At 38.7% G+C, this 142,247-nt stretch overlaps 3 protein-coding genes across 6 annotated transcripts; all 3 read left to right on the forward strand.

The window, feature by feature from the left end:
* The first annotated feature begins 2,770 nt into the window (after positions 1–2,770).
* On the forward strand, positions 2,771–23,873 carry AMPD1 (adenosine monophosphate deaminase 1). Of its 2 annotated transcripts, none has more exons than XM_081025449.1 (15): positions 2,771–2,927; positions 7,543–7,723; positions 9,049–9,214; positions 11,671–11,836; positions 14,983–15,202; positions 15,719–15,848; positions 16,875–17,069; positions 17,368–17,499; positions 18,400–18,563; positions 19,863–19,989; positions 20,177–20,340; positions 20,907–21,027; positions 21,648–21,821; positions 22,001–22,111; positions 22,948–23,873. In XM_081025449.1, the coding sequence occupies exons 2-15, from the start codon at positions 7,557–7,559 to the stop codon at positions 23,104–23,106; spliced, it is 2,196 nt and encodes a 731-aa protein (XP_080881575.1). In that variant the 5' UTR covers positions 2,771–2,927; positions 7,543–7,556; the 3' UTR covers positions 23,107–23,873. The 2 variants fall into 2 exon arrangements, with proteins under 2 accessions (XP_080881575.1, XP_080881574.1); XM_081025448.1 differs by having other exon boundaries at positions 2,821–2,923.
* A 1,849-nt stretch (positions 23,874–25,722) lies between these two features.
* DENND2C (DENN domain containing 2C) lies at positions 25,723–98,668 on the forward strand. 2 transcript variants are annotated; one of them, XM_081025909.1, is made up of 20 exons: positions 25,723–25,813; positions 26,295–26,465; positions 64,372–65,387; positions 65,918–66,054; positions 66,342–66,454; positions 67,039–67,209; positions 71,627–71,723; positions 75,933–75,977; positions 77,809–77,996; positions 80,973–81,082; positions 83,029–83,098; positions 83,620–83,697; positions 84,095–84,235; positions 84,698–84,846; positions 85,326–85,503; positions 89,787–89,828; positions 90,749–90,854; positions 95,237–95,473; positions 95,717–95,803; positions 96,809–98,634. In XM_081025909.1, the coding sequence occupies exons 3-20, from the start codon at positions 64,564–64,566 to the stop codon at positions 96,838–96,840; spliced, it is 2,805 nt and encodes a 934-aa protein (XP_080882035.1). In that variant the 5' UTR covers positions 25,723–25,813; positions 26,295–26,465; positions 64,372–64,563; the 3' UTR covers positions 96,841–98,634. The 2 variants fall into 2 exon arrangements, with proteins under 2 accessions (XP_080882035.1, XP_080882036.1); XM_081025910.1 differs by lacking the exon at positions 26,295–26,465 and having other exon boundaries at positions 25,732–25,813; positions 96,809–98,668.
* A 981-nt stretch (positions 98,669–99,649) lies between these two features.
* Positions 99,650–112,190, forward strand: BCAS2 (BCAS2 pre-mRNA processing factor). Of its 2 annotated transcripts, XM_081025000.1 has the most exons (8): positions 99,650–99,797; positions 99,907–99,999; positions 103,301–103,371; positions 105,500–105,661; positions 108,693–108,743; positions 109,386–109,466; positions 110,576–110,719; positions 111,623–112,190. In XM_081025000.1, the coding sequence occupies exons 1-7, from the start codon at positions 99,705–99,707 to the stop codon at positions 110,700–110,702; spliced, it is 678 nt and encodes a 225-aa protein (XP_080881126.1). In that variant the 5' UTR covers positions 99,650–99,704; the 3' UTR covers positions 110,703–110,719; positions 111,623–112,190. The 2 variants fall into 2 exon arrangements, with proteins under 2 accessions (XP_080881126.1, XP_080881125.1); XM_081024999.1 differs by lacking the exon at positions 111,623–112,190 and having other exon boundaries at positions 110,576–110,887.
* Positions 112,191–142,247: the final 30,057 nt, after the last annotated feature.

Here is a 142,247-nt window from a genome sequence, read left to right on the forward strand (position 1 = left end):
GCATCAGGGGGAATTCCCCAAAAGGCAATAGTCTCTTAAGATCTTTTCATTTTTAATATGACTGTGAAGACTTAAATTTGTTCTTTATTTTTTCCCCCCATTACCTACCATCTTTTGTCTGGACATCTCTACATGCTAGCAACTTTATATGCATTAATTCATTTACTCATGAATCAAGAATATTAAACATAACACAGTCTTGAATACCCTAAACACTACCCCCACATCTCAAAGTGTCTCTGTCTGCTTTCTTCTTCCCTCTTCTAGGCTCAGGGGAAGGAGTCCTCTCATCTATCCAAGGTTCCTCCTCCACCTGGGTCTTGTTTCTACTGGAAACTTGTTCTGTCCTTTAGTTTACACTCTATTTATATGTTTGTTATCCCCCCTGCTACTTGTTTCTGTCCCTAGAATTCTTTAAATATACTCCCTTGACCCTAGTGCCCTCCAGCTGTCATTCTATTTTTTCTCCTTCTACTCTGACAACATTGTTAGGAAAGAAGGGTCCCCATTTCCTCACCTCTCACCCCCTCTTCAACTCACAACCATCAAGCCTCCTCCACTCCTATGACTCCTCTAAAATTTCTCCAAAGTGTGGCTCTTAAAAAGTCATTTTGGTCAAACAACTTTGATTTTTTAAAAATTAAATGTATTGGGGTAACATTGGTTAACAGCATTATATAATTTTCAGGTGTGCAAGATTATAATTCAACATCTGTGTATTCTAGTGCACGCTCACCACCTAAAATCAGTTTTCTTCTGTTACCATATATATTTTTTAATTGCTTTATATTTCCTTTCACGAGCACTTTTTTTTTTAGATATTTTTTTGGGGGGAGGAAGGGGAACAGGACTTTTATTGGGAAACTGTGTACTTCCAGGACTTTTTTCCAAGTCAAGTTGTCCTTTCAATCTTAGTTGTGGAGGGTGCCATTCAGCTTCAAGTTGTTGTCCTTTCAGTCTTAGTTGTGGAGGGCGCAGCTCAGCTCCAGGTCCAGTTGCCGTTGCTAGTTGCAGGGGGCGCAACCCACCATCCCTTGCGGGAGTCAAAACCGGCAACCTTGTGGTTGAGAGCCCACTGGCCCCTGTGGGAATCGAACTGGCAGCCTTCAGAGTTAATAGAGCTCTAACCACCAGAGCCCCCGGGCCGGCCCCCTTACCACATAGTTGATTCCCTTTACTTACTTTGTCTTCCCACCCATCCCCTTTCTCCTCTGGTAACCACCATTCTGTTGTCTGTATCTATGAGTTTGTTTTGTTAGTTACTTTTTGTTTTATATACCATATATGAGTGAAATCATATGAGTTTTGTCCTTTTCTCTCTGACTTGTTTCACTTAGCATAGTACTCTCAAGATCCATCCACGTTGTTGCAGATGGCAATGTCTCATCTATTGTGTGTATATATACCACCTCGTCTTTGTCCAATCTTCTGTTGATGGACACTTAGGTTGTTTCCCTGTCTTGGCTAGAAGAGGTGTTGCTGGATCATATGATAGTCCTATTAATTTTTTAAGGAACTTCTATACTGTGGGAAAATGAATTATGAGTAGGAAAATAGAGTAGCTGTCACAAGTGGAATGGAAGAATTGGAGGGTAACACAAGCAGGTTTGGGGAGGAAAATGTTTGGTTTGGATATCTCAATTTGTAGATATCATGGGGAAATCCAGGGTGGAAATGTCACAAAAAAGAGTTGGAAAGCAGTGATGTATTTACAACTGGCACACCTGGTAATGTGTTCCAATACTGTGGATTGATAAGAGATGATGGCCATAAAGCTAAGTAGTAAAATATTCAGTTTTTGCCAACAAAGAAGCTTGTTCCAATTTTCAATAGGAAATAGTTAATGGTAAAAAGATTATTCAGTCTATGCCCGTAATCCTATTCCAGATCTGAAGTTCCAATCTGATGTTATTGTCCTTACCATAAGCTGTTACAATTCATAAATTCTGCTGTGTACTTCTTTACCTAACAGTAATTATCACATATCCAGCCATAACTACGACTCTGTTATTGCTGCCAAAGTGTGACATTTTGGTCTAAAGAGCCTTACCGTTTATGAGCAGAATGACTTTGGGCAAGACACTTCACTTCTCAGAGCCCCAGTTACCTTATTTGGGAAGCGGGGCTGAGGCACTAATTGCCTTACAGGATTGTAATTCAGATCAAATAGATGATGTTTATAAAGTGATTTATATGCTATAAAGATATTCTTTTTTTTTATAACAATGTATAGAATAGGGGTGATTGAGCACCCTAGATGGCAGTTGTGTTTGTATAACATTTGAAGTAAATGTACTACTGAGATCATTAAATAAATTCATCTGGTGAATTTCTGCTAATTCAGGGCTGTTTCTAATGAGAGAGAGAGAGAGAGAGAGAGAGAGAGAGAGAGAGAGAGAGAGAGAGAGTTAGTTCAGAGCTTCATGAACACAGCAGCATACTCACCAACCACACGGAGCGCTGTTCTCCTGACTGAAATCGTGGAGACTGTGCCTTTCCAGAAAGAAGCCTGGAAGACTTCACTGTCTTACATTCACTCCCTACCGTGGAAAATGATCATCAGCGGTCCAGACAAGAAAACTACACTTGAAGAGAATTCAATCTGTAGGGAGCTTTAGAGAGTATTGAAGTACAATTCCTGGCCTACCATAAACATCTTTTCTAAAATCCCAAAGTAAACACTGAGGGCTTCACCTGTTTTTCACTGTCAGTTGCCTACAGCTATAAATAGTTCGAAAGCTCATTTCTCTCCTTTTAGCAGAGAAGGGTCAGATTACAGGGGCAAAGCAAAAATAAATAAATAAAATGAATGTCAGGGTTTTAGTGTCCGTCAGTCATTCCCAGAGTCTCCTCTCTCTTCCATTCTACTGTGCTACCCTAGAATCAAGGATCCCAGCAACAATGCCTCTGTTGAAACTTACAGGTAGGTGTGCGAAAGTGTTTGGAGAGCACAATTCTTTTAATAGACCACCATTCCTTTAACGATCACGTCAGCTCTGGTAATCCTTTACTTAGGATTTATAGTAGCTCTAGAAACACATTTCAGGAAAGAGCAAGACAGTTTTCAATTTTATTTTTTTTAATGTTTAGTGTTAGGAGGGAGGTAAGTTTTTAAAAATGTCTCATGCTGTAGAATCCTTGATCCCAGTAGAAAAATGTGTAAGATGTGTAATATCTGTTCTGCTAGCCTAAACAGAACCTGTGCTGCCACACTTCTGAGAAGGGTCCTACACAATGTCTCTGTCTATATAGTGTTAGCTGAAACTTGTGACTTTAACTGAAATATGAACACAATCCATGTATTCTGATGGTTCGTGATCCAGGTTTATACAGAGTAATTTTTAAACTGATGGTAAGTTATAAGTCTTTTTCATTGTAAAGGTAACACATATTACACATGAAATTAAAAGAGAGAAATTGCACTGAAATGTAAAAGTAACAAACACTCATTTAGAGAGACTTGGAAATTTAGGATAGTAACAAGAAAAAACAACTACAGTCCCATCATCCAAAGATAACAACTTTTAACGTGTTTTTCTTTGCAAAAAACACACAAAACTTTTTGTTTTTTAAACAGTTGTGTTTATTTTATGCATGTATACATGACACTTTATATCCTGCCTTTTTTTAAATTAACATTATAACTTAATCATGGTATTTCAAATTCTTCCTAAACATCATTTTTAATGGCTGTATAATATTCTAAGTTTCCTAACTAATCCCTTGGGTTCTTTACAGTTTGTTTGTTTTGGTTTTTTGTAGTATAAATACTATCTGAGAATAATAGTTGCACCTAAAGCTTTTTTCATGTTTAGAGATTATTTCAGTAGGACAGATTCTCAGAAATGGCTGGTAGGTGTTACTCACCTGTTGACCAAATGAACTGTTTTACGTTACGTGCTACTAGCATCGTATGAGAATTTCCATCCCTCTTGATTAGATTTTTTAAATTACATTTTACAAAAAGTACCTCTTTAAGATCATAATCATAAATTTAAAAAGACATATTAAAAAGGAAAAGAAAATGTGATGTGTAATGACTATATTCCCAGGATTTTCTAATGGCAGCAAATTATAGGTAAATGGAAGAATGAGATGTAATAACACATTTCACACACCCCTTTGTTGCACCAACTACATATTTCTATTCCAAAGCACTGTTTAATAGCCATTATGATTTCTGAAAGTTGTTCATATATGTCATCTTGTTTTATTTTACTTCATACAGCTGAAGAAAAACGTGAGTATTTTGAACTCTTTCTCCTGCCATTTGCCAAAGTATCAATTTAAGAAAGATACTATTCCTTAACTCAAAAACATGGGTATTTTTCAGCAGTGTTTATTAAATTAGACCCCTGAAAGCCAACAAAGCTTAATAATGACCATAGATATCCCACAGCATAGCAAATGAACTCACGGGTATTCCAGAATAAAAAAAAAAAAAAAACAGATCTTTTTTTTTGAAAGAGAATCTCAAGGGGCATTTGTTGATATTTTGAAATAAAATAATCTTCTCCTTTAGATTAGCCAGGGGGAATCTATTGAGCCCTGCTTTTGTAAACACTCAACTCCAATGCAAAAACTTTCCTGGTAAATTTTTGTGACCAGATAAAAATAAACACCCGTTTTAGATAAAACTGTAACTTTAAATGTATGTTCCCTTCCATCTCAAACTAGACTTGTCCTTTAGCTGACGGGTAGTAGGTCTGTCTTTGAGTTCCTCCATGAGATGAGATGTGGAAGATGAAAGGCCTACAGCCTGTCTTTCCTCCCTCCTAATAAGGCACTGCTGAGAAATAAGCATGATTTTCTGGGTCTGTTGGGTGAAGAAGCAAGCATGATATTTCTTTTCTCAAGAGTCTTGCACTTCCTATGTTAATAATAATAATCCCCAACTGCTGGATAGAATTGTGTAGTTTCTAAAGTATTTCTTCTCTAATCTTCATAAAAAGTCTCTGAAGTTGACATTATATTATTCACTCGCCCCTCTTCTGATGATGGGCACTGAGGCTCCTAGTGATTCTGTGGTTTGCCCAAGGCCACCCCTCTCACAGGCTCCTTTTCTCACTCATGGCCAGTGTTCTTTCTGCTCCACCACTCTACTTCTGGTTTCTGTCCTCTTACCTGTTCTCTACCTAAATGTCCTAACCTCAAGACATTTCTGCTCAGAGGCTCCAATCTCTCAAACATGACATTCTCAAAAAAGAACTCAACAATTTACAAAGCCAGGGGAGTCATGTGTCCTTTACGCCATGAATTCAGGTTGTCACCAAATTTTATCTACTCCTCTTTTGAAATACCGGTTTTGCTCTTTCCATAATCATCACCACTCCCTAAAATCTTTTTGAAAGACAGAGCTCTTGAATTACAAATCAAATTTCAGCTGTGGTTACATGAAATACCCAGATGATTCAGTGGAAGGACATTTATCAACCATATAATTTTTGGTCATCATGTAAACGACTTCTTGAGAGCACAGTTTCTACTTTTCAACTGTCCATAGTGCCTTAGGGAGATGCGACCTTAGTGAAAAACAATACTGTTTAAAAATAGGAAACAATTAGATATGTGCCATCCCAGAACATGCATGCTTGTGCTGGAAGAGCCAGGTTTCAAGGAAGTAAGATCTGGTTCCTGGACATCCATTTTCATGCCACACTTCTTGAGGCCTCCAGCAGCATTGCCACAGACCCAGCATGACAAGCCAGTTGTCACTGTCATCCTCATCCTCATCGTCATCATCATAACCAACTGGCCTATTTCCATTTGCCCTTCGTGGTGTAGGAAGCCTCTTCTAACATCTGCTTGCCATGTATCCTTGATGCGCATGTGCTTGCCTGTGATGCTCAGGGAGGAATGAAACAATTTCTGGGAATCACGTGGCGGTCGGGCGGGGAGGCATTCTCAGGCCATAAACTATGCCTACTGAGTGATTGATTTGTTCCCTCGTGCATCACGGTGCTTGCCAAAGAACTACTCCTAACACCCAAAGATGCTTTTCCGTTTCAGGAAGTGCTTGCGTTGAATGAGACAGATGAATGAAGTTCAGCCAACATAGTGGGCTTCTCCATTATTCAGCTGTGACAAGCCAGGTTTTGAAAACGGGCTGACTGTTAGTGTTGGCGAAGTTATGAATCAGCTACTATCATTTCCTTTGTGTGCTTCGGTCTATACTAAGTCCTATCATTTATCCTTTCCTTCATCGCCCAAAGCTAACCTCAAATGCCAAATACCTATCTGACCAAGGCTACCAAATTACATCATTCAGTTTAATCCGTTAAATCAGCTTAATCCATAATCAGTTTCCTTGAACCATTTTCATGTACGTGATGTCAATTCATGTCACAACAGCCTTGTGAGTGAGGGTCGTAGGTATTAGGATTCTCACGTCACAGGTAAAGAACTGAAACAGGAAGATGAAGGAGTTGGTAAGTGCAGAACAGAGAGTTGAACACATTACACTTACTAAGTTAGAATTGAACATGTGGCATTTTGCAGACCTGTCTGGACATTGATGGGGGCGGGAATGGGGGATCTTTCTCTGCATGAGGTTTACTTTGTCATCCTGTGAAGAATGTTTCCATCTTCTGCTGTCGCTCCAAATAATTAGCTGTTTGCCATTTTCATCATTTGCTATCTGCTCTTTTCTGGAAGTACCAAGAGACTTTCAGAAGTATTAGAGGTAATAACTTCAGAGGGAAACAAGTGGATATCTGGAAAATACAGTGGAACTTCGCAGAAAAGCAGATGCTTGAAGGCCATCACCACCCTATGTGATGAAACTGGTTTTCTTATATCCTGAGAGTATTAGGGTTGTTTATTACCAGTGAAAGGTCAGCCTTCCACCCATTTTAAGAATGGAAAAATTAAAGCATGCAAAAGTGGCTTTTCAAGAGTTGTTCCTTATGGAAGGCCACCTGTCCACAGACACAGGACTCCCAACACTAGGTAGTAAATTTTTGTGTGGTCCCCTTCTCCCCCACACCAGACTTTCCCCAAGTGGTCAGGATTTGTAAAAAAAAAATGAGGTTGTCGTGTGAAACACAAAATCTATCCTATGAAGCAGAAAAGCCCTAAAATACACATTTATTTTTCAGAACTATTTAGATTACTTATTTCCTTTAGGAAGAAAAACTCCAAGGACCAATAACCCTGTGTACATCTTCAAAACCATTAGAAAAACTCCACCAGCCTAATTGGAAGGACTACATTGCATGGTAACCGTGAAATCACCTGTAATAAACAGGTGATCTTATGTTAAGTGCTAGTCCTACAAGAGCCCAATCCCATCTTTAGGACCTTCCTGAAATGTGCTGTAAGAAGCTGGCCTGTGTTTCTGAGAGCAGATTTCCAAGCTACCCACACAAATCCACTAAAGAGAGAGCAGGCATTGACTCCCATCATGTTTCTGGGACACTGGTCAGAGAGCAGGGGAGCCACGCACCCCAAGCAATCCTTAGCACGGTGCCTCACCCATAGCAGAACCTCTCGGATGACTCCTGGGAAAAGGCTTAAATACTAACACGTTAACACCTCTTTTAGAAATCGATGATGCAATGCGCAGCTTTGCTGAAAAAGTGTTTGCCTCTGAAGTCAGAGATGAGGGAGGCCGTCAGGAGATTTCCCCCTTTGATGTGGATGATAGCTGCCCAATTTCTCATCTTGAGATGCAAGCACACATATTCCAGTTGGAGGCTCAGTCCACGTCCTCGGAAGTCAGGAGGTCAGTGGTGGAGGGGGGAGGCTTAGTACATTGGGACACAAGGAAGGGGAACTGTCAGGGCAGACGGTTCACTCTGTCTGAATGATTGTTCAACTCGGAGGAAGAACTCTGCCAGAGTCAAAAATTCTCCCCGACGTCTCCCACTGACTATACTAGGGCGAGGTAACAATGACTGAAAAAGAAGCAAGCAGTGGCCCTCCTACCCGCCTCCACATCTCCCTTTAGCTGTAGCCGCCTATCCACCCAAGCAAGCAGACACGAGCTACCTTGCAATTGTTCCAAACCCAACTGGGCTGATGGCTGCTCTGCACACACTCAACTGATGCATGATGGGTACAGAAACTGGAACGCAAGAGCCTCAGCTTCAGACTCCATCCTTAGCCAGCCTAAGTGTGTGCTACCTGATATGAACCCTGCTCTCCAGCCAGTTGTGTCACCTCCGGCCCCAAGGACACAGCCCTCCATTTCCACCCTCAACCCCTGCCCAGCCTATGCCTGCGAAGCCTGATTCCTGCCTTCATACGTCCCTGTCCACAAAGCCTGTTCATTTTCCCTTATTTGAACTACTCTAGTAATTCCCTACCCACCACAATTTAGTCCTCAGACCCACAGTGGCCACTTACCTGGAACCCCTTCCTCATAGCTCTCCCCTACTCTCCTACCCCTGCCCCGGTTTCATGGGGGAAAAGACCATTCTGCTGTCTTCCCTTGGTTTTATGTCTTTCAGGAAAGAACAACAGTCCACCTTCTTTGGCATCCCCCTTAGGACACAACACAGGGTTTGGGTCAAACTAGAAATCCCATAAATACTTGTTGATTTGAGGAAGCAATATTGATTAAGCAACTTGTAAGTTCCAGGTATTGTGCTAGGCATTTTATATGCATTAAATCTCACAGAAATCTTGTCAGGTAGTCATTACTACCTCATTTTGTTTTTCACACGAGGAGAGAACAGCTCATAGAATTTAAGGAATATACACAAAATGACACATGTAGTAACTGACGTGGCCTGTGCTTATTGAAGTACCTAGACTGCCCTCTCTGCCAGGAGTGGACATCTGTGGAGAACAGTGTCATACAGGAAGCTTTCTAACATGTTCCCTAGGGGCCACTGTTCAAGGTACACCAGGAAGGAGGGAACGCTCTCATGTGCTGTCTCTTCCCATACGGTTGGATCCTGTTTCTGACACCCAGCCCACATTTTAATTTTCATTTTTTGTCCTCAAAATGAACTTGTACAGTAAAACCTCAGTTTATCTCAATGAAACTCCCCATGAAAACAGAAATAACTCCTTTTTTTTTTTTTTTTTTTATTTCAAACCCAGGAAAAGGCGTTTTTTCGGACGGAAGACTGTTAATCTCTCCGTTCCACAAAGTGAGACATCTTCCACCAAAATGTCCCACTTTGATGAATACATTTCCTCGTCTCCAATGTACCAGACCGTGCCTGATTTTCAGAGAGTACAGATCACTGGCGATTATGCCTCTGGGGTGAGTTTCTCCTTGCCCCATGCATGTAGCTGCTAGCAAGATACTCAGCTGGAGTTTCAGCTGTTTACCATCCTCTCCTTCCTTTTGAGGAAGGTGTTAACCTACCTGCTCTTTGTTCTACTTCATTATTGCATTAATACCAATATGCTATGACTTATATTTCTGTCTTGCTTTGATCATCCCACAGAATTTCTCCTCCTTTATCTCATTTGTTGCACATGTGGAATATGCAGTAGAATGTAGCCTATGGGTTACAGAATACAGTGGACAGATTGGGCAAAAGAACCAAAGAGAGCAGCTGGTGGAGTAGTCTCACTGAGGGCATCGTAAAGCAGTAAGAGAAGTCTCCAGAAACTACAGGAGACTGTTAGGAAAAGATGGTCCCAGGGCAGACCTAGAATAGAGAGAAGGGCTACAAGCTGCATAAGCCCATCAAAGAAAACAGATCAGGAGAAAGAGAGGGAGAAGAGAAAAGAAGAGTGGAGAGACCAGGAAAAAAAAGGAAGGTGACAGAGAGGTTAGAAAATTCTAATGGAGCTATTGTGTTTTGACCATCTGTCCTCTCCTGTTTCATTGCTGGTGCTTACGCAGTAAAGTATTGCTTGGAATAGACTCTAGGATGTCACAGGGACAGTAAACTCATGTCACAAACAACCTGGCTTGCTTGTTCTGTCCAAAACAGTTGGTCAGTTAATAAATCTGTGCCACACGGACTTGCCGAATCAGCACCATATTGGCGAAACTGCTGTTAGGCCATCAGTCGATGCTCCAAATATAGTTTCGTGACCGTTCCTAAGCCCTCTTCTCAAGTAACTGAACCACTTAGTAATGAAATGAACCACTAAGTAATGAAATGAACGCTATTCTTGTTTATTCATTTTCTGCATAATAACGTGGGTGCTCTGCAAATGGCAGGGGTTTTAGATGCTAAATAACGGAAATGGAATGTTTAATGGTGACATGGAAAATAAAGCTTGGAGAACTCCAGAGCTCAAAGAAACAACACTTAGGAGACAAACTTGACACCTATGTGTTTGATAGAAATGAAAACAGGAATAATGAAAAGAAAGAGGAGGGAAAGAAGAACAAAGCTCACAGAAGTCAGGAAGAAGCTGCCTCTCCTATGAAAACTGGAGGGACCTGAAAGCTTGGCCTGGGGTCTTTGAAGGACCAAGTGTGCTGCTTTACCTGTTAGTGAATGTGGCTGAGCTGCTGCTCAACGCTCTCAGCGCTCTCCTACCCGAACCAGTTTTCACCCTGTTAATTGAACAGAGAGGTAAAGGGGAATCAGGACGATGTTCTCAAGGCCACTAATCCCTGATAACAATTAATTCAATTTAGTCAGTCCTTACTGAGCACCTACTCTGTGCTAGACATCATGTGCTAAGTGCTGAGGACACAAAGATGACCAAGACCCAGCTGCTGTCCTTGAGGAGCTGATAGACCAGTGGCCCTTTAGGTGGCAAAGGAACAGGCATGCCAGACACTCTTGGTCAAGGTCAGCAGGTCTTTCAAAAGAGTTCAACTGATTAGGATTAACATCTGGACCTCAAACCATTGGGAGCAAGCTTATGTTGGTCCCAGCAAGTGTTTGAGCTCTGAGGATGAGCATTCACTGATTTCAAGTTATAACTGCTTGGGCATGCCAGGCCCCGCCAGGAGTCGGGCACGGGGCACGGGAAATAGGCCAGCCTAGGAAATGTGCAGCAGCTCTAAGACAATTTTACTCTAGAATCTCTCTATTTTTTAGCCACAGATAAAGTTCTCTTTAAAACCATCCAAAAGAATGACTTCTCACAAGATGACATGCTGACCCGCCGATAGCTACAGAGGATGCAGGCATGCCAGGGTTTGAGGGACATGTGACACCTTGTACATCCCCAAATATTTCCTTCACCGACCAGCAAGTGGTTTGAATTTTCAAATTAGAATTATATTGTCTTTCAGTTGAGCAATGTCTTCAGACGCCCATACTTAAAATATCCATGAACTGACTCTGGGTGGTGAACACTCTATGGGATTTATAGATGATGTATTATAGAATTGTACACCTGAAATCTATGTAACTTTACTAACAATTGTCACCCCAATAAACTTTAATTAACAAAAAATATCCATGTCACCTGGAAAGAAGGAAGGATCTTCCATGTTAGAATGATTTTTTTAAGTCATTTGTGCTGGATAACCTCCGCCATCTAGCAAAACCCAAAAACAAACACAGGACAGTAAGGAAAGACTCGTTGAGTATGGGTAGAAATGAAAGCGTGAGAAAAAGTTCGGGACCTGCTCCAGAACAGAGACCCGGGGTCCATGTCACAGAGGAAGTAACCACATGGGCAGGAGTGGCTCAGCTTGGGCTTCAACACCCAGGAGAGCTGGGAGGAGCCAAAGCAAGCTTTACCCACTTCTCCGATTTTCACACGAATGATTCCGATACCCTGTCATTTTCTTTGCAGGTTACAGTTGAAGATTTTGAAATAGTTTGCAAAGGTCTGTATCGGGCACTGTGTATCCGGGAGAAATACATGCAGAAGTCATTTCAGAGGTTCCCTAAAACCTCTTCCAAGTACTTGCGGAACATTGAGGGTGAGGCTTCGGTAGCAAATGAGAACTTCTATCCAGGTAAATAAATTTCTTCTATAACGTATGGAATATATCTCAAAGTTTAACTACTAAACTGTGAATACTAAATATGACTATTTAAATACTAACTATGTCCCTAGATTATAAGTAAGCCAGTCTAGAAGTATCATAGTCATCTTTCCATTCTCTCTCCTGTTCACGTGTCTAATCACTTGATACAGTTCGAACAATATTTCTTAAAACCTCTTCTCTCTGCACCATCCCCCAAATCCTAATTTAAGCTTCTATGTCTCTTTGTCCAAATCATTGCAATAGTGTTCTAACTACTCTGCTAAATTCTAATCTCACTCCCTTTCAAGTTCATCCTCACTTTGGTGCCGGTTATTAAAACACAGACCTCAGCCCATCCTTCTGACGAACACCTTTCACTGCTCCTCATTACCTACAAAGTTAAGTTCAATCGTTAGCCTACCACCTGGCCTCCTAACTACATTTTATGAATCTATTTATTTTTGGACTTGCACACTCAGCCTATTTATAAACTTATCTCCTCTACTCCAGCTTTGAGCTCTGTTCTGGTTGAAAGTACTTCCTGTTTTCCGTTTAGTTCCGTGCTTTCCAGGCCCTGTACTGTTGCCATACCGCTCCCTCTGCCTGCACTGACCTTCCCTTCACTTTTTCACCGTGTCTCCAAATATCCATATATAACCTCGTCCTTCAAGATGCAGCCCAAATACTATCATTTCCTGCCTTCTTTTGACCTCTGGATAAAAGTAAACTACATGCTTTGACTTTCCATAGCACTTTATTTATACAGAGGGTGCCAAAAAATGTATACACATTTTAAGAACGGAAAACTGTATTAAAATTGTAATACTCAGTATATACAGTAAGATAAATATAAGTCACGTTTGACTTCTGCAATTACAAGAGGTGCTCAAAGTGGTCACCATCAGCTTGCATACACTTCTGATTACGACAAACTACTGCTTGAGCAACATTGACCAAAGTATCCACTTGTATACATTTTTTTGCCCCCCCCCCCCCGGTATATCTCACTTTTTACTTTCTGCCTCGTGTAAACTCAAGTACATATTCATTTATTTATTTATTTTTTTATTTTGGGAAAGGGGAACAGGACTTTATTGGGGAACAGTGTGTATTTCCAGGACTTTTTCTAAGTCAAGTTGTCCTTTCAATCTTAGTTGTGGAGGGTGCAGCTCAGCTCCAGGTCCAGTTCCTGTTGTAGGTTGCCGTTGTTAGTTGCAGGGGACAGAGCCCACCATCCCTTGCAGGAGTCAAGGAGTCGAACTGGCAACCTTGTGGTTGAGAGCCCACTGGCCCATGTGGGAATCGAACCGGCAGTCTTTGACGTTAGGAGCACAGAGCTCCAACTGCCTGAGCCAATGGGCTGGCCCCTCAAGTATATATTTGTAAATAATCAAATTTTAATAATTTCACAAATGTCAATTATATAACTGTATCATAATTTAGTCAAGACCCAAGTCCTGTTTTTAGGCATTTAGATTTCTGACTTTTTAAAATTTATTTACAACAAGGCTACAGTAAATATCTTCAAATAAACATCTTTGTGGGGGTGGCTGGTTAGCTCAGTGGGTTGGAGCGTGGTGTTTGTACTAGCACCAAGGTTGCTGGTTCAATCCCCACAATGACCACTGTGAGATGCGCCCTCCTTAAAAAAACAAAACAAAACAAAACAAAACAAAAACATTTTTGTGCAATTTCTTTATATCTTTAGGATTATACTTCTGGAATTGAAATTTCAAGGGAGGCAAATATTTAAGGTTTTTGAGCTTTCAAATTCTTATATTGTTAAAGATTCCCAGTCTTACAACTTCCTTTCTATAATTCCTTTTAATATTAAAATCATATTAAACATGTGTCCAGTTTGGTAACTCATAAAATTGGTTACCTATCTTCTAAAATATTGACATTTAGGATGTTTGCCTTGCCTTGGTTCTCCTAAATTATACTTTCTCTCTCTAGTAGGTCAAATACAAAGAACATTGATATTTGATGTAGCAACTTTCTGTTTCATGTTTCTTATCTCCTAGTTTTGAATAGAAAATGTGCAAAGATTTTGTTTCTGTTTTCTATTTCTCACCCTGGCTGTCTTAGTCGTCTGCAAACAGATACTTTCTGATGCCTTGGGCACATACTTATCGAAAGTAAACAGACGAATGTTAAAGGCTATGACAGTGTATGACTTTGTTCTTGGCTTTCTTGGGTTGAATTTATTAGCAGTGGAAAGAAGGGGATGTTTATCTACATGATCCTTTCTCAAGTCCTTTAGCAGAAACAGTGTGTGCTTGAAAGGGTGGGAAATATAATTACCATAAGAATTACAATTCTTACAATAAAAATTGATTTTATATTTCCACTTATATTAAAACCACTCTAGATGGAGCACAAAGGATTTTTTAGGGCAGCGAGACTATTCTGTGTGATACTGTAAGGGTGGATATATGTCCTTATACATTTGTCTAAACCCATGGAATATACCTCACCAAGAGTGAGCCCTAAGGTAAACTAGGCCTTTGGGTGATGGATAATGAGATGGCAGTACAGGATCATTGATTGTAACAAACGTACAACTCTGGTGTGTGTGTTTGTGACGCATGTAGTGAGCATCTGTGAATCTGTGGGGGTCGGGGTTTATGGGAACACCGTACTCGACATTCAATTTTGCTATGAACCTAAAACTGCTCTAAAAATTAAGTTTATTAAAAAATAATCACTCTAAATGAAGACTAACAGAGAAGGTTGTTGTAAATAAGGAACACATCCAAACTCTACTTTTAACTGTAGTTTTTTTTATACTTATAAGCTAATAAAGTATTGTAAATAGGAAGCCTTTGATAACCAACTTCAGTAAATAATTAAACTTATTTGTAAATAATATGTCAGTTATAGAAACAGTACTTCTAAAGAACTTGAAAATTATTCTCACACTAGATAAAATATTATAGTTATTTTATACTATTAATTTAGTCACCTTTGAAAAATAATATAAAAATAAACCTTAACTTCACTCTGGATAGTGACAATTTATAATATACAGGATTCCAAATGCCTGAGATTTTACAGTACTTCATATTTTGTTTATTTTTATGTGGTCATTCATCCTGTGTGCTGATGTGTTATTCTGTGTTTTATTGAAAAAGTCTTTACCCCTCCTGTGAAGAAGGGAGAAGACCCCTTCCGAACAGATGACCTTCCTGAAAACCTGGGTTATCACCTCAAAATGAAGGATGGTATAGTCTACGTCTATCCTGACGAAGCCGCAGCAAGCAAAGATGAGCCTAAGCCACTTCCTTACCCCAATCTGGACAGCTTCTTGGATGACATGAATTTTTTACTTGCTTTAATTGCCCAAGGACCTGTGTAAGTGTTTTGTGAGACCTAAATTACTACTTCTATTACTGATAGTAAGAATAAGTATTTACTAAGTGCCTACTATGTTCAAATGCCATGTTAAACCCTCCATATACATTATTTCTTTTACTGTTTACAACAATTCTATGAAGTGGGTATTTTTATAATTCTAGTTTTATAAGCTGAAACTTGGATGAGTTAGGTAATTTGTCCAAAGTCACACAGCTGGCTGAGCCAGGATTCAAGCCCAAAGCCAGGGCCCTTCACCTCGAGTGCTACTATCTCCTCTGACTTTTACATGCCTTTCCAAGTCCTCTGTCATTACCATGTCCAACGTGGGTGAAAAGATTAAGCCCTTGGAGCCCAATACTTTTCAGGTGAGATTGACTGCAGAGTACACCGAAATGTCTGTTCCAATTCATTGTTTCCTATAGGTGTTAAGGGTCCCGATGGTTTTGCAATTGTGACTGTTTTCCTTAAAAGTCTGGAATTTTTTTAGAATTATGTGATTTAATTTTTTCACAGTAAGACCTATGCCCATCGGCGCCTGAAGTTCCTCTCCTCCAAGTTCCAGGTTCATGAGATGCTCAACGAGATGGATGAGCTAAAGGAGTTGAAGAACAACCCCCACCGGGATTTCTATAACTGCAGGAAGGTAAGCATTTCACCGCTCAGCAGTCATTGCTGGGCAAAAATCATGAACCCAGTTGGTATTTCCTGAGCAGCACAAGAAAGATACTGTTTTTCTGATTAACGTAAAATTTCTGCAGGTTCAGTGGAATTTAGTGAAAGCAGACAGTTTATGCCTAAAATATTCAAATGCCATTTCCGTTGTTTTCCATGTAGGAAGGTTTATCACATTCTTGCCATAAAAAATTATAATCATCATCAACGACAAAAATGACAAAAACAAATAAAACCTCAAAAACCACTTTTCTAGGATTTTAAAGATCTTCATTCTAGGTGTTTCTTCTACTTCCTAACTGTAAGACTTTGGGGGAAGTGATTAAATATTTCCCAGTTTTTGTTTCCTCATTTGTCAAATTGGGAAATAGATGTGCTCAATCTAGCTCACAAGAGGATTGTGAATATCAAATGAGCTAATGATTGTGGAAAACTCATCAACTATAAACACTTCCAAAAGGTGTTCTGACCATGTTAGTGGTTTCGAGGCAGTGGAAATAGGAAATATATGAGCGGAGATTTGAGACCGAATCCTGGCTCAGCCTGCTGTATCACTTTGGGCAGCTAATCTATCAAAACTTCAGCTTATAAAATGGTAATTATTAAAATATCTAACTCATACATGCCATCACTGTGCTTCATAATCTCAATCCTTTCTCTCTCTGGGGCTGAAAGCTGTGGTTGCTACTTCACTTCCGGTTGTGTCTCAGGGGTGAAGACTAGTTCCCGAGAACTTTGTGTAGCTCAAATGCGGGGAGTAAATTGGATGACAGATATCCAAGAGAAGCAGGCATCATTATTTCATCTAGCCTAAGCTTTCCCATCCTTGCAAGGACACAAAAAAGTGCTATAGGTTTTCCGGGTGTGTTTGTTTTCGCTGGGCCTTCTCCACCAGCGGTCAGGTCACAGCCCTGTTATTTGCAGGCACCATACCCTCTAACAGAGCAGCATAACTACAGCTGGTTGTTGGTTTTTCTTTCTCTGAATGTACCCACAGGTGGACACCCATATCCATGCAGCTGCTTGCATGAACCAGAAACATCTTCTACGCTTTATTAAGAAATCTTATCAAGTTGATGCTGACAGAGTGGTCTATAGCACCAAGGAGAAAAATCTGACCCTAAAGGAACTTTTTGCTAAATTAAAAATGCATCCCTACGACCTGACTGTTGATTCTCTGGATGTCCATGCTGTAGGTTGAAAAGCTAACGCCAGTTTCACCCTGACACTCAGAACCCCACTCAGAACCCCTTTTTCCTACAAACTCTCCCTTGTCAGAGCCCTCTTGGCCATGTTGGTTTACCATGCTGACTGAAAGCACCCACAGATAACTTGGAGGTTCACTCATTTGTCAACTGTCCTGGACTCCATTCTTGGAGCCCAACCCCTTCCCTTGCTACCAGGCCCCTTTTCCTCATGGCCATTTCCTGGCTGGCTGTGTCCACGCCGCGCTGGTAATGATACACTTGTGCTTCTGATTCCTGATTCAGGGACGCCAGACCTTCCAGCGTTTTGATAAGTTCAATGACAAATACAATCCTGTAGGAGCAAGTGAGCTACGGGACCTCTACCTGAAGACAGACAATTACATTGCTGGGGAATATTTTGCCACTATCATCAAGGTGAGGAGGAAACAGCCAGATCTATGGTAGCTGGCTTGGTTCTTGAGGAGTGGGGGAAGAGAGGGCAGAAAGAAAGGAAGGAGAGAAGAGAGAAGGAAGGGAGGGAGAGAGGGAGGGAGGGAAGAAGGCAGGAAGGAAGGGAGGGAGGAAGGAAGAGAGGGAGGAAAGAAGGGAGGGAGGGAGGAGGGAGGAAGGAAGGAAAGAAAGGAAGAAAGATAGAAAGAAAGAGAGAAAGTGAGAGGAAGGGAAGGGAAGGGAAGGGAAGGGAAGGGAAGGGAAGGGAAGGGAAAGGAAGGGAAGGGAAGGGAAGGGAAGGGAAAGGAAGGGAAGGGAAGGGAAGAGAAGGAACAAAGAGCTATCCTTGGGGCAAGCACTACATAAATGATATAAGAATTTCTTTTAAAATGTCCACTGTAATGATTTTAAAAGACCTCTAATCCTAGGATAGAGAAGCTAAGGGTATGGCTTTGGGATTGACTAAGGACCTGGCTCGTTGGGAGTTGTAAATTCAGGAAGAGTTGGAGTTGGAATCTACCCTCATCTTTAAGATGCCTGAGCTTTAGGGAGCAGGAATGACATGTGGAGTTGGGAGACGAGAGTTTTGGGAGGTAGGGGACCCATGAAAAGCTGAATTTCTTTTGCAGGCACCTTGGATACCTCCTCATCCTTAGTCTGACTTTTTCACCCTCTAGACTCCATTATGTCCTGTCAGTCTTTTACTACACTCGATTCCCCTGGACTCTGTCGCCTTAGATGTTAACTTCAATATCCCCACTGACTTCTTTTCACGTTTCTTCCCTTCTTCTTAGTACCCATCTCCTGTCTGTAGATGCCACAGGTTTAGACCCCTGATTTACCTGTAGGAATTCCTGGCTTTAGACTCCTCTTTTGGCTTTGCAGGAGGTAGGCACAGATCTGGTGGAGGCCAAGTACCAGCACGCTGAGCCCCGCCTCTCAATCTACGGCCGCAGCCCTGAGGAATGGAGCAAACTCTCCTCCTGGTTCGTGGGCAACCGCATCCATTGCCCCAACATGACATGGATGATCCAGGTCCCCAGGATCTAGTATGTACCTGCCCATCAGACACCCTACAGCCTGCCCTATCCCACCTGCCTCACCTCCTCCACACCAACGAGGAACGTGCAGCCCGTCTAGGAAGAAATGTTTGTTAAATAGGACTCAGTACTGGGTCCCGGGTGCCTGCTTTGGTTCACACTGGATTCAGCACTCTTGACCACAGACAGAAATCCTCTAACCAGAAGGTTTTTGGTGTGTGTTTTTTAAAACACAGGAGTTTATACAGATCACAAAATGATGTACTGAGAGCGATTTAAACTTAGCTAGTAGAAGAACTATGTACATTTTGTTATACATTTTCTTTCTCCTGCTCTTCCTCTGTGTCAAGTTCATTCTTTCCCGTTTTCATCTGTACTGAGATGTAGCTTTCCTGTATTGGAACCTCTACCACTGTCTGCCAATTGTCTCATCTGCAAGTGCTCACGTTCTCCATAATCAATGAGTATTTATCAATGGTATTACCACCTGCTAATTACTCTGTGCCCTCTGGGATGTTCAGTGTCATTGATCTTTTCTCTAAGTGTTTATATATTTTCTGGCTACCTACCTTCGTGTTCTGTGTGCCCTGTGACAATGCAAGCGTTTTATCCTATCTCTTTAACCCAAAAAGTAACTTTTTGGCTGGGGTAGTACTTTCTGTCTGATATCATTAAGGGAGAGAGGCAGTAGGTATGGTGGTTAGGAGCATGGACTCTGACTGTGCTTGAACCCTGGCTCAGATACGTAGTAGTTGTGTGACATTTGGCAAGTTACATGATCTCTTTGTGCCTTAGTAGCATGATCTTTAAGATGAATTGTTATGAGGATTCAATAGTTAATGTTTCTGGCCAATTAGAAGAGTGACTAGCATACTCGTATATTAAGTGCTATATAAGAGTTTGTTAGATTGCCCCTGGCTGGAACACATCAGAAATGCTCTTGATAACTGTTCCATGCTCACCATCTTCTATGCCACACACATGTAAATCATTGAACCTTTTATGATGTATTTCCTATACTCCTCATTCTCTACCTGGATCGCTGTGAAGGTTTAGTTGTCTTACCACACAGGGGATTGTAGAAGAGATGAGGCCATGTGGTCCAGCAAGAAATGTATAACTTCTATGCCCAACTCCAACTGAACCCCTCTTTGTGGGTAATGAAGAGGAATGTAGCAGCGTGGACCTAGGATGGACACACTAGGTCTTCTCCTGAAGATGGCATTTGGTCCTCTGGTTCCCTTGTACTGGGGCCATCAGTTCTAAAAATCTTCCTGTCCTCCTAATTCTCTTCATTCTTACCTCTAGTGATGTATTCCGATCTAAGAATTTCCTTCCACATTTTGGAAAGATGCTGGAGAATATTTTCATGCCAATATTTGAGGCCACCATCAACCCCCAGGCTCACCCAGACCTCAGCATCTTCCTCAAGCGTGTAAGCATGACCCTGTCAGCCTTCATCCTGCTGTACATGAACCAGCCCCCACACCTGGCTGTGATTAATCCTTGGTGCTCATCTCTCACGTTTGGTCCTTGCCTTTGGGAGCTAACAGTTTGTCTGAGGGCTGGGACCCTGCAGTCAGACTGAACCCATTGTGAGCATGGCTAACTTTTTCCGACAGATTACTGGCTTTGACAGTGTGGATGATGAGTCCAAACATAGTGGCCACATGTTCTCCTCCAAGAGCCCCAAGCCCCAAGAGTGGACAATGGAACGGAATCCCTCTTACACTTACTACGCCTACTACATGTATGCAAACATCATGGTGCTCAACAGCCTGAGAAAGTGAGTAGACGAGAGTTGGAGCTAGGACAATCTACGACACACGTCTTTCCTCATACGTGGGCACCCTAGCTGGGCAAGGGTCTGTATTACTGCAATTCTGGGATACTTCCCATTGGCCCAAATCAGAAATTTCTTTCCCTTGACTCACTGTGTGATTTATTATAAATCTCCATCCATTTCACCCTTTTTGATATATCCAGTGAAGAATGTTATTTTGGGGTTTTCTGGAAATATTTCCCTCCTAAAATGTGAGTAAGAGAAATGATGACGTGTGATATTGGTGAATTTTCTGTTGAAACCGAAGATGCTTCTATTCAGGCAATCAAATCTTGACTTTCCTCTGTACCCTCAGTCCTCTGCTGCCTATTTTCCAAAAAGTCTGTGTTTAGGAAGAATTATGAGTATGATTTGGAATTGAGTTTTCCTGAATCCTTTGGGTGCCCCATATGAACACCTTTTCAGACAGTTCATTTTTTCTATCGAATTTTCTTGGAACTCTATGCCCAGAATCGTTGCCAGGTCCTAGTTGGTCACCTCTGATTCCTATACCAGTTCCATTTCCCTAGGGAAAGAGGCATGAATACATTTCTGTTCCGACCTCACTGTGGAGAAGCCGGAGCTCTCACCCATCTCATGACAGCATTCATGACAGCAGATAATATTTCTCATGGCCTGAATTTAAAAAAGGTGAGTTGGAGGCTCTCTTCTTTTAACTTTTTTAACTTTTTTATGGGAGCAAGAGGAATACCTTCCTGCCCGCCCCCCATCATTCTGTCACAAGTCCACTTCATTTTCCAGAGGTCCAGAGAAGTAAAGGGACTTGCTGAAGATTACCTAGCTAGCTGGTGGCAGAGGTCAGTTAATGCAGATTGCCTGAATTCCATTTTAGACTTCCAGCAAGGGATAATTCAGAAGTGGCTTGGGTTACCTTAAGTTAGTTTTCACAAGATTTCTTGTTATAGCATGTTTTAAAATGCCTCTTGTGAGAGTCAGAATATTCTTGTAGAGGAAAATAATGTTTCTCGGTGAAGTCTTTTGCTGGAAACAGATGATCCAACTTAGGCAATTAAAACTCAAACAATTTGGTTTGACACAAATGCTTCTGAAAATCGATGATCCCAAAGAATTTTATTCTAAATAGTGTTTATGTTTAAAAACGATTCTTCTTCTTCACTAGGGGATTTAAGGAACAGGTGATAATTTTGTTGAAAACTAAAACTTAAGCTAGACCATGGGGTTTTAACATTTCTAATTTATATCCCTTTTTCAACATCCTTAAATAATTTTTCTTCACTTTTCCTTTTCAGAGTCCTGTGTTACAGTACTTGTTTTTCTTAGCCCAGATTCCCATCGCTATGTCGCCATTAAGTAACAACAGCTTATTTCTAGAATATGCCAAAAATCCATTTTTAGATTTCCTCCAGAAAGGGCTAATGGTCTCACTGTCTACAGATGACCCGATGCAATTCCACTTCACCAAGGTACACATACAGAATCTCTTGAAAAATACAGGCATATTTTGCTGGGCTGCTGTTTCCCATTTTAAAGTCAGATCAAGTTATTTCACTAATCTTTCTGTGCAAGATGCATGTTCTTTTAATGCATTCCTTTTCCTTTCTCTCCTTCTTTCTTTTTGCCTCATTTAAATACACAACCAAAGGAGCCCCTAATGGAAGAATACGCCATTGCGGCACAAGTCTTCAAGCTGAGTACCTGTGACATGTGTGAAGTGGCAAGGAACAGTGTTCTGCAATGTGGAATGTCTCACGAGGTAGATGGGTCCTTGGCTGATTGTCCTTTAGAGTTTAGGATCCGGTCGCTTGAATATTGAAAAATTAGTTGGGAAAATATGTGTAGAAAAATTGCCCCACAAGTCACGTGCACAGTTGCTGTGCACATGCACCTAAAAGAATTATTCTATCTCTCTGGCCATGCCTTTTGGGCCAGGGAAATAAAAACGCTCTTGATTTCTTAGCGGGCCATGCACTCTGAGTCACTTTTAATGGTTTATTTTTTTTTCCTTTTGCCAGTGGCTAACATAAGGAAGGAATCTTTGTGGAGGGTGTAATTATTGTTTGTATCAGGGTAAAAAGAAATAACAGGGGCCGGCCCGGTGGCTCAGGCAGTGGAGCTCCGTGTTCCTAACTCCAAAGGCTGCCAGTTTGATTCCCACATGGGCCAGTGGCCTCTCAACCACAAGGTTGCTGGTTCAATTCCTCGAGTCCCTCAAGGGATGGTGGGCAGCGCCCCCTGCAACTAAGATTGAACACGGCACCTTGACCAGAGCTGCCGCTGAGCTCCCAGGTGGCTCAGTTGGCTGGAGCACAGGCTCTCGACCACAAGGTTGCCAGTTCGATTCCTTGACTCCCACAAGGGATGGTGGGCTGCGCCCCCTGCAACTAGCAACAGGCAACTGAACCTGGAGCTGAGCTGTGCCCTCCACAAATAAGACTGAAAGAACAACAACTTGACTTAGGGAAAAAAAAGTTCTGGAAGTACACACTGTTCCCCAGTAAAGTCCTGTTCCCCCTCCCCAATAAAATCTTTTTTTTTAAAAAAAAAGGAAAAAAAGAGATAACAGTCATTCTGCTTCCTTTTCTTTTATAGGAGAAAGCAAGATTTCTGGGCAACAATTACCTTGAGGAAGGGCCTATTGGAAACGATATCCGGAGGACAAATGTAGCCCAAATCCGCATGGCCTATCGCTATGAAACCTGGTGTTATGAACTGAATTTAATTGCTGAAGGCCTTAAATCAGGAGAATAAAATAAATAAACCAAAGAATAATATGGGTGAGGTTTTCATTGTAGCATGATAATAATGATTGTTGTCGTTGAATTCCTACAATAAGCCAAGGATTGTATTAGATATTGGTCCACAGATATTATTTCATTTAATTCTTTTCACAACTTCATAAAGTAGATACTGTTATCTCCATTTGAGGGAAGAGGAGTAAACAGGTTAGTGAAGTTAATAACCTGCACAAGGATACACCTAGTGAGTGGTAGCAGTGGGGACCTAGATTTGTCTGACTCGAGAGTCTCCTTAACTTTCAGGCAAAACAGTTATTAAGGTGGGGCAAAAATACAAGCAATGACTTGTTATTGGGAGAGGCTTTTGGTTTTTAGAATGAAACTTGCTTAAGGCACTTAGACTATTGAAAAGTGCCTTTGACAAGATACAACTAAAGAGTGGCTTTCTTAGACAAAAATAGGTGTACCCTAATATAGAAAATTTGTACGTATGAGTTATTATACTTAGGGAGAACTTAGTTTACTAAAGGATTCTTAGCTTTAAGGATTTAATTGACAATAAAGTTATAGTCAACTGTAGTAGTACATTTTAAATGAGTTCACTTACCAAAATAAGGTACACATGTAACTTTTTAGAAACATACTTGGTTACTCATGGTCAGGTGGAATTCCAATCAGCCAGACTATACTTCTATACATACAAACAATTGTGTTGCCATCTAGTGGTTGGGCTGGTATTTCATTCAAATTATTCAATAAACAATGATTGATCAGATTATCTAAAGTATCAGGTACTATTCTGGACATCAAAGGCACAAAAGAATAAGATTTCATTCCTACTCTCAAGTAGTTCACAGTGTGAAGTTATAGGATGAACGGATACAAATGTGAAAAAGAGCATTTTGTGAAACATCTCAGAGTAATGACGTTTCAAATGGGGAAAAAAAACTAGCAAATTCCTGCCTGTTTCCACATTCTGTACAGGTAGCTGTAAGCATAGGTGTGATCCCGGCAGCGTGTTTGTACTAGCCCTAGTGTAAGAGTCCTCTCCCTGGTTTCTGAAGTTAAAGTTCTGTTGAATGAGTATTTGTAAACCCTTAGAGAACCTGATTTTATTTTACCATGGCCTTCTTGTCGTAAAAATAATACAAACTGTTAAATTAAACATTTTACTCTCAGCCTTGAAAAGGCATTAACTACCACTATGTATATCTCTATCTTACCCAGGAGAGGGCAGTAGAATACACACGTGATAATTCATTGATTACATCCACAGAACCCATGCCAGATATGGTTTCATACTTGGTACTTATAATCAATCTGCCCCATTTTGCCAAATTATCTTCTTGAGTGCACAGTCTGAACTCTGAAATAAATTTGAATTTTGAAATACATTTCAAAACCACACTATTCTAGCCGCAAATTTTATCCTAGACAACTGTTTGGGAAGTTTTCTAAATGTACAAGGATTTTAGGGGAGAGTCCATAAAGACCACTGTTTAAAGTTTACCACGAACAACAGTCACATTTACTTCCTCATTGAGTCATGATTTCAAAAATGTCTTATCATGACTTTTTTTTTTTCCCCCTTCGTCATAGAAGGTAACTCCCGTTTCATTGTCCGTAGCTCACGGTTTCACAACGGTGTGGGATATGCAGCTTTTATTGCTTTGGCTAACTTGGCTTGTAACAGTCATCTGCGATGTATAACCAAAGGCCTTATTGCGGCAGTTTTCTATTTTGGTATCTCTATGTGAACAGACGTGAGAAGCGTTTGGTCACCAGACCCCAGAGGCTCTGCTATTCCCTGTTTTATTTCCAGGGTTGGAGTGGGGCGGGGTGCGGCGGGTGGGGTGGTTAGCGAGTGCTGGGGAAACAGGCTCAACGCATCCTTGACTCGCAGCTTCAGTGAAACTGGGCTGCTGCCGGCGGTGGGCACAGCGCCCTGCACATACCTGAGCAGGAGCGTGTTGCAGGCGTAGCGCTTAGGCGTGGGTGTCACCGCAGGGCGCGGCGGCCGACCGCAGGCACTGGGAGTGTCAAAGTCACCCCTGCTCTGGGATTTCAAGCCTCGGGTGTTCGGAGCGTTATTCGCACCCACGTTTCCAGCTGGCACTGCCCTGCCGTTGCCCGAGAAATGGTTACTTCTGGAGCTCAGAGAAACGGTGCTGCGTTTTCCTGGAGACCTCAGGCCTACTGCACCCTATGGCAGGGGACAATTCTAGGGTTCCCTTGAGTGAGGGGCCATTTGGATTCCTCGATTCAACTAGACTTTACGTCGCGGGTAGCAGTGAAGTCCTGTAAAGTTCAGGTCCATCGCGGCGGGGCCATTCGGACGCCAGACACGGCGACGGCCACGGAGTTTAGGCCGACAGGCCTCGGCCGGACGACAGTGGCGCCGGTCGCCTGCTGCTGCAGCGGCCGCAGCGTCGCGGCACCAAACCTCCCGGGCAAGGTTCTGGCGGGTACCGGGTCCTGAGCGGGGGCGGTTCCCCTCCTGACGGCCCCCGGGTGGCGCCGGGGGCGGGCCCAAGCGTGAGGGGTGGGGACGGGAGCCAATAAGAACAGGGCTTGTCCGGGACAGGGCGTGGCCTTCGGCCGGGCCTGCGGGGGCGGGAGCACCCGACTCGAGTGGGACGGAGGAGACCGAGCGCCTCCACCGAGGACAGGACGAGCACCTCGCAGCCCGGCCGCGGAGGCGGCGTCGGGGCCCGAGGCAGGTAGGAGAGCGGCGATGCGGCGCGGGGTCCGAAGCGGGGGCTTCGGCGCCTCGCGGGGGCGGGCGTGGCCCGCTGGGCTTCGGCCGCGGGGCTGCGGGGCTGCGGGGCTGCAGTCCGCCGCGGGGCGGGAGCGGGCCGGCGGAGGGGTCGGCTCCGGCCCGGCGGTCTCGGCACCTCCCCGGCCTCCAGGGACGTCGGGCGCCGCAGACGCCGGACGTGGGGAGCGCCGCTTGTCGCCCGCGGCGGGTGCAGCGGAGCCGGGCTGAGGGGTGTCCTGGCCGCGCTCCTCGGGGGCGAAGGGACCGTCGACCCGGCGCTCGGGTGCGCTGGGCGGTCCCGGGGAGCAGAGAGCGAGCGCCCCGCGTGCAGGGGGAGACGCGGGGCTTCGGCCAGGAGGACACAGAGAGTGTCAACGTCGACAGGCTGAGAAGGGGGATTTTTTTAAAAAAGTTTTGCGCGTTTGTGTTTTGATTGTTAACAGAATCGGACAAGCACAGTCCCGAAAGTCAAGTCGGGTTTTGCTTTACAAAATCGGACAGTGGAACATGTAAGAGCTTCGGAGTAACTCATACAGCAGAAGATGATTAGATTATGAGTCAAGGGCTCAAGTCTTGGCCGGGCCCCACAGACCAGATGTCATACCTCGGTCAAAGTGAGTTTCCTGGGCCTGCGTTTCCTGAGCTGTAAACCTGGGATGCTCAGTATGTTCCGAGCGTGAAATGAGATGAGTGAGGACATTCTCATTATGTTTGGGATTGTTATTTGGCCGTGCACCAGCAGCGTGCATAGGCTGTAAAGCAACTACTAAGTGCCAGACACATAGTAGGCACTCTGTAAACCTTTGCCGTAAAGCTAGCGATTCACCAACAGGGTTTTAGATAAAGTCCTAAATTACTGTTTACTGTGTAGATAGATTGTTTAAGATCATTTCCCACAAAATCACTATAGTTTGAAGTGGGGTCCATTTTTAACTGATTAATGAACTTTTCTAGAATAGTACGTATTATCTGTACACGGTTACTGAATCATTTACCATGACGTTTGATAGCAGTCAAATAATCTACTTTGCTTTGGGTAAATAGTTGTAGTTTAAGTTACCTGGTAAAGTAGGCTGGGAGCGTTGCTTCGAATCAACACTTTCATTGGATTTTTTAAAGATTTAAGTCCTCCGAAACAAAATAATATATAGCTGTATTTTTGTACAGCCTTTTTAATTGACATTTGCATTCTTGTTTGTGGGTATGTGAGTGTGTGAAAGGTTTTAGGGGGGAGACTGGAAATAAAGCAGGGAATAGCAATTTGTAACCAGCAGACTTTTACTGGGGATACTTGTAGGCATGTTCTAAAGTACTAGTTTCCCAGGCAGAAACCAGGAAATGTAGTAATTGTGTCTCTTGGCCTTTCATTCGTTTTGTATGTGTGTGTGTGTGTGTGTGTGTGTGTGTGTATGTGTGTGTGTTGAATATGGCAAGAGATTTTTAAAAAGCTGATATAAAGGAAGAATATTAATTTTTCCAATGTGACTGTAGGCAGTTTTCTAAAGCTGGACATTATATTTGAAATGATCTTTAGCGAGTAATATTACAGGCAGGAGTTTTAGATCACTGGCTACTAAGATCAAATTAAATGGAGGACTAAAGGGAAAGGTCCTAATGAATATAATTTTTGTGTTTAAAAATTTTACATGTTTCAAAAGTGTAGTGGAAGGTAGATGGGTGTTTTGAAACTACTTTAAAATGCCAGTTTTAAACATGTATTCCATATATAAATTTTGCTGTGATTTATAATTTGATATTGGAAGTCTGAAGCCTTACATTCATATTATTTAGTGAGCACCTATTGTATTTCAAGGCACAATTTTAGCACTTAAGTTGTGCAGTGTTCATACATGGGCAGGATATAACTCTTCCATCTAGTAGATTATATACTCTAACAAGTGAGCTGAAATATACATACTGAGAAAGCTGTTTTTAAAACTGATTATAACAACATCAGCCAGCAATGATTGGGATCTACTCTGAGCCAGGCAGTGTTCTACATTCTTCACAGGTATTAGCTTATTTAATCTTCACATAGCACCATGAGGGTGTTGTTATTCTGATCTCCATGTTGAGAGACAGGGAGATGTTGAGTAACTTGCCCATATCACACAGCCTAGGTAGCAGAACTAGGATTCAGATCGAACAGTTGGGTTCCCCAAATTCTAATCTTAACCTCTGCATACTGTACTGAGGTTCAAATTCTCTGAGTGAGGTGCAGATGAAATCCAATGGGTATTTAAAAGAGTTCTATAAAGAATGTCTTCAAGAAGAAGGAAAGAGAGACAGAGGAAAAGAGAAGGAAACTGGTATTGCAAGATGTAGATTGAAAGCCTGTCCAAGCTACCATTTAATTATACTTTGTATATAAGAGCATTTTTTTCCCCTGGTGAATGACATGGGATTCTTTTTGTTTCTAAGTTCTCAGTCACTCAGTTACTACAATTATGACATTATCTTAATATAAGAGGTGATTATTTTTCAATAAGAACTTATCAGACCATGAGTTAAATGCTAGATTCAAGAAAAGAAAATGCTTCGCTGCCTTCAAGAAGCTTATAACCTGACATGTAAATAAGCCCTTACAATTTCAAGGTGATAAGAGTTAAAACAGAGCGATAGATAGAGTTTAATGGGAATGTTGACGAGAAAAAAATTAATGCTGTGTGTGATAGGGAGAAGGATAAGAGAGAAGATAACATAGTTGAATTTGGCCTTGAAGGATGAATAGGGGTTTGCCGAGTTGGGGAAGGGAACAGAAGATATGGATGAAAATTAGGAATGGTATGTGAAAGTAGATGGTATATTTGAGGAATGTGTTATAGTCCATTGTCACTAAAGGTCAGAGTGTATAGAGATGAGTGGTTCAGCTAAAGGGAATAGTGCCTGGAAGTAAGCTGGAAAAGAAGTTGCAGGGCTTGGTTGTTGATCACATTAGGATCCCTGAAATTGCTAGAAATAAGTGTAGGGTTTCAGTACCTCTTATTTGGAATAATGAAGATTTATTGAGCTTGGCAGAATTTTTCACTATAGAATATGGTGTTCAAGTTAGTTTTAATGTTTGAAGTACAGGTTATGTTATGACTCAGAGAAAAAAGAAGACTGCTGGTGCATATGGTAAAGAGCCTCTGTTTCATGCTAAGGACTTTGGACTTGATTCTAAAAACAATGGAGAGCCAGTGAAGGATTTTCAGTAATTAGGAAAGATAACATGGTGGTGGTATGGTGTGGAGGCTGGATTGGATGGAAAGAGATAAGTTAGAAGGCTGTCGCTACCGAAATGGCCCAGATAAGAGAGGATAAGGACCTGGAGTAGAAAAACAGTAGAAAGGAAGAGGAGAGGACAGATAAGGAAGATGTAATATTTACAGGGCTTAACAACTGATGGGCTTCGAAGGTAAACAGAAAAGTAAAGACTTAAGTTTCTTAGCTTGGGAAACTGGATAGAGGAACTTGTTTGTTTGTTTGTTTGTTTAACGTGAGAGGAAGATAATCATTTCAATTTTGAACATGCTGAGTTTGGAGTGTCTGTGGAGCACTGAAATGGAGATGTCCAGAGAGGACCCAGAGCCTGGACCGAAATTGGTGATTCAGATTTCAGAGTTAACCAGGAAGCAGTAATTGACGCCATAAGAGCAGATGATATTGCTCAGGCAGAACATGAGGAATTAGAAGAAAAGAGGGCTAAGGATACACGATTTGCTTTGTGTGCGTGGAAGGAATTATTTATTTATGCTAATATTGTCTTATAGATTGTGATTATGAAGCAATAAAATGGGTTTTAATTGAAGGTTAAACAACTTTTACATCCAAATGAATCCTGCTGTTTTAAAATTTTACTTAGGTGTCTCTCCTTTATTCTAAAAGTGGATTGCCAAAAGTATTATTGGAGCTCTCCTTTGTAAAAAAAACTTTATAGCAAATGTATAGCCACTCAAGAAAGTAGATCTTCCAGCTTTAGTATAGAATTAGTTTTGCACGTCAGTGATTTCTGTCGCCATGCATATATAGCCTGTTACCTTGAATCAAAGTTATGAAAGCACATGACTATCCCCTCACCTGATTGTTAGCACTTAGAATTCATAGTGCTGTTTTACAAAAGAAATCTTTGCCTCTCATAAATGTAGATTATCAATAAATGTTTGCTGGTTGATTCATCTTGATAATCGACTTCATGCATTCTTGGTTCCAAGTAGCTTAGCCATTTCCAAAATTCACACTCATCTTCAAGGAATGAAGGTTTGCCACCACTGATGAGGCTCAAAAGAATGTTATGGCTATGAAAGCGTTTTCAAAAGAGAAGTTTAAAAATATTTTTCCAATATGTGGTGTCATTAGTGTAAGTGTATCATCTTCTAATGCAGGGACTAATGCAGGGACTGGCCAGCTTTTTCTGTGATGGGCTAGAGCGATAGGTATTTTAGCCTTTGTGGGCCATGCAGTCTCTGGCACAACAACCCAATTCTGCCAAAAAAGAGCCATTAAATTAATGAGCATGGGCTATGCTCCAATTAAAGTTTATTTATGGACACTGAAAGTTGGATTTCATCTAATTTCCACATGTCACAAAATGTCATATGTCTTTGATTATGTTTTCAACCATTAAAAAACTGTAAAAAACCCGAGAGGCTGTGCAGAAACAAGTAGTGGGCCACATTGGGCCCACAGGTAGGCTGTAGCCCACTGACCCTGTCCTAGGTATTCTTTGAAGTACTTGGATTTATACGTTTAGTTTTTAAAAAATCGTTCTTCAAAGTTAGACCTCCTGCCTCTAAATTCTAATACATTTCTAAAAATATCTGAAAATTTTGTATGCATCCTACATTTCGCCTATAGAGTAAGTGGAAAATATTTCCCTCCCTGGTTCAGGGAGATACAGAGAAATAGATTAACTTCTACATGTCAGAATCAAAAACGAGTTTGAAAGTATTTTTCAATATTCAGCACTACTTACTGAACCGGTAAAAAGTGACCTTGTTGCCTCAGTGAAAGTGGGGACATTGAAAGATGGGTGGAATAAAAGATCAAAACTTGGAGAGTCCCCTACAGGGTTGGGCAGGATGGAATTTATTGTCTTCTTCCTCTCTGACTTGAATGAATAATTTTTATCCAAGGGAAAGAAAACATGACATAATCATGGGCATCATAGCAGGTTGTAAGATTGAAGGATTAAGTAAATGATGGTGAGATAAAAGAAAGAAATATATAGGTCGAACTCTTTACATCTATTTATTCTGGATGTTTCTCTAGCACCTCCTATTTTTGAGGAGGAAATTCAAGATATTGTTTTTCTTATAAATCTTAAATTTCTGGTTAGCAGCCTGAAAATAGCAGGGTTTTTTTTTTTTAGCATTCAGTTCAGGCAGTATTAATTCATTTATATTAGTTAAGGTTTATTTTCGACACTCATGATTTTTGTAGCAATGATACGTGTTTAAAAGAGAGGACATAGGAGAAAATTATTAGTTTTCCTTCTGAAGTTTGAATTCATAGAAATGGCATATTTGTGGATTTTTTTTCTGTGTGGATATTAAAATTTAGGACAGATTGGGGGGTGTGCTTGTGCGTATGTGTGTTTCATTCTTCCTGCTACTTAAAAGAGATGTGCTTTTTCTTTCTCTTTTTTTTTCCCATTGGAATTAAAAAGAAAAACAAAAGACTCCAGCTGTCTAAGATATTTTTGAATTGGTTACTTAGCAATATGAATTATAATTTTGTATTTAAATATTTATCTGTATTCTCTGGTACTCTGATTAAATACAAGAGCCTATTAAGGCTGATGATAATAGGGCCTGCTGGGAGGAAATGACAGCCTGCTGCTTTACAGCAGTATTTGCTGCAAATCTTTTTTTCCCTGGTCTCTCCTTAAACTGTAAGGGGCAGCATGGAACAAAAGAGGAAAATCGTGAATTAGAGTGATGGTCAATTTGATCATGAGCATAATAATACAATGGTTATTATTGCACAGTTTATATTAACATAATTCAAGGTCGAGCTAAATATAACCAGATTTTACCTGCTGTTGGTAAAAATGGTGAGAAAATACCTAAGCAAGAGTTATTTTTGAACCTTAATTGCATTCTTCAAGAGTGATATTTTAAAGAATTCAACGATAATTGCAATTTAAATGCAAACCAGATCGATTTGCCCTTAAAATTTATTGTTTAATTATTAGAGGACAGCATGAAGTAAAAAAATACAGAAGCATGTTCAACATAGCTGCAACTGGAAGTACCAGAATGTTGAGGAAATGGTAACTTGAAAAAACTATTAAACTTTTAATGAAGATTATTTAAAATATGGATTTATCAAAGGTGTAAACATCGACTAAAATGACAGATTCCATGTATTTGTATTGTTGCAAATGAAAATTGAAAATCTTTAAAATTGAAGAGATTCTTGGAAACATAGCATACTGGACTTTTCAATATTCCCTTTCAAATATTTTCAAAGACAGAAAAGGAGATGATGTCTCAATCACCTTTTTATTTGAGCACCATTCCTGAAAAAGATTATTGTTTTAGTTGTATGTCAGTGACATAAGAGAAAAATGCCTACATATCTCTTGAAAAAACTAGTTGACTAGAATGAATGGATGTTATGTTTAGGATTTTTGATGCAAAATCGGCTGAAAATTAAAAATTGTACCTCTTAGTGATGACATGCCCTTGTTCTATACCATTATGGGTACATTTCCACAATGCTTATAAGGTGGCTACAGTCCGGTGCAGATTTTACAGTCCAAATTGATGAGATCACTAATATTATAAGTTGCACTATGCTTTTGGTTTGTCAAATATGGTGTCAAGATGCTTAAGGAGGATTTTCGTGTGCTATTTAAATTTAACTACCACCGTATGAGCATATTTGCAGAATTTTAAAAGTGAATCATCTATCCTCATAAGTTAAACTGGGGAAAAATTAAAAATAATTTCAAATAATGGAATAGAAAATATGATTAGAAAACACAGAGGAATTATTCTAAACATTGTTTGAAGCTACTGATAATAGTGCTTTTTTTTCTTTTCCAAGGCTCTCACTTATGTTTTATTGAGTATTTCTTAAAAGTACCCTTTTAACTCTCAAGGAGAGGGAGGGAGAGAGTGACGGAGAGAGGAAGGGGAAAAGAGAGAGAGAGAGAGAGAGAGAGAGAGAGAGAGAGAGAGAGAGAGAGATACAGAGAGATACAGATAATAGTCAAAGCAATTCAACTGACTGGTAGGCATTCTCCCGCTTTATTCTGAATGTCTGGGGCAGAAGGACCACTGGGCTCCGGCAGAAACAGTAGGCTGGACACGAGTGAGCACACTGCCCAGCAAGCAGGTCATTGCTGGGCTCCCTTTCTGTCCCATTTGTTCTACAGGCTGAGAACATTCTTAGGAATTACTGCTTTATGTATCTCAGAGCTTTTGTATGCATAGAAAACCTTCTGAATCTCATTGACATATTGGAAAACATGGAAAGTTGTTAAATATATTAAAGGAGGCTTGCTGAGTCGCCAAGTTTTTAAAATATTTTATTCCGAGCTAATTATACCTATTTACTATGTCACAGCAAAGTTAGATCGTTGCTAAGCAGATTGTGTGAAACTAGAATTTTCCTGGTTGAAAAGCATTCTCATTTGGCGGGTACTTTCCAGTATTTTTGAATAACAAAATTTGCATAACTAACTGATATTTTTAGCCATCTAGTGAACTAAATTTGAAGCTCTGTGTCTAAGGGTTCCAGAATTCATTGTAGTGGCAAGTAAGACTTTTGCCTAGCCACTATACCTTTCAAACATTGTTGCCACATCTGGAAGAGAGCATTATCAATGAAGAAAATTTGAACAAAATAAAATGTGGAGATAATGGAAAAACTTCATTTCTGTGTCCCCAAACTTTTAATTATTATTTGCCTGAAGAGAAATTTGAAACATTAAAGAGATCCATTAGGCTAAAATATCCATTTGCCCTGCATCAATAATTGAGTTGGTTCCATATGTATTCCAAGAAGAAAATGAATTCTTGCAGCTTAGTTCTTCATTTACTCTGAAGAATGATTACATGACATCGCTTATCATTTTATATTAAGACAAAAGGAATTCCATTGCTAAGTAGAAAGAGGGTAGTACTATTTTTACCATTCACAACAACTTACTGTCTCAACTAGGGTTTTCAACCTTGACCCAATTTAAAGCAAAAGTGTACAAGAAGACTCCATAGTGAACCTGGCAAGTACAGAGCATTGTCCTTGTGTTTTCCAGACTGGAATTCATTTTTGAACAGGAAAGGTCACCATTGCATTACATTGCCTCTTTTTAAATGTTAATGCTATTAATTTTAGAATTTTAAATGTATTTAAATAATGATAAAATAATATTTGATGTTAACTTTGTTTTACTTTATCATCTGTAGTAAGGGTAATTATTGTTTTGAGGAACTTCTGTTTCAGTTGTGTGTTTGCATTGTGACATCAAATGTATTTTTTACCTTGAGTTTTGGTCAATGGGTTCATGAAACTCTGGACTGTAGTGCAAGAGAAAGAGGATTTGATTCAGTAGGCCATCTTTCTCTCCCACTAAGCAGGCTCGTGACCCTTAGAAATTGTGTGTGTGTCTGTGTATTCTTTAAAACCACACCAACATACACTTCCGCTGTTAGTGCCCTTCGGTGGTCTCTCTTTGATTTTCCATTCCTCCACCCCAAAAATTATGATTGCTTACTCTCTATATAATCCTCCCCTATTGATATTATGTGTCTGTACTTTACTTGTGTTTATTGCTTCTCTCAAATCCAGTTTCTCCCCACAAACATGCCTCTCCTCCACCCAGTGCCCTAGACTTCAGTTTTGCCCTTTTTATATCACTAGGTTCCTTGGCTTCCATTATGCACACCGAGAAGCAAGGCATTCTCCCGACTGGAAGCAATTGCTAGTTTTCCTCTCTTTGGCCCCAGTTTACTTCGTTCACTCTATGCTCAGCTTTAGGAGGGAGATGAAGAATGACATAGGCCAAGACCCTCTATGAATCATGTTTTCCAACTTCAATTCAGTGTCCTACCACTAATCTATTACCTAACCCAGTTACTGTAAGAGTTGTTGAGCAACTCTTAACGATTTTATCCTCAAGTAGCTGGGCCTTTTCTCTAAATCTTAACGTGATTATTTTCATTTTCATAGATAAAGGTTATATGTTATGAGCAAACAACTTACTCGGGCTGGGTCTTAATCATACATGTCTGCTCATCTTTCTTACAGTTCCACAAGAACTGCTATCCTTCTCAGACTCCTAACACATCTTTCTTCCATGAGACTTAACTCCCCCCGCTTCCACATATTTATTATATCCATTTTTTTGCTGAGTTTTTTTTAAATACGTTTTTCCCCAGTGTTAAAGCGTTGTATTTGAAGTTGCTTCCCCATTTATATTTCTTCTCACTGACTTTAAAATAAATGTTGTATTCATACTTGCTCCGTTTCCTCACTAATTTTCTCCCTAAGCTTTAGCTGTCTGTTAACTGTCCTTTTGACACCATTTGTTTAATGCCCTGTTACCAAATATAAGGGCCCTTTGTTAGTCCTTATTCTTCTTACCTCTTTCTTTTCTTCTTAGGACATTTTTCACCCACGTTATCTGAGATCTACGTTATCCTGGCTCTGTTACCTCTCACTAGCCTTTTTCTCACTCTTGATCTGATTCTCTCTTCTTTTCATCGGTAGTCCTTAATCGTGATTAATGTTCTCAGAGGCTTAGTTCCTAACTCTTTGCCTTTTTTAAAGTCTCTGCTTATGGAACCTGTGCATTCTTGCTTATTTTTTCTCCCCAATGTCAGTGTGGAGAAAATGTTATCTTTTTTTAGAAAACAAATGCTGTGCAAATGATTTATGTTTATTTTTAAGCCTCCTTTACGCTCCTTAAACCTTTGGCTTTTCCATGTCTCTCTCATCTCAGCAGATAATCGCACCTATTATTTCAAAGAGAAAATAGAAGCCATCAGAGAGGGGAAGTTTATCAGTGTATGTTCCTTAAATCTACAAATGTACCTGCAAGCTTATCTTTCTTTCCTGTTACCTTCTGTCTGGTGGAAGAATTGTCCCCACTCTTGTCAAATGCTAATCCCTCTAGCTCCTATCTGCGGTCCAGGCCCTGTCTCCCTCTTGGGCTTTGCTGTTTTTTCCCCCTGTCTTTTTTCTCTACTGATTCCTTTCCACCAGTGTTTAAACAAGTTTAGTTCTTTTCTATCTTAAAGAAAAGAAAAAAAAAGCTTCCCTGGACACCGTGTTCCTATCCAGATTCTACTCCAGTGTCCACTTGCCTGCCTGGATATAATCCTCGAAAGGGTTGTCTGCAGTTGCTGTTTGCATTCTTTCTTTCCCATCCACTTCTCAATTCACTGTGACCTTCCTTCAGCCTCCTCCATGCCACTGAACTTGTTCTTGCCCAGGTCCTAAAGACCAACAGACACTAAAGTCCTTACCTTTGACCTTTTGACAGCACATCTGTCTCTGTTGACCATTCTTTTCTATTTGAAAGATTCTCTTCCTTTGGCTCCCATGATGCCACACACTCCTGGTATTTTCTCCCATCTTTTAATTACTTTCATGACTTAAATTATCATCTATGATGGAAGAGGACTGACCCAAAATGTCTAGAACTAAACTGTTTTAGATTAGTAATACTTTTGGAGTTTATAAAGCTTAATTCCAACAGAGCATGATGATCTATGAAAGTCATTGTTTAAAAGTGTGATTGTATAGTAATAAAGGATGTGTGGTATGGTATGATAAGAAATTTTATTTAATAAAGCTTAGCTATCGTTATTGCTATTTTAATTCCTACAATGTCTTACATGAAGTGGGTGCTCAGAAAGTATTTGATGAATCTTTTAAAAAATAAGTTATCTTTTTTTGAAAACAATGCTGTACAGAATATTTATATTTATTTTTAAAAATTAGGGAACACAGATAAACCAGAAGAAAACTCAACCATAGTTCTATCAGCCAGAGATAATCACTGTGAACATTTTGGCATATATATGTATTCACTTTTCAATTCTATTTATTTATTCATACATATTTTTAAAAGATTTTTTTATTAAAATACAGCTAACATACAATTTGTATTAATTTCAGATGTATATAATAGTTATTCAACATTTACATACACAAAGAAGTGATCACCATCATAAGTCCAGCAACCATCTGACACTATACCACACTGTCACACTACTATTAACTATATTCCCTATGCTGTACATTACATCTCCATGACTTATTTGTTTTGTACCTGGAAATTTGAAACTCTTATTCCCCTTTACCTTTTTCTTCCCTTTAAAATTTTTCAATTACAGTTGACATTCAGTATTATTTTTTGTTAATTTCAGCTGTACAGCATAGTGGTTAGACATTTACATAATTTAAGAAGTGGTCACCCTGACTAATCTAGTACCCACCTGGTACTATACTTAGTTATTACCATATTATTGACTACATTGCCTATACTTTCCTTTACATCCTCATGGCTATTTTGTAACTACAGATTTGTACTTCCTAATACCTTCACCTTTTTCACCCTGCCCCTGCAACCCCCCTTCCATCTATCACCCCAATAAATCTAGTACCCATCTGGGACCATACATAGTTACTACAATATTGACTATATATTCCTTATGCTATACCCTACATCCCCATGACTATTTTGTAACAACCAATTTGTACTTCTTAATCCCTTCCCCCTTTTTGCCCACCTTCTCAACCTCCCTGCCATCTGGCAGCCATCAAAATGTTCTCTGTATCTGTGAGTTTGTTTCTGTTTTATTTGTTTGTTTATTTTGTTCTTTAGATTCCACATATAAGCAAAGTCACATTGCATCTGTCTTTATCTGACATACTCTACTCAGGATTATACTCTCCAGATCCATCCATGCCTCTACAGATGGCAAGAAACCATTCCCGTCTACGGCCGAGCAGTATTCCATTGTACCACCTCCTCATTATCCTTTCATCCATTGACAAACTCCCAGGCTGCCTCTATATCTTGGCCATTGTAAATAATGCTGCAATGAACATAGCGGATAAACATGTCCCCTCAAAGTAGCATTTTGGGTTTCTTCAGATAAATACCCAGAAGTGGGATTACTAAGTCTTTCCTTGTCTCTTGTTATATATAGTCTTTGTTTTAAAGTCTATTTTGTTTGATATAAGTATTGCTACCTCAGCTTTTTTGTTTCCATTTTCATTAAATATCCTTTTCCATCCCTTTACTTTCAGTCTGTGTGTCTTTCAATCTGAATTGAGTCTCTTGTAGGCAGCATGTGTAAAGGTTTTGTTTTCTTATCCATTCAGCCACCCTATCTTTTGATTGGAGCATTTAATCCGTTACATTTAAAGTAATTGATAGATGTGTAGTTATTGCCATTTCAGTATTCATATTTTTTTATCTTTTTCTTTTTCATTCTAAAGAAGTCCCTCTAATATTCCTTGTAATGATGTAACATTCCTCTTTAGCCTTGTACTTGTCTGGAAAGCTCTTTATCTGTCCTTCGACAGATAAAATGATTCTAAATGATAGCTTTGCTGGGTAGAGTAATCTTGGTTGTAGGTCTTTGCTTTTCATCCTTTGAATAATTCCTGCTAGTCCCTCTGGCCTGCACAGTTTCTGTTGAGAAATCTCCTGACAGTCTTGTGGGAGCTCCCTTGTAGGTAACTAACTGCTTTTCTCTTGCTGCTTTTAAGATTCCTCTTTGTCTTTAACCTTTTGCATTTTAACTATGATGTGTTGTGATGTGGGCCTGTTTGGGTTCTTCTTGTTTGGTACTCGGCGCTTCCTGGGCTTGTATGTCTGTTTTCTTCTCTAGGTTGGGGAAGTTTTCCATCATTATTTCTTCAAATAGGTTTTCAATTCCTTGCTCTGTCTCTCCTCTTTCTGGTACACCTGCGATGCTAGATATTGTCCCAGAGGCCCCTTAAACTATCCTCAGATTTTTTGGATTCTTTTTCCTTTTTGCTGTTCTGATTAGGTATTTTCTGCCACCTAATGTTGTAAATTGCCGATTCAGTTCTCTGTTTCATCTAATATACTGTTGAGTCCCTCTAATGTATTCTTTACTTCAGTTATTGTTTTCATTTTTTACTGGTTCTTTTTTATGTTTTCTATCTCCATTTTTATGTTTCCTATCTCTTTGTTGAATTTCTTGTGAGATCACTGTGCATCCTCATAACCAGTGTTTTGAACTCTGTGTCCAGTAGATTACTTGTCTCCATTTTGTTTAGTTCCTTTTCTGGAGCTTTGTTCTGTTCTTTTATTTGGGACATGTTTTTTTGTCTCCCCATTTTGGCTGCCTCCCTGTGTTTGTTTTTATGTATTAGGTAAGGTTGCTATATTCTCGGTCTTAATAGAGTGGCCTTGTGTAGTAGGTGTCCTGTGGGGCCAAGTGGCACAATCTCCCTGATCACCTGAGTTGGGTGCTGCAGGTGTGTCCCTTGTGTGGGTTGTGTGTGCCCTCCTGTTGGAAATTGAGCCTTAGTCGCTGTTTGCATGTCAGTGGAAGGGATTGACCCTCGGGCTCATTGGTTGTGAGGAGTGGCTGTGACTACAGTAGAGGAGCTGTGTGCAGGGGCTGATCCTACAGAGCAGGATTCACGTTAGCTGGGCTCTGGTGGCTTCCCAGTCTTTCCATTTGGTGTGTCTTCCTTGGAGGATGCCTGGTGATTCTTTGGCTCACTCTGAAGCTGGCCACCAGGCATACCAGTCCTGGGGCCTTCTGGGAAGGGCCCCACATAAGGTCAACTTCAACCACAGCTTGTGCCCTGGTTGGGGTCCCCTGGCATGAGCCACAAAGCAATCTGCAGATGGCCCACCACCCATGCTGGGCTTGGAGGTGCCAGGGAGAGGCCAAGCCATGAACTGATGCTTGCTACCACTAGTGCCTGGCTTGGGGCTGCTTAGCAAGAGGTAGTAGGCATGCTGAGAACAGCTGCTGCTGCTTGTTTGAGGTTTGTGAACCTTTGAGAAATTTTAGGAAAGTCCACAGCATGAGCCAAGATAGGCTGTTAGTACAGAAAAGCCACTGGAAGTGGTTTGAGTGGGCCCACAGGTTGGGTGGAATGAGGTCTCTGGGAATCATCAGGATGGGTCGGACGGAAGGTGTTTGCCAGGTTAATAGAGACTCAGATATGGTGGTCACCTGCATCTATACACCGTGAAGGGGGAGGCTCAATAAAGAAAAAATAGATTCTACCACCTTCTCCATACAGGAGAAAGCTGCCCCTCCAGTCCTTACCCTGAAGCCAAACAACTCAGTTCTTCCCTGTGTGTCTCTGGCACCTTTCAAGCTGCTGCCCCTGCACTGTAGCTTAGAGTGAGTGAGTCCATCAGTGAGTAAGTTCATGCACAGGCCCTTTAACAGGGAAACCTGGGACTGCATCCACCCTGGTCTTATGCAGTGACAATCTCCACTGGTTTTCAGAGCTAGAAGTTATGGGGACTTGACTTCCCAACACTAGAAACCTGGGTTGGGGAGCCTGGTGTGGGGCTGGGATCCCTTGTTCCTCTGCGGGTGGATATCCCTTCTGATTTTTAATGGTCACACGCACATGTGGGACCAGCCCGTTCCACTACTCCACCCCTCCTACCAGTCTCACGGTGGCTTCTTCTGTATGTCCTTAGCCGTAGAACTTAGGTTCAACTAGACTTCAGATGATTATCAATGATGGTTGTTCTGTAGTTTTGTTGTAATTTTGATGTGGTCATGAGAGGAGGTAAGCACAGCATTTACCTACTCTGCTATCTTGACCAGGAAATCATCATACAGATTTTTAAATTAACTTGTACTACACAGTGTTTTATAACATTCTTTTACTTTTTTTTTAAAAGGGAAATCATTTTTTATTTAAACAAACTTGTACTTAAATAGGATTTAATATCTTGTTTTAAGTCAACATTCTTCTTGTACTTTGAACATGCTATAATGTCATAATATTTTATTGCATAGATTTACTATGATATGTTTAAGGCCCCTGTTGGAAATTTTAGTTATTTAAATTTTATAGTATTCTAAATATTTATCTTTGTTACTTTATCCAACTGTTTCTTAGGTTAAATTATTGGAAGTGATATTTCTGCATCATCATGTGTGTTCACTTTTTTAAAAAGCATTTATTAAGGTTTTATTTAATGTAGAAAAATATAAAGAATACAATTTAAAAGACCATTATTCCACCATCCAGATAAATCCAGTTTTAACATTAATAACAACAACAAAAAATATATAACCCTGGTAATAAAAAGTTCAAGTATTATAAGCAGTTATAAAATGAAGAATAAAAAACTTGCTCCCCTACCCCCAGGTCCTTCTCATTTGTCCCATTGTTGGCAATTTCTTGCTTATCTGCTGTAGTTCAATAAGCGGGGTCCATAAGATTCAATCTTGTAAAACGCTGAGTCATGTTATCACAAGGGTAATGAAAAACACAATGTTTTTAAAATATGGTCTAATTCTATAAAAACGTACCACATGAAGATAATGAAACTTTTCTTGACACAACCGACCGTATACTGAACTGAGAATGTCCAAATGATCACAGGGTGATCACTTCTTAACCTTTGAGGAAGTTAAGAGGTCTGCCGCCCCCCATTTCAGAAAAGGGGATGTGAACAGAGGATAGGAGTCAGTTGTGCAACATCCAAATTGACATTATCGCAAGGTACATGCATATATGAGTGTGGGTGGGTATGTTTATAGATATATGTGTATCCTTTTTAAAAAATCTATAGAAAAGTAATCTTACTAGAGACATTTTTCCCCCTCTTGCCTTTTCCCCACTTTTATTTTGAACATCTTTCCCTATCTGCACATAAATCTCTACTCATTCTTTGTAATACTTGTATAGTATTCAACCAGGGTGCTCTGTTTGATTGAGTAATTTGTGTGTTACCCATAGGCACCCAGCTGAGTGACTGAAATCCGGCCCGAGGTCCACTTGTCAGTACTCTGTGCCAGTCTGCCCCTCCCCACAAGGTTCCTCTTCTTACTCCACTCTGGCTCTGACAACCCACACCAGCCAACCCTCTGCCTGGCGCCCCCTGGTTCTGCTCAGGCATTAGTATCCCATGTTGGGCTGCCCTTTGCAGGGCCACCCTCTTTGCCCTAGTGGGTCCTGACAGCCCACACTGCAGCCCTTCTACACAGATACTCTCCTTACTGGTGCTCTCATTTCCTGCTCTGGGCTCTTGTGGCTCCTTCGCATCAGGCATGGCTGCCATCCTACTCAGTTCCACCCAATGATTTTAGGCTGAATTGTTCAGGAACAAGAGGGGAAGAGCTGGTAATAACTTTTGATCTTAGTAATAACTGTAATTATTTCTAAATGATATTGTTGGACCCGAGGGTTAATATATTGCAGACCTAATACTTCATGTGTTTTAAATGGTAATTTAAGGATTAGGAGATGTGTTTAATAACTATGTAAATGCAGTTTTACTTTTTGTTGCTTTTATATTGTCAAGTGAGGTGAAATAGCCAATGAATGTATAATTTGTAGATGTGATTTGAAAACTTGAGAAATCTGTGTCTTCTGGCTTTTTAAGCTTTAGAATGAAATAGCAGTTTACATTGTACAATGCATATGAATGTATGTTTATAGGAGAGCCCATTATGTCTCTAGTTTTAAATCCTTGAAAAGTGCATCGTTTTGTATAACACTAAAAAGAAAAGCAGGATACAATTACATATACACTATAATTGCAACTGTATAAAAATACGCTTATGAAATAAGACAGGAAGGAAATACACCAAAATATACCAGTGATTATGCTGAATGTGGTAGGCTTATAAATATTTTCCCCCAGTTTCTTTATTTACAAAATCTCTAAAACAAAGTAGTATTTTATGACTTTTAAAACTTTTAAAAAATTTCTTCTTATTTAAGGAATTTTTTTTAACACTCTAGGAAGTAAGAATTTTGCTGCCTTAGTTTCCAATGTCTTGCTAAGAACTTAGCCAAGTTTGAGTTTGAGGTTTAAAAACTAGGTTACTTTAAAGTTATTTGAAGCTGTTTGTAAAGTTCTTATTTAGGACAGTTATTTCTTACTTTAGAAGGGGCTTTAAAAAGAATGATTAGGTAAAAATGATTAAGATAAACCTCATTTAGGAGGCATTCAGATAGACAGCAGGCACATGAAAAGATGTTCAGCATCACTAATCATCAGGGAAATGTAAAGTCAAAACCACAATGACTTATCACTTCACACCTGTTAGAATGACCGTTATCAAAAAGACAAGAAATAACAAGTGTTGGCGAGGATGTGGAGAAAAGAGAACTCTTATACATTGTTGGTGGAATATAAATTGGTGCAGCCGCTATGGAAAATAGTATGCAAGTTCCTCAGAAAAATTAAAAATAGAACTACCATGTGATTCAGCAATTCTGCTTTTGGATATTTATCCAAACAAAAATGAAAACACTAATTCAAAAATATACTGACACCCCCATGTTCATTGAAGACTTATTTGCAATAGCTAAGATATGGAAACAACCTAAGTGTCCATGGATAGATAAAGGGATAAAAATACGCAAAATACACACATACACAGGTGCGCGTGCGCACAAACTGAAATATACTGTTCAGTTATAAAAAAGAAGGAAATCTTGCCATGTGTGACAACATAGATGGACCTCAAGGGCATTATGCTAAGTGATTAAGTCAGACAGAAAGATGAATACCATATGATCTCATTTATACGTGGTATCTAAAAAACAAAACAAAGAAAAACACCCAAGCTCAGATACAGAGACCAGATTGACGTGTGTATGTGTGTGTGTGTGTGTGTGTGTGTGTGTGTGTCGGGAGGGAATGGGTGAAAGGGATCAAAAGGTACAACCTTCCTCTTATAAAATAAATGTCATGGGATGTGTGACATGCTAACTATAGATGGTGACTATTGTTAGTATTGTATCGCATATTCGAAAGTTGCTGAGAGTAAAACTTAAAAGTCCTCATCATGAGAAAACAAATTGTAACTATGTATGGTGATGGAGGTTAAATAACTAGACTTATTGTGGTTATTTCACAATGTATACAAATATCGAATTGTGTTGTATACCTGACACCAATATGTTATGTCAATTACACCTCAAATTAAACTTCATTTAATTATGTAGTTACTAAATTGCATTAATGTAATGAAATTCTAAAGTTTCATGTTATTAAAGTTCATTTCACATGTCGTTTTCCACATTGTGGTATTTTGTATAACTTCTGCAGAAACATTTGAGTGTTGTACCTAAGCAGTCTTTAAAAATTTAGCTCTGAGCCAGCTCTTTTTATCCCCCGAGCTGTCCCTACGTCCCTCCTACTTCAGGATACATGCTAAGCCCTCTGAGTGGTTATTTTGAGGTTCCAGTCCCTTGGCTAGAGGTGGGCAGGAAGTACCTCCCCTTTCCCTTTAGAAGGCAGGGAAACACACATCACCTAGTTTCTTTAAAGAAGTCCTCTCTATTGTTTCTTGTAATCCTCCAGTTAATGAATTGTATTAATAACTCTCATATCGTCTTGACAAGGGTAATGAACTGATGTCAGCAGAGCCCGTTTTGGGCCACCCCACTTTAAAAGCCTTGCACCTCTCTTTAGAATTTGCAAATATTTGACTCCTATTGTTTTGATTTTGGCCTTTGAGGCCCCTGCTGACCCTCAGAGAGGACAGGAAAAGTTGCCTTTGACATCCTGTTATATTAGCTGATATTATTGTTATGTCTACCCTAAGTAATACATAGTGGTTAACTGCAGGGCTTCGGAGGAAAGGGGAACTAAGTTCGGTTACCTTGGGTAACTTACTTAACCAGTTCGGTCTGAGCTTCCTCATTCACAACGTGGAGGTAATCATAACTATCTGTCAGAGCTGTGAGAATTAAATGCAATAATGAAAGTAGGTACTTAGCACAGTGCTTTGCCCTTGCAAGCATTTAATAAATAATGGGTATTGTCATGTAAAAAATCACATTACTGTACAAACACACCTCTTCTGGACCTCATGGATTTTTTTCTCTTTACATTTTAATTACTGAAAATATTTGAATAGGAGTAGTTAGGTTCTACAGCTGATCAGAAATATGTAAGAACTGAATTAGTCTGAGAGGACAGCTTTGACCTCCGTCATGCTGTTTAGATAACATTAAATACTCTCCTGTTAAATCATAGCCTCGTTTATGGGAGAGGCACAGTGGTGTTGCTAACGGACCATATCATTAGATTATTTGGAAAATAGTTTTTAAACTTTGAGATCATATTTTTCGTTTTTTCAAAATATCTAAATTTATTTTTCTTAGGTAAATTTAGTTGAATATCTTTAAAATGCTGGTATTTGGTAAAACATTATAGGCTGTCTACATTATACTAGTCTTTTGTTTAGTATAGTCATTATGTTTGACTGAGTGTGATTTAATCTGTCCTAATTAGCATATATGTTATAACAGGGGTTCTATAAGAAAATTAGTTTACATTCCCTTCACAAACATTACCTAATACAGTAGTCCCCCCCCTTATCTGTGGGAGATATGTTCAAAGACCCTCGGTGGATGTCTGAAATAGCAGATAGTACAGAATCCTAAATATAACATACATACATGTATATGCTATATGTACTACATTTTTTCCTATACATACATATCTATGATAAAGTGTAACTTATAAATTAGGCACAGTAAGAGATTAATAACAATGACTAATGATAAAATAGAAGCATTATAACAATATGCTATAATAAAAGTTCTGTGAATGTGGTCTTTCTCAAAATGTCTTCTTGTATGGTAGTCACTCTTCCTCTGAAGATGCTGTGAGATGATACAGTGTCCACATGATGAGAGGAAGTGAGGGAGGCATCCTGATGTAGCTGTAGGCTGCCACTGACCTTCTGATGAGGGGTCAGGAGAATCATCGGGCCATGATGATGTCATGTCTTCCTTCCACAGATTTAATGCCTTTTGCATTTTAACTGAGTACTTATCACAAACTGTGGCCATAACTTTTGCAGTCTGAGGTGGGACATCAAAACTAGCGTGAATTTCTTTTTTCTTTTTCACAATTTCATGGATGGGAGATTTGTTCTTACCGTAGATCTTAGCAACCGCAGCATACAATTTTTTTTTCTTTTCTTATTACACTGAAAACTTTCACCTTTTCACTTGAAGGAAGCACTTTTATGGCTTGTTTTGGCATATCTGAATGGCTAACATCACTACCCTTGTGCTTTGGGGCCATTATTAAGTAAAATAAGGGTTACTTGACCATAAATACTGTGATAACGTGACAGTTGATCTGATAACTGAAATGGCTGCTAAGTGACTAACGGACAGATAGTGCACACAGTGTAAGGTAAGCTGGACAAAGGGATGATTCATGTCCCGGGCAGGACCGAATGGAATGGTGTGAGTTTGCAGTTAAAAACTTTTGATTTGTTTATTTCTGGGATTTTCCATTTAATATTTTGTACAGCAGTTGACCATGGATTACTGAAACCACAGAAAGTGAAACCACGGATAAGGAGGGGGGGCTGCTTAGCAGGAAGCAAGTGATCTAAAAACCAACTGAATGGCTTGAGAAACCAGCAGAATATTAGAGATTGAAAAGTATGGCTTATCATCTTGTGAATCGACCAGACATTCATAATCTAATTTTGACTATAAGAGTGCATACTGTACAGATTAAACTGTTTTTACCCTCTTGGTCCAGAACAATAATATTTTCTATCTTTTTTGCTGCATCTAACACCCCCATCTCTGTTTTGCAGCATCTCTATTTCATCCATTAATGAAACATTTTTTATACCTTTCACATCAAAAATTGAATGTGCATCCCAAAGAAATTTCTAGGCTCACAAAGGCAATATATATGACAAGGCATGAGTAGCTGGGAGCTTGGTCCCTATATTCCTAATGTAGAAACCAAATAAAGAATTTTAGCACGCAAAGCACTCTTGGCTCCTGTGAATCTATTTTAAAGTCTACTCGTATATTGATCTCTTACTCCAAAGTAGCTCTTTGGAAATCAGAATTGTCTCCTAAATTCCGAGAGGTATGGTGAGCTGAAGAGTCTGCTGCCACGTTCTTAAGGATTCTCACTGTATCCTCCCATAATGGAGGGAAAGATCATCTCTGTCATGTCTCTTCTTGTAAGGGCACTAATCCCATTCATGAGGGCTTCACCCTCACGACCTATTTACTTCCCAAAACCCCACCTCAAATATCATCGCTTTGGAGATTAGGGCTCCAATATATGATTGGGAGTGGGGGGGAGGGAACACAGACATTCAGTGAGTAACACCATTGTGTTAGTTATAGGGGGGGTCTCCTAAGGTCACACAGCTGTGGCAAATAAAAAGCTCTACAAATACCCGTTGGAATCAGTGAATAGCAAAGAATTGTAGTCATTTGGAAATGTCTAGAAATAATGTGGCTAACCAACCATGTAACACAATAAAAAAGTTAGCATTATTTTAAATCTTTGGCTTATGCCTTAACATTCTTTTGTTTTTTCAATTAAAAAAAATTCTGAATACTATAATCTGCATTATATCAGCTATCATTTTTTTTCATTTTTTCATTTTGAAAAAACCTCAAATATTTCTCATCACAGGTACCTCAACAGTTATGGAACTATTAAAGAATTCAATTTATTTTTTGAAGAATCATACTTCTTGCTTTGCAGTTAAGCACAGTAACTGCTTGAGAAGTTTATATTGTCTATTATTAGTAATATTAGGGTTTTTCAAGTTTCTTTGCTATTTTGGGAATCATTTTTAGTTACCTGTAAGGCTGTTTCCTCTGATAGGAATGAGATAAAAGGCTGATATCCTGTATGCGCGTGCTTTGAAGATTGGTTATTCAAGGAACAGTCAACAAGATAAGTTTGGAGGCCAATTTGACATTTGCCTTTTTTTCTGTCGCTTTGTTCCTTTGTCATTTGCTTTAAAATATTTCTAAATTCAGTGAAGAACTTTATGCAAGATATATTCCTGTGGGTTTTATTAAAAATTTATCCAGCGGCTTTTCCAATTAAATACTATAGTAATATTTTAATTAAATATACTTAATAGAAAATTCAAAGGCAAATAATGTGAGCAGTTCAAATTCCTGCCCATCTTCCTGAGCAGATTTTATTAAGTTTTTCTCTGACACGTCTTAGCACCCTCTGCTAAAACAAGTATAGGAATGACACTCTGAGATTTAGGTTTACTTGCAGATCTTTCAAGATAGCATCACATTACACCTGAAAATAATATAAAATAATATTGAATGTCAACTGTGACTGAAAAAAAAAATACTTAAAAAAAAAAAGACAGCATCACAGAAGTGTTTACTCCTTTTGGCTATTAATGCTACTTCTCTTTTCATTTTCATCCTTGAGTATCCTTTTTTTTCCTAAGTATTTCTAGCAAGAATGACTCCAGAATACTGATTCTTGAGGTCCTGGAAAAGGTGTACAGAAATATTTGTTATAAGGAGAATTGAAAATTGGAAAACGATTACAAGATATTAATAGGTGTAATGGGAGCATACAGAGGAGTGATTAACTCTGGTTAAAGAGCTAAAGGAGGTTTCACAGAAAAAACTTTGAACTGATCTTGAAAGTACATGGTATGTTCATGAAGTCATTCATAGTATCTATCATTTATTGATGAGTTACTATCTGCCAGGAACTGTGTAAAACACTTTATTTACATCATTTCACATTTAATCCTCACAAAACCTTATAGAATAAGTACCTGGTTTTTTATAGCTGAGTGCTAAGACATGTATCAGTTACTTCACCTTTTTGTGCCTTGTTTCTTCCTCTTCAAAATGAGGATTACAAGAGTATGTACCTTACGGGTTGTTCCAAGAATTAGACAGGTGAAGTGAGTAAAACTGTGACTGGCTCAGTAAGTATTATCACTTCCAGAGAGGACTGTGGAGGGAGCTGTGATGATCATGAGTGATTAGAATCTTGGCATGTGGTAATAAGAGCTCTCTTTACTAGGATAATTAAAATGGAGCTGCATTTGCATGTCTGATTTTAGGATCTCTAGTCTGCAGATGACTGCCTTTTGGGGCAGACTGGGAAGGAACACCTCCTTGCTTTAGAGTATTTGCACCTGACTCAAGTATCAGAGAGATGGGAGCCCACAAATGCTCATTTTGTAGATAAAGATCATTCTGTAGATAAGGAAGCAGACTTAGAAGGATTAAGTAATATGATTGAGATACACAGCCAAGAAACAAGTCTGGTGGTTTTTTAACTCTGTGTAACTCTAATATTCTAGCTCTAAGCTGCTAGTCGATGCAAATTACTCGATGTTAGAAAGTAGGGTGTGAGCAAGGCAAGAGGCAGAAGTCAAAGCTGGAATCAGAGAGTGAAAGACCTTACATGGCATATTGGGGACTGTGGACTTCATCTCGTCACTGGTGCACCATGAAATATTTACATGTTTAATTTTATCACTTACACCAGAAACTATTTTAGTAGCAAAATTATGACCATATTTTGTGTTTGCACAGTGAAAACACAGTTGTGTGTATACCTGTGACTTTTTTTTAAAAAGATTTTATTGGGGAAGGGGAACAGGACTTTATTGGGGAACAGTGTGTACTTCCAGGCTTTTTTTTCCAAGTCAAGTTGTTGTCCTTTCAATCTTAGTTGTGTGGAGGGCGCAGCTCAGCTCCAGGTCCAGTTGCCGTTGCTAGTTGCAGGGGGCACAGCCCACCATCCCTTGTGGGAGTCGAACCCGCAACCTTGTGGTTGAGAGGATGCGCTCCACCCAACTGAGCCACCCGGGAGCTCAGCGGCTGCTCGGCTCAAGGTGCTGTGTTCAATCTTAGTTGCAGGGGGTGGAGCCCACCATCCCTTGCGGGACTCGAGGAGTTGAATTAAAAAGCTTTAAAATCTCTTCCTGATTGGCTTGTCCCTGATTGGCAGTTTCTTTCATTAATATTTGTTGGCCATATACTTATTGCTTTTGCCATTTTATTAGTATTGACTAGCACCACAAATATCAGCAAGAGTCAAATGTTTAAGACATTTGTGGAGGAAAAAAATTAATATTGAGGAAATTATGCCTGCCAGTTTAGCTTATTTCTGCAAACATGGTGGGGGCGGGGTATTATTCAATTTTGATAGCAGAAACTTGGTTCATTTCTTACAAGCCCATTGTTCTTTGGGAGTATGTTTTGATAACCACCTTGGAAGATTATAGAACTCCACTAAAAGGTTTTAACTGTTTTGTAACCTGTTCATATCTAAGTTTTAGAAATAGTACTCTGGCAGCAATATTGGAAGGAGGTTGATGTTGGAGGCAGCTAGGCAGGCCGTAGAGGAGGCTATATTACGGTAGAGCTAGGAGAATGATAAGGGCATAAATTAAGGTCGTTGTAATGGGGATAGAAATGAGGAGAGATGCATTCAGGAGAATAGGTTGATGATGATCTGTACTGACAACCATAGCCATTATTGGGCACGTACAATACATCATCTCATTTGACCCTTCCAATAACTCTGCTTGTTATAGATTAAGGCTTGGCTTCGTTAAGAATACAAAGCCACACCACAAAGTATGTTGCAGAGAATTCAAATCCAGGTCTCTGGCTCCAGAGCCTGCACTTTTTGTGCCATATACCATAATGCTTCTCTTATCATTTAAATATTGAGGTTTCTACCTATGTTTTAGAACATACCTATTCTATGGTTTATATCACTGACTGCTTAAAGTGACTCAGTCTGTTCACCTAAGAACAACTTTTCTACATTCAGAGAATCTTCTTGTCTCTTTCCCTCACTCCAAAAAAGAAAATTTAAAAAGGTTTTTATTAAGGAAGCCAAATATAAAAAGAAACATATTCTCTCTCCAGAATCTTTATTTGCGTTTTTAACCTAATAATAGCAATGAGTAGGAAACGAATTGAATTACATAGTACATAGGCCCAGAAACTGGCTTTAATAAAAAAATCAATGGCTGTTTGTTATTAAAATATCTGGATGTGGTTTATTCTTCTCTGCAGTTGTCTATTAGTAATCTAAATTACTGTCTATTATTGTCTATTATGGTAATTTATGTTTTCGTATATTTTTCTAGAGACTTATTTTTTTTCTGTGTTGATATGTAAAACCCTTTGGGTTTCTGAACAGTTTCAGTGCATGAAGTTGATCTATCAGTAGACTCTATCTTTAAAAATTGATGCCCTGATAGCCTTTCTCTAAACTTCTTGCATTATACTGAAGTGGACTTTAATGTCTCTAGAACAGAGACTTTCCAAAAAATTTTGACCACTCTCACTGTAATAAATACATTTGCAATGCATAACACACACACACACACACACACACACCCCTGAAATAGTTATGAAGCAATACTTTGCTTACATGCAGTGTATTCTATTTCATTAATAATGTTTTAAGATTTCCTCTTCCAGTTAGGATGGAGAAGAACTTGAAAAATACTTTCCCCCGTAGTAACAAGAAAATCCTGGACAAAATAAAAACCATCTGTTTCTCTGCATCTCGTGAATAGCAGTGGACTCAAGGCCTTTGATGAATCGAATTCCCAAGTGAATTACTTTATAAGTGAGCAGCGGCCACAGCAACTTTCATACCTGGGGACAAGCACATGATCCTGATACAAGTGGCCCTGACATAAGTGATGAGGCTTTATAGCGGCAAAGGGAGATTCGCCAGGCCTTACTTAAAGGTGTGGACGGTTGGAATTAGTATGTGGATTAGAATCTGGAAGAATCTCAAATGTGAAATCAAACCAGTTGGCCCAATGATTGTCTGCCGTGTCCCCTGTCTTCCAGTTTTTACTGAGAAAGCAGGAGGGTGTGAGAAGCACAAAGAAATTGTGTAGCCCCCCGATATTTGCAGTGATGCCTTGCCAGAGTTGAGTCAAAAGGTGGACCCAAAATATCTGAAACTGCAGCCAAGCTCTTTCCAGCTCAAAGATTAACAAGATAAAAAAAAATGTAATATGTCAGGAGATCAGAGGTTCAGCTAATCCCAGGTGAATTCCATGTCATTAAACCTGCCACCCAGCTTCAGCTCAACTTCACTGTATAAAGAATCTGAATGATCAGCCCCTCAACCTAATTACCAGACAGAGGAAAGACTTGAAGTCTCAAAAATATATAAAACAAAACAAACAGAAAGTATATGTTTTCCTATACTGTTCTTTTATATACAATGTCAAAAGTATAATAAAAAATTACTACACTAATAGATACTAATAGAAACAGGAAGAATGTGAACCATGATAAAGAAAAAATACAGTTAATCTGAGGAAACCAAAGATGATCCAGTTGTTGAAATTAGCCAACAAAGACTTAAAGTTCTTAAAGTCCATAATATGTTATATAATATACAGGAAAAATTAATATAACGAGTGAAGAGATGAAGTAGTTCAAAAGATAAGTAGAAATGTTAAAAACAAGCGCCAAATAGAAATGTATAAGTTGAACAATACAATACCTGAAATAAAAATTACTAGATACCTATTAAAAGCAGATTGGATTCTGCTCTGTAGAAGAACTTATTAGTGAACTTGAAGATAGGTCATTAGAATTTATCTAAACTGAAGAGGGAAAGAAAAAAACAAGGAAAAAAAAAACAAACAGAGCAGGAGTAACCTGTGGTATAATATTAAGTGGTCTAACGTGTAATTAGAATCCCAGACGGGGAGGAGAAAAAATGGGTAAGGGGGGAAAAAGTTGGATTTGATAGAAAAACATCAACGCAAAATCTCAGAAGCGCTGGGACAGACCTTAAGTAAGATAAATGTAAATAAAACCACACTTAGGCTTATCACAGTCAAATTGCTGAAAAGCAAAGATAAAGAGTAACTTTTAAAGCTGCCAGAGAAAACATAAGCATGGCTGCAAACTCATTAGAAATGATGCAAACTGCAAGTCAGAAGACCTTAAATGAAAGAAAAATACTATCAACCTAGAATTGTGTATCCAGCAAAATTACCCTCCAAAAATGAAGGTGAAATAAAGTTATTTTAAATTAATGAAAGGGGGGATAATTTGTTGACCGCAGATCTGCACTATAAGAAATATTAAAGGAAACACACAGAGAGCAGTGGTTAATCAGAATTTACAGATGAGGAAACTGAAACCCAGAAAGGTAAGTGAGATCACACAGCTAATAAATTGCAGGGTTAGGATTTAAACTCCATTTCTTCTGATTTCTATTCAGTGCTCTTTGGGGAACAGTATAGCGTATTGAATGGGAACAGTAAGGTATATTGGACAAGGAAATGACTTTGGAGTAGTCATATTCAGGTCTGAATCTCATCTCTACCAGCTGTTGGGACCTTACGCTATGGAGAAAATCCCTTATCTCCATTTTTCAGATGGAGAATATGGCACTGAGAGATTAATATCTACTTCATATGGTTGAGAGGAGGATTATGTTTGTTAAATGACCTTGCACATTGTAGGCATAAAATAAATATTAGTTCTCATCCCCTCTTTCTACTATGTTGCTTTTTTTTTTCCAATTTTTGTTGGTTTTTTTTTTGAGGACATCATCTTTCCTGGAGATTTTTTACCTTTAGTTTTATTTCTTTCCTGAAATAAGCCGCCTTAGGACACCAATAGTGATTGTTTACATTTGTCTATGTTTCTTCTAGTAGCTGAGTAGTTGGAATTCTTTTGACACCCATTTTCTTCGAATAAATAGTCATTCTAGCACTAAACCTGAAACTGGCATTTTAAAAATAGGCTTCCACTCCTAAGCCGCCCTTCCCCCCCCATCCCCGCCCCTTCCCACCTTCCCCAGGACAAAAGAAGAGCTAAGTGCTTAAGATAAATCTGCAGTGAATAGTACAGTATTCATGGGGGCTAAATGCACTACTGAGAAAGAAATCTCAAATTATTTAGATGTTTAAGAATATGGTTATATGACAACTTGTTTTATTTAGACTTCCTGATCAAAATCTGTTGTTCAGAGAAAGATGATACCAGTTCTACAGAATTTAGGCTTGAATAAAAGAGTGGTTTTTGTTTAGAATAATTAACATCTTATCCAGCATATATTCACTGTTTCCAAGAAGTCTGAAATTCATTACAGATATATGGGTCTGAAATTCATTATAAATATGCATCCTTGTTGGGTCTAAAGCTTCCTTTGCACCCAAGCAATAAGCCTTATGTGAAAATTGAACAGAAGATTGTTTTACTGAAAGTAAAGTTGTCCCAAAGGTGAAATTCACTGTGTTTGGATTTTGTTTACTTTAGTAAAAAGCCTATTAAGCTTTAATTAAATGATCGTCACTTCATTATAAGGATACAGAAGACCAGTAACACCTGCTCTGAGGGGCACTAATTTCAACAAAGGAGAGTACTTGTTTTTAAATTTGATATTGGCAGTGTTTTCCCTTAAAACATTCAGATTCAGGAAATTAAATCCTGATGGCTCTTTTCTTTCCTTCCTTTCTTTTTTTCCCATGAGAAACAATTAGAAAGCTAGTGGCTCTGGCTCTGGCAGAGGAAAAACAAGTTGAAATTAACTGTCAAGTTTTAATAGTAGCTGTGATACAGAAGAAAGACTTGGGCTTTGTAACCTGGGCAATTCATTTATCTTCTCTGAGTTTAAGTATTCTCACCGGTAAAAATATATGCAATAATATATATCAGGGTTGTTATGAGGAGGAAAAGAGGTAGTAGATTAACTGAAACTGCTTTGTAAATGAAAATACTATGCAAATTAATGTTGAAATAAATGGCATGTTTTAAGCCTTTTTTAAAAGTCAGGATTTTCTCATTCATATTAAGAGCAAAAAATGCATAGAATTTTCAGAGTGTACTAGATGTTTTACCTTTCATCATTTGAAAAAATTAAATTTATTGAGATATAATTTCATACAATACAAAGAACCCATTTTTAGGGTATGGTTAATTAGCTTTGTATATCCCTATGTAACTACCATCCCAATCAAGATACATAATATTTTCATCACCCCGTAAAGTTTTCTTATACTCATTTGTGGTCAGTTCTCACCCTCCTGGCCCTGGGTAACCACTGATCTGCTTTCTTTCATTATATATTAGTTTTCTGTCTTCTTGAAATTCATACAAATGGATTCATACCATGTATACTCTTGTTTTTGCATAATTTTTTTGAGCCATCCAAGGTATTGTGCATATCATTAGTTCCTTTTTAATAGCCTATTTTATGAATCTATCATAATATAGTTATGCATTCACTTGTTGATGGCCTTTCAGTTATGTCTAGTTTTGGGGGCTATTATGAATAAAGATGTTATGAATATTTGTGTGAACATATATTTTCCTTTCATGTGAAATACCTATGCGTGAAATTGCTACTGCATATGGCAATCATATGCTTAATTTTATGAGAACTGCAAAACTGTTTTCCAAAGTAAGGTTATACTATATTATGCCAGCAGTGTTTGAGAGGTCCACGTGCTCCAATACTTAGTATTGTCATTCATTTAAATTTTAGCCATTCTAGTGGGTATGTAATTACCATACCCACTATGGTATGTGTTTTAATTTGCATGTCTTCGATAACTAATGATAGTGTACACGATTTAAGGTGCTTATTATACTTATTGGCTACTCATATCTTTTATAAAGTTTTCATATCTGACATATTTTAACTGTGTTGTTTGACTTATTCAGTTGTAGTAGTTCTTTGTGTATTACGGATTTAAATCCTTGTCAGATTTATGTGTTGGAAATATTTTCACCCTTTCTGTGGCTTGCTGTTTTCCTTTTTAAAACAGCTTTAGAACAATAGACAATCAATATTGATGATGTTTAACTTACCAATTTTATGCCTTTATGGTTAGTGCTTTTTGTGTCTCTAAGAAATCTTGTCTCTCCTTAAAGTCATGAAGGTTTTTTTCTGTTTTTTCTTCTAGGAGGTTTATGATTTTAGCTAAGTTTACATTTATGATCCATTTCAAATTAATTTTTATAGGAGGTGTGGGTAAGGGTCCAGATTAATTTTTTTCCATATAGATGTCTGTATGTTCCAGTGCTGTTTATTGGAAAGATTATTCTTTCCCCATCTCTGTGGAAATCAATCGACTGTATAAGTGTAAATCCATTTCTGGACTTGGTGCTCTTTTTTCATCCACTTGTCTCTGCTTTCACTAATACACATCGCCTTGGTTACCGTAGCTTTATAATGTCTCAAAATCAGGTGGTATAAGTCCTCCAACTTTATTCTTATTTCAATAAGAATAAACAAGTTTTTAAAAAATTGTTTAGGCTACTCTAGGTCCTTTGCATTTTCGTATAAATTTTAAAATCAGCTTGTCAGTTTCTACAGCAAAACCTGCTATGATTTTGATTAGGATTGTGTTAAAACTACAGATCAATTTTGAGAGAATTTGATATCTTAACAAAATTGAATCTTCTAATTCGTTAATGTGATATATATCTCTGTTTATTTAGTTATTCTTTAATTTATTCTCAGGAGTGTCTTGTAGTTTTCATCCCACAAATCTTAAACCCTAAGTATTTTGTGCTTTTTATGCTACTATAGATGTTAAAGTTTTATTTTTCAATTGTTTATTCTCATTATGTATAAGTACAATTAATTCTTATATATTGACCATGTATCCTGGACCTTGCTAAATTCTCTGATAAAATCTAGTATCTTCTAATTGTAGATTTCTTAGGATTTTCTACATACACAGACATGTTATTTGCAAAATAAAAGTTTTACTTCTTTTCCAAGTTTTTATAAAAATCCTTTTTAATTTTTCTTGCCTTATTGCATTATGACTCCTCGTACAGTGTTGAGTAAAAGCTGTAAAAGAAAACATCCTTGTTTTTTTTCCTATCTTAAGGGAAAAGGTATGCAGTCTTTTACCACTTAGTATGATATGAAGAACAGTTTTTTCATAGGTGCCCTTTATCATATTATGGAAATTTCCTTTCTGATTTATTGAAGGGTTTTCTTTTCCCAATTGTGAATGGATGTGAATTTTTTCCAAATGCTTTTTCTACGTCTATTAAGATAAACATAAGGTTTTTTTGTTTATCTCATAAATATGATGACTTTTAATATTAAAGCCATCTGAAAAATAACTTTGCCATCTGAGAAACTCTACTTAGTCATTGCAAAGTATCCTTTTTATATTTGCATATTCTATTTGGTACTATTTTTAAAGGACTTTAGCATTTGTGTTCATGAGTTATATTGTTCTACAATTTTCTTTTCTTGTAATTTTCTTTTCTTTTCTTTGTCTGATTTTCTAACAGGATAATACTGATCTCATAAAATGAATTGTAAAGTATGTCCTCCTTTTTTATTTTCTTAAAGAGTTTATGTAAGATTGATATTATTTTTTTAGATGTTTAATAAAATTCACAAGTGAAGCAGTCTGGACCTGGAGTTTTATTTATGCTAATGTTTTTAGTTAAAATTTTAATTTTTTAAATAAATATAGAGATATTCAGAATTCCTCTATCTGCTTGTATCAGTTTTGATAATTTGTATCTTTTAAGGAATTTGTCCATAAAATTTTTAGTTGTCATATTTCCTAGCATAAATTTATTGATAATAGTCCTTTATATCCTGTAATGTAGGGTCTGCAGTGATGCCCCTATTTCATTTCTGATACTGCTAATTTGTGGTTTTTCTTTCTTTTTTATTTGTTTAGTCTACCTAGAGGTTTATCAATTAATTTTTTCAAATAACTTTTTAAAAATTCCATTAATGGTCACTCTTTATTATTTCCTTTCTTCTTGCTTTGGGCTTAATTTACCTTTATTTTCCCTTCTTAAGGGAAAGTCTGAAATCATTGTTGGTTTTTGTTTTGTTTTGTTTTGTTTTCAGATATTAGGTGGAATAATGATACTCATATTTAAAAGAATATAATGTTGAAAAGGATGATACATTTAGTGCAGGATTGGCAGTAGGATAATTTAAATAAATGTTAAGCTAGAGCATTAATCTGGAGAGAATTTTAAAATAATAACTTAAAGTTTAATGGACTAAAATGTATTCCAATTTAAAACACCAAGAAATAGTATTCTCATTCATTGTTTTTAAACTTTTTTCTTTTGTAGTATAACCATTTATTTCCAAATATTTGGGGATTATCTTGATATCTTTTGGTTATTGATTTCTAATTCAGTTCTATTGTGGGTTAGAGAGCATTTTCATATTGGTTTCAATCCTTTGTTATAGTCAGATTTAAGTGTACCGTCTTATTATTTATTTTGTTTGTTCCATGTAATTTTTTGATGGTGGTTGTTCTTGTGGTTTTTCCTCCTCTTTCCCTACCCATTCTTTTTCTGCAGAGTGCTTTTTTTGAATTTTATTTAATCTTTTTAATTAACTTCTTGCATATTTCTTTTTTTCTTTTAGTGATTGCTTTAAAGTTTATAACATATAACTTTAATCTATCAACTTCAGATGACATACTACTTCATATGTAAAGTAAGAAACTTACAGCACTACACTTAAATTTTTCTTTCTCTCCTGTGCTCTAGTCTTACATTTTACTTCCATTTTTTTAATAAATTCTACAATACATTATGTATACTTTAAACAGTCAATCATCTTTTAAAAAGATAATGAGAAAAATGTCTTTTATTTACCCATGTGTACCATTTTTGATTCTCATCATTCCTTTGTTTATATCCTGATTTCCATCTGGTGTCATTTTACTTGAATAAATTTGTTTAACATTTCTCATAATGTAAGCAGGACCAGCTTCATTGATATGTGATCAATGTAGTTGCACAGGGTCCCACACTCAGAAAGTCTTTGTGGAATTTTATGCTGTGCAGTAGCCATATTGAAATTCTGAAGGCTTTATCTTTGAATTTGTATTTTGTAAGTGTCGTATGATTGGTCAGTGTAGTGTGCATCCGGGGCTTGGAGCCTCAATTTGCACACAGTCCCACCTCCTGCCCGCTCCCTAGAAACCCTCAGCCGCCCTCTCTCTAGCCCCCAGCACAGCTGTCCCTGCCTGGTTTTCCCTTCCCCACCTACACCCTGTGACCACTGCCAGCCTCCACGCCAGGCAGAAGCCTGGGTGTGTACACTCCATGGTGTCATGACGCAGGGTAGGGCAATGGCTATGGTGTATCCAAGCCATACTGGTGAGTAGCCAAGCCTATTGCCTACCCCAGCCCAGATACCAGCATGTTCTGGGCAGAGGTTTAAAGATCCTTGGTGGTTACCTGTCTGTCATGGGCTGGGAAGGCAGGCCTGTGAGATGCGGGGACTCCTGGCTGTCTTTCCCCAGACTGCCTCAGCCAGAGTGTGGCATGCTGATTGGGTGGCTGGCAGGAGGGGGATTCCAGCTGCCATTAGGTGCTACCTGGCATGTGCAGGCCCACATCACAGGGCTGGACTCCCAGGTTCCCGTGAGAATCTACACTCACCCCACAAGTATCCCTAAGCCTGAGAGCCTTCTCTGGGCTGGTTCCATGCCTGAGGAGACTGTTTCTTCCTCCTTCTGACCTGCCTGAACCTGGCTGTGTTTATTTCTTCTAGCCAGCTTACGGCACCCTTTAGGACAAGCCATGGAATAAGACTTGTTTACTTTCAATGATTCTCTGTACAAGTTAAATGCTCTGACATTTGCATTTAAAATGTCATTGCACAATATATAGATGGATGGCTAAATTCATGCTAATTTCAATTTTTAACTTTTTTTTTACTTAAAACAATGTTAAATAGTAAATAAAAAATACTTTGACCATTTAAAAGAGAAACTACAGAAGAAAGGGAAAAGCTTCATAAAGCACTTTTCTGGCATTTTTGAACAGGGGGCCCCACATTTTCAATTTGTACTGGAACCCACAAATGATGTCACTGGCCATGAGTGCAGGTCTGCTGTTGACAAATTCTCATAACTTTGGTTTAACTGAAAATATCTTCATTTCACCTTCCTTTTGAAGGATACTTGTAGAATTCTAGATTCATAGTTCCTCCCCACCCGCCCCAAGAACTTTAAATATTTATCATTGTTTTCTAGCTTACCTTGTTTTCCCTATATGTAACATATACTTTCCTCTGGCCACTTAAAGATTTTCTCTTTATCACTGGTTTTCAGCAACTTGATTACAGTTTGCCTTGATAAGGTTTTCCTTGTGTTTATTCTGTTTGGTATTTGTTGCGCTTCTTGAATCTACTGAGTTAGAGTTTTCATTGAATTTAGACAATTTTCAGCTTTTTTTTCATATTTGTTTTCTGCCTCCTCACCGCCTTCATTTCTGAGATTCCCATTATACGTAAAATAGACTGCTCGATATTGTCCCAGTGAGGCTGTGTTTTATGTGTTTTAGCCTTTTCTCCTCTGTGTTTGATTTTGCTTTTGGCAGTTACTATTGCTACTTCTTCAAGTTCATTGAACATATCTTCTGAAGTATCTGAAATCTATTGATAACCCATACAGTGCATTTTTTATTTCAGATAGGGTATTTTTCAGCTCCAGAAGTTCCATTTATTTTTTATATCTTCCATTTCTATACTCATTATGTTCATGTTTTCAAGTTTATGATTTTTTAAAGATGCATTACTTGAAGTTCTTGTCTGTCAGCTTCATCATGTCTATCATTTTTGTTTCTGTTTCTATTGACTAATTTTTCTCTTGATTGTGGGTCTCATTTTCAGGTTTCTTTGCACGTTTAGTGATTTTGATTGGATGCTGCACATTATAAATGTTACATTGCTGAATGTCTGGATTTTGTTGTCTTCACATAAAAATTATTGAATTTTGTTTCTGTGGGTACTTAAATTACTTAGAAATCAACTTGGTCCTCTTGAAGCTTTCTAAAAGCTTTGTTAGGGTGGCTCTAGAGTACCCTTCACTCTAGGGCTAGTTTAGTCCATCTGATAAGCCATGACCTCCTAATGTCCCTGCTGAATTGCCTGGGCGATCAACAAGGCTGCTCCTCTCTAGGTCATTGGAAGATGACTATTTCCCAGGCCTTCATGAACTCTGAGTGTTAATCAGCTTACAGTTCCCCCATAGTTCTTCTTTCCCCAGTAATTTGTTGTCCAGCTTTGTGCAGTGCTACCTATCCATTAGCAGCTTATTATTCAGCCCAAGGTTCAAGTAGATCCTCTGTAGATTTCTGGAGCTTTTTCTCTATTTTGCTCCCTACTTTCTGATATTCATCCCTGCAAATTCCATTTGCTTTAGCCCCTCCAACACTAATCTCTTTATCCTTAACTAAGTAAATTTACCATGTTCCATGTTGTTCTGGAAAGAGAGACTTTTGTCTGTGATCCTTTCAGCAATCACAGTCCTGTACTGTTATCTAATATCTGAAAGCATTTATTTGACATATACATCCAATTTTAAATTTACTGATGTTGGGAAGCCAAGTCTAGTCCAATTACTCCATCATGGCCCAAAGTGGGAGTCTTCCTGGTCCTTTTCATCAGCTTTCTTTCTAATTGAGGTAAAATTCACATAGTAAAAAAAGTAACCGTTTAAAGTGTACCCCTTTCATCAGTTTTTAAATCAACTTTTAGAATATTTCAAATTCCTCCTATTTTGCCAGATAATTTTATTTAATCAAATAAAATATTTTAGAGAATTTGGAGTGAGACACTGTCCCTGTGTAAGACTTGAGTTAGTAAAATAGAGCATCAATGTTCTCTTTCCCAAAGAGAATTTAACTTACCTGAATGGATTCAAGTTGGTTTCTTTTAATATGCTAAAACACAGAATCCTATATATGTAATAGGTTATATTATAAATTACATTTCAAGCTGATAAGCTACAGTTGATGTATTTCTTGGATAAAAGTAAGTACTCAGAAAGCAATTAAAATAAAAACAAAGAGACATAATTACAAATCACCTCATTGGGAACAAAGAATAGAGAAGCAAGTTTGATTAGTATCCTTTACTCCAAGCATTCTGTTTTATTACACTTTTTAAAGCACACTTAATTTTTCACATTTTTCTTGTTTTGCTTGCCTGAGGAACTGAATGACTGCTGCTATTTCTTCTGTTGAGATTGTGTTACCCATTGTGGCTGTTGTGTGCTCTGTCTTCTTGGTTTGAGTCCTGCCTGACTCCATTAGTCTTCAACAGTTGGAGAAGTCTTTGACTCACTGTATGTTACTACGAGAAGAGACCGAACCTTTTTAAAAAATGATTGAAGCAGTTATATTTTTCTCAACTTGTGTTTCTGTTAAAACAAGCTTGGTAAAGCAATCTCTAGGGACAAATATGTGAATAAATTGGTTTAGGGAGTTTTCAAAAGATGAAGAGAGACCTAGGACTTGAAAGCTGGGCCAGCCCTTAAGTTTTAGAATGTCCTCTGATAGTGGAAGTAAAGGCAAGAAACTGAGGGGGAGATGGAGAGAAAGGGTTTCGCAGGCTAGGAGAGCCATGGGGGAGGAGGTGCTGGAGGAGCAAGGTGGCTCAGAATTTAAATTAGGTTCAAGGGACAGTCAAACATAAGATGCCTGTAAGAAAAAAACTGAGGCAAACCTTGGTTTGATGAGTGATTCTATTTTTTAAATATAATATTATATATATACATATATACATATATACATATATTTTAACTTTTATTAAATTTTTGGGGGTGACATAGGTTAGTAAATTTATATAGGTTTCAAGTATGCATTTCTATAACGTATATATTGCATTGTGTGTTCACCATCCAGAGTCAGTTTGATTCTTATTTTTTGGATGGGACAAAATCACAACTTGTCAGAATAGGCAAACTACATTTTAAAGCGTTTAATTTGGCGAACATTAGAACTGTTATCATATATAAAGACATGTATAGACATATGTAGAGAAATCACACATAAAGACAATCTCTATACTATCAATATACACATCGATCTAGTAATGCAGTAAAGCCTTTTTGTTTTTGAAATAGTTTGTCCAGTTTTTGAAAGCTACAACGTATTAATACATTTAGGAGCAAATAGCATCCCTCTTTATAGTACCTACCTGTGTGAGGAGTGACTTACGTTGCTATGCTCCTCTTTCGCCACTGAAACACCGTAAATACACATCATTTATATTTGTGTGTGAATTCCATAGATGAAGCCATTTGTTTCCAGTAATTTCCAAGTTAAGATATTTTGAGTCCTAGCAATTTTCATCTTTTTCTTCTCAGTTTGACCCATTCGTATTCAAAACACATTAACAGGGAAGGAATAAAGAAAGAGTTCCTGTTGGAACTGCCAAAAACCTCCACTAGGCTCCCAGGAGAGGGAAAAATACTGCCACCTGGTCTGTAGCGAAGAGAACCTGAGTCTCGAGGAGACACTAAGATCCTTAGGAATCCTCTATAAATATCAGAAGCAGGAAAAGGATTTTCAGAGTTTTAATAATGAGCAATAGCTGATTGGATCTGCTTTTATCAAGAGTCCTGCACAACAGCTTTGATATTTGGGGAGCTTTTTTCCACCCATGTGAGTTTAATTTCTTAAGGTTTTTTTGGAATGGTTTTCTTAGCATCAGACCCTCATTAAAGTTTATTTGCTGGCAAAGCTGGTTTTCTCACAAACTTTTAGGAACGGTTTAAATGAAAGTGCATGATCAGCAGTTACTCTGCCTAGAATACATTTTGCGTGTGTGTTGTGTATATGTATATCAGTTTTGGTCAGCTACACTCACAGAGCTGGGCCGATATATTTTCCTGCCTCTTAATCAAGACCTCACAGACAAAGCTCAAGGAAGGATCATCCCTGCCTCAGGAAGTTTTGAATCAGTTGCTATTTATAACCAGTATACAGAAGAACTTGAGATCAGGTCTTTACTCAGCTGATAGGAAAAGTTCTCTGCCAAATTTTATATTTGAGGAAACAGTTTGTGGGCCTGTATGAGTGAAGCCTTTATGTGAAAGGAAGGAATGTGACAATGACTGTAAGTATTTTTGCTGATTTGGGTCAAAGGCGTAGTGGCAGCGATGTGGGAAGTTCAGTCAGTGACATAATAGGTGATTACATTTTAAAGCAAGTGGTAGTTAATGACACCTTGGATTGTCTTAGTATGGTGTGTATGGAATCCTGTGCTGCTAATAGTAACGTTGAAATAAGTATGTGATGGGCTAATATTATCTCTCAACATAGGACAGGAGGAGGAAATTAGCTATTGGTGTGTTTCTAGACTAACTGGTTTTTTCTCTGAATGTATACATGAACCTTTTGGTTATTTGAGATGTATCTCTGTATATGTATGCTTCTTACAATACTCTATATAGGTCCTTGTTTTATTAAAAGGCTTGATAAAGCATTATTATAAAATAATATTGTATACTGCTATGTGTAATGTCTTATAAAACCTCATTCTACTTCAGGAAATCCAATATGGCAGAACATTAAAGCTGACAATTTGAGAAATGCCATAAGTAGTATTTTCTCTGTATCATTACATCACCAACTTAGGAATGTCTTTGTGGAGTGGAATTACTTAATGGATGATAGGTACATTTTTACATACGCAGTGTAAATGAAGTATTTAAGGACAGGCGGGCAATGTTTTAGTGAAGTTCAAATTAGAAAATTATAAAACTGTGTTAACATATTCTTGTCTCGTTTTAATAGGATTATTCAAGATAAAGTTGTAGCCATTTTCAACAAGAACCAATGATCAAAATTTTTCTTTATATAAAGAGATTTCCAAGTTAAAGATGAAAGGAAAGTACTGGAATTGTTTGGATTCTAACTGACAGGATAAAGAACACAGTATTTCACAGTTACTTGGAATGGAACCTTAGTAAAATTCATCACTTTGTTATGCACCCACCTGGGAACATGGATGTTGGTTTTTCTCGTTCTACTGTTCAGACACTGTCAAGGAGCCACTGCAAAGACATCAAACAAAAAATTTCTCAGTGGGAAGGAAGAACTAATGGCATATCTAGTCCAGATAAGTGGCACCCAAAGGACTTTGGAGTGAGATACAAGAACTGTCATCGGGAGATTCTTAAGAAAAATCCTATTGCTGAGGGAAAGAGCAAAAAGTTGGATGTAACCAATTCTCAAAATGTCGGTCTAGATATTAATGAAGATACCAAAAGCCATGATCGAGGTGTGGATGAAAGTGAGAAACGTGCATATGATGGTACACGCTTCTTTAAAAACGAATCAGAATCCAATTGGGTATGTTCTCGGGTCAAACAAATTGAAAGCTGGAAAGAAGTTGTTTTGAATCCAGAGACTGCATTACCTCCAGGAAATTTCTATACCTCACAAATACTGTGGAAGAAAATAGAAGCACTTCCTCCAGATAAAGTCTTAAATTTGGCTTTAGAACATTGTGACACTTCAGAAAAAGAACTGAATTTCAGAGTCCTGGATAGCTCCTATGGAATAACCAAGAGCTTAGAAAATATTTACTCTGAACCTGAAGGACAAGAGTGTGGACCTTCTATAAACCCTTTGCCCAAACCCCGTAGGACATTCAGATATTTATCTGAATCTGGTGTTATGCCATATAAAGAAAGAAACTGTGACAGAAAATACTGTGAAAATAATTCTTGTGCAGAGCCGCCTTTGGCCTCCTCTCGGGAACCTGAACCAAAGAAATATGGCGGAAAAATCAGAAGGAGATCTAAAAGGTATACTTTTATTTGCTAGGTAATGATTTATAAGTATTTTCCTTATACAACTCTTGAGCTTCTTTTTCCTTTTCAAGCCAATTTCCATTTCCCTGCATTCTAGCCCTAATTTGCACAGATGTTGATTAACCCAAGGGGAAAACATCTAGTAGTATGGGTAATATTTAACACAATCTACTGACATAAGAGCATCAGGAAAACTTCCATTTTTTTGTCTTTAAGAATGTATAGGGAAGCAAGTACATTCTTCTACTTCATTTGGGACATGCTGGCCTTAGCCTCTCTTTTCATTAGAGAGTGAATTTAAGACAGGTACCCAGCGAAGAACATGAATGTAAAATGGCTAAAAACCTCCAGTTTTCTCATGGTGCATATGGGGCACCAGCCTAATTTATAATTCTTGGGTATCTGATAAAACAGCTTTGTAATTTTGCACACAAGTCTTCTACTTACTAATATCTGTCTTATCCTACCAATGTAAAGACTAGAGTTTGAAAAGATGCAACTTTAAATATATCTCCTTTCTTAAGGAAATCCTTTGAATTTGAAGATATTCAGCACTTTCGAAATCGGAACACACAGAAGATTCATGAAGAACTTGGAAGAAATTCTGGCTCAGCACTTTATTACACACAGTCTGAGGACAATATCTATGAAGATATCATATGTAGGTGTCCACAAACTTTGCAATTAAATTGAATGAGTATGTATGTATTTGGTGAAGCCGTTAGCTATAGGATGGTATTTTCTTCTACAGTCAAGCATATCTTGCACTAGATTTTTCTTTTTCATATAGAAATTTTTGTTGTATAAATTCTTTTATTTAACGGATTTTACAACTAGTTTAGTGGACAGCTCAGTTCAGAAGTAGATGATTACAGTATAGTATTTTGAGAATTATTTTTGCTTGGTTGGATGCCTGAGTGGTTTACTTCTTTTTTTTCGTTTTTCAAGATCCCACCAAAGAAAATCCATATGAAGATATTCCAGTGCAGTCTTTTCCCATGTGGAGATCCCCTTCAGCATGGAAGCTACCACCTCCTAAAAGTGCTTTCAAAGCACCCAAGGTAGAACCAGGGAACTAATATAAGAAAATGTTAAATCTTGTTTATAATCCCTACAAAAAGGGTAAAATGGTTTAACAAGGGCCAAAACTAAGAAGCACTGCAATGTGGGGATTTATTGTTGGTGGTGTGTGTGTTCTTTGTTTTGCTTTTTATGGGGAGTTGGCAGCACACAGCTTTTTGTTTTCTTTGGGTTGGGGAGGATGTTTGTTTTTTAGTACTTCCAAAAAATGGACAGGCCGTGAACTTGTGGTTCACTGGAGTTGCCACAACTCCCTGTGAGTCAGTTTCACATCAACCCGCGGCCTAAATTACCGCTCTGGTCTCTAAAAGCATTCTCCGACCCTGGAAGCAAAGGCTGCCTTGAGTTAATGAGGACTCTGAGCCATTGTTTTCTGGAAATTTGATTACATTGTAGTAGAAGAGTTGTGGATTAGAAACTTGAGAAACTTCTTTGCAATTGGTGAATCCTCACTGTGAGATGATTTTAAAGGAAAGATGTATATTTTTCTGGGATAGCTTTGACTTTGAGAGTTATAGGTGTTAACTAGGTAATCTTACTCTTACCCGTACATCTTCTATTTTAGCTTCCTCCCAAACCTCAGTTCCTTTACCGGAAGACTATGGAACTGAAGAACTCACAAGCTTATTTCCGGTCAAAGCTCACAAAAGATACCACTTTGCCCGTCACTTTAACCGAATGGAAGCTTTTTCGAGCTGGAGAAGTTGCAAACAGGAAACGGAAAAATCTTCCAAGGGTAAGGGCTCAGTGCTCTCATTCTTGACTCTTATTTCAACATTTCCATAAATGAGAAGGAATAAATTTTAGACTGATGTGAATAATAAATAGGTTGGAACTGATCTCCTGGAATTAAAAGACTTGGAAAGCAGACTTAAGCTTTAGTTTTTGTTCATGCAAGAAAAGTGCGTGAATGGCTTTTGCCAAAGTTTCTTTATGGATTCAGAAAATTGATTTTAAACGGAGGGCTTCACTTCAGTTACCTTAGTTCTCATAACAGTCAGCTGCCTATTTCAAGGAAGCACTAGCGTATCATATGTAAGGATACTTAATTAGGCTGGTTTCATTGACATTTCATTCATTTATGTAATTGCCAAAGTGAATTCAGTTTTGTGCATGTGTTTACAGATTTTCAGTAATGACAACGTACATGCCGTTAATTTGGAGCAAATATTTTCATTCAGAGGAAGAAATTTGACTACTACTTGGGAATAGAAATTTTCAGCAATTATACTAAATAAATGATTTCTCAAGGGAGAAAAGGCAGAGCCTTTGGAACCAAAATGAAGAAATTGGGATGATTTGTAAATATATATTGTATATATTTTAGAAGAAACACAAGAAATTAGATGAAAATATTTTGAAACTCTTTATGTTACTTTGTTCTTTTGGAATTCAGAACGTTTTCAGGATTACTATGAAGAAATCAGATCATTTAAATGTATAGTATTCTGTACTACAATAAATAGTGTTCCTTTCCTTAATCCCATCTAAATTAGTTATATGTATTCATTTAGTACACAGTTTCTGTACCTGATTTTAACATTAAACAGAAGTCACAGCTGTTTCTTGATTTAGTAACTGCTGAGTTGTTCCTTGGGAAATAGTCTGTTCCATAATTACTTTAATTCTTCTGATCTATTTCCTGCCCCTCCCTCTTTAATATGTGAAGAGTTAAAGCCACACCGTTTCTAAAAACCACTAAACTGGTTTCTCTCAGTTAAAAAGAAAGTCTTCAGCTGTTTATTCTCCTGTGTATGGTGAGGAAGAGTTACAAATCAGAGGTTGAAAGGATTGCGAGGCCGCTGCAGTAGTTCTGCCCTCTGACAAATCACGCAGGCACAGCAGAGCAGCCACCCACCCACATGGCCCAGAAACAACAGATCACGCGTTCCCAGGGGCAAGAACACAAACACAGAAGGGACTGCATTGAAGATGTGGTGCTTGGCATGGCGTAAACAACTACTTAGGAATTATCGATTGTAGCGTTTAATGAGACCCAAGGAGATTTTCAGTGCTTTAGATTTCATGCCTCAGTATTTTATATGCTGTGGACCCCCTGAGCACTTGTAGCTTGTTCTCTTTCCAATTATAGGTAATAGGGCCTAACTTTTCCTGTTTTGATATTTCCCAGCGTTTTTTTGCAAAGTGTAAGGTGGGGGAGGATAGTGATGGTGAACTCCTGATTGTCGGACAGGAACAAATGATTAGCTTTTCTAGCTTTTCTACCTGGCAAACCCTCCTTGGAATAAGTCCTTGTAGGACGTTGTATTTGCAATCCAAGTTTTGGCTTCGGAGTATCTTCAGGAACAACATTCCATCAGGAAAGCAGTTTCATTATTTCCGCTTTGATCACTATGCTATCCCTGGAAGAGAAACTGGTTTCGTAGTTTGAAAAGCCCTGATCTAGTCCATATGCCTCTTTCCCACCCTTCCTTTCTTTCCCTATTGTAGAAGCCTGTGTGGCGTTGTTGGCTAGAGTAGATACCCTAATGTTTTATACTGTTTGTGTCAAATGTGGATAGCAATATGGTTTCTATCATTTCTTAGGAAGGGTGTTCTACAGTATCTCCTGCAGGTAAATGTAGGCTTCTCTTCCTAGCTGAGAACCAAAATTTAGATTTTATCACTTAACCTCATATTTCTAGAACAGATAGTTCCTTTATAATATTTGAGTATACTTTTGAGTACTCTTTTCAAATGCACAGTAATAATTATACTATTTTTGTCCATTATGTACCCCAAATACGTTTACTCTCTCACACGTCTTTCTGTAGCTCCTAACAATACCTTTTTATGTTGGATTCTCTTGTTTGTTTTTATAATGCTAATATTTAAGAACATTGGTAATGTTTCACTTGAATAGCAGTTACAAAAATCTTTAGAACAAACTCTTCCAAGAATGTGGGAATAATCTGCGTATTGGAAGCACGTGTTTCTCACATGTTATTTTTCTTGCACCGGACGGACTGCCTGTGGGTTGCCAAGATTGCTAGAGAAGCAAGGACAAAAGAGAAAACGAGCATTTTTCTCAACTTTGTTGGTTATCATCTTATATAACATTCCTAACGATTGTAATTCTGGGCACTAACTGTGTTAAATCAGGACTCAGAGTTAAGAAAAAGCTTCGAATTTTGAGAAAAATTTTGGCGTATATTTGATATATACACCAAAAACAAGCTACTCAGTTCCGCCTTTAAAAAGTACCTGGTGATCACTTTTAAGTCTTTCCTCCTTTTAAAGGCCAGTCTGTGTCTTTGTCTCTGCTTCACACACACCTCCCAGCAGCAAAGAAATAATTCTAATGAATAATACTCATTAAATGGAGCATAGCTTTTGTGTTTGAGCATAGTGGAAAGTCTCCTATTTTTATGACACATTTCTAAAATATATGTAATATAGGGTTCTCCTTTTGACTAAAACTTTCTAAGTATAATTATCCTTTCTTTGCCAGAAACTCTTGGGAGCAAAAATAACCGGGCCTCACCCTGACTTCCAAGTGAATACGTATTCCACTTCCTACTCTGGGCAAGCAAAAACTTGAGTCCAATAGTAAAGGCTTGGTCACCATGTGGAGTGCAGGAGCCAGATTTCCTGCACGTTGTGACATGGAGTGACATGGAATCTCTCAAAAAGCCTGTGCTGGGTTCCTCTAGAAAGGAATATCCTTTCCCACTTCTTTTACCCGTGTTATATGAACTTTGTATTAGAACAACATATCATCTTACTAAAGAATTTTAGATTCAAATTTGAAAAGTGTTGAAGAAAACATAGACAGTAAACTCTCTGACATTGCTCTTAGTAATATTTTTTTCTGATATACTTGGGCAAGGGAAACAAAAGAAAAAAGAAATGTGACTACATCAAACTAAAACGTTATTGCACAGCAAAGGAAACTATCAGCAAAGTGAAAAGACAATCTACTGAATGGGAGAAGATTTTCACCAATGATATATCCGAAAAGGGGTTACTATCCAAAATTTCTATAAAGAACTCATACAACTCAACACAAAAAAAAACAATAATCCAATTAAAACATGGGCAGAGGACCTGTATAGACATTTTTCTAAAGAGGACATACAGATGGCCAATAGACATTTGAAAAGATGCTCAACATCACTGATCATCAGAGAAATACAAATTAAAACCACAATGAGATATCACTTCACACCTGTCACAATGGCTTTCATCAGTAAAGCAAATAACAAGTGTTAGTGAGGATGCAGAAAAAGGGGAACCCTTGCACTCTGTTGGTAGGATTGCAAATTGGTGCAGCCACTATGGAAAACAGTATGGAGATTCTTCAGAAACTTAAAAATAGAACTATCTTATGACCAAATAGTTTTGCTTCTGGGTATTTATCCAAAGAAATCCAAACCAATGATTTGAAAATATATATTCCCCTATGTTCACTGCAACACTATTTACAATAGTCGATACATGGAAGCAACCTGAGTGTCTATCAACAGATGATGGGATAAAGAAGAAGTGGTGTATATATACACAATGGATTATTACTCAGCCATAAAAAAGAATAAAATCTTACCATTTGCATTCAACATGGATGGACCTAGAGAGTATTATGTTAAATGAAATAAATCAGACAGAGAAAGACAAATACCATATGATCTCACTTATATGTGAAATCTAAAGAACAAAATTAATGATCAAATAAAACAGAAACAGACTCAAAGATACAGAGAGCAAGCTGATGGTTGCCAGATGGGAGGGAAGTTGGGGAGGTGGGTGAAAAAGGTGAAGGCATTAAGAAGTACAAATTAGTAGTTACAAAATAGTCATGGGTTGTAAAGTACAATATAGGGGATATAGTCAATAATTTTGTAATAACTATGTGTAGTGCCAGATGGGTACTAATCTTATTGGGGTGATCACCTCATAAATTACATTGTCTAACCACTATGCTGTACACCTGAGACAATATAAAATAATATTGAATGTCAGCTGTAATTGAAAAATAATGAAAAAAGAAACAAAATAAAGCTTTCAGAAGATACAAACAAATTGAGAAATGTAAAAGTTTTTATTTATAAAATGGATTTTTTTCTGAACGAGAATCACTAATAAATTAATAGCATTGAAGTGCAAAATTTGTTGTATTGGTTGTAACTTGTACTTTTTTTCTGGTCTTTTTTCAGCTTGTATTGAAAATAGATGACATATTTGAATCAAAGAGAGGGAAGAAGAGAGTAAAGTTACACCCTTACACTGGAAAAGATGTACCTCCCTCAAAAGGTAAGAATTGTTTCCGCTGTCTGTAGCTATCAACATATGAGGGGAAAATCATTATACAACTTGATGTTTGCTGTGAATTATAATTTTTGGTTTACTTTCCTGTCTATCCCACTTAAATATAAAATTATTTAGGATAAGGGCCTATTTCTTTTCTTTTTTGGGGGGACGGGTGGGATTATTTCTTATTCTTCCTCCAATTCCTTTTATTTAGTTCTATACCAAGTAATAATTATGGGATGACTAAGTAAATAAATTAGAAAATAATTGTAAACCAGGAAGACTAATTTCATAAGGCAGATTGCATCATTATTTTGTAATTCTGCTTTAATTTATAGTCATTTTTATCAGTTTAGACTCAGTGGAGAAATGAAAATATTAGGCATATGTAGACTGAATGAATGTGGTGTTCACTTTGTAGTCATCTAGTAAGTTCAGTTGTTTTATCCCTCAGATGCCTAGATAAAACTTACGTTGTGTTAATTAAGAAACTTTCAACATCCATAGTGAATTTGAGAATTTTCTTAAAAACTTATGCAAGATTCTTAACTTCGTTGTTTGGCAAAAGACATGCAGAATTTAGCAATTTTTGTCTATGAGATTATGAGATTATGTCTATGAGATAAATGAGAAACAACAGCCAAGTCATACCAGAGAAGGTTTCATATTTTTGCAGACTTCCAAAGACAGAAATTTCTTAACTTTCCTTGAAAATCGATTCTACATTCTAACAGTTGCTATGTGAAAATAAAATTCTCCATGCTACAATTCAAGACTCTTTTTTCTTACTCTGTGATGATGAAAATCAACTGGTCATCTTTTTTAATGTGTTTATGTTTTCAAGAGCAATTATTAAAACACGTTTCAATCTTCTCTTCTGCTGAAGAAATACTTTTCGTTATTGTTAATGATAGCTTCTGTTCATTGAATGAAGGAATCGTTTCTTTACTGTGTATAACATATGACTACATTAGGAGGTAGAGACTGTCTGTAATTTTACAGACAAAGAAGCTGAACCATAGGAAGAAATGCTGATTTTAGTCAAGGCACATGGAACCACAAAGTCTTATCCTTTTCAGTCACCAACAGTTGCTCTCAATTTTTCTCCTAAGCCTTGATTTTTAGCAGTTTAACTATCTCCTCTCCGTGTGTTTCCTTATCTTCAGTAAAGTTATGGCCAGAGGCTTTTAATTTGTATAATTCAGAACTAGATACAGAAGATGAAAACTGATGCCAGATATTATGCTGGATCCTTTCAGATACATTGTCGTTAATTTTCTAAATAACTCTGGCAGATATTAATTTTACTGTTTTAAACATAAGGACATAAATTACAAACTGCAAATTAAGTACAATATCAAGACACTGGGGACGGGACAAATTCTTAGAAAACATTATCATGTTCCCAGATTAGCAGCCTCTGTGGATAAGTATACTCTCTAGATACACCACTGTCTTTAGGTTGTTAGTGATCTCTTTTATGTGTGCTTTACCCCAATGCATTAGGAACATTTTAGGAAATTTGGCTCTTAGACAAGTTTCTGAAGAGCCAAAAATTTTTTTTCACTGTATCATTAGTGAACAAAAAAGTTGAACAGCATGAGTAGCTAATTTCTAGTGCGTGCGCGCTCTCTCTCTCTTTCTCTCTCTTTCTCTAAATTGTAACCCTTCCCTACAAGTTTATTCTTCTTTTTCATGGCTCAAGGAAAATATTCATTTACCCAGTCTCTGTAACCCATTCCTCCAGTGGACCAGAGGAGTTTCTCTCATGCCTGAGCATCACCTGGCTCCATGGTCACAGTTCTCAGACTTTTGTTTTCCTGTTTAAGCTTTTGTCTGTATATCCACAATGCCTGGTAGCACCAGATAATTACATTTACCTATTCGGTCAGTACGTGCTAAGCATTACTGAATCTATTTCAACCTAAACATTTAAGTTTCAGTTATTGAATTCTTCAATTCTGTTATTATAATTTTGTATGTTGAAGTCATATATAAAAAAAGAACTACCTAGTACTTTTTTGATCCCTACAGAATCTCAGTAGATTTTCCTGTTGGCTTATAAACCCTTTAACAACTTCATTCAGTGTCTCAGAATGCAAATCATCAAAACCCATAGGTGTGACTCTATTAAAACCACTTAAATGCTCTTTATAAAGGCTTTTCCAGTTATAATACCTTTCCTACCTTTCCTTTTCTTTTCTTTCTTTCCAGGCACTACATAGGTTCCTAAGAGGTGCCTGGTGCTAAGAATACAAATAGGACTCAAGAGCTCACAGCATTTGTTCCTTCATACTGAGCATTGTTTTATAGCCCCAATAGACTTTTTGTCATGGTGGTTAATTTGAAGTTATACAACGTATACTCACATAGTACACAGTATTTAAATGGCTACTTTTCCTGCAACATCTCTTATGTACTTTTCCACCTGTCTTATGAAGAGGCAGTATTTTTTAATGTTCTTTTATTATAAAATGAAAATGAGCACAGCAAGAAATTAGAATAATATAGAATAAGATAAAAACGTAAAGTCAGAGTTCCCCAAATCTCCTCCTACTACTCCCAGAAAATTTTGTGCACATGCAAATATGGTTTTCTACCCAAACAGTTTTATACCAATCAGACTTTGTATGTTTTGCTTTTTTAAAAAAATAATATATTTTGGAGCGTTTTCAGTATCAACACATAAAGGTCCACACAGTTTTATACCATTCAGACTTTGTATGTTTTGCTTTTTAAAAAAATAATTAATACATTTTGGAGTGTTTTCAGTATCAACACATAAAGGTCCACACAGCTATCCTGTATTTCTTTGTAGACATGTAAAAGAATTTTATTTAACTGGTAGATGTCTTGGTTGTTTCTAACTTTTTACTTAACCTCTGGATATGTAAGTTCTCTGTATATACATATATTTTGCTCTTCAAACAATACTGCAATATACTTTTTTTCTTATATTTTTATATGATAAAAATACATTTGTAAAACAAGTTTCTGGCAGTGCACTTAATTAAGGAACATACGCATTTAACATTTTTACTGCTGCTTCCAAATTGTCCCCTAGATTGTAACACTTTGTTTCTAGAACAGCATTTGAAAATGTTTTCCTCATAATCTTTACTAATACTGTGTTTTATTAAAGCTTTTTATTTTTTGCTAATATCACGGTTGAAAATTATATCTTATTTGTTTTTCTGTTTTGCTGTATTTTTTCTTATTTATTCATAACAGCTATTTGAATATTAACAAACTCAGCCTTGTGTCTGCAGTGTGTATTACAAATATTGTCCCAGTTTATTGTTCACCTTTTGAATTTACCAGTGATTTTTTATTAGATAGAAATTTCATATTTTTATGTAATCAAACTTATGTACGTTTTTCATTTATGACTCCTAGGCCTTGTTTTTTCCTGATACATTTAAAATTTTTCCCTCTCTTTATATTTTTTTAAATTTTGCTTTAACTTTTCAGACTTAGTCTAGAAATTTTTCATTCACTTGTTCACAAAGTGTTTTTGTTGTTGTTTTCGTTTGTTGTTTTTTTGTAAATTTACCTCGTGCGTAGCATTGTGGTACAAAACACTTCCTTGTAAAGGTATCACCCTTTATCTTCAAGATTTTTAAAATCTGTTTGGGGAAAACAAGAACAGTTCAAAGCGATCTGAGTACTATAAGAGCACAGAGTAAAGGAGGGTTCAGTTTGGCCTAGAGGTAGTTCAGAGGTATCATAAAAAAAGTGTTACTTCATAAACGTATTTGGTAATCTCTCTTAGCCCCACATTTCCCCGTTATTCTAAATTCATATTTTTTGCCATGTTGAGATTTTTGTTTAGGCAGTTTGGTATTCTACTTTTGATACCGTCTTTGGAAATTTAAAGACAAGGATATGAATTTAGAAATAGAGTCCACTCTGAAGTAGGCTTCTTAAAACCAGTCTGAACTGCTGTTAATTTCTAGCATCAGGGATGAGAGGAGAGCTGAAGAGGGAGATAGGGTATGGGAAGAAGACGGAATGGAGTAGTTTCTTCTCTGAGCTTTTACTTCTCTTTTGTGACTGTCCTACCCTGTTACAACCATGTGGTTTGGAGAAAGGCTCAACATTTTTATTATTCCTTACTCCCCAAGTCCCCAGGTGCGTGGAGGTTTTACATTGCCCTCATTCTCCTGTACTTCCTACTGCTGGACAATATAAACGGAAATTCTCTCTTTTCAGGTGAAACCAGTGGGAACGAAAGTGATGCTGAGTATCTGCCAAAGAGTGAGTGAGTCAGTGGGGCTGCTCCCTTTCTCGAGACGCTCATGGTTATAGGTGGAGTGGCACCTACCTTTGTGATTAAGCATGTTTTCCCCACATGAAGTTTCATTTTGTGGGTGATATCTTCGTTATAAGAACCTGTTGAGATCTGAGGAACGAAACAGTACCCTGGCAGATGTTTGACAGTATTAGAAATCTCCCTTGGCGGAGTGAGGCAAACCAGTACAGTCCTGAAGGCGGAATGTTCCGAGGGGAGTGGCAGAGCTGCGTGTTCAGACATATATGCAGTTAGTTTCCCAGCAGCCCAAACAGGATATGTGTGAATCATCCTCAGAGACAAATACTTAGCATTCAAGATCTGATTTTTCATAGTCACTCAAGTGTAATTATTTAAGGAACTTGGATATCTGACATTGAAATAGGAGACATTGATCTCTTTCCTTATTCGTGGGCATTTATATTCCAAATTATTGCACCATTTACTTTCTGCCATGCATTTTGGGTTGTACTTGTTTGAGCACCTCACGTTGCTCCGCATCCTTCATTGAAGGGATTTTCACAGCAAGTTGTTCATATAGGTAGTTCCTGTTTAGCTGACTGGCATACCTACTGAGGCACGGGGGAAGTAGGAGACATGAATTATCAAAGCTGAGCACAGGGCAGTTCCAAGTCTGATCCTCTGCTCTTGTGATTAATACTCAGGTGCTCCCTCCATGGCGAATTGCTTCAGGTGTTTGATTCTGTAGAATGACTGAAGGTGAAACTGAAGTCAGCATCAGGTTCGGCCTGGATGTGTAAAGATAGACTGGTTTAGTGCCGCTGCTCCTGAGAAGCAGAGCCTAAAGTTTCCTTCACTTGCACTGAGACCTTTGGGATAAGTGAAGCTTTGCCTGGAGCATTAAATGTTCTGGATAATTCTGGGGAGCCACTCCTAGAAGTATTTTTGATCCACAGTGTAACTTCTTGGGGGAGGAATACATCACATCTCAAAAGAAAAGCAAAACAAGTAGTTAGAGAATGAAGCTTTCAGCTGTTGGCTCAGAACGCCACATAAGTAAATCCCTGGGACACTTAGACGCTATTTCTCCTGTAGGTACTACACTCCCCTAGTGGAGACTACCCCAATGTTCAGAATCAGAGATAAACGAGAGTAAAGGATAAATGCTATCCAGTTTTGAGTGGTATTGCTGTACTGTTTAAATAGTATGCTTCCATAACTTCATTCTTTGGAGAAATAGTCAGCTAGTAGATGTCTTCTACTTCGATTTTTAATTCTTGCCTGTAGCACCATTTATGGATATAAGCATACGTCCTTTACTAGTAATATATGCCCGGGAAAGAAGGGAAAAGGACAGTTTCTTTAATGCGAGGATAGTTTTTGTTTTAATTTTATCAAACTTTCCTTTTATGTACTCACCCTCTGTAGGCCCCAGTTCTTCTATCAGATCTTCCCCTGCCCCATGATTTCATGGTTCCAGCATTGGTTTCTGTTGTTAGGCCAGTGTATTTACCTGACATTTTCTGTGTGTCCTGGTGTTATGCCATGAAAGATGGGATAGCATGGAGTCCGGGCTGGGATATACCTAGAGTACTGGTTGGCACATGGAGTGTCAATCCCACCCCGGGGCCCCAGGTGTTTGTGAGAATCTGTGCTTGCCCAGCAAGTGTGTCGTAACCCTAACAGGTATGTCTGTGTGGCAGACATTGGTTAGTCAACATTCATTCAGCAACGACTGAGTGAAGATCAGTCCCGTATGGGTCATGCATGACCTCTGGGTGCTAGAGGGAAGGTAGGGCTACAAAGGAAAAACATGGCGCCATGATTTCATTACAGATCGTCACAAGCGCTTAGCACAACTCCAGCAGTCTTCCAAGAGGAACCCTCACTACCAGACCTTAGAGCGGGATCTCATTGAATTACAGGAGCAGCAGCTGTTTGAACTTTTTGTGGTAGTGTCACTACAGAAGAAACCATCAGAAGTAAGCTACAGTCCCCAGGTCATACAACAGTTCCCTAGCAAGGTAGGTGCAGGGAGGCCAGGAGGCATTCAGGAACGTTCCCGTGTCTCTGCATGTATTTATTTCCTCTCTTCTTGTTTATTGTTATCTCAGTGAGCTTTTACTAATACGGTCCTCGTGGTGGGACCCGGTAAGTGACTGGTGACATGTCAGGCAGGAGCTGCGACCTAGGAGGGAAGAAAGCCCATTAGCCAAGCTGAGTTTCTAGTTTTCGCTCTGCTGTTTACTGAGTGACCTTTAGCAAGTTACAAAGCCTCAATTTTCTCATTCTTCATGAGGGGCATAATACATGTGGCAGAACAGGGTAGGGTAGCGGTTTAGAGCATGGGCTCTAAGCCACCTGTCTGCATTTGTCACTTATTAGCTCTGTGACTGAGCAGTTGCTTGAGTTGTAGTGAGGACTAAATGAGCTGTGTACGGCCCCGATAACAGTATCTAGCATACGGTGAGCACTGTATAACGTTATCCGGTGTGAGTGGGGACTTAGCGAGGTACTACATACGAAGTGCAGTTCCTGGCACATCGTAAGCACTTGACAAATGGTAGCTATTATTAACAGTATGACTTGGCTTGCTCTGCCTTTTTCCAAAAACGATTCATTCACTTAATCAAATAAAAAAAAAATACCGACTATTTGCTGCGACCAGGTGCTAGGAATACAAATGAGAACGATCTTCCTGATCTCTGCCCTCACAGACCTTACAGCGCAGACCCCATATGTGGCTCTGAGCTTTGTAGCAGCGAATACAAAAAGAAAAACATGATCAGTGCATCAAGGCTTGCAAACTGGTGGCCTCTGAGCACGTGGAGCCCACTGACCGGTTTTATTTTTTTATTTGTAGTGTCTTTGTAAAACTAATAAATTACCTGTGGCCAATGTTTAACAGTCAAATTTCACATAAAAAATCTGTGTTTCTCCTTTTTTCCTGAGAAACTGGAGAGACCAGCCACACTCAGCCTCCGTTCCTAAATGGCAGGAATTGGCTGAAGCTGAGGAAGCCAGGGCAGATGACGTCCTGGGCCTCTGACCTGCTGCACCAGGCCCGTCCCTCACCAGGGCCCTGTGCTGGGGCTTAGTGCTCTGTGGGCACCACTGACATTCTTAAGCATTTTGTCTTTGCATTTGTGCATGAGGGCTGGCCTTTCCACTCTCCCATCCAAGTACCAAGCATGTCCCCGTGTGGAGGCTGCAGCTCTGTGGGGGTCGCCCAGCTGCTGTAAGTTGGAGCAGCGGGCCTGTGAGAAGGAGAGATGCCGGACTCAGCTTCCCCACCCTCAGTCAGGACAGCATTTCAGTGCTGAGGCTGGCTAGAGAGGAACCCTAGCAGCTGGCGGGCCGCGTGTGGACCCCGGGGTACCTGAGAGGGTCTGGACTTGTTCCCCAGGATCTTCATGTCCGGGGCAACCTGATGTTAAATAGCAAATAAAAACCCCATTACATGTTGAAAGGGAGACCACAGAAGAAAAGAAAAAGTGTTGTATTGAATTTTTCCTGCTTTTTGAACAAGGGACCCATAGTTGTATCTTGCACTGTGCTCTGCAGATTATGTAGCTGACCCTGGTGAGAAGCGTTTGCTTTAAATAGTAATGTTTGCTCACTCTCCAGCTTAACTACTTGGACCACTTCTGTCATTGAAATTATCTGCTCAGCCCCTTTAGGACTTTGGTTTGTAACCCTGAGTGTATCTTCACTAACAAAGCTAGTGACACACAACTGCACTGGAATCGAAGAGATATTTCTTGCATGGGTTCTCGTGTTTTAAAAGGAGTCCTCAACAATATCTCTACTGTAAATAAGTCAGTAAATTTAATTTCTTATAAAAATCCTCAGTGTAGCCCGAGAGCAGTGTCACAGCGCTGTTCAGTAACACAGTATTGGAAGAGTAAAGAATAATGTAATCTAGAGAGTCTCGAGGAATCAAATTTACCATGAGGAGGAGCTTAATTGTTTCCCCCTATTTTTGATCAGTCTTATATTTGCAGAGAGAAAACTTGAGGTTGAACCTGTTTTGAACACAACCTGAATTAATGGGCTGAGAACCAGATAAGAATCCAGCCGATCTGGCAGTGATTCAGGGCTGTCTCTAAGCAAGTTACTTAACATCTTTGTGCATTAGGCACCTGTAAGCGAGGAAGGGACAGAGCTGACCGAGCCCCTCGTGATCCTAATGCAGAAAACCTCAAATGAAGATGATTGTGAATCATTTAACAATATAAAAACAATAGAATGTGATATAATTAACATTTTGTTACAGTGCTTTTCCATTTCTCATGAGCTTAATATCCAAGTGACCCAGAATGGCTGCATGTTTTGTTTTGGAAATTAAAAAATAGATCATTTGTATTTGTTATATGAAGACAATATAGTAATTAGACTTATTATCTGCTTGGTTTGTTCACTAATTTTTAAATGTCTTTCGGTTTAACTAAATTAAGACTGTCCTTTAAAGAACAGTACCAAACTTGCACAAAAGGGTCTTCCATGATAAAATTTTACAGGAAGTTGCAAACCACTAGTTAGGTAGCAAACATTATGTGCTAAGGGAAATGATTATATATAATGTGGATTCTAAAAATAGTGTATTTTTAAATAAAAGATCTGCCTTTTCAAAACATATTTATGATTATTGATCAAAGAATGTCTCGAGCTGACGAGGTTTTTGCTATCAGTATTTATAGAACAGATTTTTATCTATTTTATGTTCCATATACAATCATCTCTCTTACATCAGATTATAGGATCTCCACAATACCATTTCTATGTAAAAATAGGATTCTTTATTCTTCATAACTCTGTTCTCAGTATATATCCAGTGATCACCAGTCTTGGCCTTCCTGTTTTGTTAAACAGCACAAAACTCTGCTGAGATGACCACTTAGGCTTATCAGAGACCTCTTTTCCCAGGCCCAAGCTGAGTTTTTTATTTCTGTTCACCATTTACATAGACTATTAGTCACATATGCTGTTATCTTTTTCAGGGTGATCATGGCTTTAAACAATCCAAAGACACAGAAGAGAGGCTCAAAGTTATCCCCAAATTTTGTTTTCCTGATTCAAAGGACTGGGTGCCAACCTCAGAACTCAAGAGGTAAATAGTCTACATTATCTGATTTCTATCTGTTGGAACTGTGAAGTAGACTCAGAATGCTTGAGAAATGGGCAGAGCCAGCACTGAAGCTCTGTGGGCACTGTGGCAGGTCAAGGATGCAGGAAGAAACAAAATTAGAACATTTCCTATGTGGGACTCGAAAAAGAAAAACACAGAATAGTTCCAGTGTCAAAGGGAAAACAAGTTTGAGAGTCTCTTCAGTTTGCCAATTCTGCAGGGGGAAAAACGAAAAAAATTGGCACTGCATGTACAATCAGAAATGCCACAAAATGGACAGAAAAAGAAAAAAGACTTGATCTTAGGGACTCAGAAACAGATAAAACAGAGCAATGTCCACATCTTGTTTCTCTTTCAAGTTGATAGGAAAAGCCACAGCCCAGATTGTATGTCCTGTGGAACTTGTACAAAGGGAGGCTCTAGTTGGGACGTGTAGTATATTGAGAGGAGAGGTATAAAGAAGTTCTTCCTGGTATTTAGAGGAAAACACCATATTCGATTAATAAACCATCATCGTCTCTGAATCTTGCTTCTAAGTAGACAACTGCTTTGTTCGGAACTGTAATTATTGATCATTTAAGCTGAAAAGTGTGATTCTGCGAACCATATCGCGTGCAGTGGCCTGCTGGAAAACCGCCTTGGTTGTTGCCCATGTAGCCCCGCCCTTCCTCCTCACGTGGCCTCCAGACTAAGCCGCTCTCTCTCATAACCAGTTGAGCCTGATCGCCACCTTTGTCTCAGAGCCAGCCATGCTGATGCCCTTGTGCTGTCAGTTGCACTGCTAACCACATAGGCAGCTTCTTTCTTTCTCCCTTCCTTCCTTTTTGCAGTTTACACGCACCCATGTATCAGGTTACATTCTCAGTTCTTTAGGTCAGAAGTTGGTGCTACCACGACTGGCTTCTCTGCTTTGAGTTTCCAAAAAGGTGTTGGCTGGGCCGGGCTCTTCTCTGGAGACTTGGGAAGAATCTGCTTCTAGGTTCATTCCGGTTATTGGCAGAATTCAGTTTCTTGGAATTCAGTTGGTAGGACTAAGGTCCTTGTTCCCTTGCTGGTTGTTGGCCAGGGGTCATTCTCAGAAGCTAGCGGCCAATCTCTTGTCAGTTCCACAGGGCTGTTTCCACATAGGCAGCTTCTTTCATATTGGCCTGGCTGCTCCATGGTTGGCTTCACCCCACCTCTACCCTAACAAGTTATGTGTGCTTATTCTAGAATATTTGGAAAATACAGAGAAGTAAACAAAAAGGAGAAATTAGAAGTCACTGGCATTCTGGTTACTCAGAGATAATCACTGTAAATGTCTTGGGACTTTCCTTTCCAGTCTTTATTTTTGGCCATATATAGACATGTATTCGTTATTCAAATTTGGATATCTTTCATTATTAATGAATTTCCTTCTTAGGCATCTGTAGGTCTTTTTTTTTTCTATAAATTATGTATGCTTACCTTTGGTCTATGTTTCTAATGAGGAGTTGATCATTTTCCTATTAATTTTTATATATAAAGGATATCGTCCTTTGCCTATCACTGCTCCATATGACTTGTCAGAACTAAATAGAAGAATTTGGAAGGGGAAAATCGCTTATCAAGATCCTTTATAGCTCCCCTATGTGTTTGACTAAATTGGACATTCAACAAAAGGAAAATGGGCTTGATGAATAGCTAGACTAGGTAAATAAGAAAAGAGAAGGAGGCAACAGTATCAAAAACTCGTCCTGTACCTGTTCTCTTACTCCAGTACAAGGCAGGATGTCCTCAAGGCCTGGACTTTCTCCCTTGGGTGGAATGTGACTTGCAATAAATGTAATATAAATGCCTCCTCTTACGTCACACAGTGACTGCTGTTGGATTCCAGTTTTCAATTGTTTGTCCCGTGGGGAATGTCAGAGGCAGTTGCTTGGACCTCAAACTATTGCCTTCTTTTTCAGTGAAACGTTCTCCTTTGTTTTAACTGGTGAAGATGGGAGCCGGTGGTTTGGTTACTGTAAGAAGCTTTTGGTGAGTACCGGACTTATGCTGTAGGCAGGGTTGGTCAAGGAACAATAGTCATCAGACTAGGAATTCAGAAACACTCTCTCTACAAGAGTTTGAGGGCTACTCAGTGACCTGTGTGTTAAAGAAGCTATGTCAGCGGTAAACAGTGAAAACAAGGTTAGGATTGGCCACAAAGTGTTCTAGAATAAAAGGGGTATGCATTTACTTTATTTATTTGTTTGTTTGTAATAGACAAGGAAACCACTGACATAGTGGCTAAATGTCAGTCTGGGTATGTTTGAGGAATGTGGTACAGTAAAACCAATCAAGGGAGCTTTGAGTTACTTTCTTATTGCTTAAATGGCTCCACTAAACCTGGAACAATTTATGGTATTATTTTTTAGCATTTTCCTATGTTTCAGTGTTCAGTGAGGCTGAAAGTCTTGGTTCCTACTCTGTACTAAAGAGTATTAAGAGAGTAGCGATAGTCGAAATCAGTAAAGACTTGTGTAATTAATGTTTGCTTTGTTGTTTTTTTCTTTTAGCCAGAAGGCAAAGGAAAGCGACTCCCTGAGGTATACTGCATGGTTAGTCGTCTAGGCTGCTTCAACCTTTTTTCAAAGGTGAGTGGAGAATGGGCCCTACGAAAAGTGATATTCTCTCCGAGCTCTGAGTAACTTTTTGTTTCTGATGACTTCACTGGGCAATGTTAAGTGGCATAGACTTTAGCGTACTACTTTAGCAAGGGTTCCCCCTCTAGCAGATGAGAACCACAGGTTTGAAGGCTTACATTTAGCTCTCTAATCCAGATGCTGCTGCCATGGCATCCTCATTTTGGTTTGCTAACCCTCCCAGCTTGATGCCTTTAATGTACTTGCACGGGTTGCAGAAGCTTATCGGCCTTAAAATCTGTTGGTGTTATTTTCAAGCTTGTGCACCAAGTTTGGCAGTTTCTTTACTAGGATTCTTTCATGTTTTTGAACTGAGCCCTTAAGAAAATAACATACTGTGTATGTGTAGATTCTGGATGAAGTAGAGAAGAGAAGAGAAATGTCTCCAGCCCTGGTTTACCCGTTCATGCGAAGTGTCATGGAAGCCCCTTTCCCAGCTCCTGGACGCACCATCACGGTTAAGAGCTACCTCCCTGGGGCTGGAGATGAGGTAAGTGAGCTCATGTTGAAAAGCTTTGATAGCTGCCAAAACGCAGGCCTTACACTAATAGTTTCCAGAAGCCTCAGGGCATAGTTTTCCTTTTCCCATAAACTCTGCAGAGTATGTCTTAGTCCCACAAAGCACTGGAGAAACATCCAGCTGACCTGTGAGATCATGGATTTTAGACCCAGGAACCAGAGGTTTTCTATCATTCATAGATGGAGACCCTTTGTAGTGACACTTTCAGTATGAGAAATGAAGATTATACTTACTATTGTCAGGGGAGATAAAGATTCACAGCACAAAAACAAGGTGTTAGATCTTGGGATTAGTGTGGGCGCCTTCACACACTCTTTGTAGCAGACCCATTTTCTTTAATTTAACCTGTAAAGGAATGACAGATCCATCAGTGTTGTCATCGGCGACTGTTTTCCAATTTCAGCTCCCCTGATTCCCATTCTTGCATTTCAGTCCATTGAGCTGTGCCGACCACTGGATTCCCGATTGGAACACGTTGACTTTGAATGTCTCTTTAAGTGCCTGAGTGTGTGTCATCTGATCCGGGTCTGTGCCTCTCTCCTTTTGGAGCGGAGGGTAATCTTTGTGGCCAACAGCCTAAGGTGAGAAATAAGTATATGAAAGAAATATGTCACCTCCTACGGTGTTTTATGTGTTCTGACTATTTTAGAATTGGGGCATATTAAAAAACTGTAGGATCTCCATTATCTACTGCTATGGTGACATGGATTATTCTAAATGGTAAATAATCCAAAAGCTATTCTCATTAGTCTATAACTGACTTTTTTGGGTTGCAGTTAATTTACCTTTCTAAGTGTGTTTTGATTAGGCTGTTGTTAAAAATTGGTGTTGCTGTTCTAAGTACACACTAATTTTTAGCAATATAAATAGTGAGAAAGAGTCGGATTGAGTAAATGAAGTCAAAAAGTTAAATAAAATGTTAAACATTAATGGGTAATCACAGAATTGGTAATCTGTGATCACGAACTGGCATCGATTTGTAATTATGTTAACATAACATCTAAAAGGCCCTCCATGGGTTGCTCTGTATGTGACGCCATTTGCTTTCTCCTTTGGCTAGCACCCTGTCCAAATGTGGCCATGCTGTGGTTGCCACGCTGTATCCATTTACCTGGCAGCACACCTACATTCCAGTCCTGCCGGCATCCATGATTGACATTGTGTGCTCACCTACTCCATTCCTCATTGGAATCCTGTCTTGCTCCTTACCACAGCTCCAGGACCTACCCATCGAAGAGGTGAGATGGGAGAAACAGTGCCTGTGGAAAAGATGGAGCACTGCCACGTGAAAACAAGTAATCTTTAAGAGTGATGGAGTTGTTATTCATTAATACTAATATATAATTATTAATACATTATGCTATCATATTTTTTTCATCTTTTTATCAAAGTGAGAAAAATTCTGTAGTTCACATGAATCCAAAGTTGTGTCTTATTTACATAGTGAACCATGGGCTTATTCTGTGTTATTCTGAAGGGTAGGATATTTTTTGTTTATTTGTTTGTTTTTAAGTCAAACATAAAAACTACTCTGGGTTAACTTTTTCAATTGTTTCAAATATAACACACATATAGATGAGGGCCCCAAACAAAATGTACCGTTCAGTGAATTATCACAAAGTGAATGCTTATGTAACTAACATTGGAAGAACCATTACAGCAGTGGAAGCAGAGCCAGCACCCAAGAAATCCCCTTCATGCCTCCTAGAAAGAGTTTAATGTTCCTTTCCCCACCCCCCACCCTCCACCAAAGGTAACCGCTATCTTGACTTTCATGGTGTACTTGTTTTTCTTTATACTTTTACATCCTAGGCATATATCCCTAAACCGTATAGTTCAGTTTTGCTTGGTTTTAAGCTTGTGTAAATGGACTTACTCAATATATATACAAGTATATATATATTTTTCTTTTTAGTATGAGTTCTTTTAATCAACTATGTAAGATTCATCCATGTTGATGAGTTTGACAGTATTTTGATCATTCAAATTGTGTGTAGCATTCCATTGTGTGAATGTATCACAGTTTTCTTAATCCATCCTACAGTCGATGGACATCTTAGTTGTTTCCAGTTTGGAAACAACTGCATTATGAATAATGCTGATATAAATATTCTTGTACGTGACCCTTGGTATGTGCATGCAGTTCTGTGGCTATATACTTAGAACTGGAATTGCTGGGTCCTAAGGTAAGCATTTCTGTAGTAAGTAAAGTCAGACTGTTTCCCAAAGCAGTTATGCCAAGTTAGACTCCCTCCAGCAACGTAGGAGAGTTCCTGTTGCTCCACATCCTCTCCAACACTTGTTATCGTCACTTTGTGTAATTTAGCCTGTCTGGTGGTGTGTAGTGGTATTCTCCTCTTGGTTTAGGACATTCTTTGATTACTGTTGTGGGTGAGCATCTTTCTATATGTTTACTGGCCATTTGAATATCATCTTTTGTAAAACTCATTGTCAATCTTTCTGCTGGAGTGTTTACCCTCATTGATTTGCAAGAGGCCTTTGTATATTTTGGGTAGCAGCCCGTTTGTGACTTGCCTTTTCATTTTCCAAAGTGTTGTTTTTTAATGCACGGAAGTTTTTCATTTTAATGTGGTCAGAATGATCAATCTTTTTCTTTATGGTTAATATTTTTTGGGGTGTGAGCTACTTATGTTTTTCTTTATAGTAACTTCATGGAGATATTCTCCTACATTATCTCCTGGAAGCTTTGGAAGTTTCATTGTTGTGCCTTTAATTTTTGGTTCTGAGTCCTAGGACTTGATAGGAGATAAGGATTGGTTCTTTTTTTTTTTTTTTTTTTCTCTTATAGCTAGCCAACTATTCTGGTATCATTTATTGAAAAGACCATTCTTCCCTGTTATTCTGCTGGGTTAACCACCCCCCCACACAGTTTTATTGAGATATATAATTGACATATAACATTGTATTCGTTTAAGGTGTACAACATAATGATTTGATATGCGTATATATTATGAAATGACTGCCATAATCAAGTTAGTTAACATTCATCACCTCACAGTTAGAATATTTTTCCTTGATGAGAACTTTTAAGATCTACTCTCTTAGCAACTTTCAAGTATATAGTACGTTGTTGTTAACTATAGTCATCATGCTGTACATTACATTCCCAGGACTTATTCTATTCATCTTGTAACTAGAAATTTGTACCTCTCGACCACATTTGTGTATTTTGCCCATTGCCCAGCCTCCCATCTCTGGTAACCACCAATCTGTTCTCTGTGTCTATGAGTTTGGTTTTTTTTTTTTTTAGATTGTACGTATAAGTGAGATCATATGGCATTTGTCTGTCTCTGCCTGACTTACATCCCTTAGCATAATGCCCTCAAGATCCAACCATATTGTTACAAATGACAGGATTTCCTTCTTCTTAAGGCTGAATAATATTCCTCTGTGTGTGCATGTGTGTATATATATACATATATATACCACATCTTCCTTATTTATCTGTCAGTGGACACTTAGCTTGTTTCCATGTCTTTGCTGTTGTAAATACTGCAGTGAACATCGATTGCATATATCTTTTTGAGATACTGATTTAGTTTCCTCTGGATATATGCCTGACGTGGAATTGCTGGATTATATGAGGGTTCTGTTTTTAATTTTTTGAGGAGTCTACATATTGTTTTCCATAGTGGCTGCACCAATTTACTTTCCCACCAACAGTTCACAAGGGTTCCCTTTTCTCCAAATCCTTGCCAATACTTATTTCTTGTCTTTGATAACTCATTCTGACAAGTGTGAGATGATAGTTCATTGTGGTTTTGATTTGCATTTTTCTGATGTTTAGTGATGTTGAGGATCTTTTCATGTACATGTTGGCCATTTGTATATCTTTTTGGGAGAAATATCTATTCAATTTCTCTGCCTATTTTTTAATTGGATTGTTTTTTTGTTTGGTTGGGTTTTTTTTGTTGTTGTTTTTTTTGCTATTGAATTCTGTGAGTTCTTTATATATTTTGGATATTAACACCTTATCCAGTATATGATTTGCAAATATTTTCCCCCACTCTAGGTTTTCTTTTAATTTTATTGATGGTTGTTTTTACTGTGCAGAAACTTTTTAGTCTGGTGTAGTCCCCACTTGATTATTTTTGCTTTTGTTACCTTTGCTTTTGATGTCAAATTCAAAACTTCATTGCCAAGATCAATATCAAGATGCTTGCCCCCTATGTTTTCTAAGAGTTTTATGGTTTCAGGTCTTACGTTTAAATCCTAAATCCACTTTGAGTTGACTTTTGTGTATGATGTAGGATAGGGACACAGTATTATTTCTTTTTGCACGTGGCTGTCCAGTTTTCCAATACCATTTATGGAAGATACTGCTGTTTCCTCCTTGTATATTCTTTGCTTCTTTGTTGTAAATTAATTGACTGTGTACTGTACTCTGCTCCACTGATCTATGTGTCTTTTTTTATGCCAGTACTGTAGTGTTTTGATTACTATAGCTTTGTGTAATATATGGTACTTTGAAATCAGAAATGAAATGCCCCCTCTTTGTTCTTCTTTCTCAAGATTGCTTTAGGTATTTGGGTTCTTTTGTGGTTCCATGCAAATTTTAGAATTGTTTGTTCTATTTCTGTGAAAAATGCCATTGGAATTTTGATAAGAATTGCTTTGACTCTGCAGATTTCTTTGGATAGTATGGACACTTTAACAATATTAATTCTTCCTATCCATGAGCACAGACTAGCTTTCCATTTATTTGTGTCTTCTTTGATTTCTTTCATCAATGTCTTGTAGTTTTCAGTGTACAGATCTTTCATGTCCTTGGTTAAATTTATTCCTAAGTATTTCATTCTTTTGATGCAATTGAAAATGGGATTTTTTTCTTAATTTCTTTTTCAGATAGTTTGTTGTTAATGTATAGAAATGCACTGATTTTTATATTAACTTTTTAAAAAACCTTTTATTATGGAAAATTTTGAACATATATAAAAGTAAACAAAAGAGTAAAATAAATCCGGTCACCCTACTTCAATACTTACCAAGTTATGGCCAATCTTTATCTTTACCTACTCCTCTCTTCCACAATATTTGGAAGCGTAGCCTGACATAATTTCATCTCTAAATCTTACAAAATGCATCTATAATGTAAGGGTATTTTAAACATAGCCACAATAATATTATCGCACCTAAAAAGTTTAATAACAGTTCCTTAATATCAGCAAATCCAGTGTTCAAATCTCCAATTATTTCATAAATGTTCAGTAGTTTGTTTGAATCAGGTCCCAAATAAAGTCCACACATTGCATTTGGTTGGTATGTTTTTTTAGTCTCTTTTAATCTGTAGGTGTGCCTGCTATCATTTTTTTTTACTTAGTTTATTTGTTGATGTGTTGATGAAGAGTTAAATTTTAAATGGGCTATAACTTTAAGTTAATGGTGTTTAAAACTATTCCCATTGCTTGAAAGAATCAAAACACTTCCTGCTCTAGCAGTGCCTGATATATTTCTCTGTGAATATCTCAGGTTTAACTTGCCTGGTTCCTTTATCCCATAGGTGCTGATAGTTGATCTCTGTGCAGACAAGTTCTTACAGGAGGTGAGTGACAAACGATCAGGTGATTACATAATGTTTGGGGATAATTGGACAGAAAATATGTGAAAGTACTTAAAGAAGATGACTCAGGCAAAACTTTTAGTACCTACACATACTTGACACTGTGGCTGATCATACAAGATTGACATGAAAATTTTGGTTTGATTTTATCATTGCCTATCCCAAAAAAGGAAGGAGAAAACAAATTAAATGTCGTTCTCAAAAGAGGTAACCCTTCAAGTCCAGATGGGTTGATGTATAAGCCTCTGATTTAATTAAATTTAAACAAGCCTTTAGCACTGATTATTTCCAGATATTCTGTTAGTCAGAATCTAAAGATGAGTAAGACACAGTTTGAGCCCTCAGACCTTACAGTCTAATGGTGGGGAGGGAGAGCAGACTTATCCATAAAGTTTTAGAAGTGGTATAATAGAAATTTGTACGAGGTGTATAGTAGTGGCAAAAAAGAAGTGGTCATTTATTCTGAGTATTAAAGTAGGACAGGGAGTTAGGAAAGCCTTCATAGAACAGCGCCCAGTATGTAACTGTGTGGGCTTGTGAGCACTGACCACAGGGTTGAAAAGAATGTTTGCCAAGACTTTGTCTTTTTTCAAAATCTATTAGCTCATCACATTTGAAACATTTGTTTGGGGATGATCTTTGTAACATAGCATAAGACTGGTAGATGAGAGATATTTGATAGAAAGTTCCAGAAAATTTTATAAAATATTTTGTGTAATATGGTTAAGATGTATATACCATAAACATCATGGATTCTGCTCAATGTAGGGAAGGAAGCTTCAGACTGACTCTTCAGGCAAAATATATACAAAGTCACCTGTGGAATTTTGGGGACCTAGCTAGTACATGTTTGAGACTTTATCTCTCAAAGCTAATGAAAAATTTCAATTTCTTCTGTTAAGGTTTCTGATGAGGATGAAATTCTACCACCTAAACTCCAAGCTGCCCTAATGCAGATTTTGGAAGAACGAAATGAAATCTTGGCTCAGGAGCAGAACTTTTCACAAGGTATGAGACAGGTGGTCTGAGGACGTAAGGTCGAGGCAGTAAATATTTACTGAATGCCCTGCACCCTGCTACAGGATGTTTGAAAGTTGTGCGAGGTTGCCTGTGCCTGAAAGCTTATAATTTGCTTCGTTGCTGCCCCTCAGATGTGCCAGGTCCCCTTCTATTTTAGGACTTTTGCACTGGCTCAGTTCCATTTATGGAATGCTGTTCCTCCAGATATCCACATGGCTCCTGCCCTCTCCCTGCAAGTCTGTGCTCCAATGTCACTTCCTCAGTGAGGCCTTTCCTGACTGCGCCGTTTAAAATTGCACCCATTCCCTTAGCACTCCCTGTCATCTTCCCGACCTTATTTTTCTCCATGGCTTTTGTCATCATCTGATATGCTAGAATGTAAGTTCCATGAGAGCAGCACCTGTCTGTTGTTTTTTTCTATCTCCAGTATGTTAAACAGTAGTCAGTAAAGAGGTACTCAGTATTTGTTGAATGAATGGGTGAATAATATTTATTAGGTGACTGACTCTGTACCAGGCATTGTGCAAGCACTTAGCTTGCATCTTCTTTCATCCTCATGATATCCATGATGCAGGTGTCATTATTTAATCAGCATTTTACAGGTGAGAAAACTAAGACTATTTGCTGATGGGGGACATTAGAGAAGGAGTAGGTTTAAAGGAGTAATTGAAAGTTCAGTTATTTTTTTTTTTTTTTTTTTTTATTTATTTATTTTTTTGAGAGCCCACTGGCCCATGTGGGAATCGAACCAGCAGCCTTCGGAGTTCCGAGCACGGAGCTCTAACCGCCTGCGCCACCGGGCCGGCCTAAAGTTCAGTTATTAATGTCGAGACACTATTGGACATCTAATACCTAGCAGACATCCAAGTGGGGAAATAAATACATTTTTATATACATGAATCTGGGATTCAGAGGAAAGATTTGGACGGGAGACGTAAATATAGAAGTTGCTCTTTTAAAGCTATGGAACCAGATGAACTAACCCGATAGAGGGAGTATTGATAAATAAAGAGAGAGAGAGAGAGAGAGAGAGAGAGAGAGAGAGAGAGAGAGAGAGAGAGAGATATTTAAGGATTGAGGCCTGGGTTGGTTAGGAATGTTGTGGTTAGATTTCCAACATTTGGCAGTTGGGGAGAAGAGAAGGATCCAGCAAAGGAAACTAAAAGGAGCAGCTAGTGAAGTAGGAGAAAAGCCAGGAGAATGTGTGTAAAAAACACCCCAGGAGTGTGATATTATATAAGCTGAGTGAAGAAAGTATTTCATGAAGGAAAGAGTAAACAGTTACGGCTAATGCTGTGAAGAGGTCAAATAAGATGAAGACTAAGAATTGACCAGTGGATTTGACAATGGGAAGGGCTTCAGAGACTTTGGTAGCAGCAGATTCAGTTAAATGATGAGGAGAAAGTAAGAGAGTTGGAATGACATTCAGCTTTTTAAAGTTTTGATGGAAGTACAAAGAGCCAACAATAGCTAAGTCATTCTTGAAAAGATTGAAGGGTTTGCTCTACAAAACATCAAGATTAATCATAAAGTCATAGTACTTAAGATCGTTTGGTTTTGGTACAGAAATAAACAAATAGAGTGATGGAAAGAATAGAGAGTGCACAAGCATAAGGAGACTTGATTTGTGTTAGCACCAGCCTGCATATCAGTGGGAAAACAATGAACCATTCAATAAATACTAGGGAAATTGATTTTCCATGTGAAAAGAAATGAATATAATTTATACCTCAGATTATACACAAAATTAATTCCAATGAATTAAAGACTTAAATGTTAAAAGTAAAACATTAGACTAGAAGAAAATATTTTCTGTTTTGGGACAATAATGGATTTCTTAAATGTGGCACAAATCACAAACCATAAAGGAAAAGATTAATTTGACAATGTTAATTTTTTAAAATTTCTGTTCATCATGAGATACCATAGAAAAGAAGTAAAAAACAAACTACAAACTAGGTGAAGAGATTTTCAACAAATATAACTAACAAAGGAATAGTATCTAGAATTCATTTTTAAAAATTCCTACAATTCAATAATAAGATGAGCAACCCAAAAGAAAAATGGGGAAAAGATATGAACAATGACTTCATAGAAGAGGAAACATGAAAGGCCAATAAGTATATGAAGAGATATAAATGCGCCTGAACGTCAGGGAAATATAAATTAAAACCACAATGAGACACCATTTTATATGTACCATGTTGGCAAAAATTAAAAAGTCTGACAATATCTAGTGTTGGTGTGAGTGTGTAAATTAGTTCAACTGCTCCGGAAAAACAATTTGGTATCTAGTAAAGTTAAAGGTGTACATATCCTACAACCCAGCAATTCAGTTTTTGACATATACGCTAGAGAAACTTTTACACGATAACTAGGAAACAAGTACAGTAATTTTCATAATGGTATTGTATGTGATGGCAAAAAATAAAAACAACCTAAATGTCCATTGACAGGAGAATGTGACATTAAATAAGAATCTTAAAAATACATATTGAATAAAACAGGCAGTTGCAGGAGAAGATAATGTTTTATATTATGTTGAAAGACATACGAAACCTAAAATACGTTGTTGGGGTTACATAGGTGTGTAGTGTGAAACTAACGTATAACAAGGGAATGATGAACACAAAATTTCCAAACAATGGTCGCCCTCTGTTGGGGAGTCGGGGAACAACACCACTGAGCCGCATGTCACAGGAGCCCCAGAGACACACATCATGTTCTGTCAAGCATTGTAATGTTCATCTCACTGCTGACCTTATGAAATATTCATACATGTAAAAGAATATATAAAGTAGATACATTGAAACAGAAACAAAGGAAGGTGTTATAGAAAAACAATTTTGAAAAGAAAGGGAATTAGCTGTGAGAAAGGGGTACAACGGGTCTAAACTCTTCCAAGAAATTTTGCTGCAAAATGGAGGAGAAATGGGACAGTAAGTGGAGGCGATGGGAATGGGTTACAAGTGTTGACGATAAAAGTATTAATGGACCTTGGATTCTCAGCTGCAGAAAGGAAGAGAGGAAAAGGAAGTCTGTTGAACAAACTATAATAAAAATCTAGATTAGAATCAAAATACAATGCCAGAAGAGACCTTAGAAATCACCTAATCATCCATGTCATTATACAGATATAGAAAGAACAAACGAGGGGTTAAGCCAGTTGCCCACCTTTATACAGTTGCTTCATGGTAGACTAACTAAAACGAGGTTACTAACCTACTAGTTCATGGTGGAGCCCATGGGAAAGGGAAAGAGGCATTGTGAAGGAAAACAAAATACTATGTGGATATGGAAGAAAAAGGAATCTAAGCTGAATCTGAGGTTTGAGCCTGGAACCTGGAAGGCGTTATAATATATTATGGTGGTTAAGAATCACCTGACTTGGGAGTCTTGCGCCTTCTCCACTGTACGAGATGAGATGACCCCGGAGAATGTTTTGAGCCCATTTCCTCATCTGTAAAAGGGGAATAATACCTACCTCATTGGCTTGATACATTTGTAAAAGCACTTAGTACAGTGCCTGCTCCATCTTAAACCATCAACAAATTATTTATTGTGGAATAATCTTGGTGCAATGTGAAATGGGAAAGTTGAGAGATAAACTGATTTGGTGGAGAAATATAATGAATTTGGCATTGGACACATATTGCATTAACTTGATTCATATTCTACCAATTTCCCAAAGGAATCCGATATGGTGATTTTTAGACAAATGGAATTTAAATGCTAATGGGAAAGCCAAATGATGATCACCCATAGTAGTCTAAAAACGTAGAAGGTGAATTTTGGTGAAATGATAGGGCTGGAGATCTAAGGTTCAGAATTACCAACATGGAAACTCAGCCCTATCTCAATGCCAATTAGCTCTTTAAGGGAGGGTAGGTGAAGAGATGTGGTCTGAGGACCATGCTCAGGAGGAGGATGACGAGGCAAGAGAAAAACAAATGTTTGGTCACAGATGCAGGAGAAGAATCAGACAAGGGAGCATAAAATTGTGGGAATGAGGAGGAGGTAGCACAAATGCAGCATGGAGTTTAAAGGAGGATAAAAATAGAAAAGCAGATTGAACTGGGCTGGTTCTCACGGGTGGCCTCTGAAAGAGCAGTTCCATTGAAATCACAGATGTACAAGCCAGGCTGAGAGATGTAATAAGAGTATGTGTGGGAAGAAAATGAAGGTAAGGATGTAAGCCATTTGTTTTTTGTAAGTTATGAAGACTGCAGAAAAAGCCAAGAATGAGGATTCCTATGTTTATTCTCAGTCCTAGGCATCACTTTCATAACCAGAGCATACTTCCCATAAACACAAAACTTAAGAGGACTTTTTCTTTTCTGTCTTTTTTTGTTCTTTGATTTTTGTAACAGATGTGACACTCAACTCTCTGGTGTCTGAAGCATTTGTCAGGTTTTTTGTGGAGCTGGTGGGACATTATTCTCTGAGCATGACTGTCACTGAGCGTGGGGAGCGTGTATTTCAAAGAGAGCCATTCCGTAAATCCCACACCTCCCGAAGTGTTCGCCACTTCCTGGATCTCTTCATGGAGACTCAGATGTTTGCAGGATTCATCCAAGACCGAGAGCTTCGGAAAAGTGGGGTGAAAGGTCAGTTTCATCATAAAGTTGTCCCTCTGTATTTAGTGAGCACTTGGAAGGTTTGAAAATGATACCAACAAAAATTAGTGTAAAGCTACAAGGGCTCAAATACCAAGTTGTTTGTTATGGGAAATGTTTATTTTGTAATATTGTTTTAGCTGTGGAAGTACGTTGCTAGAGCACAGAGTTTTATTTAATTGGTTCTCAGTCTTGAACATTGGACAATTTGACCAACATGAGTTTTCCTTGTAGGTTTGTTTGAGGTCCGGGCCTTCCAGTATTTGGAAACAATTCCTGAGTCTGAGCCCAGTGGGGTGAACAGAATTTTGCGGAGTCTGGGTGAGTTACTGTGTTTTCCTGTTACATAAATGTGCCTGAAGTTTTCGCAGTAAGCGTGCCTCATCACAAAAGCTTTATTATTTGATCAATGATATAATCAGATCAAGTAGAATGACCAGAAACCATGACCCTAGTCCCAAAGTGCTTTGGAGAAAAAGAAGTCTCTTCCTTAGAGGTTGTTTGTGGACCATTTTCCTTAGATGAAGCTCCCGCATGATAATATGAATTTGCATGTGATAATCATTAATCTTCTCTTGGTCACATCCCTTGGAGAATCTTTTAAAAACTAGACCTTTTTTTCCAGAAAAATATACTTAGAGCATAGAAACAAATTTTACGTATAATTTTAGGGCATCCATGGACCTCCCTGAAGTCCATGCGTGGACTCCAGATTAAAAACATCTGGTTTAGAGGGCACCTGAAACAAAGGAGGATTTCCCACAAGTCTCTAATTTTACACTTCATAAAGAAACATGGTTGTTTATGATTTTTCAATTATAGCTAACTTTTAATTATCCAGTCAGTATGATATAGGAGAACAGTGGTGTGGTAGCCCAATACAATGAAGAACCTATATTCTATGATATTTATATTGGTCTTTGAAATATATTACCCTAATTAAAATTAGATCCTATCCTTAAAAAGACCCTGGACAAATTATGCTTTGGGCTGTTATTTCATCTTTATAAACATGGGGTTAGATTAGATCAGTGGTTTTCAGCTCTGGCTACAATATTATAATCTCTGGGGAGCAGGCCAAGTGATTTTACCCTACAGTCAGAGTTGAAAACCACTGAATTAGATGATGCCAGTGTTCTCTTCTACCTCTACAATTACACATTTGGGGTGGGGGCAAGTTTGGTGGTTAAATATAACAACTGATAGCTTGAGATGGCAGCTTACTCCTGGGCTGTTCTGAATGACTAGGTTGTTAATCCCTTGCCTCAAATAACATACCATAAAAACCGTGAACTAACTTTTTTCTGTACTTTTTTCTCCCTTTAGGAAGTAAAATGAAATTTCTGCAGAAGAAGTGAAATCTTTGATTGACTTGTCTCATCCTAAATAGAACGGAAAGTGCCAAAGAAAATACCTTTCCAGGCATCAGGATGCCCTAAAATATTCTACAAAATCCTTGAAAGTTGACAAGTTTGCAGAGTGGGCCGATTCTTGGAGGATTCTCTTGTTGCTACTGTAGTCATCACTGGAGAATTGTTGGGAGTCGTCTGGAAGCAGTGCTCTCTCTACACTGCCTCTAATTTAAGTGGCCTTTTCCATTTGATTCTTAGACTCATTCTTTGTGTTTTGTGCTTAGTCTATGAAGGCACTTGTCTTTTACAAGGGAAAGACTTGGTGTTGCATTTTGAAAAACAGGTCAAAGATGAGCACAATGAGAGAAGAAGCACAATGAGGGAGTAAGGTACTAGGGAAGCATGAGAACACTAGCCCTACACACAATTCTCATCGCTGAAATACCATGGCAACTTTAAACCTGTGGGCTTTTGAGCTAAGGAATATACTCATCACATGTATCTCTCTTCTTGTCTAATGTTCCGCCTAGGGGAGTCTCACTTGTATGGAAGCCCTATTTATTAGTACTGTTACTGAGTAGCTTATAAAAGTAGACATCATGCAACTCCTGCTCCACAGTGTGTGGCACTTGAGTAGCTTGTCTCTCATGTGTCAACATTCAACTGTGGAATTATAACTAGTAGGAAAATGTCTTTTCAAGGGCATGAAAACATTTTTCAGTGTCCACCATGTACCATGCACTGTGGTACATGTATCTTATTCAGTCTTTAAATCAACTTTCTGAGATAGTTCCGTTTCCATTTTACTAAGGAAGAAACTGGAATTCAAAAACATTAAGTAACTTGCCCAAAGTTGTACAACAGAGTTAGAACTGTTAGTTTGTGAACAGAGAAAGTTGGTTAGTCCTGCAGATGGAAATTTGAGCTCTATGGGATTGTACTGAAAAAGTTTTCTTCTGAGTTGAAGTGTAGCAGAGCCAACTCTGCGCTCTGAGGATAAAGGATTTCAAACTAGATGACACCTGTTTTGGTTCCCCTACAATTGTTGGACTTTTTGCTCTAATTAAATTGGACTGAGAATATGAACATTTCCTGGACATAGCATCACATAATCACCGCAACCTGTAACATATAAAGTCGTAGTAGTGACTGGAAAGAGGAATTTGTCAGTAATGGTGCAATTTCATTGATGTTACGTAGCAAATGGCAGTTTGTTTTCTTCAACTCTTGCTGATGGTTTGAATTGGCATAAAAAATATTTATTTAAACTTAACAAAGCCTTACCAGTTGTATGGGGATACAACGTATTGGCTTGTACAGTATTGTCATTATGTCCCGTTCTGGTGTGCATGACCTGAAGCTGACACCATTTAAGACCGGTGCTGTACAATTCGTATAGATGTCGGTCCAGAAAATAGAACTGAGCCCGTGTCTTTTTAAAAAATGTTTATTAAGCAGCTTACCCCGTGGGGCTTTTACCAGGTAGCACCCCGTTTGGTCTCTTCTGACACTCCCACCCTGAGGGAACAATTAGTGTTTGGGAACTGAGTGTTTCTGAAATGGGGGTAGGAGTTACTCCTGCGGTGGACCCTGGCCGTCCCTCTGTGAGGAGACCTTGGCTTCAGGAATAGGGGTTTTTTATTTTATCCCTGCGATCTGGAGCTGCTTCCTTTTCTTGGGTCTGTTTTATTTTTTTTGTAAAGTTTTACGAATTCTGGACATGTTTGTAAAAGAACTTCTCAAGATTTGTATACGACGTTGTTTACGGTTCTGATGAATAAACACAGAAATTCCACGGTCTCTTGGAGAATTTTCAATAAAATTAAGACGCGACGACCTCTTCCTCCACTTCAATCTACAGCATCTACCCAACAGTAGGTAAAAGGTAATCCGGGTCGACCCTAAGCTCAGCAGACCTAGAAACCGCAGCCCACATTCCCTGGTGCCCGGCAGACGGAGCCCGGGTGCAGGCCGCGCGGCGGGTCGGGCCGCACTCCGACGCCCCGCTGGGTCTTGGCCTGCTCCGTCCTCGTCCTCCGACGCCCCGCTGGGTCTTGGCCTGCTCCGTCCTCGTCCTCCGACGCCCCGCTGGGTCTTGGCCTGCTCCGTCCTCGTCCTCGGGCGCTCGGGGCCTCGGACCCCAGACCCAGCGCCGGCAGCGGCACGAGTGGGCGCTTCCATTGCCGGAAGTCCGGAAGGTTGACGCGTTAAGTCGGCGGGCAGTTACCCGCCTCGCCCTGGAGGGAGGTCAGGTTCGTTCCGTTAGGCAGCCCGACAGCTTCGCCGTGTTAACCGGAGACCGGCGCCCACTTCTAGAGTCTGTGCGAGAACCGCACTTCCCCGAGGCACAGATTCTCGGGGCGCCGGGGACGAAGAGCAGTGGGGGTACAGCAAGGACGTGCAAGGGGAGGAGATGCTCGGCACAAAGGGAGAAAACGAAGGGGGAGTTTAAAGGGTTAAGAGAAGGAAGCCAAGACGGGAAGCCAGTTTCTCCCTCCCCGCCAAAACTGCAGCCAGTTCCCTCCCAAAAGTTTTAAAAGATTCCCCTCCCAGATATCAGCGTACAGAGCAATTTCTGGAGGAAACCTCTACAAATCGCCGCCAGTCAGAAGCAAAAAAGGGGGAACAGGCGGGAACAGGAAATTGAGACAAGCCACTCACTCTGGGAAACCACGACATGACGTCACCTCCGATCAAAAAAAAAATGGCCGGCAGTCGCCAACAGCCTGACGAGCGAGCCTTCAGAATGAACAACTGAGCATGCGTCAAAGGCGAGACACGGGCGACGTGAATTACGTCGGCGGCGGGCGCAGGCGTATTGAAGGGGGCCCGAGCCTGCGCAGACTCAGAAAACTCCGGCAAACCAAAGAATGGCGGGTACGGGGTTGGTGGCCGGAGAGGCCGTGGTGGATGCGCTGCCGTATTTTGACCAAGGCTATGAAGCCCCTGGTGTGCGGGAAGCGGTGAGTTTGGGGTGTCTGTGTAGGGGACTCAGCGCTTGCTAGTCCTGAGTGTTGGAAGAAGCATCTGACAATTCGCTACCCCTACACTGGCCCCTGTTCTCGTTCTTAGGCTGCGGCGCTGGTGGAGGAGGAAACGCGCAGATACCGACCTACCAAGAACTACCTGAGCTACCTGACAGCCCCGGATTATTCTGCTTTTGAAGTAAGTGTGTGTGGTGTGTTGAGCCCAGCGTATGAACCAGGATTCCTGCAAAATCTTTACTTTGGGTTGAGATCCTTACCACGTAAAAGTGGATTCTAAATTCCCGCTCTAAGTATCGCTCGTTTAGCTTATGTAGGTACTAGTGTCCGTCCATTGACCACAGCCGGACAGACAAGCCTTCTGCTCCGGGGTTCTTATTCTGAGACCCACAGCAGGACTTTCCGGGGCTCTGCAAACTACCTAACTACGCAAAAGTTAACGTGCGTGTTTGTCGGGCATAGGTTCCTCGTGTAAATTCTCAGTGGGATCCTCTCCACTCTAAAACGAGTGATCTAAGGTTTTTAAGTGTGTATACAGAGGGTGCCAAAAAGATGTATATACATTTTTTTTAATTTATTTTTTGGGGTGACAATTGTTAATGAAATTACATAATTTCAGGTGTACAATTCTGTATTACATCATCTATAAATCCCACTGTGTGTTCACCACCCAGAGTCACTTCTCCTTCCATCACCATATGTATATACATTTTAAGAAAGGAAAAAGCTATTAAAATTGTAATACAGTGAAGGACGCTAGCATTCATTTGATGAACGCCGTCTTTTGAGCCAACATCATACTACATTTTGCTACCGTAATTCAATTCAACTTTGAAAAGTAATACATAGATAACATCTCTTAAAATGTGTACTTTTTTTGGCACCGCCGGCATATACGTATGCGTGTGTGAGATATGTGTATATATGTATACGTACATACATATTTATTTACATAAGCTCCTGAGAACCACTGGAGGGCAGCCTTTGTATAAAGCCTAGTAGATGTTCATCCAATGAATGACTGAAGGGACCAACCATATCTAAGCAATGCACCATTTAAATATTTAGTCTAGAAGTGCACCCAAGACACTACTTAGGGTCTAATCAGCTAAATGAAATGTAAAATATTATTTCTAAGTTAATGGATTCTCGTAAGCATTTTAATGCATGTTTGGGTTCTTTTCCCTGTTATAGGTAACCATTTATTTATGAAAGCATTCTGTTATTAAAACACAATATTTATATTGAAGTAACCTGAAAAAAGTACTGGCAAAGTTTTAAGTAGGAGAGAGATGTTCCTGTGATAAACGATTTTCCTGTGCTTTTTCTAAATGTTGTTACCCAAAAATAGATGTTATCACATCAAGAACTAAGTACAGTGATGCTTTCATATTGGATTGATTCATGAAAGTTTCAGATAACTGCGTTCAATCGCAAACTTTCAAATACTTGAACCAGTTTTCTTTTTCGCTCTCTTAAATACAACATATGCTGCCTATCTTTATATTAGTATACCGATAATTTAACCTTTTTTAATAATAGGAGCGCATAGTGGACTGGGCTCACTATCTCAGTCCTAAAGATAGCCCTATATAATTATATGTTTATTATCCCAATTTTTTTAGATGGGAAAATTGCAGCTTAGAGACACTAATTTGCCCTAAACCACCCCTCAAACTGACTTTGAAACTGCTCTTCCATTAATTCATTTAACAACTATTTATGAAGGTGTGTTCTATGCCAGGTAGAGGGGAACAGGATAGGTAAGGCCCATACCCATGGAGGTTACATTCTAGAGCAGGGGTGTCCAAACTTTTTTCAACGGTTTTCACCAAGGGCCATATGCGGTAAAATACACAAACAGCCGGGCCACCCACTTGAAGTGAAGTACATATTTCCTCACCTGGTTTAAGTAAACTAAACATATTTTTGGAATTTGCTGCGGGCCAATTAACAATGGATTGCGAGCCGTAGTTGGCCTGTGGGCCGCAGTTTGGACACCCCTGTTCTAGAGTGTAGAGACAGACAAGTCAGAAGATAAGAGGTTATTGATAAAGCTACACAGAGAAGTAGAGTAGTGATGTGATACAGTGATTGGGCGACTACTTTAGATAGGATGGTTGAGGAAGGCCTAGGTGAGCTGGGGTGAGAGTGCCCCATGGGCCGGGATCTTTTTTGTTCTTCACCACCGTATCTTCATCACTTAGAACAGTGTCTGACACACAATAGACACCCAAATATTTATCAGTTGAATGTATGGAGAGCTTCTAATGCAGTTTTATTTAATGAATGCTTACTGTATGCCAGGCATGCCCAGAGTTCTTTTCATGACTTAACTCTGTGAACATTGGCTCAGTCTTTGGAGAGGGTTGAGTTAAAACTCCAGATCTCTCACTTACTGGCCGTGTGAGTTAGGTAACGGCTCCTATGTTAATGGCTCAAGACTGTTTGTACTGCATTTTCAGTATCTCATCTAATTGTTAGTTGTTATTCTTTGTCTGTCACTGTACATAGCCTCTAGCTAGAATACTCTGGTTTTCTGCAGGAAACTAGATAACTACATTTTCTTAGAGTTGTGTGTAACTCAGTAATAATCCAAAAAACGGCTTTCTCAATAAGAATGCAAAACTTTGAAACAAGAAATGTGGGCTTCTGGAAGGCCTTTTTTGCTTACTTTTTAGTCTAATTGTTAAAAATGCTGAAGCCCTCAAAAAATTGAAATTACATGGAATAAGTGAGGTATTACTATAAGTGCTTCACTTAAGCAGTTCTTTGTACTCAGGGCTGGAAATGTGCAGAACAGAAATGAAATAGGATATTGACCAAAACATTGAACCCGAAACAATAGTTATGCCATTTTTTTTTTAATAGTAAAATTGTTAGACCAGATAGCAAAAACCAGTTCCTTTTACCCATTTCCCTCTTCTCCATTCTTTGCAAAGTGTGAAAACAGTAGACAGGACCAAACAAGAAAGTATAGACTTAGGCCCATAGCCGTAAAGCAAATTATTTTATGTCCAAGTCCTCTGTTCCTCTGCCCCCAATGAACACTTAGATACTTGGTTCTCAACAGTGGCTTCACTTTGCAATCAACTGGTGAATTAAAAACGAAAGCTATAGTTATGTCCAGTCTCCACCTCAAAACAATTAAAAGGGAGTGGGAGAAGATGGTAAGACGTGGCTGAGGTTGGAATTATTTTCAAAGCTTCCAGCTGATTCTAATGTGCTGCTGGGACTGAGAATCACCAATCTAGGATTCATCCTTTTCTCTGTGGGCCCCTTTACATATGAAGTGTGTGTGTTCTTCAGATCCTAGAGAGCATTTAACACAGAGAAGACTTGGCACAAGAGAAATGATCTGTTACTATATAATGGATAATATCAAATATAAATATGTAAATAAGTTAGATTCATTGTTTGGTGGTTCATTTTAATTATTGATACGATTTTGGAAATAATTCTTTCTCTGATTTATACATCAGACTGACATAATGAGAAATGAATTTGAAAGACTGGCTGCTCGGCAACCAATTGAATTGCTCAGTATGAAACGGTAAGTCCTATCTCTGGGTTCAGCTGGGCTCAAATCATTGTTTACTTTAGTTAGTAAAACTACTGTAGCCATGTCAAAAGAAATGTGGAAAAGGAAAAAAAAACCTTGTCTGTTTTTACATTTTTTGTTTTTTCATAAAATAGTGGTTCATATAATCCTGTGTTAATGTTCAAAGATATTCTTTGCACCGTTATTTAAAAATGTAAAATATTTTAAAATCCCAACTACAGGGGAATGGTAAATTGTAATGAAGTTCATATTTAAGAATTCCCAGGGGCCGGCTCGGTGGCTCAGGTGGTTAGAACTCCATGCTCCTAACTCCGAAGGCTGCCGGTTTGATTCCCACATGGGCCAGTGGGCTCTCAACCACAAGGTTGCAGTTCAAGGGATGGTGGGCTCCGCCCCCTGCAACTAAGATTGAACAAGGCACCTTGAGCTGAATTGTCGCTGGGCTCTTGGATGGCTCAGTTGGTTGGAATGTGTCCTCTCAACCACAAGGTTGCTGGTTCAAGAGGGATGGTGGGCTGCGCCCCCTGCAACTAGCAATGGCAACTGGACCTGGAGCTGAGCTGCGCCCTCCACAACTAAGATTGAAAGGACAACAACTTGACTTGGGGAAAAGAAAGGCCTGGAAGTACACACTGTTCCCCAATAAAAATCTTTGGGGGAAAAAAATTAAAAAAAAAAAAAGAATTCCCAAAGAAATGTTCCTGGTTAGACATGTAGTTCTTCACTGATGAAACAAGTGTTATGACTTCTAGTGATCCCTGCTTTGCTCTTTCTTACACAAGACAGCTGTAGTAAACACAGCGTGCATGGGTAGTTTCACTTCGCTCCACTCTCTCCCCTCCCTACAAAACTCTATAAAACTGTCTCTCCTTCCTCGGGGGAAAAAACAACAAAACCACCCTTTGTCACTTTCTCTAACATGGAGAATTGGGTTGCTTAACATATGAGGCCCCTTTCAGCTCTAAAATCATAGACTATGGAATTACGAGAACCTCTAAGTCATCTGTCAGAGCGGAGTCCTTCAAAAGAGGGCCACGTGCACAGTAGGCCTATCCTCAGCATATGCGGAGACTGTAAGAGGCATTTGATTCTGTAGAACCAGAGGACCAGGTTTCTTGTGCTCCATTGCCTATCTGGTCTGAGTGCTAAAAGCAGGACGACTTCCAGGACTCCTCAGCTCTCCCATCTTCAGGTGCTTCTGCTCTCAAGATTTTCATGATAATAACTCCTGCAGGGAAGTGTATTTCAAACCATCGGTTCATTAAGCAGCAGATTGTGAAGTACATTTAGTAAGACACCGCATCACTTTTTTAAGGTAATAGGATAGAAAATGTCAATATATTGCATGTAAAGATCAATACTGTTTTTGAAACTTTTGTTCAGCTATGTGTTCGTGTACTGAGTCACAGAAAAAATCTTATTGTAGGTTATAGTTAGAAGTTTGAAAAATGCTACATTTGTACCTCTATGTGTAAAGCTCATTACTTCTTGATCCCAGTTGCATATCCCTCCATTTTTTGTAGGAATAATTTGGAATTTTTACAGTATCTGGTAAAAATACTAAAATGGAAATTAAAACTTACTCTGTAATAACTCTAATAATGAGCTGAGGTTTAGGAAGAGTGCATTTATTGCTGGCTCTGTTGGCATGTTGAAGGACTGGGTAGTTTGAAGAGAGAACAGAGTGAGGTCCAGTATTTTTCTCAAGGGGGGTGTGGGTACGTGAATGTGAGAATGGATGAATCTACGTGTTTTTACAAAAACGACAGCATAGTTTTTTTATCCTACTTTTTTCCCTAGTATGTTACAATCATCTTAATGGTTTAAGTATTCTTCAGTAATCTCATTTAATAGCTAATGTAACAATGCTTTATATGAATGGACCGTAGCTCAAATAATCACTTCACATTGATGTGAACAATTTTTTGTTACTATATATAATGATGCTAAATCTTATTTGTAAGCTGTCTGTTTCTTAGGATGAATAGGTTTCTTATTGCAGGGTCTGCATCTTATTTTCCGTCTTCTGTAGTTTTCACAGTGTAGGTAGACACTGTTGGGAGGAGAGATAAAGGTTTGGGGGAATGTGTGATTTTATTTTATTTTTGTTTAATTTCAGATATGAACTTCCAGCCCCTTCCTCGGGTCAGAAAAATGACATTACTGCTTGGCAAGAATGTGTAAACAATTCTATGGCCCAGTTAGAGCATCAAGCGGTTCGAATTGAGAATCTAGAACTAATGTCACAGCATGGATGCAATGCCTGGAAAGTATATAATGAGTAAGAAGCTTTTTGTGTTTCTTTAAACGCATTCCACCCACATCTTTGGTATTTTTTTAAATGTGGGAAGTAGTATAGGGGAAGTGGGATAAAAATAGTAGAGCTGAACTTTCACTGGGGATCATGACCTAGAACCACAACCCATATGAAAGGCCACTGCTTTGAGCCCCACCTCAAAGCTGGAGTACCAGGGGAACATAAACCTAACAACCGTGTTTATTATTGTAATAAAATGAGTTCTGAGGTCTGATTCACAAATCACAACTTGGTAGAATGTAATCGTTAACGTGGGGAATTGTTTATACAGTTGATTCCAGTTACTTGCATGTTATGTTGTATAAAAGTGGCCTTGAATACTGAATTAGCAAATACTGTATCATTTCTCCTGAGGGAAATATGTACATGTGTGTAAATGCACATCTCACATAGATTACAATCTTAAATGCTAAAGACACGCATCCTGGCAGATTCTGTTTTCATTTTATAAAAGAGAAAACAAGGTTCAGCAGTGTTAAGTAACTAACCAGAGTCGGCAATTAAACTCCATCCTTTGGTGTTCTCTGTATGAGACTTTAAAACAAGGCAGAGCGTCTCCTTGTTCCACTCCTGCTGGAAACATGCACATCCAGGAACTCAAAATTTTTCCCTGCTCTGAGCATTCTGTGAATGATTGCAAAACACTGTAAGTATTGATTTTGGGGTTACAAATAAATTTGAGTGAGTAGGAAAATTCACAAATATAAAATCTGGACATAATAAGAATCGACCGTAAGTACATGAGAAACAACACTGCCAAAACAAGCCACTGAGCTCCTATTCCTGTTCCATATAATGAGCTGTAGCTTTAGCTTTTGTTATCTACCTGGGATTCAGTTTTCTAATTTGTAATATTCAGCAGTTAGATTATGATCTCTATGGCCGCTTGGAGCCTCCAAAACCCCTTGAATGTCTGTTAACAGTTTGAGAACAGGCCACTGAACCTCATGACTGAGCATAAAACTGATTCTTTGAGTATGTTTCCTGAAAAAAATAAAGCAAAAAATCACAACATGATAAATACCTTTCCTCATATTTTCAGAATTATGTTTTAAATTTTTATGGACACACAAAGGATCCAGTAGGCAAAATCTAGAATTTGGAAAACTACAGAACAAACAATTTAGTTACTTTTGTGAGTAAATTGCAAGGGAGATAAATGAAAAATGGGGTCAGGGTGATAAAGAAATTAAAGAGACAGACTAATCAAAAAAATATTTGTGTGTCAAAATGGAAAAAGGGATCCTTGTCCTCAAGAAGCTTTATCAAGAGGAGATAAGATTCTCTGTGCCAAATAACCAGTAGTCTGTATTTGGCAGTGTGGGGGCAAGTGCTGCATTGTGTGCTATGGTCTATGAACTACAGAGATCCAGAGAAGGGACAGTAAAAATTAGGGTCATTAAGAAGGGGTGAAATTGGGACGTTTAGAGGAGAACAAGAATGTCCCAGGAATGGAGAAGAATGTGGATACAGGGACAACAAACAAACAAACGTTAAATCGAAGAGAGCGTAGCTTTCAACTTGCCTAGAAACTTTTAATAATTTCCCATTACCTACAAGGTAAGGTTCAGACCATTTCACTTAGTATTCAAGGCGAAAGGCTATACCTCAGTTGTAGACTTTGACTCCAGCCAAACCAGTCCTCTCTGGTGACTATCAGACACCCTGCCCCTGGGCCCTTCCTCATGCCTCGCCTCCTCCTGGAATTCCTTCACCTATTCTACCCAGATTCAATTTTGTTAAGGCCCAACTCTAATGGACTTCCTTGTCTGCTCTGATAGAAATTCTGCCTCTGGTGCTCTCTCCCTCTCTTTGTAACTATACTAATTGCTATATAGTAACTATACCGATATAGTAACTATACAATTTGCAAGTCTGTCTTGTGTAAGAGCAACTACACTACTAGTTACTATATAGTCATTATATTAATTACTATGCGCATCACTTATTTTCCGTTAATCACGTAACACTTCATGGTGTTGGCCATTCCCCTTAGCATGTCCCCTCCAAACCCAATGGATACTTCTCCAGAGGAGGTGTACTATATGTTATCAAAGTAAATTTTCTTTCCTTGTGAAAGGATTTGAGAGCATCAAACGTCCTGGGCACAAACTTTTAGCTCGAAGTCGGTCTTGGTGCAGGACCACTAAAAAATAGTATTTTGTAATAAGGAGAGAATTCTGTACTTGCAACTAAAGGGAAACCAGGGTCATCCCCTGATTGCTATAAATAAGCAGCCTTAGCCCCAGCAATGTCACGTGACTCATCCAAGGACACGCAACTATTCAGGGTAGAGCTGGGACTAGAACCTGTCTTATGACTCCCATGATACACTGCAGTAAGTTTTACCGGATATATGGTCAGAATACTTGAGGAGGGACCTGTACAAGTAAGAGGGAGAAGGAAGACGGGGGGAGACAACAAGTAAACTGGGCTTTCAGGAAGAGGTAATTCAGAGTAAAGTTCCCAGTTAAAAAAAATGGTCAGTTTTCTTCTCTCTCTAGGTATCAGGAGACAGGAGGGGAGAATGACAAGATACATGGAGATACTGAACTATAGGAATGCAAGGGGGTTTACCTGGGTATATTCATATTAGATAGTTTCCGTCTTCTCTGGAAAGTAATGGCAGTTTAAGAAGTGATGTAAGTTCACAAAATCAGAGTATCAGTAAACTGCTTGGGCTCCAGAGTTTAAAAGACCTGAAATAGAATTCAGCTCTGACCTATGTTACCTTGACCAAGTTACTTAATCCTTCTAAGTTTATTTTCCTCTCATGTGAAGTAGGGATAATCATACCTACCTTAGAGAATTCTTGTGAAAGTTAAATCAGCTAATATTTATAGTGTCTAACGTGGTGTTTGGCACAGAGAGCTCAATAAATATTAACTATTTAAGCAGAAAAATTTGACCTTGTGTCAACTAGATAGTTCACTTTTAGTTGGTACTATTAAATTTTAATGTACATTAATCTGATTTTTCTCTTTTCCTTCCTTAGAAATCTGGTTCATATGATTGAACATGCACAGAAAGAACTCCAGAAGTTAAGGTAAATTGTGTTTTCCTCTTATTTCAGAATAAAGTTTAGGTGAACCCTTAATAAATAGAATGAGATGAAAAGGGAACCAGTGGACTATATGGTCATATGAGAGTAAGCAATTGATATCCACCCTTTGTCCAGCATATGGTGTTGGGTTTGCCCTGCCTGAGTAGAGGAGAAATAATAGACTGAGGTCTGAAAACAACTATCTACCATGTCATTTGCAATTTGCAAGTCTATAAATATTGAAAAGGCACTTTTAGAAGGAGGAAAATTTGCAGAGTAACATGTATATTCTGATTTATGTTTAAGGGAAAAAAAACAAAACCCTCAACATGCACATACACATATAGGAAGAGTCTGGAAGGATACCCACCAAACACTGAACAGCATTTATCGGGGAAGAGAAGCACGTGGGAGGAGGCACCTTCAATTTTTAATCTGTGTGTGTGTGTGTGTGTGTGTTTAATTTTTCACATCATGTTTTATGAAATTTGTAATTGAAAAATAGAAGAAAGTTAATTCTTAAAATTCTGTGACTATATGTCTGTTCTTCTCAAGGGATTAAAGGTGTATTGATTATAGATTTTTCTGTTGATTTTTGGCTCTTATGTTAAAATGTAGATATGTTGTATAAATAATGTTTTACAGGAAACATATTCAGGATTTAAACTGGCAGCGAAAAAACATGCAACTCACAGCTGGATCTAAATTAAGAGAAATGGAGTCAACGTGAGTACCCACAATTCCATCATCTTTTAAATTGTTTAGCAAATTTAACATCAAGATTCAACAATATGATTTAAACAGTATTCAAATGGGGTGCCACAAGTGTCAGAGAAATGCTGTTTTCTGAATCCTGCTCTTCACTGCCTTGAATTATGCCTTTCTTGAATTATGGGCTCAGAAGGCAGTGAAAGAGTTACATAACCAAAATCTGAACCACTGCGAGTTGATTCTGTTCTTCGAGTGCCCTGTTTGCAGTTCATTATTTCTGCTCTGAATAGGATTCTGTCTATTTTAAAAGGGAAAAAAAATTATCTATTTTTTAACCTTTGCAGAAAGTATGGAAATTCCATACTTTCTTGATAATTTGTTTGTGTCTCAGTTTTTTCTATCCCTTGTTTATATATTTTATTTTTTAAATGTTCTTCACATACACACATAAGTTTGTACAAATCCCTAACAATAATCATGAATGTCTATATAATTTACAGTTCCTCTTTTCTTTTTTGCTTTGTGATTTCTCTGTCCTCCCTCCCTCCATCTCCTACGTCATTCTCCTTGTTCTAGCTTCCCATTCACCTCCATGGGCCCCATGTTATCTATTATACATCTTTTCATATTTTTCTTCCAGCTAATATAATCTTCTAAACTTACGTGTGTGTTTCCTTTTATTTGTAAGGTTTTTGGTTTTTTGTTTTTTTCCTGGGAGAGGAGGAAGGCTCCTTGACTCTCTGGAATTTTTTCTTAATCAATTCTAGAAATTTCTCCACCATTTTACTTTAAGTATTTCCTCTGCCCTGTATTCTCTCCTTTTTTGGTTAATCCAATTAAATGCTGTCTTCCTTTACTCTTCTCTCTTCAACTCTTTCTAATTACCTTTTCTTTTTAACTGATTTTTTTTATTTTGAAATAATCAGAGATTCTTATTCAGTTGTAAGAGATACTGCAGAGATCCTGTGTGCCCTTTACCTACTTCCCCTTTGGGCCTCAGGTTTTTAAATGGAAAGTTAAAAGCGAAGGTTAGTGTTATGGCCCTGGCTGAAAATATGTATCTGATAAGACACTCCAAGAGAAATTTCACAATGAATAATGTTTCCTTTATTTTTCTATTCTAGTTGGGTATCTCTGGTCAGTAAGAATTATGAGATTGAAAGGACTATTGTGCAATTAGAAAATGAAATCTTTCAAATTAAGCAGCAGCATGGAGAGGCCAACAAAGAAAACATCCGACAAGACTTCTGAAAAGGCAGATTGATTCGGTGGGTAGAAAGAAAGGCAAGTTGGGCTTTCGCAGAAGATCAGGCATCTGAACTATGAAGATCAGTGGCATGTTACAGAAGTCATCAGTGGTTAAGTGTTGAGAAACCATGGAAAGTGGACTGTTATCTGCTATTTGTACATTAGCAAAATAAAAAGTTTAAACTTGGCGGTATGTTTTTTGCCATAAATAAAAACAATTTTAGACTTTTAAAATAACTATTACTTTAAAATAATATTATATCAGAATTAATTTTGAGCCACTTGGACCATATTTTGTGTCCAAGAGATCTTTGTTGAAAGTTTTCAACTTGTACAAGAAGTTGGAAGCTTTTGGTTTATGTTTTTCAAATAAAGAGGTAGTTCTACAAATTCTTGATACCAAACAAGACTGAAGGAATACAGTGCTCCATGTATGTCATCTGTCGCCGTCCTCTTCCTAGGTAACAGCTACATAAGGGCTTAATGGGAGCTTAGTAAAGCGTTCTACACGCTTTAGGTAGGTGAACTAAACTTACATGAATAAAAAAAAAAATAATTTGATCCTCACAAAAAACTTAGAAAGTGGGTACTGTTGTTCCCATACACAGATTCGTAACAGGCACTGATTTAACTTGCCCAAATTTTATAGCTAGAAAGTGTCATCCAGGTTTCAAACACTAGCGCCAGAGTTGTGTTCTTACCCCTCTACTGCTAGGGAATTAAAAAGTATAAAAGATTCCTGCCCAATTCAGAAAACATATTTGCAGCATATCAAAGAATAAATAGTCTTCAGGTACAAAGACCTTTACAAATCACTGCTTCATATTTATGATGAGAGGGGGAAAAAAAGAATTGCATTTTATTTTTTTCTATTTTTTTAAATTGACTTTTGTTCTTTTTTTTTCTTTTAACTTTTATTTAAGTGTGTTTTTCCAGGACTCATCAGTTCCAAGTCAAGTAGTTGTGGCAATCTAGTTACGGAGGGTGCAGCTCACAGTGGCCCATGTGGGGATTGAACCAGCAACCTTGTTAAGAGCACCGCGCTCTAACCAGCTGAGCTATCCAGCTGCCTGTAAGAATTGCATTTTAACATGTTTAAAAAAAAAAAAAAACTGGTTGAGCACGAAATGTTGCAATCTTTTTATTTTTTTAAACTATATTATTGTCCCTTGGGGGGATTCATTCCACTATTGCCTGATCCAACTTGCTGCACCTACTTGGCCCAAAGAAACTATATCTTCTGCTCTTCCTTGCCTGAGGGACTACCTTTCAGGTAATCGCTGCCCCTCGCCAACCTCCTGTCTCTGTGTGATATTCCCTCAGAGTCCTCCTCACTGTTGGACTGTTTTGCTAGTAAATCCCCGTCTAGTATGGCGACCAACTTGGCAAAGCTTGGGTATTTTCTCAGCCTCGGAGAGTTGGGTGTGCTGAGTTCGGTATATTACTCTGTAGAAAGCAGCAGCTCGAGTAAACGACAAGTGGTGAATGAGACTGATGGTTCTGTTTCTTTAAACTGATCATACTCATAAAATTTTGTCCCACTGATCGAGAGTCCTCCCTTCATAAATAACCGTAGAGTTTGAGGGTGGCCCCAACAAAGTTAAGAGAAAACAAAATCTGCATGACATTAAATGAACTGCAGCTAGTTACCCAGCCCCACCACTAGACCTTCTATATGGGAGCCATTCAATTGCCTATCTTGCAAGTCCCTTTGAGTTGGATTTTCTTTCACTTGCAACATAAACCATTCTAACTTACGTCCCTCAAGATGAAATACCTAGGTTTTTTTCCTGAAGAGATTTAACATTATATACAGCAAGACACTTGACTTTACAATGTTTATTTCACAATATACAATTTGGTGTGGGGTCTCATCTGTTGTCAGCCTATAACGGGAAATACTGGGCTGAGGCAAGAGTGAAATAGTCACCCTTATCTATCAACTTCAAGAGAAATTGAGCGTCCTAACCCACATGAAAGAAATCTTTCAGTTACCATCAAGTTCACTATCGTGTTTGTAATTTGTCTTAAATATTTTAATGGCGTTACCACTTGTGATTTTTTAAAATTAGTTTTAATTTTTTAAAAATATATGTACTTTATCTTCTTCTCCTACCCCTCCTCTCCCTTCTTCCTTTCTCCTATCCTTCTGCTCCAATCCAATATTACTGCTACCCCATCCCCGAACTTAGTGGTATAAAACAATAAGAGGTATAAAAGCATTTATTGTTATCTGTCAGTGATGGGGATTAACTGCACTCGGGTAGAGAGTACTCAGGGTTCCTCTTGTGGTCAGATGATGGCTGGGACTAGTGTCCTTGGTGGATTCTTGACTCATGTCTGATACCTGGGCTGGGAAGACTCAAAACAACTGGGAGCTGGATCACTTGCAAATCCTTGGGGACCTCTAAGTCTATGTGGTCTCTCTGGCCTGGTGGCTTCAGGGTAGCCAAGCTTATGTGACAGCTCAGGCCTCCAAAGGTGTATGTCAGAGTCCAACAGAAGCTATATTACCTTCTGTGACTTGGCCTCAGAAGTCACACAGTTATTTCTGCCCCGTTGTATTTGTTAGAAGCAGGTCAGCAAGGCCAGGCCATACCCAGGGGAGAAGATCTAGATTCCACCTCAGATGGAAGTAGTGCTGAAGAATTTGTGGACATGGTTGTGTTTCTTTTGTTAAACTTGGACATGTTTTAATATCCCTCCCACTCCCTTTCCAACAATTCAAGTCCTGAAGTCATTAGGTAGAGCAAAGGAGGCATCCATGTAGAGGGTGGGCCCTGAATCCATTCGGACTGGTGATCTTACAAGAAGAGGGAAGACACACCGAGGGAACAACCCCATATGAAGACAGATTGGAATGATGAGTCTACAAGCTAAGAATGCCAAGGATTGCTGGCAGCCACCAGAAGCGGGGAGAGAGGCATGGAAAAGATCCTTCTAGAGCCTCATGAAAGAGTGTGGCCTTGCTGGCACCTTGATTTCAGACTTCTAGCCTCCAGAACTGTGATACAATAAAAGTTCTGTTGTTTTAAACCACTCATTTATGGTAGTTTGTTATTGCAGCCGTAGGATGCATTATGACCAAGTTGAGGGCTATTGTTCTGTATTGAAAACATTGTATGAATGGATGCTGTGGTCCATCCCTCCGTCCCCTGCCCTCTGCCCTCTCAGCAGGAAATTGGAAGAGTTTTTTGGAGAATATGACTAGCCAAAGAGAAAAGACCTACCGGTGTTGAAATTGAGAGTTTCCCAACAAATGACCCAGCAAAGTCCCTCAGCAGTGAGGTTCAAACAACTCTTTCCCACCAACACCGAGCTTCTAATCTGTGTTTTAGCTCCCCACTCTTAAATATGAACAGGCAATCAAGGATTACCAGATAGGTGAGGGACACCTTTATCATGAAAGATAAGGAACAAAACAGGAAACCGGTGGAGAGAACAACATGGTGCAAGAAAATCGTGTTTGTTTTTTAAGAAATAATGTCCTCAGAGAAGTAAGATATTGCAGCCATAACATAAAAAGCAAGGTACTATTTCATTAAGGAACATTCAGGGAACAAAAGAGCTCTTAGAAATTAAAAAGCATGGTAGCAAAAATTAAAATTCAATAGAAGAGGAATTAAACTTGGCAAACTCCCAGACTGGAGCCAAAAAGGCAAAAATGGGAAATGGGGGGGAAAAACCTAGTCCAGAAGGTCAAATAATTTGAGATTATAAAAAAAAATGTCAACAAAATAATTGAGAAATTTCCACAACTGAAGGATGTGAGTTTCCAAATTCCAAGGTTTTGGCACAATGGGCAAAAACAGACCAAAGCACATTGTTTGTGAAATTTCAGAACACCAAGGACAAAAAGATTCTGCAAGATCTGGGTAGAGGGGCGGGGGTGGGCTGGGGGAGGGGTCTGTTATATATATAAAAAAAAACAATCGAAATATCTTGAGGTTTCTTGACATCAACTCTGGAAGCTAGAAAGAAGATAGTGAATCAATGCCTTCGGAATTCTTATGAAAAATTTCTAACCTCGGACTCTATACATAGTCAAATTATCAGCTAAGTGTGATAAGAAGCTACTGGAGGATGTGCCCTTCCAATCCAACACGGAAAAGGGACTCTTTCAGGGAGAAAGGAGCTCCCAGGATTACATCTGTACACACAGCAGAGGGCAGCCAGTTCGTACTGGAACAGTGTGGCTCCAGGAACAAATCTTCTGAAAGCTGTCATCACAAAGGTGCCCACTATCGTACCGGCTTTGTACCCTGAGGAGCAGAATGCCCACATTTCTGACCTACACTTGGTTTGTGCCATGTCCTGACGAAGTTCCTGCTCTCCCCTCCCTGACCTGCTGGAAGTGTTTCCTAGGAGTTCATCCCCTGAATTTATTCCTGCCAAATGTGTACTACTTAGCCTGCATTCCAGCCCTGCCAGAAACCCCAGAATCGGCTCTCAGATTTGTCAGGAAGGCTGAAACCAGAGATTGATCATCTTATTTTTTTCCCAGAGACCTTCAGTCTAACCGTTGAAATATTGCCTCTGCTATAGACTGAATATTTATGCCACCCCTCCCCCGCCCCATTCATTTGTTGAAACCTAATCCCCAGTGTGACGGTATTTGGAAGTGGGGCCTTTGGGAGGTGGTTAGGTAATGAGGGCAGAGCCCTCATGAATGGGATTAGTGCCCTTATAAAACACATTCCAGAGAGTTTCTTCCCCCCTTTTGCCAGGTGAGGACAGAATGAGAAGACTGCTGTCTGAACCAGGCAGTAGGCTCTAATCAGACACCAAATCTGCCGACACCTTGATCTGGGACTCTGAAGCATCCAGAACTGTGAGAAATCAATGTTTGTTGTGTAATACACCTGGTCTATGGTATTTTTGTTACAGCAGCACAAACGAACTAAGACATGTTCTCTTAGGCTTCTCAGTATTTATGTCAATATATGTATTGATGTTAATTACCTTTCACATTCATGCATATATACATAGTTGTGGTGGGCTAAAAATAGCCCTCAAAGATGTCCATCTAGGTCCTAATCCCAGGAACCTATCAATGTGTTACTTGCCTTCGTAAAAGGAACATTGCAGATGTGATTAAGGTTTTTGAGATGGGGAGATTATCCTGGATTATCTGGGTGGCCCCATGTAGTCACAAAGCTCTTTATAGGAGGGAAGTCGGTCAGGAGAAAGGATGCTAAATTGCTGGTTTTGAAAATGAAGGAAGGTGGCCATGAGCCAGGGAACACAGGCAACTTTTTGAAACTGGAAAAGGTAGGGAAAGAAACAAATCTCTCCTAGTCTGTTCTTCTCCCAAAGAAACTCAGCCTTGTAGATCCAGTTTAGAGTTCTGACCTCCAGAACTGTAAAATAATACAACATCAGTGAGAAACTAGTATAATAGTTAATAATAATGTTTGATTAAAATAGTAAAAATGGTATTTATTATAGGCAATTCAGAAAATGAAGGAAATGAAAATTATTCATAAGCCAATTGCTCAAAGAAAGCCACTCTGTGTGTCAGAAAGTACTATTTATATTTAATTCCAGAAGAGCACACAACCACATTTCATTAGTAGTAACCCCACATTTCATTTAATACAAATGTGTTGGATACCATAGCATCAAAGATGAGTAAGATGGACATGGAACACTTTGTAAACTCATTTATGAATGGAAGTTTATATTTCTGTTTCACCCTACTTTCTACCCTAAGTACTAGCATTTATTATATTAGATCCACTTTGCTTCCTCCATCCTTAGACTATCTTTCTGTATAGTGGAACTCTACTTGTAAATGACAGAAAGCTAAACAAACTATGCTAAGCAGTAAAAGGCTATTAGTTCATTTAACTGGTGAGGACAGAGGTGGAGCTGGCTGCAGGATGACTAAACCCAAGAATTCCATGTCATCTTGATTGGTTTTCATCTCTCTTTCTCTGTCTCTGCTTTTCTGGCCTGTTCTCTCCTCCTACAGAAGAGAGAACAATAGGAGCCAAAGCCACCACTGCTTGAGACTTAGGTCATCCCACTTTAGCAATCTCAGAGGGAAACAAGCATATCAGAATATAAAATTCAAGAGGATTCCGACTGGGCTCCATGTTCAATCCTTGGACTCAGAGGTATGGCCAGGGGTTTGGGGTCCTGTAATTGGCTAGGCCTGTCTTGGTGATGGAATACTACAGTGGGCAGCTGACTGGACTGGAGTGATAATTCCCCAAAGTAAGATGGGGCTGGTGCTTCCACCAGCAGAAGGAGAGAAAGAAGTGCAGATAAAAATAGCATACCTATTACATGTCCTGTCTTCCCTAGGTGAAGAGACAACCCCTTGGACTTAGCTGGCCCAATATGATCAGCAATTCACCCCGCTACTCCCCGTGATGTTTTGCTTTATAGAGAAAAGTGCAATAGACATGTTATATTTATTATGGTATAATTTTAATAGTGGAGAATTGGGTTGTTTTTAATGGTCTGTGATACAGGTGGGCTGGGAAATGGCTACAAAAGTCAACAGGTCCTAACTTTGCTGTAGTGATTTGTGGAGAGGTAAAAGATAAGTAATTGGTAATCAATGTAAAGATTTTGTAGGGTATCCGATGGACACGTGTCTCATTTGGGAGACCACCTCAGGGAAGATGTAGATGCCTGATCACTGCAATGTACACCTGAAGCTGAACAATAATGAATGCCAACTATAATTAAAAAAAAAAAAGATAAGTAATTGAACAGTAGGTCGAGATCTGAAGTTTTTAATAGCAGTCTTTTAAAATATATTGTACGTATTCGAGATTACCCCTATAAGGACTGAATTCTTATGTCTTTTGAGAGAGAAAGGGATAAACCCAGAGCCTACTGTCTCATTGACTTATTGTAGCATGGAACATTACTTACCCTCTAATATATGTTGTCACCTTCTACAATAAAGGAAGTTTTAGCTGGGCACATGGCAGCTCAGCTAAAAACTAATTTCTCAGTTCGCCATCCAATCATATGCATGCACCATGTGACTAGGTTGAACCCAGTGAGATAGCAACTGAAGCAATGTACGCAACTGCAAGTCAGGCCCTTAATTTCCACGTTTTACCAACCAGGAATCTTACAGCTGGACAGTGATGACTTATCTAACATCACACCTTAAATGACTGTCAAGCTAACTTTAGAGGAAAAGGTGGTGTGTAGACAAAGAAAAAGGATACTGTGCCGATAATGATGTGAACAATATGCTTAGCATTTATTTTACTTAAATGATTAAATAGTCTGCCTATGCACCGGAGTGGTAAATTTCCATTTTAATGAGATCTGGAGACAACATAGCAATTCATTTTCATTAAAATGAGATTTTTAGTGTACAGTCGAAACTGTTAACACCAACTGCAATGTTTTGTGTTACCATAAGTTAAACTTTTGTTTTTCTCAAAGCTGATTTTGCACCATTGTAAAAAAAAAAAAATAATTACAAGAGGAAACCAATTGAAGCGACTAGAAAGAAGTACACTAGTAATGTTAATTTATATACAATTTGCTCCAGCTAGAAATGCCTTTAAAGTGATATCAATATTTAATTATAACCAAATTTTATTCATGTGAATTCATAATCACACTCTACAGAACCTAGAAATTAAATGCAAGGTGCACCAAATGTCCCATTGTATTTCAATAAGTAAGAAGAAGTGCCTTAAATACAACAGGAGAAGGAGGGATGTTAATAACCCTAATATAACATTTTCTTTCTCTAGATCTTAAAATTTTGGTCAAGTAATATAGGTATGGAGTCTAAGGTTAAATAATTCAGGACTGTAAAAAGCTCAGCTTCATCTAACTAACCTCAGTGTTCCTTCTTCCTCCATGTAATGCAGTCAAATTCTTTCAAAGGAAAAATGTGTATATAGCTTAGAAAACAGCTTTCTTAAATCGGATTCTGTTAATGACCATGTATGCTAGGCTTTTGTTTATAATTATAATTAAATTTTAGCCAGTCATTAAAACTTACCCTAAGAACATCTACTTAGCCACACTTAATGGTCCTTGGTTTTTATTCTATGTCTTGTGCTTTTCACACAAGTTTGAAGGTCTGCACATTCTGTTAGGCTCTCCTATTTTTAAGAGAGGAACTGCTTATTTCTTGTAGTATTCCGGTTTGACCCTAGAGGGCACAAGGTCACTAAAACATTAAATTACTCATGCAGTAATTCATAATACCCATCCGCTCTCCTCCATGACTTGAGAAAATGGAGATATTTAATTCACTCTGGTGTATCACACATTGACTGATCCTTCTGCTTTTTTCAGAGCTTAAGTTCAATCTCATGTAGGTTTCACTTTCATTGTTGAAAGTATAAAGGGCACCCAACTCACCAGAAGAGTATAAGATTACCAACTTGTCCTGCTAAACTGTCAAATTCTCATTTGGAGATCTGTAGAGAAAGAGTTCTACTTTATATAGATAACAATTACCTTGCCACCTCAGTTTCTCAATAAAATCTCAATTTCTAACAAAAAGTAAACAATAGCCGATATTGATGTAATCCAGTTATTGCAGTTCTTTTGCATTGTTTTTCTGTTAAACAATGCAGAAAGTATTCTGATAGCACAGGAAAAACAGATTAGAAAATTAGAAACTGTAATAACATAAAACAATGAAAATAGTAGCACAACTTGACATAATTTCATCATGGGTAATAATACAAATTCCCACTATTCTTCCAAATTTATTGATTTTAATCAATTATAAAAAGGGATTTTAAAGAGGAACCAGGTATCTTAAGACGCTAAAGCCTTCTCCTGGAGTTAAAGAGTGTAATAAAATGAGCACATCTTTTTATGTTAATACCAACTAATCAATTGTAATTGGTATAATTACTACTTAGCTATTTTCTCCTAGTATTCATTATTGCTGAATGCATAATTATAGCACAGGATATAATTTAGTCTTTGGCAATATGTCAATTGCAGACCCAGCATTTTCAATACGTTTCCCTTTCCAGAATTTGTACATATTATAAAGAGTGCAGTGTAAACCCATCTGCTTCAGGGTTAATTAAAAACTTGATAATTTTAGTGAGCATGATTGTTACTTGTTTCTAAACTACTTTTATTCATCTTGTTAAGGAAAGGACATTTTGAAAAACAAAATATCATAAGGACACTAAAGTGACATAGGTCGTCCGCAATGTAATCGGCCAATCTCTCCCTCCCTTTTCCACACCACTTCCTTCGCCTCAAAAGCTGCCCGGCCAATCATCATCTTAACAAGGTATTTTGCACAGGTACGTTGATGTTATAGCAAATTACCCTCCTAACAACGCTAACCACTTCATCACCGGTTTTAGAATGACAATGTTTTGTGGCCTGTTTTTATTCCAAGTTGTAAATTTCTGAAGTTTGTTCATGATGCTTTTAAGCTGAAGGAGAGTAATGTGCTTCGCTCAGAGCCATCTGGTAGTGGAATGAGTGACGATTTTTTTTTAAAAAAAGTCGTGCTGCATGCAAACTATATAAGAGTAAGATATTTTGGACAACTGCAAAAAAAAAAAATTAAACTCAAATGGTGTCACAATTTCTTTGTGACCTGAAGCAGCACTGTGTAAAATTTCCAGCTATGGATCACCTCTGCAGAGCACCTGTGACCTCTCAGTGTCTTGTTATACAAGGCACCAAGCAACGTGCTTCATTAGCCAAGCGTATATCCTGCCAAGACGTGGTTATCACCAACTCATTATTTCCTTCTGATTGATATTCATTAGTTCTGCTGAGCTGTGGTGGCCATACGCTCTTCACAAACTGACCTGATGTATGTTGCCCAAAAGGGTATGTGACCTTAGATACCGCAGGTTTTAGGAAAGGTAATCTTGATGTTCTAAACTACCAGTGTCAAAATCGTTGACAAAAACTGTTCAACCCAAAATCTGTGCTCACGAAATTTGTCTACAGTTTAATTGAATTGTTAAACAGCGTCAATGAAAAGTTGAGTGAAAATATAATTATCATGGGTGTTGCTGTTTGGTTTCCCAGGAAAAGACTTTGAAATGGAAATTAGCATGCAGGAAGTTTATTAGGGAATGTTCTTGGGATCAACACCTGTGGAGGAGTGAAGACAGAAGGATTAGGCAGGAGAACTGAACTGTGGACTGACCCACAAGGCCTCGGTCAGTCCCCCTCTCCCCCTTCCCCCCTCCGGGAACTCTGGAGCTGGGATGACACTTTTGAGTTTTTCTGAACTGGGGGTGGGTTGGCTGGGCCTTTGTAAACCCCATCAACCAGTTATTGAATGTGGGCTACTCCTGGTGAGGTGGCATGGCTTTGGACAAGATGGCTTTCTCAGGCCAAGCGCAAGTCCCAGAGGGGGACTTAGCTGAGAGTTGCCGGCTATTTACTTGCCCAGAAGCTGGAGTGCTTTGGACCTGGGGAGGTGGAGAAGTGGGGGGTGAGCTGGACAGCACACCACAGCGTCCACTACAGTGTGAAATTGGCAATGGGGAGAGGTGCCATAGCCGTAAACACTTCGCGCAGTAAAAATAGCTGAGCTCAAATTACCTACATCCTGTACTTGAAATAGATCACATCCCTGCCCAAGAATCTACAGTAGCTCTCTACAGCCTCCATGTCCTTTCTTTTGTGGCTGTGCCACAAAATTCACCCCTAAATTATAAACGGTCTCCATTTCCGGTGGTGTGTGCACATGCGCGCAGATTAACATCCCCAGTAGACTGAAATATACGCCTCCTATCTTTCCACGTTAGTGGGCACATGATAGACATTAAATAGATCCCCAGGTTTAGAAACAAAAGAGCCTTCTTAGTCCAGCCTTATTTTACAGATGACTTAACAGGCTTGGAAAGATGGTGTAATCTGCCTCTGAACTCCCACATTCCTTGGCTTATACCTCATTTATGGTATTTATTGCTTTCTAGTCTATGTTCATTATCTTCCTACCTGCTTTACCAGTTTTTATCAGTATTTTTGTAGGCTACTCCTTTTCTTCTGCACACACTTAGGGCTGCTGTTCCCGGAGGCTCTGCTGGGTCAGTTGACCTGAGCCGGCCGTTCCCAGAGTCTACAATTTACCACCAATAAACAGGATGACTCACTGATCTGTATCTGTCGCTGCTAGTAGTCCGTGGACAGCTCCACCTGGATGTTCTGCAAGATTCTCAGACTGAACTTGTTCTTGACATCTCCCTAATCCTTATACCTAACTGGCCACTGAACCCTGTTCATTTACTTTGGAAATGGCACACTAATCCTGAGCTCCTGCAAGTTCACTGCCACTTGTCATGACTTCAGGGCCTCCTCATCTCTGAGTGATATGATAGGAATAGCCTCTTCCCTGTTCTCCTTGTAAACATTCTTTTACTACTACTCCACCCTCAAAGCTGCTACCAAACTAATACCCCTCCCCTGAACCCCAGATTAACCGAATAAGTCACTCTTTTCTTTAAAACTCTTTATTGGTTCTCGGCTACCTGTAATTCAAAGGTAAACTTCTTAACTATGGCACCCAAAATTTTACAAAGACTCAGACAGTGAGTCTAGTGGTCAAGTCAAACTTCCAGGAGTAAATTTTGATTGTCACCTAGCTTTGTGACCTCGGGCAAGTTTATTTATTCTGTGTATCTGTTTTCCATGTGAAAAATGTGCATAATAATTGCACCGATCTAATAGAGTTGTTGTAAGGAATACATATAAAGTACACAGAACAGTGACTGGCACCTATGAAATTCTGCTATTATTTCTAAATCTAAGACAAGTTATTTTTTACGTCTCATCTACCAATTCATTACCATTATCTTAACCCAATTTTCAAGAAGTAGTAAAAGTTTCATAATTCTCCAAAACCACTGCGACATACTCTTTTACAATTTTCTCCCTTTTCATGTGCTTTTTTTCCTCTCCTTCGAATGTTTTCCCCACTTTGCTGATGACGAATTTATACTCATCCTTCAAGGAACAGGAACAGGTCAAAGCCTCATGGCAGCCTTCCCTGCCACCCTTTTCCATGAGGCAGTTATAATCTTCTTGATCTATGTTCTTTAAGTTGTAGACACACTTTAATATTAGAGCTACTTGTTTATTTGTCAGTCCTCCCAGACAGGATATGGGTTCCTAGAGGCCATGTTTTAATTTTTGCATCCCCGATGCCCAGTATAGCACCCAATACATATTAGGCATTCAAGGACTGTTTATTAAGATGAAATATATTTTGTAAAAATAATTGAATAAAATTTTAAAACATTTTTTGGCTAGGAAGACTAAAATAGATGATAAATATGCCAATTTTTCATAAAATCAATGTGTAATTTCAACATGCCTCCAAACCCAAATATTAATTGGTTTGTGTTTGCTTGTTTAGTTAGAATTTCATTAGATGATTTTGTAGTTTATCTAGAAGAATAAGTGTGTAAGAAGAGCCAGGTAACATCTGATAATGATGAGAACAGGTGGCTAGCCATACCAAATAACCAGGTAATAAATCTTATTATAAAGCTATAGTAATTCACACATATTGGCACTAGTGCAGAAATGGACATAAATCAGGTCAAAGAAAAAAATTGAAAGTAGGAAAAATAGACCTAAAAGTACATAAAATTTAGTATGTATTAAAAAATCTTTTTCAAATCAGTGGGGGAAGATAGATTATTTTTTAAAAAATAGTGTTGGGGAAACTGTAAGGCCATTTTGAAAAAATATGTATACCTCAACTTTTTCTTGTATAGCATAAATTAAAATTATAATGTAAAGAACAAAACCACTATAAGCAGTAAAAAAAAAGTATGGGTGAATTATTTTAACTTCTTGGAGTGATGAATGCCTTGTTAAGGGCACATCTAAAATTCCAGCAACAATAAAGGAAAATAGCAATAAATTCAACTACAGTGGTACCTCGGTTTTTTAACGTAATCCGTTCCGGAAGACCGTTCGAGTTCTGAAACGTTCGAAAACCGAGGCACGGTTTCCCCATAGAAAGTAATGCAAAATCGATGAATCCATTCCAGACATTTAAAATCAACCCCTAAAACTGCAAATTTAGCATTAATTTTACTATCTAATGATACCATACATCCATAAAATCTACGGCGTTCGTAATCCAAAATGTTCGTCAATGGAGACGCTTGAAAACTGGGGTACTACTGTATTTAAAAACTTAGGGTGTTACAAATCAAAATGACACTAACACTAGCTTTTAGAAAAATAATTGTGTTTTAAAAATGTATTAGTCTTTTAACTCATGTAGAAAAAAAGTGGAATTACAAAGTTACAATACTAGCTTTTATAATTGCCCATGTATTTACCTTTCCTGAGAATTTTATATCTTCTATGGCTTCAAATTACTGTCTACTGGTTGTGAATTTCACCCTGCAGGACTCCCTGTAGCATTCTCACAGGGCAGGTCTAGTTATAACAAACTCTCTCAGCTTTTTTTTTAATTTTTTTATTCCAGTAATGCTTTAATTTCTCTCTTACTTTGAAGACAGTTTTGATGGATATAGGATTAGATTCTTGGTTGACAGTTTTTTCTGTCAGCACTTTGAATACATTGGCCTGCTGTGTTCTGGCCTCCAAAGTTTCTGGTGAGAAATCTGCTAACAATCTGAGGATCCCTTGTATGGGACAAGTCATTTCTGTCTTCCTGCTTTCGACATACTTTCTTTGTCTTTTGACAGTTTAATTATAATGTATCTTGGTGTGGGTCTCTTTGAGTTCATTATGCTTGGAATTCATTGAGATTCTTGGATGTTTGTATTTATGCCTTTTCAAATTTTCTCTCTCTTCTCCTTCTGGGATTCCCACAATGTTTATATTGGTCCATTTGATGGTGTCTCATGGGTCTCTTAGATTCTGTTCCGTTTCCTTCTTTTTCTTTCTGTTCATCAGACATGATAATTTCCATTGTCCTGTCTTCAAGTTCACTAATCAATTCTGCCTGGTCAAAAATGCTATTGAGTCCCTCTAGTGAATTTTTCATTTCATTTATTTCAATTTTCATCTCCAGAATTTCTTTTTGGTTTCATTTTATGTGTTCTATCTCTTTATTGATATTTCTATTTTGTTCACACATTGTTTTCTTTACTTTATGCATAACTTCTTTGAGTATTTTTAAGACAGTTATTTTAAAGTCTTTGTCTAATAGGTCCACCACCTGGTCTTTCTCAGAGACCCTTTCTGTTGATTGTTTCTTTCCTTTCAATGGGCTATAGTTTCCTGTTTCTTTATATGCATTGTGATTTTTGGTTGAAAACTGGACCTTTGAATCTGAAAACGTGGTAACTCTGGAAATTGAATTTCCCTCCAATCCAATCCTCAGGGTTTGGAGATTTTGGTGGTTTTTGTTTTGTTTTGTTTTCACTTTTCTTTTAGATTATTATAGATTGCCTTTATGCTGGGGATAAACCTGAGGTGTAAACTTAAGGTTTTCTTCCATGTTTTCTCAGCTTGCCTTGTTCCCTAGGCATGCGTGGTAACTTTACAAATTCCCTTGTATATATTGTTGCTTTGGAATGTCCCAGTCCTAAATGTCTGGGTCCCAGAAAGGGAAAAATAGAAAAATGAAGAGAAAAAAAGAAAGGCATCAGTCCTTTAAATCCCCTCGAAGTCACTTCAGCTAGAGCTGGAAGGACTTGTAAAAATGGGGGGGGGGGGGGTGGAGGGGTAGGGAGCATGTGCAACCATGGCTGTCCACCTCTGTGTCTGTACTCCATGGTCAGAAGCAACAATCATTGATCAGAACACAGATTCCCCCATATTTAGAGGACAAGGTCCTTATTTCCCACCCTGGTTTCCATAAGCAGCATGCAAGCTGCTCCTGGATCACATGCACAGCTTCCAGCTATAGGGTTGGGATAGCCACTGCTGAGCTAAGAGCTTAAATTTACCCAAATAAAGCACAGTTTCCTGTCCAAGCCTTCCCCTGGAAGTTGTGAGCCTTCCAGTACACTCCCAAGTTCCTAAATACCTGCACCAGACAGATTCTGCCAGTATTGTTGTTATCTAGATGGGGAGACAGATTCCTGGTGCTTTGTACTCTGCCACCTTCCCAGAATTCTCATTCCAGTGGATCCCTTTTTATTCTGCCAGATTGGTCAATATATAAGTAATTGATAATACTCCGTGTTGCAGAAGATTCAGGGAAAAGGATCTTTCATAATGATCAGGGTAAAGTACTATAAATAGCTACACCCTTTGAGAAAGCAATTTATTAATACTTTTAACATTTTTTTGATTGCTTATACTCTTTGAACCAAGAATGTGCCGTACATATTTATTTGAACAAGGACCGAAAGGTACATGTACACATGTATTCACAGAAATATTGTTTGTGATAGTGAAAAGCTGGCAATATCCTAAATAAGTGTTAATGGAGAACTGGTTCAATAAATTCTATAACATCCATGCTATGAACTACTTTACAACCGTTAAAAAGTAATGAACACACAAAAATATTTAGTAACTACAAAATAGCCCTTGACACTTGAAAAATATTGGTCAGTCATAGTATTAGAGACTGTTGCACAGTTGGGACAATCATCCCACAATTGTCTGACGTTTTTCTCATGATTAGATGGAGATTCTACATTTTTGGAAAGGATGTCACAAGGTAATGTGCCCTTTTGAGTGCATCATATTATGGGGGTAAACATGATGCTTCTATAGCTTCCTGGTGATTTAACCTGGATCACTTGGTGCTTGCCAGGGCTCTCCACTGTAAAATATTTGTTTTACAAGAGGATGAAATCCTCTAGGGATCAGCCAAGAATGTCTGAAAATTACTTATAAGTATCTTGGGGAAATCCTATATGTAATATGAACATAAAACTAACTTAAATGTACTGTAATCCATAAATGCTGTGGCTTTTACCAGCTGGTTCTTTCAACCCCTAGACATATCCATATCCATATCCATAGCTAACATTATATAAATATGGATCTATGCATATGTACAGTTTTAAAGGACTATAACGATTCTTGTATCATTGTGATTTGTTGTACTTTCTAAATTCTTAGAGAGCCTTTCCAAAATTTGGACTATACAATAATCACGTAATAGTAATAATTAATATATGCATTAATAATAATTCTGTGTTATTTATCTACACACTTTTAGTAAAGAAATTATATTTCAAAAGAAAGGTGTTTAGGATAAAATATAAATAAAACACTAGTGCCAAAAAAAGAAAAAGAAAAGAAAAGTCTTAGGAAAATCTATGCAAAACCTCAGACTTGTGTTTGGGGGATTCTAGCTGAGATGCTAGGCATTCTATTGTGTGTATTCTTTAGTTTTCCTTTGGAGGAAGGTTGAAATTCCTTTTTTTCCTCAGAGAATTAGTGGTCAAATGAGTCTACCGAGGGAGGTCCTGTGTATTCACATACTTTGGAGCCAAATGTTGGTCTCCTATGTATGTCAAAACTCACCAAACAGTACACTTTAAACATGTGCATTTATTGCATGTCAGTTGTCCCTCTTTTTTTTCATGTTGCTACAGAGTTAACGGACAGGATTACTTTGGAACAGGGTGATATTGTTTTCTTAAAGAAAAGGTTAGTGTGAATGAAGGTCCTTGGTCTCACTCTTTGTTCTTGGCAAGGCTTTTGTCCAGTCATTTCAGTGGCCATTAGAGGATTTACTAGAACAGCCATCAGAAGAACTGCTAGAACAACAATCAGTAAATAAATTCACGCAAAAAGTAAATTGATCCAAATTCATGCAAAAAGTAAATTGTGAGCCAGGTAATGAGGGTGACAGAACGTTACCTACTCTGACATTTTAGGAAGACTAGAACTACCCAAAAATGAGATAAGGGAGAGAGAATTTGGAAGTAGAATAAGTTTGAAAGCCTCATCTGTAATAGCTCAGAATCAAAGGGTATCATTTAAAGGTTACAAATCAAGTAGGAAAAGGATAAGCATATTTAATGGCACAAAAGTAAGCCCTGAGTCAGATAATATTGCTGATTAAAATTGGATGGAGGTAGCGGATACAAGCTCCTGTGCATGTCAGGGAATAAGGCATTCTGCTTAAACAAAGAGGAGGGAAAGGATACTACATAACATTGTAATTGTAAAGATGAAACCAAGCATTTTAAATAGCAGAACTACAGTAACAGTGACAACAAAAAATAGGAGACAAAAAAACAAAAGGGAATGAAACTTCTTATTACTAAATATAACAGATATACAGAAAAATACATAAAATAGGAATTACGGAATAACCAATGATTATAAAGCACATACCGGTTAACACGACCACATCAGGATATGCAGCATTACTAGCATTCCTTTCTGATGATAATCTCTCCACCCCACCCCCTACCCCAGATAACCAGTGTCCTGATTTTTATGATAATCACATGCTATGTACAGAAAAAAATGTTTAGACATTTTAAGAAAGGAAAAACCTGTATTAAAATTGTAATACTCAGTATATACCGGTAGCAAAAGATGAATACAAGTGATGCGTATCCTTTTTTTTGGCACCCCCCCCCCCCAATATATATGTAGCTTTACAATCTATGTCTACATTGCTACTTGTACCTGATTTGGGACTTTATATAATTAGAATCATACTATATTTATTCTTTTGTATCTTGCTTCTTTCTACCTGGCTCACCAAATAATCCTTCCTTGAAATTTGCATCAATTTACTTTTTGCTTGAATTTATTTACTGATTGTTGTTCTAGTAGTTCTTCTCATGGCTGTTTAGTAAATCCTCTGATGGCCACTGAAGTGACCAGACGAAAGCCTTGCCAAGAACAAAGACTGAGACCAAGGACTTTCACACTAACTTTTAACATGTGAAACACAAGATCCATCCATTATGTTACGTGGACAGTATCCTGTTGTCTGAATATAACAATTTACTTACCCTGCTGATAGACATTTACATTTTATCCAATGTATGTGTCCTGGTGGCCTATTTAGATTTTTATTTACATTTCATTTGTAAACAGTATTAAGCAGTTCTTCATGTTTGTTTAATGTCCTCATTTGTGAATTGTCTGTTCAAGGCTTTTTGCCCATTTTCTCCAGTAGGTTGCCTTTGTTTTCTTGCTGATTTTAAAGATACCTTCATATAATTAGGTTATGAACCCTTTGTGAGTTTTCCGTGTTGTAACTATCCGCGTCTTATCTTTCTGCTCTTTTTATGGTGTTTTTAGATGAACAAAAGTTCTCATGTATAATGTAGAACAATGTTTTTTTTTCCTTCCTAATTGATGCTTTTTATAACGGGATTAAGAAATCTTTCTCTATCATGATGTCATGAAGATATTCTATATTGTCTCCTGAAAGCTTTATACTTTGTCTTTCTTGGTAGATTCGTAATTCGTCTGGAGTTGACTTTTGCGAATGACACTAGTTACTTTAAAAGAGGAGGACAAGAATCTGGATTGAAAACAAGGAAAACTGTTGAAAGTCTGTATACAGAGCAATTAGAGCCATCAGCCCCTTCTCCATGTGGATGGAGCCAGGCAACAGTCTCCAGATAAATAACATATGCTCCTAGGAAGGGCTCCAGACGTAGGCACACCAGACAACAGAGGGCAGGGGTTTGCTGCGGGGCTAAAAAGGAAGAAAAAGTGAAGATTTGGTCCCAGTTCCAGCTCTGGCCCCTGTACTCAGGCAGCCAGGCATATGTTCTCTGGGAGATTGGAGAGTTCTTCTAGAAAGAAATTGAATGGCCCCAGGAAAAAAAACCTCCAGATAAAAACATTTGTGGACACAATACACATGAGTAGATCCCTCTGAGCCCACGGTGTAACAAATTACTCCACAGATAACCAGTATCCTGACTTTTATGGTAATCACATGCTATAAATATATAGTTTTACAACCTATGTCTATATTCCTAGTTTTGCCTGATTTGGCTTACAGTTATTATCTCACAGTTTCTATGGGTCAAGAATCAGAGCGTGGCTTAGCTGGGTACCTTTGGCTCTAGGTTTCCGATGGGGCTGCAAGTAAGCTGTCAGTCAAGGCTACAGTCTTATGTGAAGATTCAACTGAGGAGAGATCTACTTCCAAACTCACACATCTGGTTATTGGGTCCTCACCAAGTGGGCCTCTCCACAGGGCTGGCTCTGGATATGGCGTCTGTCTTCTCCCTGGGCAATCAGTACAGAGAGAGCACCCAGGAGGGAAGCCTCAGGCTACTTAGAAACAAATCTCGGAAGTGACATACTATCATCACTTCCATCATATTTGGTTGGTTAGAAATGAGTCAATAAGTCCAGCCCACACTGAAGGGGAGAGGCTTACACAAAGGCATCACACATTTTATGAATCCCCAAACCATCCTCCTTTCTGACACCAACTGCAAATTTGGGGACCCCAAGACCACCCTCAGGCTCGATGATTTGCTAGACGGACTCACAGAACTCAACTGAAAGCTGTTATATTTATGGTCACAGTTTATCTGAAAAGACACAGATTAAAATCACCCACGAGAAGAGGCATATAAGGCAGTGTCCAGGGGAGTTTTAAGGGTTGTGCAGAAAGCACTTACTTCATTTTTAAAAAATTATTTTTAAAAATTATTTATTAATTATTATTTTATTTATTTTATTATTATTATTTTTTTTAAGGAGCGTGCAGCTCACAGTGGCCCATGCAGGGATTGAACCAGCAACCTTGGTGCTACCAGCACCACGGTCTAACCTACTGAGCTAACCAGCCACCCACCCACCCCCAGCCCCCATAGCACTTACTTCTCATGGCAGTGATGTGTGACAATTCATACAGAGTATTGCCAACCAGGGAAGTTCACCCAAAGCCTTGGTGTCCAGAATTTTTATTGGGGCTCAGACATGTACACACAACTGGCTGCCTGTATGGCTGACGTTAGCCTTCCATCTCCCTGGAGGTCCAACCCCTCCCCCCACCTCCACTCCCTCACCCCCACCATAAATCACACTGTTAGCATAGACTATCTGGCATGGCCCAAAGCCCACAGGTAAACAAGACACTCTTATCAGGCAGAACATTCCAAGGGCTTAGAGATGACCTCCCATGACCTGAGGGCAAAGGCCAGACCTGCCTTTGGGAAAGGTTAATCCTTCACTGCACGTTACAGGCGTTACAGGCAGGACTAGTAGGAGGTGGGAACCACTGGGAGCCATCTTGGAGCCTGCCTACCACATCCACCATTTAGAAAACTTACCCCATGTGAGCTCCTGATCAGCTTTTAAGTGCCTCGTTCTTAAATGTGATTGGCTCACCACCCATCTAAGGAAAGTCTCCAATATAAGAGGAAGGCCAAAACAAACCATAAGGAAAGAAGGAACTTACAGGAAACAGGAACAATTCAGGTAATAAACTAAACTAAGAAACAAACCACCAAAACAAAACAAACCCTTCAATATTACCAGAGAGATAAAATACTGTACCCACAAGACAAAACAAGACAATGCAGAAAAGATAAGAGCACTTTGGGGTTAAATCAGAGTAGATGAGCTAAAATTTTAAAATATAATAACATTGTGGGAGATTGGGGAGGGGAAATCTGTGTTTTTGGTGTACGTGTTGAAGGGGGTGGATATAAGTTAGCTACGTTGTCATTGTCCAAAGTCTGTAAGTCATGGGTGGATTCGGCTTTTGTCGGGCCAGAAAACTATACAGTTCAAAGGGTGCATATAAGAAAAGTAATACATACTTATACATTTGAACTTAAAAATGGGACCTTGGAAAACCTGTGAAAGTGAGGGACTCAACTTAAGCTTTATTAGCTTCACAATAAATCTTCCCCATAGTCAATGGAAAACATCTGAAATTGGAAAATCAAGAAATAAGAGTTTTAAAACTTTATTTAGAAATACAAGGTAAGTACCAAACAAAAAATCTTAAAGAGTTGAATGTTAGGAGTTTTGGAAATGGGAGTAAAGTGTGACAAGACAAGGAATTACTATTTCTCATAATAAAACTCTTAATATAATGTGACTTTCTGCCCCATTCAAGGCCCCTCTCATGTTTAATTCATTTATTCACCCATTTCCTTTTAACTTTATACCCTATACCCAACTCCTCTCCTTTCTTATAACACCCTTCCAATGTGTTTAATGACATCTTTTGACCAATATGGTGAAATAGATTAGTTGCTGGCTCCTCCACTTGACATTAACCTTGGAGAAACTATGGGTTTCCAGGAACTGAATTGGTCAGCACCTTGATTTTGACTTCCTAGCCTCCAGAACTGTGAAAATAAATTTATGGTATTTTGTTACAGCAGCCCAAGCTGACTAATACAGCTTGGTAAGGGCTGTGACCAGATTGCTCCATGGAACAGTTATCTCTTTTTCTAATCATTAAGTAATCTCAGGGGCGATCCTTTGAGGCCATGTGAATATCTTGTTCCCCATTAACCTTTCACTCAATGATTTTAGCATAAATTAATGGTTCTTGCCTGAATCACGTTTTACACGGGGGTTGCAAAATGGTGATTTTCCCGCTTCTATCATTCCTTTATTTATGTATTAGCTGGCGTTCTTCTATAAAAGAACTTACCCTTTCTCTAGTATAACTCTTTTACTTTTGTGTCCCCCAAAGCAGACGCTGACACAAGCCCCTGGGAGTGAGTAGTTTATTTGGGAGATGATACCAGAAAAACAGAGGAAGTGGGGAAAGCGAGACAGAGCAGGGAGAAAAGCCAATAAAAGGTGTATTGCTGAACATTTCTGGATAATTAGGACTCAGTCCCAGTGGGGCCCACTGAGAAACCATGCCTACAAATTGTCCCACTGGTTTCATCACCCATAAGTTAAGAGCTACCCCCAGAGATATTAACTACCCCCATCTTCCTAACCCCCTCTACACTTTCGGGTTGCAGCCCTCGGCAGCCATATACTTTAAGTGGCTCCTGAGAAAGACCTCAGGCCAAGAAGAAGGCATTGAGGTGGGAATTTGCTAGGGTACTGGGAGCTGTGGATACCGTGTTTCCCCGAAAATAAGACCTAACTGGAAAATAAGCCCTAGCATGATTTTTCAGGCTGACATCCCCTGAACATAAGCCCTAATGCGTCTTTTGGAGCAAAAATTAATATAAGACCCAGTCTTATTTTCAGGGAAACATGGTAGCTGCCAGAGAATTCAAGTGGGTTGAGGGCATGCAGCACAGGGCTTCTACTTCTCTCTATCTCTCTCTCTCTCTCTCATCATTGTGAACTCATAGAATAAAAACCAGCATGTTCAATTCTTTACCATCATTATGCTCTTTGATGCTCATATTGTCTAAATTTGAACAGGGTGAAGACCCTTCATATCAGACCCTTCACCCAGGTATGTTCCCAATATTTTTGAATACTTCCTTGCTTTCTGGCACAACCAAATGTTTCAGGCTTACCTTGTACTCTCTCTGCCCCTGGACTCAGCCATTTCTCTGAGGAGTTCTGGTTCTTTATAATGGGGAATTATATTTAGAAACTGTTCTGGATTATCATCGCTTCCAGGCCTTTTCAGTGGACAAAGCTAGGAAATGCACTTAAAAACAAAACAAAAGACTATATTATACTATAAAATGGTTATCTGTTAAAATCACTATGTCATGTGTCTCTACATCGTACACAAATCTGTCAGTATACCTCTTTCTAGCTAGGTAGCTATTTGATTTGTGCTTTAATTTAGTTCAGTTTATAGCTAATACCTGAAGTCGATTAGACCTGTTTTTCCCCTGAAGCATGGCATAATCATATGGTGTATAAATAGGGTGACCATATGCTCTGGTTTTCCCAGGACAATTGAAATGTAACTATTACTAGCATCCCCTGTAATTCTCAAGTGCTTTGGTTTAGATGGTACATTATTAGTTTTTTCTTATATCTAAAGAACAATGTCAAATGAATCGGTCCAGGTGAGCTGTTAGTCATGATGTGGAAGGGGCAGTAAAGAGTTTACCTTCTGGAAAGGAGTAAATCACGATTCACGTGAAGCCCAGTGGGATCTCCCTTGTGCTAACACAGAAGACCAGAGGGCATTCTTCGGTTTCGGCATTTCTTCTAGGCAAAGAAAAAGTCAAAATTTCTGTAGACTGGGAAATCCCAATTCCTCCCTTTTCTTTCCTTCTTCTCGTTCAACTTTGATACTACGTTTTTATGTCCTTGTTAAGAAGAGCTGAAATTCTTTTCCTGCAATTTAGGCGTAATTGAGGGTGGGCGTTGGTGGTGGGGGGCAGTGAATGAGCTCTGAATAATACAGACATTAAAACGGAAGGGAAATCTTAGGATTTTCATAAATTTGGAAGGCATTGCACCAATCTCTTGCACTCTACTCCAAGGCACAATTAATCCATTGTACTCATGATCACATATATTATTTAACAACGCTACAACAAACAATCTCACATCCTTAGGTGCTTGCCCAATTATTTGATTAGAAATCCCCCTTCTATTTATTATTTTAAACAAACACACATATTAATTTATATGTGTGTGTATACATATATATATATATATGATGACAATTTGTTATACCTCTTCATTTATAATATATGGAAATACATTTTTTTCTCACATCTTTCTGCAACTCTGAATAATATACTCTTGGACCATATAATCTGTGACAAATGATATCACATTTTATTTGTACAGTTTTTTGATTGCCAGTGCACCTTAAACATTTTTCATACATGTAATAGTCATTTATTTTTATTCTTCTATAGTTGGTTAGTCATGCTTTTTGTCCATTTGATATTGAAAGCTTTTTTCTTCTTGATTTTGAAAGAAGTTCTTTCTATACTAGTGTAACTAGTATGATCTGCTCCACAAAACCAGGGTACACATGTGGTCAGTTACATCTGTTAATTTTCTCTTTTGTAGTGGAGACCTCACATGTGCCCTATTAGAAGCCCAGTTTTCCCCACTGTGCTATTCCCTCCTTTCTGCTGATTGTCCAGAAATTCTGAGGAGGTCTTATTCAGCCTAAAGGGCAACAGAGTCCTCTTCTAAATGCCAAATACAGAGAGAACTAAAACTGGTTGCCACTCAGTCCTCCTTTGCCACTGGGCCTTTGCACATTCACATAAGGTCTCCTTAACTTCAGAACTTGGTAAGCAGAAACTGGGCCTTGGTCTCCTCTTTCCTATAACGTACTAGTTCCTGAGGCAAACTAACCCACCTCCTCCCTGATGACTAACTAGGCAATACTAACAATGAGGCAGTTTTTGCTCATTAGGGAAGACACACACACACACACACACACACACACACACACACTTTTGTTAGAACCTTCTTGCAGGACAATAAGAATTGTATTTGTATAACTCAATGTGACTCTTCATGGAACAAAGAATATCAGCCTCGAGTGATGAAAATGTTTAAAACAAACAAAAAATACTGTTATGTTCAGAGATACAATCTTAACCCTTTATAATATGTGTTGTATGTACATTTTTCCATTTGTGGATTGCTTTTTAGCCTTGCTTATTTTTTTAAATTAAAAAAACGTTTTTTAGGGAGTAAGGTTATACCTGTTTTAAATGTTTTATGTGGTCAAATGTACAGCCTCAAATTTTATTTCTTAATTCTGCATCAAGTCTCAAAAGACATTTCTCATCCCAAATTTATAAAATATATTTACCCATACTTTCTTTTGGTACTCTACTGTTTTCATTCTCTCACATTAAAATTTTTCATCTTTCTGAAGTTTATTTGGTGAAGGAGTGAGGTAATGATCTAATTTTCTTTCTGCTGCGTATAACGAACCCATTGTACAAACATCACTTATTTTTATTTTTTATTGGGGAATATTGGGGAATGGTGTGTTTCTCCAGGGCCCATCAGCTCCAAGTCATTGTCCTTCAATCTAGTTGTGGAGGGCAGGAATTCCCATGTGGGAATCAACCGGCAATCATGTTGTTAAGAGCTCATGCTCTAACTAACTGAGTCATCCGGCTGCCCCCAAACATCACGTATTAACAATCTAACTCTTTCTCATGATTTGAACTGTCCCATTATCATATATAGGCAGTTCCCACAGCAATCATTTCAAAACTTCACATCTCTTTCAGCCTCTATCAGCCATTTTTCCACCACTCTCTACAGACAACTTCACAAACCGTTAAGCCTTCCAAGAACTTCAACTTTTGCCACAACTCAATTCTTCTTATGAACATAGACCATTGCCCACCTCTAGAACAGAACTTGGCAAACATTTTCTTGTAAAAGGACAAAGAATACATATTTTAGACTTGGAAGGCCAAGAGGTGAAATCGAGGATATTATGTAGGTATTTATATAAAAGGTCTACCAACAAAAAGAATGGATTTTATTTTTTTCAAAGGAATAACAATGTATTTAATTGGGACTCAAATCGGTTGCAAATATTCATCCATTAAAGCCACTTTCCGGCCGGCCTGGTGGCTCAGGCGGTTAGAGCTCCATGCTCCTAACTCCGAAGGTGGCCGGTTCGATTCCCACGTGGGCCAGTGGGCTCTCAACCACAAAGTTGCCTGTTCAATTCCTCGAGTCCCACAAGGGATGGTGGGCTCTGCCCCCTGCAACTAGCAACGGCCACTGGACCTGGAGCTGAGCTGCGCCCTCCACAACTAATCCTGAAAGGACAACAACTTGAAGCTGAACGGCACCCTCAAAAACTAAGACTGAAAGGACAATAACTTGACTTGGAGAAAAGTCCTGCAAGTTCACACTGTTCCCCAATAAAGTCCTGTTCCCCTTCCCCAATAAAATCTTAAAAAAAAAACCACCAGAAAAAACCACGCCCCTTTCCTTCCTCAGGCCACGCAAAAACAGGCCAGATTTGGCTCCTCACCTTTAGCATCTTCCCTGGGCCCACTAAACAGAAAAGCACTGCCTCAGAGCAGTCCCTCCCTGCCCAGCAACGCCAGTGCTAGATCTCAGTGCTTCCCTGCTCTTCAGTGATCATTTCTGCTCTGACTTCATTCTAGTTACAGAGGGCGCAGCTCGCTGGCCCATACAGGAAACAGGAATCCAACCAGCAGCCCCGTTGCCCAGAGCACTCTATCCAACTGAGCCACTCATCTGCCTCCTTACTTAGCAATTCTGTTCCAATTCCAAACCAACTTGCTGGACCATTCCTTGCAGTGATTAATTTGTGTATTTATATTATTGAAAGACAGCCTTTAGAAGGCCAAATAAAATAGGAAAATAATTTGAAATAGGTAGACAGCAATTCCTGTTTGAGAATCGTATATTCTCAAGAGACGCTTTTCCTCTCCCTTACAGAATTCACAGGGAGGGTCTTGCCCATAATAAGAGTTGTTGCCAGAAATAAATTTTCGTGACCTATCTGTATGTCAGAGCAAACATCTGATTATTGAACATCTGCTCTTTTTATCACCCTGTGAATCCCTCTCTGAAGCCTCAGGCCTGTATTGCATTCCTTGGCTCAGGATGGCATATGCACCTCATTTTGCCTTTCTGTCTTTGAACCTCTCATGATTGTGGGCTTCCCATACATATGAAATTAATTTTTCTCCTGTTAATCTGTCTCATGTCCATTTGATTATTAGACCAGCTGAAAGAGCTATTGTAGAGTAGAGGAAAATTATTCCTCTCCAATGTGACTAGTGCTGCTATGAACACTATTTACAAATATCTGTTTGAGCGCCTGCTTTCAGGTTTTGGTTATAAACCCAGAAGTGGTATTGCTGGATCCTATTGTAATTCTCAGTTTCATTTTTTGAGGAACAGCCATACTGTTTTCCAGAGCGACTGGACCATTTTACATTTCCACCAACAATGCACAAAGGTTTCTCCATCATCACCAACACTTGTTATTTTTTGCGTATTTTTTTTTTAAATAATAGCCATCCTAACAGGTGTACAGTGGTGCCTCATTGTGGTTTTGATTTGCATTTTGTAATGTTTTTAAATCTCTTTCTGTCTGGAATAATTTCTCAGTCTCTCCTTGACATTCATGACCTTGATACTTTTTTTTTTTTAGTTCCTACAAATGAATAGTGGTTCAAGCAGTTTAATAATCACTCCCATAAATTCCCAAACCAACATTCCTGATCAGTAGGGTTCTTCCATTTTGCAGCTTTACCATCCTCTTATGTGATTTTCAAGTGACCTTGAAAATTTTGAAGATTAGAGATACTGTTTTGTAGAATATCCCTCAGTTTGGGTTTGTCTGATGTTTCGTCATGATTAGATACTGGTTATGCAATTTTAGCAGGAATGTAAAAAAGTGATCCTGTGTTCTCGTGCCTTTCTAACATTACTGGTGACTTAAATTCAATTTCTTAGTTAAGGCAGTATCTTCCAGACTTCTCCACTATAAAGTTTACTCCTTCCCTTTGTAGGTGCTGGTGGTGGTGCATAGCTTCCCAAAGGAAGTACTTCGAAGGTGATTGTGGTGATATTCAGCAATGAGGTATGCAGCACTTTTTCTAGGATGAGTTCGCGAACTTAATTGTTAATACAATTTCTTCAACAAACCTTTTAATTTATTCACTTATTTTCATCAGTTTGGATTCATAGTTTCCTATTATCTTAAGTGGATTGTAAATTGTTACTATTATTATTTATTTTATACTCAAATTGTCCCATAGTTGGCTAATGGGAGCCCATCGAAACCTGGCTTCTCTGATCTTTTGAAGTGTTACCATCATTCTCTGAGAACTTCCGTACTTCCTGTAACAGCAATATATTCCAGGCTCATCTTGTATTTCCCTGCCCTTGCCTTGGAATCAGCTGTTTCACCAAGGGGCTGTAGTTCTTTCTAAAGGAGAAGGGTATTTAAAAGCCAAGATCTGGGTTCTATGTGTATTTGTTGCTCTCAGGTATTATTGCTCCCAAGCCTCTCAGTGGACAGACCTAAGGAATATATGTATTTATATACACACTTATTTTTATGAAGGGTGGCAGACTGTGCCACCCCAAAATATGCCACTTTGGCATAAGGATTATTTTGAGCAAAAGGCACTTAAAAAACAGCAGGTACAAGAAGGGTACTCTGGCTTCCCCTTTTCTTCCTGAAAACAGGAGACAAAAATCGCTTGTGAAAGATGCCTTCCCTATACCAGAGGAAAGAAACCTTCTTCTCACCAGAGACAGAGAGTCAAGGTTGAGACTATTCTACACAAACAGACCTTGTTCAAATAACTCTTATCGTCCTTTAGTCTCCTGTATATTTTACTTTTCCATAGCTGCCTCTCTTGTTCAACCTAATATGTAAGCCCTTAGGTTTTGTCACTTCTTTGGGTCTTTTTTTTTTTTTAACTTTATTTAAGTCTGTTTTTCCAGCACCCATCAGTTCCAAGTCAAGTAGTTGTTTCAATCTAGTTGTGGAGGGTGCAGCTCACAGTGGCCCATGTGGGGATGGAACTGGCAACCTTGTTGTTAAGAGTACGGTGCTCTAACCAACTGAGCTAACTGACTACCTCTTCTTTGGGTCTTCGTTTCCTTCTGAGGGCTCCCATGTCACCCACCCAAGGCTGTTCTCCCACTGGATGTCTTCCTTACCTGATCAGTCTCCAACAGCCTGAACTGGGCCTTCCTCCTACACAGATGCCTTCCGCATCCATCTTGGGCTTTGATACCAGGGCCAGGCCATCCCCGTGCCTGGCGACCCTCCTCACACTGTGCTGACTCTGATGTCCCATGCTGGGTGCCCCACTCCTACCCCATGTGGATATCGTCCTCATCCTGACTGTGCTAGGTGACAGTCACCTGAGAGGACACCCTCTTTACCCTACTTGTTCTCTGAACTCCTGATGGCCCACCCTCCTATGCAGAAGTCTTTCTTCTCACCCTGCACGAGGATGTACCCTGCACTCTCCTCTCCTCCTGGGGATACCCGGGACGTGAGGGTGGTGGTACTTTGAGGGTCATAAGTTGATTTAGGGTGGTGACAGTGGAAATGGCGACAAATGGAGGGATTTAGAGAAATATTTAGAAAGTCCAATGGACAAAAACTGGGTAATAGATTGGATATGAGGAGTAAGAAGTTGTAGGTTTTAAGGATGATCCCATGATGTCGCATCTCAATCAAATCAGTTAATTTGTCTTCTAAATATCTTTCTTTTTAGTGCAAATAAGTGAGTGGTCCCTATGTCAACCTTTCTTTGACATAGGGAATGTGGAAGATGAAATTTGGGGTGAAGGTTATTGAGTGTTGGACATGCTGAGTTTCACATGTCCTTGAAACATTTCTGTGGAGGTCATTGATGACCTTGTAAGAGCTATTTTAGTAGAGCAATAGGAGTGGAAGCTGGGCTAAAATGGATTTAGGAATGAGTGGGATATGAGGAAATAGAGACCTTTAGAGAAACAACCGTATTTGGAAAAAAAAATTGCATGTTAATTTTCCTTTATTTATAGTAGCAAAAGACATCAAACACATTCTACTTATCTGACAACCTAATAGGAACCCTTCAAATTTATATGTTAAAAACTTTTAAAGTGGATATACTCGTTGAATCAGCAATTCTATTTTTAGAAATATTCAGAAGAGATAATTACAGACATGCAAAGAAGTATTCATCACAATGTTTATCACAGTATTGTTTGTAATAGCAAAAAAATTGAAAACAACCTTATTGTGCAATAAAAGACAGCTAATCCATTACGATACACTCGCATTATGAAGTTTGTTTATTATCTAAATTGGGATGTATCTTCCTGGTTGCAAGAATTGTGTGTGGAAGCACTCTGTAAATTATAAACTGCTGTTCAACTGCTGTGTTTATTAGTGGGATTATCAGTGTATCCCTAGAAGGCCTTGGAAATGTAGCAAAGTCAAGAGTTAGCAATTAGACTCAGAATTCTGCCATTTGTCCCTCTTTCCTTGGTAATAGTGGTTCTCAAACTCATTCACACAACATAACACCTGGAAGTCAAAGTGCATGGTGCACAACACCATGAACTCCTGAGAAGTGAATTTTATTATTTTTCCTATGACTTTGTTTTTAATTACTTTAAGCCTTATGATCATATAATGTACAAACTTGTGATCGTGTATCTTCTCCACATTAATCCTTCTAATGAGTTGGCAAAAGCACTGTTACCAGTCACACATATGTAGGAGTTATACAGGTCCCTGTGTTTTTGAATAGCTGTTTAAAAACAATCCTGAATTATAACTTAGATTTACTTAGCTAGTCAAGTATTCAAAAGCAATATTTAACTTGTTATACCTTGTCACGCTGACTTTCAAAAGCATCTGACCTTATAGATTACCTATAAAATGTGAGATGTGTTAAATGTTCTTTGATATTATACATAAACCACACTAACATGCCTTTCATGAAGTAAAAGGCAACACTTTAGATGTAGGGAATTTTCCATTGGCATTGTTAGGACCAAAAAGATAAAGTGGATATTACAACCTTATCTTCAGCCCTTGAATATCCTAATGAACACAAACGGAAACACAGGTGAGTCTTGTTCAGTTCAATGAGACAGTGAAGGTTTCAGTGTCCCCAAGTATTCCATGACAGTTTAATTCTAGGCACTGCCTTCTCAGAGCACACAGTAAATGGTATGAGGGGCAATTTCCGTCATATAAAATTATACAGTTTTCAAAAACAACACTTTTATACTCGATCTGAAAAAGGCAAGCAGTAGCAGACATCAGAATGTTAAGAAAAAAATCATTTAAAAAAAACATTTAACATTTAAAAAAAGTTAACAAAAAAAAATCAAAGCTTTTAGTTGAGAAATTCAGCCATTAACTCATTTTTTTTAAGTCAATTTGGAGAAAAGTGTTTGCTCTTTATTCTATATGCTCCATATTTTTCAACACCTGCACAGAAATGAGCCTGGTACAATCAACCATTATTGTATTAGCAGCCTAACTGGTCTTCTTTCTTCTATTCTGACCCACTACAAGTGATTTTTCCAGGAAAGCCAGCCTCAGTTTGGAGCTTAGCCTCTCCCAGGCACCTCCAAGCCCAGCACAAGTGGCAACAATCTGCAGATCACTCTGTAGCTCATACCAAGTGACCTCAGGCGGGGCACAGGCAGTGGCTGACCTTGGGCTGCACCAGAGCACCCCACCCTGAAGAGGTCTCAGAACCAACACACCTGGTGGCCAGCTTCAGACCACACAAGAGCACCACCCAACCACCTCCACAGAAGACACATCCAAGGGCAGACTGGGCAGGCACCAGAGTCCTGCTAAAGTGAATCCTGCTCCATAGGGTCAGGCCCAGCTCAACAGCTCCTCCACTGTAGTCACAGCGAGTCCTCACAACCAATCAGCCTGAAAGTCAGTCCTTCCCATTGATGTGCAAACAGCAACTAAGGCTCAACTACAACAAGAGGGCACACACAACCCACACAAAGGACACACCTGCAGCATCAGCTCTAGTGACAAGGAAGACTGAGCCACTGGCCCCATGGGACACCTACTACATAAGGCCACTCTAGTAAAACCAGAAGACATAGCAGTTCTATCTAGTATAGAAACAAAAACAAGGAGACAGCCAAAATGGGGAGACAAAGAACCATGTCCCAAATGAAAGAAAAGAATAGAGCTCAGGAGAAAGAACTAAACAAAATGGAGACAAGCAATTTACCAGATGCAGAGTTCAAAACACTGTTTATAATAAGGATGCTCAATGATCTCAGGGAGAACTTCAACAAAGA

The sequence above is a fragment of the Rhinolophus hipposideros genome (genome assembly GCF_964194185.1).
Source record: "Rhinolophus hipposideros genome assembly, chromosome: 19".
In the NCBI taxonomy this organism is placed as follows: domain Eukaryota; kingdom Metazoa; phylum Chordata; class Mammalia; order Chiroptera; family Rhinolophidae; genus Rhinolophus; species Rhinolophus hipposideros.

Excerpts from the sequence above, each read along its gene's own strand:
- AMPD1 (XM_081025448.1), top strand. The coding sequence starts at position 2,902 with ATGCCTCTGTTGAAACTTACAG. Across the intron at positions 11,837-14,982 it reads AAATGAGAACTTCTATCCAG|TCTTTACCCCTCCTGTGAAG; the intron begins GTAAATAAATTT and ends TTATTGAAAAAG. Across the intron at positions 21,028-21,647 it reads ATGGCCTGAATTTAAAAAAG|AGTCCTGTGTTACAGTACTT; the intron begins GTGAGTTGGAGG and ends TTTCCTTTTCAG.
- DENND2C (XM_081025909.1), top strand. The coding sequence starts at position 64,564 with ATGCACCCACCTGGGAACATGGATGTTGGTTTTTCTCGTTCTACTGTT. Across the intron at positions 67,210-71,626 it reads AACGGAAAAATCTTCCAAGG|CTTGTATTGAAAATAGATGA; the intron begins GTAAGGGCTCAG and ends GTCTTTTTTCAG. Across the intron at positions 90,855-95,236 it reads GGAGCAGAACTTTTCACAAG|ATGTGACACTCAACTCTCTG; the intron begins GTATGAGACAGG and ends TTTTTGTAACAG.
- BCAS2 (XM_081025000.1), top strand. The coding sequence starts at position 99,705 with ATGGCGGGTACGGGGTTGGTGGCCGGAGAGGCCGTGGTGGATGCGCTG. Across the intron at positions 100,000-103,300 it reads CGGATTATTCTGCTTTTGAA|ACTGACATAATGAGAAATGA; the intron begins GTAAGTGTGTGT and ends TTTATACATCAG. Across the intron at positions 103,372-105,499 it reads GAATTGCTCAGTATGAAACG|ATATGAACTTCCAGCCCCTT; the intron begins GTAAGTCCTATC and ends GTTTAATTTCAG.